General features: G+C 34.8%; 1 protein-coding gene and 2 long non-coding RNA genes across 5 annotated transcripts; 2 read left to right on the top strand and 1 right to left on the bottom strand.

Moving 5' to 3' along the window:
* Positions 1-58,785: 58,785 nt before the first annotated feature.
* LOC122711756 (homeobox protein abdominal-A homolog) lies at positions 58,786-94,906 on the bottom strand. 2 transcript variants are annotated; one of them, XM_043930780.1, is made up of 4 exons: positions 93,293-94,906; positions 89,239-89,271; positions 62,653-62,990; positions 58,786-62,554 (listed from the first exon to the last, which is right to left on the bottom strand). In XM_043930780.1, exons 1-4 carry the CDS (start codon positions 94,044-94,046, stop codon positions 62,504-62,506), a joined length of 1,176 nt encoding a protein of 391 aa, XP_043786715.1. In that variant the 5' UTR covers positions 94,047-94,906; the 3' UTR covers positions 58,786-62,503. The 2 variants fall into 2 exon arrangements, with proteins under 2 accessions (XP_043786715.1, XP_043786714.1); XM_043930779.1 differs by having other exon boundaries at positions 58,786-62,990.
* A 15,886-nt stretch (positions 94,907-110,792) lies between these two features.
* On the top strand, positions 110,793-135,770 carry LOC122711759. 2 transcript variants are annotated; one of them, XR_006346184.1, is made up of 4 exons: positions 110,793-110,952; positions 135,014-135,103; positions 135,203-135,350; positions 135,438-135,770. It is a non-coding gene; the product is annotated as an uncharacterized LOC122711759 (long non-coding RNA). The 2 variants fall into 2 exon arrangements; XR_006346183.1 differs by lacking the exon at positions 110,793-110,952 and adding an exon at positions 117,778-117,984.
* Positions 132,536-133,357, top strand: LOC122711761. The gene is made up of 3 exons (XR_006346186.1): positions 132,536-133,011; positions 133,101-133,170; positions 133,253-133,357. It is a non-coding gene; the product is annotated as an uncharacterized LOC122711761 (long non-coding RNA).
* Positions 135,771-144,179: the final 8,409 nt, after the last annotated feature.

Below are 144,179 nucleotides of genomic sequence, written 5' to 3'. Positions count from 1 at the left end.
GGGATTTTTTTCTCTTTCTTTTTCTTCTTTTTTTCTTTCTCTCTCTATTTCTCTCTCTCTCTCTCTCTTTCTCTCTCTCTTTTCTTTTTTGTTTTAACTCGTCGCAAGACGGGTTACCGTCTATCTGCATTTATTGGACAGCTTGATCGTACCACGAATTTCATTGGGTCGGAGGTGAGCGTTTCTTTTTTTTCTTTTTTCTTTTTTTTTTCGGAATTGTTTCTTCCCTCGTTTCACCTCGTTTCTATTTTTATCGATTAATACATATCCTCGGAAAAATTGCAATATTGATTTTGAATGCAGCAGATTATTGTTTCATCGTGGCCAAGATAATTTTATCCAGTTTTATCTCATTATAGAATATATTTTTTTCTGAATATATCTTTCTTTTATTAAAATTTTTTCGCAAATCATTCGCTCGTAGGATAAAAAATACGATTTGAAGATCGTATATTTTTTTACATTTATTCGATCAACAATTCCTACTCTATAACAATAACATCTAATAACGATTCCTCATTTTTCTCTCGTATACACCATTCAGCAACCATTTTAATCGAAAAAAATCGAACAAACTTAAACGAACTTCGTCCTTCGTCGCCAAAACACTGACCACTATTTCTCTCCACCATTTACTCCGCTCCTCCAATAATTATTTCCACGCCGTCCATATGCGATACCATCTGCCCCTCCCCTCTCCCTCCCCTCTTAAAGAAGAGCCCCCGCCGTACCCTCGTGTACCTTCGTGTGATCTTCACAGTTACAACTTGGAGCTGAGATATCGATTCGGGCAGGTAGAATTATCGGCGAGAAGAGGGAAACGAATTACGAACACACAGAAAGGGAGAAAGAGAGGAGGACGAAAGGGGACGGGCGCAGGCCACCTCTTTTGGTTTCTTCCTCCGCGGGTAGGCGTAGGCGAGAGAAAATGTCGTGGACGAAGGAGGAAGGGGGAGGGGAGGGGAGAGGAGGGGAGGGGAGGGGGGGAAACTAATGTGCCGGTTATACAGTAGAATCTCGTGCTAGTAAGATCGTAATTTTCGTTAGCCAGGTATCCGAAGAGACTTACGAGCAACCTTTGTATGCTGGCGGCGGCCGGCTTTACGGGATACAAGTTAATCCCACGTGTTGGCATATATACGAACACCCCTCTATGACCGAACCGCCTCGTTGTCGCTGCCTCCATCCTCCTCTTCCTCCCCCCTCCCCTCCACACAAGCTCGATTGCTTGCTCGCTTTGCACCCCCAAAAGATTATACGTATGATTCTACGCGGCCACGTTTTTTATGACATACTCGTGTTGTGTTTGATATTAATGGTAGTTTTTAAGATTCAGAGTTAGAGTTAATTCTATGGTGAGGAGACGTTTTATTTATTTTGTTTTGTTCATTCCATTATGCGAATTATGTGATAAAATAGTTTGGTCTAATTAATTCGTTTCGTTTAAGTTTAATAAATTATTCTTCTTTCTTTTCCTTCTTCTCTTTTTTTTACTCGTAAGTGAAAAGTTTAAATTTATTGTTTATTTAGTTTGTTTGAGAAGGCATGTCGTTGAATGAATTAATTTCTCTTTAAGAAAGAGAAAAATATATGTTATATTCATAAGGTACGTTTGAATTTCTTAAGAAACGTTTAATTTGAAATGTAAATTTAATTATAATCTATTTTATCGATCTATCTCTCGCGAAGATATAACTTCATTTTGTAATTAGCAAATAGTACATGTATCATAATAGCATCTCTCTTTTAAACAACACACTGAGAAGTCAACTTCTCAGCTAATTTAATTTTCTTATTCTTCACCTCAAGCGAAGAGTTACATATAACTCGTTTAAATTAAATAAATAAAGTGAATTAAAAGAATAAATAATTCCTCTTTTCGTTCATATGCATGCGGTTATTCTTTATTTGCAAGTGATCTTAATATAAAGTTACCGAAACGCATATGGAATATACGGAACGGGGCAATTTTAATTACGCCTTCTTTGTCCCTGCAACAACGCGTTATTTATCTTCTCCCCACTCCATTGCCCGCTCCACCATCCCCCTCCATTGCTCTTTGTTCCCGCGTTTTTAACGTGTTCATTCGAATCCGTGATCCCTCCATGTTTCTTCCATTACCTCTCCGCTCTGGCGCGCGCAGAATACAAAAAAAGAGAAAAAGAGAGAGAGAGAAAGAGAGCAAGAGAAAAGGAGAAAGAGTTTTTCCTGGGCAGAGGGCGCGCGTGTACCATACGTCACTCCCAGTTTAATCTCACCTCTCATTTATGCCGCTGCGAAACGAGCGAACCGGCGGCCATGGAACCCCATCAAAGCGGACCGCTTCTCGGCCTGTGTGCCGATTCCGCTGACGTATCTCGGCTGTCCGTTTCCCTTTTGTCTGCCCGCGGATGTAAATGTCATTGGCGCCACGGTGGCGGCCCAATTAAATCGTTTTATACGTATACGCCGAAATCGGTTCCAATCTGGATTTTTTCTTCTTTTTTCCCCCCACAATCTCCTGCTTTCGTTGTAGCACTACGACGAGTGCGAATATCGAATCGTTTGCAATCTAATGCTGGTTAATTGGTACGGCGGGATTGTGGTAGAGATCGAGGAATGGATATGTCTTTTTGATTTATGTGTAATAGTAGTGGATTCACAGGAATTCATAGAATTTAGGCAAAGGTATTTTTCGTGATAATTAAATTACTATCATACTTGTGCGGCTTTGCAGTATGAAAAGTCAAGATAAGTTGTTATTGAATGGTAAAAAGTGGATAAAATGTGAAACTTTTTATGGATATAAATGGATATTTGTTATGGATATAATTCGTAAATATAAAAACCTGTCATAATTAATAGAAGTATCGTGAAACGTTCCACTTAGATCGGGGAAGAAATTAAATCGTCCTCTAATGATTTTATCGCATTTCCGAGATCGAGGGAATAAGGAAAAGCTATCTGGAAGGAAGATACACGCCGTTGGACGTGAGTTATTGACCGATATACGCGCCTCCAACCATGCACGGGATTCTAATCTCGCTTTCCCGCCTCCAACCATTCTCCGTTCCACCTTCTTCTTCGAGCTCGATCTGGAACCGTGGCCCTTCTCCTTTCCCCGTCCTCTCCTCCACTATCTCATCGTGTCTCTCTCACTCGCTCTCGCTCTCCGTCTCTCTCTGTTTCTCTACGTAGTTCGACTCCGCGGGGAGCATCTTCTGCTAATGAAACGTCGGTGAGCTACCGCCGCCTCGTGCCGCCAGCTTTTACTCTGGAGCTTCTCTGGAATTACCTTCGCGACTTTACTTGAGAAGCCTCGAAATCTTTTGATGATCGCGTGGATTTCGATCGTATCGAGCTTCGCTTCGATTCGAGTCGAGTTGCGACCATGATTCGTGAGATATATATATGGTTTAATTTTATGACGATTCGTTAGTTTTATGGGATAAGTTTTTTTTTAGCCAAGAAATAGCGAATTTTGTCACGTTTGTAGAAAGATATAATAATTGTGATAATAAAATGAAATAGTAGAAGTAATGAAAAATTAAGGAATAATTTTAATTAATAGATGAATAAGCAAATATATGTAGATTATATTGGGGATTATATGGAATGTATTATTTGAAAGTAATGATACATTAAAAAATATAACCCATAATAGTTTAAGAAATTACAAATTTATAAAATTCTTAATAACATATCATGTTCGACAAATTATTCAATTTTTACATTTTCAATTTGATAGAATTTCAACTACAGACAATTATGATTAGTGATTAGTGATATAAATCAAAAACGTAATATTAGATGAAGTATTTTGTATATATTTTTGCAAAGAGCTTAAAATGGTAAGTATATCGTGTAAGTATGACAAATTTTATAAGTAGTAATAAGTAAAATGTTGCAAAAATGATTCCTGTAAATACAGCAGTTTTAAAGAGGTAAGTATATCAGGTAAGTAGATTTCACGTGCTACTTTTTATCAGATTAAATTCTCCTAATAAAAAATCGAAAAATAAAGTCGAAAATTTTCATAGAATGTCCAAAATTTAACGTCCAGGAAATCCGAGAAAAATTGCCACCTCCTTCTCAATTATATTTTCCTATTACAAAATCGTGAATCCGGGTAAAAATTTTTCTACCCGAAATTTCGATTATATATTAGGAATATATAATAGAAAAAGAAGTGACATATGAAATTTTTCTTGGAATTTTAAGACTTAAAATTTTCGGACACCTAGTTAAGATTTTTGATCATTTTTTCAATTTCGTATTAGGAGAATATAATTTGACAAGAGGTCGATCGTGAAATTTTATCAAAAATTTCGCCAATTCTTGGAAATGACGTCATATTCCTGGAATTATCAAAATTCTTGAACGAATAAAATTTTTCGTCAATTTTGCGATTTTGTATTAGGAGAACATGAGTTGATAGGAGGTCGTTCGAGAAATTTTTCCAAGAATTTTGGCAGTTCGTAGAAATGACGTCAAATTCCTAGAATTTCTAAAATTCTTGGAAATGATGTCAAATTCTTGGAATTTCTAAAATTCTTGGAAATGACGTCAAATTCCTGAAATTATCGAAATTCTTGAACGAATAAAATTTTTCGCCAATTTTTCGATTTTGTATTAGGAGAACATGAGTTGATAGGAAGTCGTTCGAGAAATTTTTCCAAGAATTTTGGCAGTTCTTAGAAATGACGTCAAATTCCTAGAATTTCTAAAATTCTTGGAAATGATGTCAAATTCTTGGAATTTCTAAAATTCTTGGAAATTACGTCAAATTCCTGAAATTATCGAAATTCTTGAACGAATAAAATTTTTCGCCAATTTTTCGATTTTGTATTAGGAGAACATAAATTGATAGAAGGTCGTTCGAAGAATTTTTCTAAGAATTTTGACAGTTCCTAGAAATGACGTCAAATTCTTGGAATTTCTAAAATTCTTGGAAATGACGTCAAATTCTTGGAATTATCGAAATTCTTGAACGAATAAAATTTTTCGCTAATTTTTCGATTTTGTATTAGGAGATCATGAATTGATAGGAGGTCATTCGAGAAATTTTTCCAAGAATTTTGGCAGTTCTTAGAAATGACATCAAATTCCTAGAATTTCTAAAATTCTTGGAAATGACGTCAAATTCCTAGAATTTTCTATATTCTTAGAATAGATTAAAGAAGAATATTTGGTAAATTTTTCGATTTTATATTTGAAGATTGCACAAATGATTGCATTACGAAATTTTTTAGATATGAAATTCTATATACTTACCTATATACTCACTTGAAATACTTACCTTTTACAGCTACTATTGTTTAGAATGATATTTTATTTCTTTTTTTTTACAGTTTCCTTAAATCTAATGATACTTACCATACGTATACTTACCTTTTTGAAATGCCATCATTGCAAATAAATATATGTGTAGCTTATAGTATGAACATGAGAATCTGAAATTATTTGTATTTTTTATATATATGATGTATAAAACTATGCATATATGCGATATAAAAATAGTTAGTATAATATATAGGGTGTCCTATTTATATTACCTTGAATATCTCGTTTATTTTTGATAATATTAAAAAATGTTTGAAATAAAAGTTGAATGGTTTCGAGAGAGGCATAGTATGATGTTATTTGTTTCTTCATAGATGAACGCGTGAATAGAATATGAAGCTTGGCATTATTTTTTCAAATGCAATCATATACTTTTTAATATATAAATTGGTGTATCTCGACATTTTGCATCAAAAAGTATTAGATTATGTATATCGAAAAATTATTAGTTTAAAAGATATTTAAATATAATTAAATATCTCCTAAACCAATAACATTTCGACATTTATACCCTAATACTTTTTTATAAAGAATGCCAAAATGCATAAACTGATACATTAAAAAGCATAAGGTTCTATTTAAAATAATAAATTTGGCCTTCGTATCTCCTTTACGCGTCCACTTTCGAAAAAACCATTAACACCGCAATACCTATTCCTTAAAACCGTACAACTTTTATTCGAAACATTTTTCAATATTTCCACAAATAAACGAGATATCCTGTATAATAAAGTTACCCGTTTCCTATAATTTTCAATATAATATACCGGGTGGACGTTTAGACGCGTACATAACATAGAAGAATTAACTCCTCATCTCGATCAACAATTAACCTAACCCAGCATGCATCCAATCTCGTTTTATTAAACCATCCAAATACGTCTGTAAATAAAAGTTTCAACTTGGCAACATTTAAATACGTACATATATATACATAATGTCGGCATACCGGTCGCGGCATGGGTGCCGGCTGCATATCTAAAATCTTCTTTCCCCAGCGAAAACCGCGGACTAGAAAGGCTGCGGGACGCAGGCTGGAGGGGGGAAAAAACGAGAGGAAAAAGAAAGTAAGATGGAAGCGGATGTATGTCGGGCACGTAGCCGCGGGGATTGCCTCGATGTGCCATAGAGGCAATCATGCCGGCAATGCAGAGGCCCATCTTACCACGTTACCGCCCTGCATATACCTACCCCGGGCTATTCCGTATATATTTACTGTCTCCGTACTTCCACAAACCGTGCGCCCCCCCTTTCTCCGTCCTTCTCGCGCCACTTTCTATCCACCGTATCTCCTTCCCTTTTCCTCCACGACCACCGTTTCTCGGCACGTACTTCAAAGAAATTCGCGAGACGCGGAAATCCGAACGCGAAAATACGGAAAGCCCAAGCTGTCCTCGCATTCTAATAACGCAGACTGGATTTAAGGGAAGAGCTGCGTCTTGCACATTTTAATTATGATTTTTTTCAACGCTAGAATTTTTTTATCTTTATTCCTTATGGTTTTGTTTCTTATTCTTCGTCGTTTGTAAGTGCATAAAAATATTTTTTATTCGAAATTATGATATAAAAATGAATAATTTAGAACAATGTAAAATAATGTTTTTTAACATGAATATTAATTCACGTTATATAATTTAAAGACGAATAGAAAATGAAAGAAAGAAATTTTTCGATACGAGGAAAAAATAAATCGTTTTTCATTTTTCAGCCAACAATTTTACACGTTTTCCATTCAATAATAATCGAGACGCAGCTCTCGATGTTCCTCCTCCTCCTCCTCCGAAAGAGCCGCGGAAATATTCATAAATCGTATTTCATTAAAGAAGTGAGTCCGTTCCCGAAGAGGAGAGGAAGAAAGGCCCCGGTAGCGCATCAGCATTCAAAGTACTCGAGGCAGAAGGAGGGTGCCGCTCTCCCGGAGCAGAAGAGGAACAAAAACCCCTCACGGGAGTGGAGGATGTTGCATTAATATTTATACGGGAAAAGAGGAGCTGGAAGAGGTGAAAGAGACAGAGAGAGAGAGAGAGAGAGAGAGAGAGAGAGAGAGAGAGAGAGAGAGAGAATGGTAGAGGGACGAAATGAAATGCAAATGCCTTAACGAGCCACTGAGGGACTGCTGGAGCACATCCTAGTGTCGGTCACGAATGTTCCTCTCTCTCATCAACGCTCGCGTTATAATGCGTCGCGACTAATCCTCTCCCGCTCGTCCACGCGGATGTCGACTTCGTACCGTGGCCATTTGACCCTCGAGTCGGCGAGCTAACGCGAAACCGATTCGATCGAGGGTCATAGACGAGATGATTTCGAGGAGAAAAAAGTTTCTGAGAAATGGAGACACTTGAATCCAAGTGTTTCACAACGATGATTGAATTAATTCGATTTGATCGTAGATTGAGTTGAAAGCTTCGTAAAAATCCTTTTGGAGATGTACATTATGTAATGAAATAAAATTGTATAAAATGACTATGATGATATAAAGTTATTTCTTTCAATTATTGTGCATTTGATTTATTCTTTCGTATGATAAATTGTAACATTATCGAATAACACTATTGATTTATTTCACTTAAAAGTATAAGATATTTATTATTTACTTTGTGAGAAAGCGTATTAAATGTAATTTCTCTTCTCAAGAAAGAGAGAAAAAATATATATTATATTCATAAGATACGTTTAAATTGTTAAGAAACATTTAATTTGAAAATAAATTTATTTCAGGTAATCTATTTTAGATTAGTTTTTATTAATATACCTTTTGCGAAGAGCTTTTGATAAAACATAACCTCATTTTGTAATAAGCAAATAGTATATGAAGCACGGTACGTTGAAACATCATCTGCGTATAACACAATTAACACAAAAGATTCTAAAATAGCAACTCTCTTTTAAACAACACACTGACAAGCTCCAAGTTAATTTCGTGCGAAGCAGTTTCTCAGCTAATTTCCCATTTAAAGTTTCACGTGCGTGTCGAGCCGATCCCTCATGAAACCTCATTAAATCCCATCCGGTCTAATGCTTCTGCATCCTAGGTTAATTAAGCCGTAGCCATATCGCGGTTACCAGCTGCACCGACCAACTTATACGAAATTTATAGTTTCGTTTCATGCTCTTCTCCATTGAACACTCCAACAAAACACAAATTTATCCTCTCCTTCGACCTGGCAACTAACAGACTGCCAATCTAACAGAAACAAATTCTATAGATGGCAGCAGCATATGCGAATTGTAGAAACGATAGTGAAATAATCTTCAGTGAAACGATCAAATTTCATAATTTCACTTGACTTAGAGATAATTCAAGTTTTCAAGTTTTTTTTTAATATTTTCGTCTCAATACTTCGTATTTGTTTTTTCGTCTTTAATACTTGCCTCTGGTAACAAAGAAAAAAAATTAAAATAACGACGATAATGAACAAAAGAGAATGACAGAACATCATAGAAATAAAAACGGACGAGATACATATAGATTCACAATACTATTGTTATTAATGCAAAATCATTTTAACTATATCGTGTTTGGTTTCATTTTTATTACTAAACTATTATTATTATTAAAAAAATATATATATAAAATCATGATATATTCTTATAAAAGAGAAATCAAAATTAGAAATTCAATTTTTCTTTAAATTAATTAAAGTTTAAATACGAACAGAAAAGTATCGAATTACACAACTGACCGATCCTATACTATCCGCACTATACTTATAATACACACACCTATAGAGTTGCGAATTCATCGTAACCCAATTTTATGTCCAAAAAAACTTTAATCGCTTGTAACTTGATAAATAAGCCTCGACCAATACTTTCGTATACCAACTTTCTCGTCCGTTTTCGTCTCTAGAATCCAATTCTTTACGCAGATATATATTAACACTCGGTAGAATCGCCACGACTTTACCATTTATTAGAGAGTACCACTGTAATACCTGCGATAGGCCAAACGTTCGTTATTTGCAATTCCACCCGTGGGATTGCAATGGAAGAAGGTCTGGAAGGGTAGGAAGGTTTAGCAGGGCTATTATACAGATCACGTGGCGATTGGATTCCTTGTCGGCCACCTCCGGCTGGGTTGGTTGGCTCACCGTGGATCACCGGCTCTTTGGATGGGTGGCCTCTCTCTCTCTCTCTCTCTCTCTCTCTCTCTCTCTCTCTCTCTCTCTCTATCTGGTTGACTGGTGAGGGTTGTGGTAGTGCCCTCGCAAATCCAAGTCCGACTCCACGGCTTTCATTATAAATCCACCCCCACCTACGTTATACCGCCGAGCCCCTTCAACCCCCTAACTTTCAACCCGCGTTTCCACGATCCATTATATCATTCGGTTCCACCCTCCTGCGCGGATCATGGCCGAGCGTTGCCTTCCGCTAGGGCGAAGGAAACATCGTGAATGTATTTTTCAATTTGGATCAACGCCAATATTGGAAGCTATGCGAGAATGTATTTTTTTTTCCTTCGGTAGAATGGTATGCATTGCTGTTTGATTCGACGAATCTTTTTGATGGAATTCTTTTATCGTATTAAGATTTTCTTGAATATATATTATAATTGTAATTAAATTTTAATACGATTTTAAAATACGATTGCATTTTATTTTATTTATTTTATTTTTGAACATTTGATGACAATATGTATCCATACGGAAATACCACGAGTGGAATTTTATATCTTGAAAGAAATTAGAAAATATCAATTCGAAAATGAATATTAAAATTCCTCTTAAAAATCTACATATTTTTGTGCATTTAATTGTATATTTATTAAATTTAACTATAACAAAAAATATCCAGAATCATCCAATTTTCGTTTATATTCCTCGCAAACCACTCCAATTAATTCTCTCTCTCTCTTTCTCTTTCTGGACTGTCCGATGAATCAATGGAAGCCAACCTTCGCCACCATGAATTGGATTACTTTGCCCATGATACATACTCCCTTTCCTCCCAGTCTCCAAGTCTGAGGCCAAGTCTTCTGAGAGGGTAGAAAAGTTCGCAACTGTGCCGCTTTCCAATTTGGTAGCACGCCAGATTGGAATGGTGCTCCGCGGAATAAATGAAAATCTACGGCGCGTCACCCGCATTAATATCATCTCTAAGCGGATGATTTAGATTTTTTTTTTCTTTTTTATAAGTGTGCGTATGCGTGTGTCCTCGTATAATAAACGGAGAGGTGGTGGACTCGGAGGCGTTCGATTTGTGCGAGCACGGGATTCGAATTCCGTAGAAGCGCCGGATGCACGTAACGACGTCTTACGTACTCCATCCGGGTACATCCACCCTTCCACTTATTTTTCCACCGCCCACTTGGATCCACAAAGTCCAACCTCGAACATCGAACACGTGTTTCATCCCTAACCATATCATCCGTGCGCGGTAGATGTGGTCCCAGATGCTGTTACTCGAGCAACAGTATTTTCAAGGCAATGGGAAATGGTGAGTTAGTGAGAAGGGCGAAGGAAATTGCACTAGCGACGCTTGAAATCGTCGATCAATTCGTTTACTTGAACTCGTATGGTAATTCAGTTAGCGAGTAAATTTTCTTTACCGAGCGAGTAACCGGTGGCGATAACGTTAAATAAAAATTAAATTTCAATCGGACATTGTAACATAACTGGCAAGTTTAATTTTCTTCAATTTCTGCACAAATTGGCAATTATTGTATATTTGAATTAAATATGAATATTTTATTTATGAGTCAAATTGTAAATTGTAAATGATATTTTTTTTAGAGTAATATTTCAATATTTTCAATATTTAAGTAGTAACTCATACTTCTCATTACGCCATAACTTTCCCACGTTCGCAATAGATATCGAGTATACGAACGACGATAAAATTTGAAAGGTACAAGCTCCGTATGAAAAACGAGAGGGCTGTTAATTGGTGGAGAGAGTGGCCGCGATACGCACAGTTCCGGAGGGTGTACGGCAAACGTCGGGTATTATCGAGGGATGGCCGAAAGCCCGATGGCGAGACTTTCTATGTTTGCCGTGTAACGGTTACCTCGGGTGTCGGATGGCCAGAGGCGCATAGATGTCGGTTAAATGGCGCCACTAAAACGGAATGGGTCATTTGATTCGGAAACGATATCTCCCTTATGAGGGATCTACGTGTACCTATCCTGAGGCAACATGGGACCGTGCGATATTGTGAAAATATGCATATGGAGGGCCGTGGATTTGTAGCCGTGCGATCACTTCCGAAACCGAAGATTCATCGGTTCGCAACACTCGTGGAAACCCGCGGTGCATTTTGATAATTCGACTCCGGCTCCATATCTCTCCACTAATTATCGTTAACTATCGCGATTCACGATAAAGTGACTCGAAACGGCGATCGTTTACGTTTTATCGTATTATACGAGGCTGTAAATGTTTCGAAACATCGTTGTTACGATCGTTGGAATTTTTTCGCCGGGAGTTACGATAATTTCTAAATAGTGATTTGTAAATGTGGTCTGGTTTTAGAATTTTGGATCCTAGGTGAAAGATTATTGACCGTCTCATTAGCAAAACGAAAATTATTTCGTATTGTTCGAAACATTTCGAATTTATATTTTCTTATTATAGATTTTGCGTGTTATTCGTTAAATTGAATGTACGATAAGTTTTTTTTTCTAAAAAATATTAATATTTATACTATTATTTACACTTGTTACGCTAATTTACTTCTTCAATATTTTATCGTATTATACGATGTCTTTTCAAAAATGTCGTTGTCACGATCGTTGAAATTTTTATCCGGGAATTATGATAATTCGTAGTGATTTATAAATGTTGATTTTAGAATTTTTAAATGAAAAATTACTAAGAATCTTATTAACGAATCGAAAATGCTACGTACCGCTCGAATTAATTCGAATTCGAATCCTTCTTTACAGATTTTATATATCGTTTAATTGAATTGAAGTACACCATAAATTTTTCTCAAGAAATAATAATAATTTATTAACAATTTACACTTCTACTTATATTTTTACATTAATTTATTTATATTTTTATCGTACAATACGATACACTGTAAACGTTTCCAAACATCGTTGAAACATCGAAAGTTACGATAATTTGTACGCACCGTTTCATAAATGCAACTTGACTCTCGAAAAATTTCGGATAACAAATAAAAATCTATTGTTTCATCAAGTTCCGCAACTCACTCACTCGAAAACGTTACGTATCGTTCGGCGAATCGTCGGCAAACAACTGTATATCGGGAAACGGTACATCTCCTATAATTTTCGATTCGAGAACGCATAATTAATTTCCAAAACGTGATCGTGATCACCTGTTCCAACGAGATACCACGAAATTCCGTGTAATACGGGATTTGTGGCGGAAATCGTAAGCGTGGCTGCGACAATGATAGCCAGAACGGTATATATGTGGAGGGGGAATCGAGCACAAGCCTCTTGGTCTAAGCGGGCGGGATCGTGGATGGGGATACGGGCCGATAAACACCGCATTACTCCACTGGAAGAGCATTTCTCGCGCCAACATACGGCCTACGAACGTAAGCTCGGCCACCTATCGGCCCGCTCGATCTAGATTAGGACACTTAGCCGTAACAAATTTGAATCTGATTACTTGGAATGAGATTGGACGGACTTTGCTGAGGGAATCGCGTCGCCTAAACAACCGCCATTGCGCTCGCCTATCCGCTCCTTCGATCTTTTCAGAATCGTTTAACCTGTTTCGCGATTATTATTATCGACGCGACCGTCGCGCGATTTATCTTTATTTTATTCTATTATTACACTCTGTTGTACTGAATTGGTTCAAGCGTCCTTTTTTTTTTCTTTTCTTCAAATATTCGAATATTGCGTTTATAAAAGAACAAAAAAGATGTAATTTATTTGTTTTCAAATATTTTAAAATTTTATTTCTTTCTCGAATGTTTCGATCTTTTGAGAAATCTTTTATTCGTTCTCGAATAAACAAATAAATAAACTTCTAATATCCTCTAATGCAATTTAACAAGCTAAGAGACAACTTCAACGTTTGTATATTTTCTTATACAAGTATTTCTCAATTACATTAACTCGAGAGGAAACCGATCGTTTCTTAACCGCGGAAATAAATCGCGGATTCGTTCTGTAAATTCGTTCCACTGTCCTCGATAATGCCGGTTAGGCGAGCACGAAGGAGGATCGGATAAATCCGGATAAAAGACGCCGCGGACCGAGGAGATCGCGCGCGGTTTAACCAATTAATTGGCTCCATCTTTTTTTCTTTCTTTTCTCTCTCTCTCTCTCTCTCTCTCTCTCTCTCTCTCTCTCTCTCTCTCTCTCTCTCTCTCTCTCTCTCTCTCTTCTCAACTAGAATGGAGACTATAAAATCGACTCATTAGGGAACGCCTCGAGTTCCGATCGTGCTGGCTCATTAAAATCCCCGCCCGGAACTTCTGGAACACGTAGAACTACCGAAGGAGAAGAAGAAGGCCGGTGCAACTTTGCCTGCGTTAACCTTAATTTAATAAAACGACCCTTTATTTCTTCCCACAGGCCGGATTAAATACGCCTTCGCAAAAAATCTTAGGAGAGTGGTTGGTGGACGCGTCTCTTTGGTGGAATTAATGGCGGTTCATTGGTTAATTTATCGAAGCGGTATTAATTGAGCAGTTTTCAAACTGAAGCGCTCTTTGAGGCAAAGATCGATCGGATTGGCAAAAAAAAAAAAAAAGTTTAACCTGATTTTAATTCAAATGAAATTAGTTGTCGTTAATTAATTAAAATACGATTTTATCTTTTTGGTTGACACCGAAAAGTCGAAACGAAATTCGAAGAATTTTACGAGCACTCTTCGGGACGGTTTATACTCCTCGTTAAATATATGACGGTCGTTCCAAAGCGTGCAATTTATTAGATCGAACGAGAGAGAGAGAGAGAGAGAGAGAGAGAGATCTGGATCCATAAAAACAACCACTTAATCGGCCAATCTCCATTTTAAACGCGATGAAAAGCAAAAAACACGAATAATTGCTAACCTAACCTCAATTTACCAAAAAAGAAAAAACAACTTTTTTACTTCGTTCTTATTCTAACAAAATTTACTCGTCACAAATCGAAACCAATATTTATCTTCTCTTAGAAAATTAAATAAATAAATTTATTTAACGATCGTCGAGAAATCCTTCGAGAACGTTATACTTCTCGTTGAATAATGGCGGCCACGATTTCCATCAGGGTCGAAGGAGAAAAATAACCGCCTTTAATTAAACCAATTTTCATATTAAACGCGATAATTTGCTTGCCTTTTTTATGAAAAAGTAACACGCTCATCTCTCCCTCCCTCCCTTCCTCTCCCTCTCTCTCTCTCTCTCTCTCGCTGTTACGTGTCACGAGGCGATGGGAACGTGTGAAAACGGTATGTTTGCCTTTGCCAGAGCGTGCCAACAGTTTTCAGGGTAAATGAGACATAATCGTTGCTGCTGTTTTATATATATATCTATATACATATATATATATATATATTATAAAAATTAAGAGCCGTGTCAAAAGGAAGGATAAGGATGTACGACACAGGTGCGTATCCTGGCTGCGTTCATCGACCATTTTGAGGGGCAAGGAACAGAACTTAATGATCGTCCACCGCATCAGTATGCGCGGCAAAATGGCTTCCGTCTATCGTCTAGCGTTATTATTACGCGCTGAATATGAACGAACGCAACACGGAAACGATTATTTCCATTGAAAATGCGGGGAACGAACGACAAAATTAGTAGTGAAAGTTTCACGAGTAATTCCTTCGACCCCTTTAGATTTCTCTCGAAACATTCTCATACTCTTACCAATTCTTGTTAAAAATATCCTGAAAAATATATGTATATGTATATATATATATATTTAAAATCGCTAATTCTTGCTTCACCGATCCAAAAAAATTTTTAGATACGAATTTAAGATTCTAAAATCTTAGATTATTTTCCGAAACTTTTATCCTCTTCCATTCGAAAGATTGAAAGGCTTACCCTTACCAGCGAATTTTATAGAAAATGGGCAAAATTTAATGGAAAATTTGTTCGAAAGCACAATAATGAAAATATGCAGAAAGAATGTTATTTTAATAAGAAATTTTTAACCAGTCACTTTTTCGAGGGGGAAGGAGTGGCAAGATGGTGGTGGATTACGAGCGTATGTAAACAAGGGAGCGTGGACAGTGGAGGAAGAGTGGCGCTGGTGTAGCGGCGAATTCCCACGAGGGGGTAAGATATTGGTTTTCATCCGGCTCGTTCCAGTCCTCGTAACGTTTGATAAAAATGCGTGTTACGCGTTCCAGACCAGACCCGGCCCCGGACCCGGCCCCGAAAGGCCGTCCAGGGAATCGTACGCGAACAGATCACGAGAATTCTCCCTCGTGCCCGTACCCTTTTCACCCGTGCTCGCGTATAAGAGGGTGGCGGCCAACCTCCATCCCTATAAATACCTATACGCGATGATATCGCGTATCCAATGGCAGATTTTTTTTTTTCTTTTCTTTTTTTTTCTTCGCACGAGGAAAATCCTTTCCCCCATTCCATTCCATCTCCTCCGTTATTCGCTACATTTTGATTATATCGAGATTATATGCCACCTCGTCAATTATATTTCGCGCGTATTCATTGGTTTATTGGTTCATTATCAATTTTTCTGCGCGCATAATTTATTTAGTTATATAGATTAAAGAGTCTTGGGTTAAATTTTGAAAAGAAGGGGAAACGATTCTGACGACGATTTTCGATGAATTTCGTTTGAAACAACTTTGATAATTTATTGCTCGAAATATAATGTGCAAAAATCGACTAGGAACATTTTATCCGAGCGTTTATTGATGATTATTTAGAATCAATTTCAATTTCGAAATTTTTAACTCTTTTAGCTACTTTTTCGATAGAAAAGGGTGAAAATTTTTGTTCGACTGAACGATAGAAGTTTTTCTTCCACTCGCTTCATCCGAAAATATTTTTCGAAATTTCCTTCCACGAGAAAGTTCCTCCAAGTGAAAATAATACACGCGATGAACCATTTTACATCTGTCACGTCGGCCCAATCCGGATGATTATAGAGAGGGGGGTGGCACGTGAGCTCGTGTAAAAAGTTTCTAATCTCGAGCCTCCTCCTCCTCCTCCTCCTCCTTCTCCTTTGGAGAGAGGGACACGATAAAACGAACTCTCGTAACGTCCTCCCTAATACATATTAATCCTTATTGCACCCTTGCCAGAGTAACGAGGACGCCGTTTCGAGAATATGTAAACCGATCCTTCGAACATCAGAGCATCAAAATCTCCGTTTTCTCTCCCTCCAAGTCCGCGGAAATTTGAAAAAATTTTCGCAAACTCGACGACCTCGAATTGTGAAAATCAAAATTTAAACAATTTAATATTTGTAGACACGTTGGATACACGAGGGGAGAGACTCGACGACGACGACAAAAATTCTGGGAAGAGATGAATAAGTGGAGAGAAGTTTAACTTCCGTGGAGGGGGGGGAGAGCGTCGAGCGGAAGATAGGAAAGTGTTAATCCAACCGGGCAACTTTGACCCCCTCCCGCGAGGGAAGTTGCACGCTTACGCCGAGAGGATTTCCATCCAATAAATTTGGAGCTTTGTATAAGCTTTCCACGCTTGAGTTTAAATCCAGCCGTCGGTCCCGGGCTTATCGTTCTCTCTCTCTCTCTCTCTCTCTGTCTGTGTGTACGTGCAAGACGCTTATATATATATATATATAGAGAGAGAGAGAGAGAGAGAGAGAGAGGGGAAACCCCTCGCAGCCAGACGATTTCAAAAAGACGTGCGAAAATTATTGAATACTTTCCGAAAGCTTGAGCAACAACAACCCCCTTACATTTAACAGTTCTCGCCACCGTTAGTCAGGGATAAGCCCCAGATGAAAAAAAAAATATTAAATCGATACTTTTCACGCCATTTTCTTTTTTAAAAAATTTCTTAATTTCTCTTTTCTACCGTATCGCGCCGATATTTCGATAAAATATTCTCAAACGTTCAATCGTTCGATGCTTTTAGTGGAACGATGACTTTTTCATTTCGATCAAAGTTCAGAAATGCGAGATTTTTTGATTTTCGACGTTTTTATCGAAACAACGAATTTTTCATTTCGATCGAAGTTCAGAGATGCGAGATTTTTTGATTTTCGATGTTTTTATTGGAACGATGAATTTTTCATTTCGATCGAAGTTTAGAGATGCGAGATTTTTTGGTTTTTGATTTTTTGATTTTTGATTTTTGATTTTTTGATTTTTTGGTTTTCGACGTTTTTATTGAAACGACGACTTTTTCATTTCGATCGAAATTCAGAGATGCGAGATTTTTTGATTTTTGATTTTTGATTTTCGACGTTTTTATTGGAACGATTTTTTTATTTCGATCGAAGTTCAGAAATGCGAGATTTTTTGATTTTCGACATTTTTATTGGAATGATTTTTTCATTTCGATCGAAGTTCAGAAATGCGAGATTTTTTGATTTTTGATTTTTGATTTTCGACGTTTTTATTGAAACGACGAATTTTTCATTTCGATTAAAGTTCAGAAATGCGAGATTTTTTGATTTTCGATGTTTTTATTGGAACGACGAATTTTTCATTTCGATCGAAGTTCAGAGATGCGAGATTTTTTGATTTTTGATTTTTGATTTTCGACGTTTTTATTGGAACGATTTTTTCATTTCGATCGAAGTTGAGAGATGCGTGATTTTTTGATTTTCGACGTTTTTATTTTAACGATTTTTTCATTTCGATCGAAGTTCAGAGAAGCGAGATTTTTTTGATTTTGATTCGAATTCTATTTACGAATTACGTCGCAACGGCGTCTTTTCTTTTTCCTTGCTTGGCCTACGAGAGCGTTTTCCAGGGTTTCGAGAGTATTCTCAAAGTCTGCCGGGAAACTTTGCTGGCGAGATTCGACCAGAAACGTGGCGAAAATGTAGCTTTCCTGCCTGAGGAAATGGGGGGGTGGCGGCCGCCGACGGCAAACGGCCAGCAACCTCTGGCAGGAAATAGCAGCGTTCCCCGTGAAAGATATCCGGTTTAAAAATTGTTCGCGATTTTCGAAGCTGGATATCGAATTTACACCCTTTTTTTTTCACAACTTTCTTTTATTCTTCCAATGTTTTCCTTTATTCTTCATGAACGTGCTTTGAAATTAATTCCCTTCTTTGAGTTCTTTGAGTGAAACAGTTTACAGAAGTCGTTAAAATCCACACTTTTCGAGGCTTTATTCGTGGAAATTTGTGTAATTTTTCCATCCAATCCAATCTAAATCACGTAAAGGAACGGATTTTGAAATTGAAGTGATGAAATTGTTTAAATATAATAATATAAATTCTGCACAAAGTTTTGGAATTCGAATCGAAGCATCGTGTCCCTTAACTCGAAATTTAAACGATTCTACATCCAATCTAAACTAATAAATATTCCTATAATATTAAAAGAAAAAATTTTCAAACAATTAATTAAACTCGCATCTCTTTAAACGAGAATTAAAGATTCTGAACTGTAAAGCTTATTGCTTCGGTGGTTTCAAGTGAAATTTCTCGAAATCAAACGTTCCATCCGCGGCTGATAACGCTGGAGAGGGAGGGGGAGGAGCGCCATTAATAAAATTCATCAACTCTTTGTGAGGGAAAGGGAAAGGTGGAGAGAGAGAGAGAGGAAAGGGAAAAATCGTGAAAGAAAGCTGGAAGGCGAAGGATCCGGAGGATCTGGAGCGAGCTAGTGGGCGGAGATAATGGGAGTCTTGAAATTGGATTATCAATCTCCTCTCGGCTCCTCGACCTCTTGCGCAGGTATTCCCCCCTTTTCGCCCTTAGAATTAAGATCAACCCCTCCCCGGCCTTTTTCCAACCACGTTTCCCTTCCGTTTCCCTGCAAACTCTTCCATGCCGAAAACCCTTTCTCCCCTCCCTCTCTCTCCTGGAGAAGGCAAAATAATACTGCTAAAATTTTTTTGTAATCGAACCAAGGCCAAGTTTTATATTTCACAGACTAGGAATCACTCGTTACTCCTCTATCTCGTTACTGGAAGAATACGATTTTTATATTTATATAAAATATATTTTATTGAAATATTAAAATATTAAAATATATATATATATTAAAAAATATATTTTATTTAAAATTTATATAAAATATTTATATATTTTATACATTTCCAATTACAATTTCTTTTTTCTTTTTTTTTTTTTATATGTGAAGTGAAATTGAGTGCGTTAAGGATAGAATTCTCAATCCTATCCCATTCCATATCAAAAAAATTCGCGAAACGAATCTCTCTTTGATTTTCAATCAAAAAATTACATCCACCCACCCATTCAAAGGAAGAAATTTTTAAAAATTTCCAAATACTTCCAAACCCACCCTCCTCCTCCCCCTCTCCCCCCCCAAAAAGGAAGAGGAGGAGCGACGAGGCGGAAAGAAAGAGGGGGAGAGGGGGAGGGGGGAAAAAACGCCTCACGACGTGGCATTTATGGAGTTAACATTTCTAAAACTCGCGCAAGGAGGGGGAGGGGGAGGGGGAGAGGCAAAAAAGATAGAGGCGGCGGAGCGGAGTTTCGGGGGAGCGGGAGTGGACGGGGGTAATGGCAGTCTTGGAATTGCGTTATCAATCTCCGGACCCCTTTGCAACCCCCCCCCTCCCTCCACCGGTAGGCCACCGTAGACTCCATTCCATTCCATTCCACCCCTTCTCCACGGCTGGAGAAACCATCCTAGAAACTCGCCGTTCCTCCCTCCTCCCCGGTGCACGAAGGGGAGGGGAGGGGGAGGGGGAGGGAGGAGGATTTCCGGCTGCGCGGTGGCGCGCAAGCTCTGTCCCCACTTCCGCCATCGAGCCGCACGACTCTCTCTCTCTCTCTTTCTCTTTCTCTTTCTTTCTCTTTCTTTCTCTCTCTGTGTTCGATGTATATGCATTACAGCTACACATATATGTATATATATATATATGTGTGTGTGTGTGTGTGTGTGTGTGTGTGTGTGTGTGTGTGTGTGTGTACAGGTTTGGAAGCTACGTCTTTTTAGCTGGAATTTCTCTTTGTCTATTTTCACGTTTTTCCCCCTCTTTTTCTAGTACTGCATTCTTTATAATACTATTGCATAAGGGGGCGCAACCCTTATTGCGTTTTCCACGTTTTAACCGGCCCTACCTTCGAAATTGCACGGTTTCCTTGCGTTTCGTTAAATACCCTTGATCAAGGGGGAGAGGGAGGAAAGAGAACGAATTGGTTTTCCCTTCCGAATGTCCGCCTTTTTAGTTGGTTGTTTTTCGGTGGATCCGCGCGTTTCGAAAGTTTCGCGATATTTCGGAAGATTGTTTCCTTTAATCTTGAGAGAGTTGGAGAGGTTGTCGAGATGAATACACGATTCGATGGAACACTCGATTGAGTTCTAGAATAAGGGTAGCGTGTGTATGCTCGAAAATTGATTTTTTGAGAAATGTTCATTCTTCTACTGGAAGAAGGAAAAAAAGCGATTCTCTTGATCAACGTTTGCCAAAATTTTCAGAGCGGGTGTTTAATGCAAAAAAGTAAAGAAATTTGTACAATTCGTAGGAAGATCGATCGATATTTACCGCTTGTTATACCAAAAAGTATTATCGATGGTCGATAACGTGATGAATTTAAACGAAACACAATTCCAATTTCTTCCAATCTCCGACAATTTCAAACTCGTAATCCTCTATATCTAAACCTAATAACTTCCTCCAATACTTGCAAAGGCTACTACTATTAAATACCACTTTTCCAAAATCTGTCAGATTAAACCAAATATTTCTAATAAATCGACGAATTTATAAATAAATCAAAAAATAAATCGAAGAAATCGAAAAATAAATAATATAATAAATCGAAAGGCAAACAGGCCGGATCGAGTCGAATAATAGTCGGACAAAGGTAACTCGATCGCGAATAGCGACGATAAGTTAATCCTATCGGCGTGCGGAAGAAGACAAAATGGCGGTGGGTGAAAGGACGGCCGACAAGAGGCGAAAGGGCGGTTTTCCTATATATATACATATATACATATATATACACGTATATATATATATATATAGAGCACCGAAACGCGGCTCGATACCGTATCGCTTTCCACGGACCCAAAGGTTACCGAATCGTTTCGAGACTATCTTAATGGTCGGATAGATCGTTTGATACTATGGGTGAGCCGTAAAGGCTATTGCTCTGCCTCCTCCTCCTCCTCCTCCCCCTGCCTTTCCAACCCCCGCCCGCGAGAAGCGTTCGAGCGGAGAAAGCTGGCTTAGGGCCACCCTCGTGCCACCCCTCTCCTCCATACGCACCTCATTTATCCCCCCGGCGAACGTCGACGTTGAACGCCTCTTAAGTCGATCGTGGAGGAATCGTGGAATCGCCGATTAATCGGTTTCAACTGGTTTCCGAACAGTTTCTTTAAAAATTAAAAAGATGTTCAAATTATGTATCGTGTCGATGTTGAGTTATGATAGAGTTAGAGACGTTTTTATTTTAAAAATAAAAAAGATCTTGGATAAATTATAGATCTTGGACAAATTTCTCGCTAATCGATTTACAAATTAAAAACCTCACTGGTAATTATATTTATGATCGTTCTAATAATCAATTATTAGATTTCAAAGAAATCAATAATCAATTCTAGATTTTTGATTTTTCTTTCGATTAATTCAAAAATTAAAAACCGTCTTCTCGGCACACTCGATCGATTTTTCGAATGTATATATATACGTATATTTTTAACGGGTACAGCAGAGGCAAGCTTATCCCGGCTAATCCGTGCTCGTAAACATAATTTTTAATTATTGTTAACGCCTTTAAATACGCCCCTGCGGAAATCGCGTGAAATATGAATCGCGGCCCGTGCAAATTTCGAAATATTTACGGAGATAAGAACCGGCGAACGGCGCGAAATTATGAACAGCCGATTTTAACTACGCGAATGATTCCCGTTTTTACGCGCGATGCGCCGGACACTGTTCACAGCCACGTGTTATTATCGCTTTCCATCATTCCTCCGTTCTCTTTTCGACCAGAGAATTACGTATTTACGACCGACGTTGCATTACAGAAACCGTCGTCGAATCGTCCCTCGTGACACGTAAGAAATTGTCGAGTATTTTCAGAATTTCGGCGAAATAATATTTATTTAGAATCTTAACATATGAACATAGAATATAGAGTACAATGAATTCCTAAAAATTTAATTTTCATTCCTTGTACACGCATAAAATAATAAAAATTGAAATTTTGAAAAAAATCTCTCTCTCTCTCTCTCTTTCTCTTGAGGTAAGGAACCGGAGGCAGGCAGAGTATTTCCCGCGAAAAATACGAGCGGCGGTTCTCCAACATGGTGGTGGAGAAAAGCTGGAGGGGTATTGAAACTAATTAATATCATTCTCCCCTCTTTTGCAGTGACATTTATACGCTCGGAACAATGCGAGCGGCGTGTAACTTAATTAAGGCAACGACGCGAACCTGACCGTGGCTTTGCGGCCACCGTTTCCCTATATCCGGTTCGCGCATTATTATCTAGTCTCCTCCCTCTACCGCCTCTCTCTCTCCTCCCCCTCCTCCCCACCTCGCAACCGCCGCCGCAACTGCACGAACGTATTTGTTGTACGCGTACCTGTTTTAACTGCGCTCCGTCTTCCGTTAAATCCGTTTTCCACGGAGAAAATGGCCGGTACATTCGTACACGTTCCAAGAGTTAACTAAAAAAAAGGAAATTGGAACTTGTCGATTTCGTATTATTGCGATTTCATCTTTCCTCGTCGACGGAAATAAATGTTCTTAGATAATCGGCGATCCTTCAAAATCGGGTTCGCAACGTGTTAAAACTGGCAACGCTGCAATTCCACCGTGACCGTGTACGATCTGTCGATTAAAAAACCGAGAAATCGAATCGAACGACAGAGGAAAAGAAGAAGAAGAAAGAAAAAATCGTGAGAATTATAATTCCAATGATTAAAGAAGGAAGGTTATAATTAAAAGGAAATCGTTTCAAAAACGGTTCTCCGTGCGATTTCGTCGGCAAACGGGACAGAAGGCGTTAAAACGTCGGAGGTTTGATAGGTAGCTTGTACAGAAGTGCGCATAAATGCCTGATTAAAGGGAACGGTTCGAAACGTAAATGAAATTTACGGCCAATCGCGTAAGCCACCTATTCCGCTTCGTCGATCTGCGCGACGAAGTCAAGTCGAACGTTCTCTCTCACTCTCTCTGTTTCTCTTTCCATCTTACGTCCAAGCCTGTCTATCTCTCTCTCTCTCTGTCCACTGCTCCTTTTCCCTCTTTCCCGCCCCTGTCATTCAAAAAGGTGTCAACGACAATCGCTTTTACGAGATACTTATTAATTGTTACTGCGCTTTTACGACGGCATAAAAGCGCGGTCTACGACCGTTTGAGTGGGCACGACGGTGTAAGGGGGATTCTCCCTGCTGGATTATTGCCTCCGATGAGGCTATACGACGTTGTGGTACACGTATATATATATATATATATATATTTATATATATACATATATATACATATATATGTATATATACACACAAGAAGGATCCTTGTTGATTCGAAGACGGGAAAAACAATATAATGATCGAGAAAGATATGTATAGCCCGTGGCAAAAATCGTTGAAACGAGTTGAAGATGATCGAAATGTAGGTAATGATATCTTCGATGCAATTTTTATTTTAATATATCTATATCTATTATACGTTTGTGTAATATATTTAATATTAATTGAGTATATCTGAATAAATATTGCTTGGATAAAACTCTCTTTGAAATATACAAGAAAAAGAAAAGAAATAATGACACATTTCCACTTCACAGTTCAAAAGCAGAGTTTTTAGATTAGGTGATTGTGGATCACGCTTTTTGTGATTGACTGTACTTAAAATCAAGGAAACCAGTTTTTCGATTTTTTTTCGCGTTATTTTATTTCCAAGGCTTCGTTTTTTTTTCTTTTTTTTTTTTCTTTTTTAGAATCGATGAGAGCGTGTTTCTCTTATAAATAGGTAGAAATCGATTCCTCGTTTGTTTTTAATTAACCTGCGTATCTTTATCGAATCTCAAAAAGTTTACTCGACAATTTCTTTTCTTTACAAATTAAAAGAAATGAACCTGTTATCGTATCCACAGTAATTCTCGTTCGACGAACATCATTGTGAATTCTGATTAAGGGGTCTGGAGCCGAACCAGCACAACAGCTTGCGGTGCTGCATATGCAAGGGTCGGTTAAGACCCGGCACGGCTTTAACACCACTCCAAACTATCGATCTACCCAAGTATAACTAAACTATCAGCGTTTCTAATAAAATAAATTGGCGATAGAAGCTGTAGGTCAGCTACTTTCCTACTATTCCAGATGTTCCATTTTCCGTCACAGGTTCACGCAAAGATAATTTTCTGTGAAACCTTTGAACGTACACTACTGTGCTCATCCCCATAGGCTTTGTGAAAAATTTTTATCCATGGGAAATGTGCATTATTCTTATTACTATTATTATGTGAAAAAATATAAATATATACATGAATCAGAAAAAATGCAAAAGTTGTTAATTTTCATTACTACTACATGTATCTTAATAATGTATTTTTTATTATCTTATAAATTGAAAGAGAAAAGCAAAAATACTTGACAAGTCCATTTTTTAATCGATTTTCTATCCTTTCATATTTCAAAGTTGAGATATAATTATTATTATATTATACCAATATTATTTGTTTATTATTAATGTTCAAATAATCTTCCTCCTTCAAAAATTCAATTGACTTATCAAGCTTTTCAAGATACAGTTGATCATCACAGTTTTATACTACAAATAATCAAATTATGGTTAATAAATATTTTATTCTACCAAGCTCAAAAATAAAACAATAGCATCTATACGATCAACTGTATAATACTCAATCTCCTCATACAATTTCAAATTACACCTGGGTCTTAACACGTACATTATCCTTTCCCATATTCCAAATTTCTTTTCCAAATAATTTACTTTATCCCAAGTTAATTGTCATATATGAACTTTGTATAGGAGACGCAGGTATATCGAACGAATCTAAAGAAAAAGCATCAAATAAATCCATACAAAAAAAAAAAAAAAGAGAAAGAAACAAGCGAAGTGGTGTCAAAGATTGAAAACCGCAAAGAGCCATCAGAGAATGAACGTTCGCGACGGAAGGCGGAAGGCGACGCAGCCGAGGCTCCTAAGCTTTTAGGATAAGGGCGAGGAAGAGGAGGCGAACGGTAATACCGACGGAGTAAAAAGAGAGTTTTTTCTCTTCCCTCGGCCGGGCTTATCTCCCTACTAAATCCAACCAATTTTAATACGCGTTTCTCGCCAATTTCCTTGCTACACCACCGACTTAGCACCCCTTCCGAGTTCGAATAGCCCCGAGCTGTGTCTGTCCCCCTTCTCCTTTCCTTCCTTCCTTCCTTCCTTCCTTCCTTTCTTTCTTTCCTTCTTTCTTCAGAAGTGTTCCCTCCCCCTTCTTTAAATAAAGTTTATTTTTACGGTCCTATTTAAAGCAATTTCTGATTTCCCTTAATTCATTACACCGCCGTTCCGTATAGCCCTCTTAATGCGCCACCATCGCTGCCATTTCTCATTTAACCCTCGCCACTAACGCTTGTGCCCGATATCATTCAGTGAGATTTTCTTTCGGATTTGATTTTTTTTTTTTTTTCTTTTTTTTTCATAGAGCTCGATTTCTTGTTTCATTGTTGTTGAATTATTATTGGCGTTGATGGATCTATAAAAGAATTTATAAAAGGAAAGGATATTATAAAATTCTCTTATTTTTTAATACGAGAATAAAAGTAAATAATAAAAGTTTTTATATTAATCTGAAACACATTAAATCCTTCAATTCCTTTCCCAAATTGAAATATTTGTCAAAGAACAGAAACGAGCCTTTTTCTAAATCCAAGCAAAATTCTTTTCCAAAACAGTTTCAGTTTTTAAAATTTACACATTTTACAAAAATATCATTTTCCCTTCCAAGTAAAATCGCGTTCACTTCTCAGCCTCGCAATCACGAGATTCTTAAGGGTGTCGCAATAATCGGTGATCAAGTTGGGGTTAATAAACGTTGATCGAGGACCGGTGGCGGCACCTTTGGAGCTTCCCAGCGGCCTGCAAAACTTTCTTCCCGGGAAATTGAGTCGGATTTGAGTTATTGCAATTGGGGCGTCCCTATACGCGCGCGTGTGTGTGTGTGTGTCTATCCCTCGCCCTCCGCACATCTATCGCCGTTCACGAGATCCTCGAGGAGGGAGACGAAAACTTGTAAATAAAAAGGAGTAACGATGACGTAACCCCCCGTGCGTCTATCGATCTGCACCCTCGCCCCCCGTGTCAATAACAATCGATTATTGTTCCGGGAGCCGGTAGTAATGGTGGCTCGACGTCTTTATCCCTCCTTCTGGTTTTTCTTCTGGCGAGTTGTTTCTCGAATCGATAAATAAATAAATAAATAAGGATAAATAAAAAAGGTGGGGAAATTTGTTGTACGAATATTCGATTGAAAAAATATCGAAAGAATTGTATTACGATTACGAAATCCGTAAGATTTTCTTGTTTTTCAAAAATTTGCAAAAAAAATATGTTCAAAAGCGGAGACCGACAGGTTGGAATCCAACAATTTAATCGTCTCTCTCTCTCTCTCTTTCTCTCTCTCCATCCATTGCAATAAATTCCGCGTTGCGAGGCAATTACTCTGTCCAGCGTAACGGCTGCCGGTTCCGAGATTAAAAGAAGAAGGCTGTCTCTCCCCCTCGTTGCACAAAGGTGGAACAGGGTGGCGCGCAGGTAGGGAGCACGATAAATATGATTTTTGTGTGAAACCGTGTGGAAGAACCGCGGGATTTGATCGCCAAGGGTGGTCCTTGCGCTCGTACGTCATCAAGACCCTCCCCCCTCCCCCTCCCCTCGACCTCTCCATTCCATCCTTTTTCCCCCTTCCGAGAAGATCGTAGGGATCCAACATGGACAACCGAAAGACATTCAAAGTTGAACGATGTCGTTCGTCACTTCGAGAAAAGGGGGCCTCTCCCCCCTCACTCCCTTTCCCCCTCCGCCCCTTTTTGTCCATCTTCTCGCCCCTTTGCCTACCTTCGGGCCTACGCGTCTTAATCTAGATATACCCAGCCTCTGACCTTCTCTCGGTTAACAACTAATCCTATCTCTTACCTAGAGACTCCCTTCCCACCCTTGGATACCACTCTTCCCTCTTTCTAGAGTTTGGACAGGTTTGTGATGACGGCGTCGTCGTCGTTTCGCCGTTTGCAGCCGAGGTCTTTCGTTTTTCTCTTTCTTTCTCCCTTGGTTGTTGCACTTTTCTGGGACTGGATGGTCAGGCCGGGAACGGAACCACGAATGGAGATGTATGTATGTTGGTTTGATTCGTTTTGTTCAAAAGATGATTGGATATTTTTATTATTACGTAAATTTAAATTTCTATGAAGTTTCTATAAATGCATTAATATCTCGTTCAAATTCTAATATTTGAATTTTAATTATTTGATTCCCTTATATCGATACAATTAATCCTATTATGGAATCCTATTATAATTTTATTTACGTATCTATTTTTAGGTTAAATAATTGTACGCTTCAAAAGGAAGCATATTTCCAATCATAAAATAAAATAAATTCTCATAAAGATGAGATCGGAAAGTAAAGTTCACGACGGCGCGAAAAATAATTGTTCTCGAATCAACTGTAAGATGGCACTTTCTAATTTCGGTCGAACGTTATCTAACGCAGTTTCGCTCTCCTCTAACGCCATCTCCCATTTCGTTTCGACCCGAAGAAAAGTATGAACGAAGATACCTATTCGCCTCGGTGGAATATTTACGCGTGCTTTTACGATCGAGTTGAAACGTTTCGACCGAGGGAAAGAGAAGGAAACGAGAAACTCTGACGCGGTTTTTTGCGTATTCGCTCGCGTTTACGAGCAGATACGAGCGAGGACACGCGAGGAAAGTATAAAGACGTGAGTAACGGTTGATCTTTGCACGAGCCAATCCGCGTCAAACTCGATTTATCTCGAAGCCCACCGAGCTCTCGAAGGCCTCTAATAGAGCGATAAACACGAATTCTCTCGGCCCTCGTCCGCTAATGGCGCCCGTATATATTCGTGGCTGGCTTTCGTTTATCCGACGAAAGAAAAGGGCATGGTATAATTAAGACGCGGAGAGAACACTTTTTCTCCCGTATGGTGGTAGGAAAGTAATGAAATTGGTAGAAATGTAATCACCAAAAATTGTACACAGAAGAAGGAGAAGAGGAAAAAGAATCAAGATCGTAATAATTTTAATAAATATTGTTACCATTTATTCGAAGGAAAGCCATGATATATAACTTTTTTTTTACTCTTTAAGATTTAAATAAATAAATATCCATTTTCCTCGATTATATCGAATTAAGAGATTGAGAAGAGTAGTCGAATGCAGAAATGTTAAATGAAATTTGTGCAGGTCATCGTCTTAATCATATTAAATTTAATTTTCGTATTATTCGAAAAAGATTGCACTTATAAAAAAATCATGATTTTGTATCAATCATTTATTTAATGAAATATTTATCCGCAAAATTCCATTCTCGTAAACTATCTATATTAATTAAAATTATATTTTTTTACAACATAATAATAATAATTCTTGCGAGTAATTTTTGCACAAATTTTTTGAAAATACTTTTCCTAACTCAAAACGATTTTTTTTTCAGGTAACGATGAAAAAGCTGTTCAACTCGGAAACAGCACACCAAACAGAACACGAATTCAAACAAAAGAAAAAAAGGAAAAAAGCAAGGATAATTTTTACAAAAAAAGGAGGACGAGCACAAGGGAAAGAAGAGAGGCGAGGTCCCTCCGGCGTAAAAATTTTAAACGAGGTCCAAGAGAGCCACTCTTCGGGAACTTCGTATCATCTATTGTTCGTGGCCGACGTTGCTACGACGATGCTCGTTCCGAGATTCGCGTAGATTTACGAACCAAGTATAAACATTGAGAAGATTACGGGGCAGAGCTCATTTTAAGTTCTAACGAGCTCCCCTCGGCTCGGTGTCGCCGGCATTATCAAATAATTGAGAGATGTAACTCACCGCTATCTACGCTGCACCCTCGCCTACCGTCTCCCCTATTCTTGTCACTCCTTTCCACCAACTAAGCCACATACGATTCGATACCCTTTTTTCGTGTCCAAAACTCTTGCAAGATCTTTACATTTACGAAACGTTTGTTTTATTGTTGTTGTTTCTATATTTTGGAAAAAGATGTGTGAAGATCGATTATTATGTATCGAAGCATTTATTTTTATTATTTTTTTTTTTTTTCAATATGAAATTTGATTATTATAAAAGTTAAATCATGATATTTTATTTTTCTAGAATTTTTTTTTCGCAAAATCTTCGAGGACTTTTAGATTTCTACATCTTCATTTTGAAAAGATATGTTGGAGTATTTGCAAAATGTGACTAAGAGCGACATCTGTTGTTATTACTAATATATTAATGTATTATTGTCGAATTAGATGTATATATTTGGTCATGAAATATATTTTAATGTGGATTAAAATTTAAAAAGTTTCTTTCTATTAATTTCCAACTAACGACATTAAAAAATAACTAAAATTAACCGAAAATTCAATAATTTTCTAATAATAAAATTAATTCTTGAAAATAAATTCCTGGAAATAAATAAAATGTATGAAATAACGATTTTCAATTTCATAAAGTCTATCGACAAAATACAATTTTATATTTTATCTTCATCTAAATATATTAAATTATCATATTAAATTATCATATTCTTCTTCTTTTTTTTTTTTTTTTATAAGTAGTTGGTTCTTAGAACTCTCCAAGAGAATTTTTATTACACTGTAAGTATCTGCCACGTAGCCTAGTGAAAAAGGCTGCGGGGTAAAGAGAACGACTTTGTCGTCGTGGTACCCTTCCCCCCCCCTTCCTCCCCCCCGCTGGTTGAATTCACCGTAACGAAGATGCCGGGCATCCCACTACGTTGGCGCACCAACGAAATATAAACAAGATCCGCGCGCGCGGCTTAATGCGTCCCGTACGTCACGTGGAAAGATTAAACAGTTAATAAGAATAAGAGTCTTCGAAGCGTGTTTCTCTCCTCTTTCCCTTCCCCCCTTATTCCACGGAACGGGGTTTCTTTCCGTGGGTATAGGCCAGCCACGGGACGAGTAGAAGAGGGACAGAGAGAGAGAGAGAGAGAGAGAGAGAGTGGATGAGTAGGTGGGGGAGGGGGAGAGGAACACTTGCACGGGTGGTTGGAGGGAAATGGCGGCCATCTTTCCCACGGGCTCTTCTCGAGAACCAATCGCCTTTCTCGAACGAGCATTAAGGCGGCAACTCTGGCTGAAGAATTGCCTCTGCCACGTTAGACACATTTTTCTCGCTTTTCCTTTATTCTCTTCTCCCTGGCTCCAGGAGTCCCGGGACTCTCGTGTCTCTCTCTCACTTCGCTCCCTCTCTATTGCTTCGTCTCGCTCGCTCCGTATAGTCACCATCTCCGCGGCATCGTCGTCGTCGGTCGTTTCGCATCTCTTATTTTCTTTGTTCGCCCTACTCCCTCCCCAGTGCATCTTCCGTTTCTTCCTCTCTTCTTCGTCTCCTTTCGCTGCCTCCTTTCTTTTCTTCCACCTTTCCCCGCTGCCCCTATCTTACTTTTTCTTCTTCTTTTTTTTTTTTTTTTCTTAACTTTCTTTTCTTTTCCTCCGCCGTTACGTATATCCATAGCACAGAGGGGTATAATAGTGTTCATCCCTGAAGTGAGCTCCATCGAGCGGCAGGTGGCTGACCTTAATAACGCGTCACGCAACGTTTCACGGGGGCCTCGAATAGGAGCAAAAAGAAACCGGGCGAGCGTGCCATCTATGTAACGTCAGATCTATGATTTACTATGGCGGCACGGACTTGCCACGGGTATACCGTGCGGAGAAAGCCAACACATCGATGGGTGAAAAGGGTGAGATGACTCGCAGGTCAAAGCTTTCCTATTTCACCGCCTGTCTCCTGTGGGAAAGTTCGAACAATCGATCCTCTTAAAGTATTTATTTCTCTACCATGTCTAATAAACGGATTGCAAGTGTGACTTATGTAAACGCCGCATAAAGTGAAATGTCCCTAGACGTCTTCGTTATTTGGAATATTATTTTATCGAGCCATTGAATGAAATCACGACTATTATGTATTGTGAAAGTTATTGAAGAGATCTTTTTATTTTGTTTAAGAGATTGTATATCTGACAGATTGAGTCGTAAAAAAATATATATCCATCATATGAATTAAGACATCTTTTATATCGATGATATTGTGAATTCAAAAGCTTTTTTTTTTTAAGAAAAGTATTTTAAGAATTTTGAATTGTAAAATTTTATAAAATAAATAAATTCTCTAAGAATATTTAATTGCCATATCATATATGTTCCATAATGAAAAATGCATTAAAAATATTCTAAATGTAATAATGAAAAATGTTTTTGACTTATACAATGTTAGAATAGCATGCATGTTGCTGTAAGTGTTGATATGATGATATTCCGATATACAGCGGTTTTATTCCTTTTATAACTTCTTTCGCTGCTACTGTAGAACATTTCCAATTCATGAACGAGTTTGCTAAGCCCATAACGAACATCGTGTTACTATGAATAGTCGAATGACATTAGTTTAGTATTTATTGTTAAAAAAGTTTTTTTCTGAGAAAATAAAAAGAATTATTCAAATAATTAATAAATATACATAATCATTAATTAATTTTGTTTAATAATCGCGTAAAAATAGGATATTATTCTCATTCAAAACTCATATAGAATTGAAATTAATATATATATTATTAAATAATTTCAGGAAAAAAAATAATTATAAAGAAACTATATATATATATATATATTATAAAATTTTTTGCTATAAATTTTCTATTATTATATTTACTATTTTTAAAATATAAACAATCGAATATATAGATAGAATAAATAAAATATAAGATATTATAAAATAGAATATAAACAATGTAAAATTAGTGTTTGTGTTCGAAAATCGCAGTAAAGGAGAACATATTATTAAAGCAGACACAAACAGACGATCGGTTACCATTTTTACCATTATTCGTATTGTGACTTCGTTCGAAGTAACAAGCGACGATTATCGAGAAAAGGATAAGTAAATGTCTCGCCCTTTTCATCTAAAGCATCTAAAGCAAAAGCTAAGGATTAGGAGAAGGGACAAGGGAAGTTCTTTTTCTGAGTTTATGGCAGGCAAGTTGGCTATACCGGCAGCTCTCCGGCAAAGTCGTCAAAGACTTTTACGAGCGGGTAAACGGGATTTAAAGTGACGATGATGCAACCTCAAGGTGCTCACTTTATCCTTGACGGCCTCATAAATGTAACTGATGACATTGCCAGATACGTTTGACTCGTTTCGTCTTTTCAGTGCCGCCATCCATAGAAACATCGTTGATTTTGTATTGATGAAAACGGCACGAGACCCCACTTACGGTTGACGCTCGTAAAAATCAAAGGGTCCATTGAACTGGATTAATTTTTCGCGCCTTTCGACATTTGTCACGCTTCTGGTCTTTATCTTTAAATCTTTCCTTCGTTACGAGACATTTTATTTCCGTTTAATGGCCATCATTTGATCGATGCTTGGTTATAGTAATAAATTCTTTTTAACGTTACTAGTGACATTTACTATGCACGTTATGAATGGATATATGAGTAATTTTGGGATAAAATGGATGAAAATATATTATCGTGAAATCGATTTTTGAACAATAGGAAAGGGATGATTAGTCTCGTAAGCTGAAATTGGAAATTTTATTGAACATCGATTAGACTGTAGTGTTACTAGAATTCTAAACGGTACAAATTAAAAATCACTATGTACTGCAGCATACCGTGGCGCCACCTCGCCATAGAAATCTCAAACAAAATGTAGCGTATCAAGAATCTAATCAACAGTTAATAACATTAAAAGTTACAAAATTTTGAAAAAAAAATTAAACAAAATAAATAAATTATTATTATAAAATTGTTTATAAAAAAAAATATTTCAAAATATATTTACATTTAAAAATTAATGCAAATTTTTAATTAATTCTCTTATTTATTAATTATCTTAATATTATATTTTAAGATATCGTATAAATATTATATAATATTTGTTCTTATGTATAATATTTGTTTATTAAAATATAATTTAAAAAAAATCTAAATGTAATTGTTCTACAAACATAATAAAATTTTATCTATATGTATCAAATGGTATGTACGAGTGAACAAAAATAAGTATGAAAAACATAAAATGCAGTAGCAGAGGCATAAGCGAAATCGTAAAATGCGGTAATACTTGTGAACGGCACATTTGACACTACTAGCACCATCTACAATCATGTGCCGTTAACACTGACAATGGCTGACATTGCTTGGTCAAGCAGCACCAAAAGTTTCGCGGGAAGAAAGTATTTCAGTAACGTGACGACAGATGGCCCGATATTCCACATCGTGTGGTCCAATGTGAAACGGTGCGAATTCTTTCTTGTTGATTTACGATCGAATTAAAACTGACAATTATTGTTATTGTACCGTCATATAAGGAGGTAACAGATAATAAATTCGACCGTAAAACGTTAAACTAGTGTGGTTGCGTTTTGTAAGGCTGGTTTAGTGCTGAGTCGCGTGCAACAGCGCTCGTTAAAACAGCCGTAAACCGACGTAACCGTCCGCGGTGTAGCCTGTCCCATGACGACCGATGTCTCGTGATCTTATGTCCGTGTCAGGAATTTTCCTTTTAAAACGTCTTTTTTGTCGTTATGTATTGTCTATTTACGAATCACATCGTATCGTTATGTTCTCGGTTATTACTAGTATTACTTTATTACTAAATGTTGAAATAGTAAATTTTTTCTGATATCAAGAAAGACACTTACATTCATTAGTGTAAAATATAAATAAATTTTATGTGTAGATTTAAAAGAGAAACCGCGTATTGCAAGAAACATTACATAATGTTATTTAATTATAATTATTTGTTTAATTATATCTTGAAAAAAATTATTAGGAATATTTAGGGAAAAGTTATTAATGGAGATAATATTATTTAATATTAAATTGTATAAATTATTGCTATAGTTTATTTCAAATCTATTATCAAAGGATTAACATAATTTTGTTTAAGATTTAATTAAATACTCTTTCATACCGATATTATAAATCTTACCAAAGGATTATTAAACTCTGTAGACACTATAGGAAATTTAATACTTTACCATTTCAGAATTGCCAATCTAGTTTGTGCTGCGACCGTAAGAGCGGCTTAGTTACCGATTCCTTGAGGATTGCCCTTATGTCAGAATTACCTAAAATAAAAATAGAAATTCTACTAGAAATTTTAAATTAATATTACTAAAAAATTAATATTATATTTAATTTTCAAAATAACAATAAAAAAACAAATTAAAAATACCAATTAATAATTTAAATTTGTAAACTGTACTTTTTCTTAATTTTGTAATACAAATTAAATCAATTTTTTTTCTTAAATTTTTAGTAAAAAATTGATAAATATTTGAATTTAAAACATACAAGATATTTGATGTATATACGCAAATAGTCTTTCACTGTAATAGGAGAGATTATTAACCTTAATTATCTCACAAGTGACTGCGACTTCATTCTAGAAATGATTCAATGAAGCTTTACAACACCAATAAAATAAATGAAGCAAATGAACTCCATAATCATAACTGTATAAATGTGTAACTAGTATTGCAATGAATGTAAATCGGATTTATAAAAAAAAACAGACACATGACTACTCGTAAATGATTAACATAACAAGGCCGTGAACACAAAGTAGTACACGTAAAAAATCAAAAACGGGTATCCCTTGAAAACAGCTTCCGAAAAAGCAGCGGAAACGGCCTAATGTGCAGTCGGCGTCAGTTCGATTAGCCAAATATAGATTTACCGCCGGAAACAAATGCGCGGCTGAAAAGGACAACGGGTTTCGCGGCTCGACGTCCTCGTGATTCCCTTTGAAAATCAATCCTGATTTATGCGACACTGCCGCCGCGATTTCGTGGCCGAGAAAAAAAATCCATATTTAAACCGTCGTCTGATTCGCGTTGTACCGTGCACTCAGCCAATCGTGGGAGCGTAATGGCCACCGGTGAGCCTGGTCAAATTCGTGGCGCCGCCACTAGATGCCACCCTTGTCGAAGCTCGTAAATCGTCCACAGACTCCCGCCCATTGCATGCCGGTAGGCGGTACCATGGCATTCCATGACGTCAGCCATTTCCCCACCGGATCCCTCTGGTGGCTCACCCCACTACTACTTTCCACCACCACTCCGTCACTATTCAGTACCACCACTACCACCACTATGGAACGTGGCACTCTCGGAACTCTTCTTTTTCCCCACCCGTTCGGTACGATCCGTTCACCGGCTTTCTATGCGTATATACGAGAATTCTCTCGGGTGGGCCAGCATCCCCGGTCATCTTCATAAATGCGAGTCGGCCGTTTGAAATGGTATCGAGGCTAATTCGAGCGGCGCTTATGCGATACAGTGTTTGTTTACTGCTTGTTAAAGCAGCCCGGATTAAATATAAAACAGAGTTGACAGAACGTAGACGTCGAGCTAGACGGAGTGGCGCTAGCTGATAGCCACGACATCGTCCGACGGCCAGCCCGTACGCCTCTCAAAAATATCATTTATGCAAATTGCGTTTATCCTTCGTAATTTCTAAGCTCTGATCGATTTTCGATTGAAAACCAAAGAAACATTATTAATACATTATTGATTGATTATTAAACTTTTACATATCTTTAATTATACATAATGCAATAATTACTATTATTAGTAGTATCAATAATATCAATATATTTCCAATTGATGATTTCAAAGCGAGAACGTTACCTGAATGCGTACAATTTTTAATATTCTGTTGTTTTAATGGATGTAATAGTATATAAATTCTTTTTTTATTGCAATTTTCAAATAAGATAACTCGTGCACAACAATGTCCAAAATGACGCACGCATTGAATTGATCAACATAGCATACGTTTTTATAGCTATACATGTCTTTTTGTTGTTATTGGCCTGTCTCAGTCGATTGCTGTCATATATCAGTAAACGCGTATATATTCACTAACGCAATATTCCCTGGTCAAATTGCGTGTTATAGGAACAGCGAAGCGTATCCGTCTCCAGGGAAATGTAGACCTTTAGTCTGCACCGCGGCGGTTGGATTGCGTCTGTAGAGACGGGATACGCCACTAAAAAGATCAATACGCCATCGCGGCTCGCCCGTTCATCGGAATCTAGATGCCGCGAGTGCAACGCTGTTCCCCGAACGGATATCGTCTGTCTGAATATCATGCCGCCAATCGTCTCTCGATACTCGAATATCTTCGATTTCACTAAATAAATACAATTGTCTATATTGTAATATCATTATCCAAAAATTTGAAATTATTTTTTCAATTGTAGATATTATGTTAAATTTTCGGCTATTTTTATTATTAATTAAAAATTAAAACTACAAATATTGTCATATTATTCACGGAAGTATCTTTTAAGGTTAGGAAATTAATTTATTTTATTTTTCGATTGAATTCTTGAACTTTTTAATATTCAAACGTTTGAATATTGTTTTTAATATATTCTTCACAGTTACATATCCTTTATTTTTAAGAATATTCAGATACTTAACGAAAAGCCAATGGCTCTTTGTCTTTCATACTTCTCGAGAATATTAATTAGAAGCAACATCCTTGAAGATTCCTCAATACATTGGAATAAAAGATTACCGAGGGCAAGGGGATAAACAAATTTTCTGAGAAATAGCCGATCGTGACAAGTAGTGCCAAAACGACGCAGAGACGGTATGTCGGTTGTCTAAGACATCGGGGGGGTTTAAAAGCGTAAAGATAAGTTCAACTACTGCAAAACATTTCTGTTCCAGGCTGGCACACGGTTCCGCTGAAGAATTCTGAACGATCAGAATCGCGGCGGTGCTTTTCCCATTGTTCCAGAAATATTTGTGTGTTTACTACGAAAGTAATGCTCTTTTCTTAAACTCCCACCCCTTATCTATCGCGGTATGACTGAACTTGGCCGATGTGTTATTACGCCCCCTAGCTCGAAGATAGAAATCTGCCCGTCAGTGGAATCTATTTAAATTATACTATTCTTTGTTTATCACGATGCTGATAAATAGTTTGATGCGCTGATTCGTTTAATTATTTTGCCTGGATTATTGATTTGAATGAAAATGAATATTTAATTACAGAAAATAGGGGGTGATTGATAATCATCATTTTGAAATTGAATTATTTTCAATTAAATACGAATTATTTTATCTATCTTTTAAGTAGGATTCAAAAAGCTTATGAGAATTTTATTGAAGATCTAGAAACAGTATAGTATTTATTTCTCATCTGCAGTATTTATTTTCTCATTCCTACCATAAGAAGAATTGTTCTTGGATCTACTAAAGAGAATAATTTTCACACTGATGCTATACATTATAAATTTTTTTTAAATTCTTTTCGTCTTTCATTAATTATTATTTTCCACGAAAAAGATAAAATGAAGCTCTATTTCTTACTTGCAATCAATCAATTTGAATAAATATTATGTATTGTCTTTCTCTAATACAATAAAAATATTCTAATATTGCAATATTTAAAAATTGAAAAATTCATATGAATATTATAAAGAACCTAAAAATGTTTTAATTTATTTATTATAAGAAAAATTATACAATTTTCTTGAACATTTTAAAATGTTTAGACAAGATATTTTAAGATACAAATATTGAAAGATTATAATACTAAGTTTTGATAGCAATTCGTATCATCTGTGCACTAAACTTTAGCAATGTCAAATATTTTGAGTTATTGAACAATTATTTGTTCTCTATTTCTAAAAATACGAAAAATTGCAAGAAAATTAAGTATTAGTTTATTCTTCCAACAATAAAATTGATACGATGTAATGATTTAAAATCGAATTTGCACTTGAGACAAATGAATCATTAAATTATGATAATGATTTGAATATCATCAACGAACCTAATACATGATGTAATTAGCTTATCAAATTATAGTAAATATAATAAAATTTATAATTCATGAAATAAATTACTAAAAATAAATTGAAAATGTGAAGTAACTCTTAAATCGATATTGAGAATTAGTTAAATTATAACACTTATTATAACAATTAATCATATTAAATATTCATTTATATTATGCATTGCAATTAAAATATTATGTAAATCTATCAGCTAAAACTTTAGAATCACTAAAACGTTAAAAAAAATTAAGAAATTTAACCAAAAGTCAAATTAGAATTTTCTAACCTCAAAAGACTATTTTTACTTACTCACTGATTCTGCTACGTATATATTTAATCCCGTGTTTAGAATATTTAATCATACGACCAGTTCATTAACACTACACACACTTTCACTCGATATCACACGTTTTTCTCACCGAAATATGTTAGACGATCATTTTTTAGACAGCGTTTGTTCGCAGCATTTGTAAACTGCGTGCGTGTGTACATCATATTAACGTTAGAGTTTGAGCGGGTGCGTGCCGGTGGCGTGGTAGATGTGACTGTTTTACACATGTACCACCATACACAATGGCCATAAATGGTATCAACAAGTGGATGCTTAAGTGCCATTATGAAACGTTGATTATGGGTATAAACCGTATTACGTATTATTTGCGGCCGCGTTAAGATATCGCGCGTGTCTTTGCGCGATTATCGTCCCGTCATTTGTTTTTAAATCGAATAAAAAAAATAAAAAGAAGAAAAAGATAAGAAATGAAAAGGCGTAACAAATACGATGCAATCGTGAGAATGAAAAAAGGCGTTCTAACAGGAAGCTTCTTGAGTTGATGTATGCAGATGCGATACAATTGATGTTTATCTCATAATTAAATATACTAAAATGTACGTGTAGAAAACTAGAACTGCGTTAAACTGTGTTAAACGTATCATTTTTATATCCGTAATTTTACACATGTGCATACATTAGTATTCATGTGTTACCAAATTGATTTTTCATAGAAAATCATAATTGTTACAATGATAATTTTGATTTGAAATACATTGTAACACTTTTTGATATAAATATGGTTAATTAATTAATTTGTTTAAAAAAGAAATATTATTTTCATTTGCACGTTTTTAATATCGACACGAGTATTGTTTACACATATTATAACACATTATTGAGAATATAAGTAATAAATTTAGAACGAAGATAGTTTATGAAAATAAATGCAGAATTAAGCGTAATAAAAAAGATAAGGAAAAAATATAAATAAGAAAAAAACCAATTGAAGTCTATTAAACTCCTCATAAATCACATTAATATGTATATATTTATTCGTATTATGAGATTTTTCGAGGAATGTTTTAAGATTTTTTCAAGAAAAAATGTTATTTTGATAAAATTAAATTAAATTAAGTACATAAACATTGATATTGAAATAATGCTAATAAAAGCAAAATAAAGATACATTATTTACATTAACAGCTCATTTAAACATTAACAATTATCGTAAAAACTTTTTCATTAAATTTTCTGTTAATTTTGTTATTAATTAAAAATTAGTATCACAAATATCAATAAATATTAATTTCACTTCAGCACACACATATCACAAATTCATTTCACAATCATTTCACAAATTGAATATTTTTAGGTTAGAAACTATTCTAATTTAACATTGTCGAACTTTTCGAAGTAAAAACAAAAAAAAACTATTAAATATATTTTATAATAACGATTAAGTTTGCAAATTAATTACGTCTGAACAACTAGTTTCATCCTGACAACTATTAATGACTTTTCGAATGAATCTTCGATCACTACTGCTAAATATTTATGTTTCGTGAAAGGATAGCGGTCGATAGCTTATGTTCGATCAATCGATCGTTACGCCATTGATCGAACGGATGCGTTTCTCTCGCAGAAATATCGACAGTCATGCAAACGACCTTTTCTCGTTGCGTTTTCGATTTCGCAATGCGGTTCTCGTTAATTGAACAGCCGCGGTTAATTAATCGCCAACCGGCCATTTTTCTCTCGCGAGTAAACTGACTTTTTACTTTTGTCTATAATCCGTTCGCGTATGAATAATATAAAAATTACGATCACGAATTATATTATTAATTTATTTTTTTCGTGATTCAATTTGAAAGTGAAATTAAAATCGAAGAAAATTTAATAATTATCTAAATTAATTAATTGCAAATTTCATGCATATAGATCATATATCATACAGTAAATTCTATAAAAAAATTTTCTCTAATGAAAATTTTTAAGAATTTTTAAAGTTATATGTATATATATATATATATATATATATATTAAAATTTATCTACTATAAAATTATCTATAAAATAAAACGTTATATGTACTAGCCTCTCATAAATCTATTTTTATATGATCATAAAAAATTTCTCAAATATTTCAACTTCCTCTCTCGAAACTCGAAACACCATTGTTGAATTAAATTAAAATGATTGCATGATTGAAGAGAAAAGTTTCGTCCTCTTTCACGTTCCTGTAAAATGTCAAACGACGCATGAGGTGTCATCAAGAGATTTTCCTGTTCCAGTGTCTGGTCAATGTTCGAGAAGAATTTTTTTGAGATGATGATGCTTGAGAAGACACCCTGCAAGCCAAGAACTCGAGCACGCACTTCAGCGAATCGTGATTTACGGTCAGGCCCTGTTTCGAACATGGCGCGGACAATGGTGTGGTGCGCGTATTCGCTCGGGGACTGAGAGGCGGTGCAGTGACGATCGCTGGGAAAGCTTGGGGGGGCCGTGACCCGGAGGATCAAGCTGGAAATGCATGGCGATGCCGTTGGATCAATGAATTACTCAGGGAAAAGAAATTTGGAAAATCTTTCTTCCAAATATATGTGTAATAAAACAAAATATGTGTAAATAAAAAAAATAAAAAAAAATAAAAATATGTGTAAATAATGAAATACATTATAAAATCTTATGATAAAATCTTATGATAAAGTATAATACAATTATTCATTATAATATGCAGAATCTTTGAATAATTTTATTAATTGTTTCATTATTCCAGATTGAAAATATTTCTATTTTTAGATATAAAAAATAGAGAAAGAAATGTGTAATGTACAAGCATGGAAGTCCCTTTATCCCTTTATTCTTAAATCAGAAAAAGGGGGAAAGGGATCTTGAAGAATACAAATATCAATCTTTGCCCTCGAAGGAAAAATTCCTTTTAAACTTTTACAACTTTTTTTTTTGATTTGAAAAAATTTCAAGCTTACTCCTCTCTCTTATCTTTCTCTAAACCGTTTAAAAAATTCCTGCACGACACTTCACTAATAATTCAAATTACAGCTTCATCCTCGAAAACGGCAGTAGCACACGTAATCACTCGCATGTCGCGCTTTCACGTATATCTCATACGATTACCATCTCAACGAGAACTTTTATTTAACCGACGTAATACACAATTGCATGACAAGTGTCCCAGAGAGAATCACGGTGCAAAAGAGGTTGGAAACGAGGTACGTCGCTTCGTGTCGTTTAGAAAACGCGAACTGACCGAGGAGATTAAACCCGGAGACCGACGAGCGCAAGAAACTTTCTTTCACGATCAAGATAGTTGACGGAAGGGAAAGGCTTCTCTCGTCATCGGGCGAGAAATATTCCCTTGGAAAGATTCTGGTGCAACGAAAAAAAAGAAAAAAGGAAAGTCAACCGAGATGAAAGGGGCTTTCTTCAACCCTGTCTTTTTTAAAAACGTGAAATTTTTATGGCCAGTCAACGTCAACTTTCTCGAGGCTGCACACCGCCGTAGGGGACGGGTCGAATTGTTTCGAGGGGTAGTTCGCACGCTTTCTCTTACGATTTATTCTCCTTTCGCAAAATTCTATTAATTCTTCCTTTTATTCCCTTTTTTAACAGAGAAGGAGGATGATTCTGTTAGATATTAAATTTTAGAATTTGGAAATATAAATTCTATCAAATTTTTTCTTTTATTTTATCTTTATATAAATTATTGCAGTCACAAACGAAATATTGTTAATTAAACAATTTGTAGAAAAAAAAAAAAAGAGAGTAAAAATAGGGAGAGAAAGATTAATAGAATTCATCGTATTAATCTTTCAAATACATTATTATATACCACGTTATCTTATCATAATTATTATAATACGTATATATCTTATAATAATTATTCCCTTATATAATATATGTATCCGAAACATTTATCTTCTTTTTTTTTTCTACGTCACATTATCCTAATCTAAACATAACGGATACCACTTAAGATAAAATATCAAAATATCAAACAAACATAACCTATTTCAATAATAATATCCCAATCCCAATTTTAATTTTAACCAAAACTCGACTCGAGGAAATCATCGATCCTTGTTATCGATAATCATCGATACGTTAAGATCCTCGATATCGAGCTCGCTCACGAGTTACAATGGACAGAGCAAAGCGAAGCGCGAAGTAAAGCGACTTTACTGCCCTCTGCGACGTGGCCGACAACGTTAAGTAAATAACGAAGATAGGATAAATTTCGTTTACACGGCTCAATACGTACTCGATGATCGCGCGACCCTCCCCTCTCCCCCGTGTAAATTGAAATCCGTATTTAGGTGACTATTATAGCTATTAAGTCGCTACGTTAGCCGCGGCGATCGAAGCAATCGTTAAAACGAGTCTCACGATCTTTCGGGATCGAACAAACGGGGCATCGTGTAGCGATCCCCCTGAATCGGCGGCGTGTGTCGTAAACAGCGGAAAGATACGATCTCAATTAGTCCCATCGGAACCACGAAAAGACCCTCGCGGCGAAACGGGCCCCGCGATAACAACTGCGCGACCGAGTGTGTAGCAATGTTGGGGCCACGATTGCTCGCTGCCCTTGAATTATATCCCTGGCTCGTGGACTGTGAGTAATTCTCCGAAACTTCTTCTCTGGAATGTATCTCTCCTTCTCTGTCTGGGAAGCTTGGATTTTGATGTTGCGGAATTAACGAGCGGATTTGCCTCTTTAGAGGTTAGGTTCGAGAAGTTTTGCTCTCGGTTCATGGATGGGATTGGGAAGTGTTTCGAACAAAGTGGAAATCTAGGATTCCATTATTTTTAATTATAATCCCAAAATGTAATTAAAAGTTACGTGTAAATTTATTTTTATTTTATAAAAAGAAACTTATGATACTTTGAAGGCTGAAGATACTATAAATAATATTAATAATAAATATTCAGATATTCAAAATTAAAGAAATGATCATAAATATCGGAAACAAATTACACAAAGAATCATTCTATAAAGAAATTTTATAAAGAGACAAGTTTTAAGAGTTCGTTTACCTGAAGATGCAAAGAATAAAAGGATTATCAAATCGTTTGAAATTCTCCACGTTCCACGAGACAGCACGAGAATTTCAGATCAGTCTCTCTCGACTATGTGTCCAAATCCGGGAATCCAGGTACCGTGGCAAGGATCGTGGATCAAGTGTGGGGTTCAAGAGGTCGTGCACGCGGCTGCCGCTCGAAACCGCGATAAAGAACCGTGATTCGCAGAAGAGGCGGTCCTACGTAGTGTTTCGATGCGCTAACGGAAGAGCGTGAAGGCGATAACGAAGACTGCGGTGTTACGAGTGTTAGAGATAAGAATGGGCCGCGATAATAAACCTGTCGACGTGTAACAACTATACGGATGAAGTCACGAAGTCGTACTTCGTTTTCCTTTTTTTTTTTTTTTTTTCAGTTCTGCATCGTGGAATTATTAATTAATTGTTGATTTAATTATTTCGAAATTAAATAAATAGGATAAATAGGACAACAACTTTACATAGAAGATACGGTAAATGTAATTTTTATAAGAATTATAAGGATCTCTTTTTGTTTTAGCGTCATTTTGAAAGTTAATTTTTATGGAAATAGAGGTTGGAGTGACCTTCGAATGGAATAAACTGCTGAATGAAATTTGACACCGATTCTTTATCTTACTCGCACTTATTTCGAATTCGCAGAAACCACCAGATAAACGTCCGACTACAGATGCTAAAATGCATTACTTTATACATGATATTTACTTTTTTAATACGAGCTTCTTTTTTAATGCATTTTTATGATTTATAGATCTTTTTAGAGTTGATATTTTTTTTATCATAAAAAAGATCTACTAAATATACATTATATAAAATTTTTGTAATATATCACAAAGTGAAGGAATACAGCAATACTAAATATAAATAAATAAAAATAAATTAAGAATGCAAAAAATTAACAAATTTAAAAATAATATATAATCTCAATATTAATCCACATCTTAATTTTATTTACACATGACGTGTATCAGTTATGATTGCAAAGTGAATATAAGCACATTCCATACAGAAAAACCTACCAATGTTCCTCCATACCAGTTTGCAAGAACCTCCCAACCCTTTCGAAATATATTTAAATGTATCTACTTTCCCTTTCACGATTTCTTAACGACCGCAAAGCAAACGAATATTCTCGTCTAACTTGAAGGAATATCGTAGCGATAATTCATTGGATCAGTGTTGTTTCCTATTGCTCGTCCTGGCTCGGAATCTTATTTTCCATGGTTAGAGAACTGGCCATTGTTCTCGTGGCCGAATGAAACCTGGATCCTGGGCTATCCGCGGCTCTTTGTCCCGGTGTTTCCAGAGGGTCGTGGCCCCCCCCCCCTCTCCTCGTTCCTGGGGAGCAACGGCATTGGCAATCTGCGAGACTGGTGTATGCCACGCGGATGGAATATTAATTCCTCGAGTTAGGGGTTGCTGGTACACTCTCGTCCATAAGTGATTGGATTATAAATTGCAGGATGAAATGAAGTTATATATAATTTTATTGTGATTAATATTAATTAATTTCATAATTTTCACGTTAAAGAAATATAATTATAATTTAATTTTAAAAGAGAAAGAAAATAGATAAATAAAATGTACAAGTATTGTAATAATCACGTGGCGCTAATGTCGCCATATTGTTAACATGTCTATCTAAATTTCCTTTAATACGTTAACCAGCAAGTAATAAGAATATCTTACCTTCTATCTCCAATTATCATTAAATTATTTCCTCTTATTTAATATCTTCAAGATCCTTAAGAAATACCAAAGAGGCCAAAATACCAAACATAGCACAAATATTTTCATTTTTTAAATTCCAATTAAGATTGTACATCATATATTACAATCTATTTGTTGACTTAATTAATCGAACAAAGGAATAAATTATACAAAATTTTTACCAATTTGAATAAAAATAATAAATTAATACATTAATAAATTATATACATATTACTATCTTACGCTTAAAATTATCATTAGTCAAACTTATGGACGAGAGTGTACCCGCGTGTACCCGCTGTGTATAACCACGTCGGCGCTAAAATATATATGCTCCAGGCGTGCGAGTCTTCCATCCCGCTTTTCCTTCCCTTAGTTATCGGTTTCGTCGGCCGGAAAGAAGAAAACTGGCGGCCAGTCGGGTGGCAAGGAGGTGAAAGGTGGTAGGGATCAGGAAGAAGAAGCACGAAAAGGGTGCGAGATCCCTTGGGCGACGTTTAACCGAAACGAATAGAAATGAATAAAAGCGACGACTGGACGACTCTCGCTATTCCTCTCGAATCCAGCGAATTGCGCTCCTCGTGTCGCGCATACGCGTCTCGCGACTTTTTCGCCCTCTCGAGGAACTTCACGGACGATTCAAGATGGAGAATACGATCCGTGGCGCTCCTTTTACGGCACGGTGGTTACGGCTGGTAACCGTTGGAGGGCGTGGCTCGATTACTGTAAACGGCGCTGTTTCGAGGATTGCATTCGAGAAATCGGTGGCCAACGTTCACTGCGCTCGTTACGCAAAATGAGGAACGAAGCTGCTACTTTGTAGCGGCGAAGGCGTAGAATTAAAAGCCTGCGCGACGGTTCAAAAGCTAATATGTGGTAGATTAAATATTTGCGCGACAGTTGAGAAGTTAATAGCTGGACAGTCGGGACAGTAGATTAATAGTTTTGTGCGCGATTGTTCAGAAGGTAATACAATGGTATGCGGTCGGGTTGCTCAATGCAAGGCGCCTTGGTAAGATCGGAGATATAGTAAATCAATGGCTATCCTCTGGTTGCTTATCTGGAATGGATTTATTTGCTATTGTCAGCTCAAGATTGCTCGACGAGATATCTAGATGGTGGAAATTTTATATCAGCCTCGTGTGGTGATTTAACGTCTGGAAAGACAGATGAAGGAATTGGAAGAAGGTCAATTTCATTGTCCAATTAATCAGTGTGGAAGGAGATATTATAACCAAGAGAATTGAGTCTGGTTTCTTTTCTTTTTGAATTATTTTTTTTTTCCATTTATGCATAAGTGATTTTTTGATAAAAAAAAATTAAGATTAATTTTCGTTTAGATAGAAACGTTATTTTGATTGAAGATATTTATTAGATAGTATTAAATCTGTGCAAAATGGCTACTATGACAGGGCTCTTATATTTCATCGTAATGTGGATGGAACGTCGTCTTGTCCTTTTCTGTGGGATTGCATATGTAAGAGCTTTCACGTTATCCCTTGGGGAGAAACTTGGAGGGATTTAGACCGAGGGTCTTTTTCTATGATTTTCTTTTTACCCATCCATTGATATCGGTAAACATTCTATTATTCGACATGAATTATTGTAACTTATGCTACACGCCGCTTAAACGAATTTCAATATATTAAATTACAGGGAGATGATCATAAAAAATTTATAAACCGCAATAATAATTTCCACGGATAAAAACATAGATAATATTATTTTTACAAATTATTTTCACGTATTATTTTTCATTGTTTACTTTTAATCCGTGAAATAAAATCGTTCAATAAATTATTATATGCACGATTCGAAATACGTGTTTATTTATTTAGTAATAAATCATTAAATTAATACTCTCAACTTTTCTTCAAATGGTCAAAAAATTTAGATGAAATTTTCGTGAATTGCAAATTTTATTAATTCAACCGTTCCTTTAATTAGCCTTAATTACCATCCGTCCAACAACAATTTATACTCGAAATCCAGCCAATTCTGTAAATCCACGTGATATAAGACGCTCGATATATCCGCGCGATAAAGATGGGTGTCAACGCGTGTTCGTTTCACTTGGCATACACATACAGTGTTGAAAAAGTAGATAGAAAATTTAAAATTTCAACACTAAAATTTGATGCATAAAAATTAAATCAATTTAATCTATTTTATTTTAAAAGTTACACAAGAACAATTTAATTTTGCGCTAAATGAAGCGAGACAGTTGCATTTCACGAAACCTTCGTCCGATTTTAAAATTAAATAAAAAAATTAAAATTAAATTGTTTAAAAATAGAAAAATAAATTTGGACGAATCTTTTTGTACTTGTTTCAATCTCTCGAAATATTCCTTAAATTTTGTGCTTTTCTAGTTTGTTCGAACACCCTATATATACTCAAAGGTTGGTACGCCTGCAGAACATGGGATACACTGTTGACGAGATACGGATAATTGGTAATGGGAAATTATATCCAGCGATAAGTGAACGCGAGTCTCTTTGCCTCGCAAAGATAATGAGCGCGCGTTTCACGCATTCCGCGGAACCTGTTCGTGGAAAATTATAATTCGAAACGATTTTCGTAGTTTCCATGTAATTTCCTAGGATTTTTATTGTATTTGTTTCTCTCTGCTACGTAGCATAAATCGGTTTTACTCAAGTTAAAAACGATACCATTTCGTTGAAATAATCAATATTTCACGTTTACCGAGGCAATAAAATGAAATTTTAAATTGCTAAGAATGTAGCTTATAACGAATCTATTATTTCTTTTTTCAATGAGTGAAAAAAAACTTTCGAAATCGCATAGTTGTATATGGTTTAATGCTCGATATTCTTAATGATTTTTAGAGAAATTAAGAAAAGAAATTCTTACAAAATTTTTTTGTACTTTCATCAATTAACACTCGTGAACGATTTATTAAGTATACTTTAATTCTAAACGAGAATTAAACTTCCTTAATTCATTACATTGAAGATATGTTTACTTACTATATATATATTCGATAAAATTATTGCTTTGATTTAAAATTAAAAAAAAAAAAAAAAAATCCTGCTTCAATGACATAATTTTTTTTTTTAGAAATATAATTTGATATTCTAAATATTTTCAATATAAAATAATTTATCTTTTACAAAGAATCATTTTTAATTTTTTTTTTTCAAACAAATTCAAATGTAAGGAGGATTTACAAGAAACATTGGTCCACAATAATCGACCTTCCATTCTTCACACAATTGGCGAACCGTGACGACGACAAAAATGTTTACACGCAATTATTCGGCATTTACGAGTGGTTCATCGCCGATACTCGAAGGCCGTAAATTTGTCGAACCGTTGCACCACGTTATATACCGTGCTGTACACGGTAATTTTACGGTTGTTCTCGTCCATTCGCCGTTTTTTAACGACACCAGAACAATCCTTCGTCGAAGACCCCCAAAGATCTATTCTGCACCGGGAACCCATCAGTTCAAACTCTCTTCATGATGCAGAAAAAAAAAAAAAAGGGAGAAAGAGAGAAAGAGACCCAAAAGTTACACGCTAGTGCTATTGTTTCGACGTTTCCACCACGAAAACGAAATTGCACGGTAGTATCTGCTTTGTATCGCAACCTATCGCGTTCGACGGTTTGGGTCGAATCGCTTTATATTACGTTTTATGGAAACCTTTTAACGTGATCAGAAAATAAGCTTGGAAGAAATAGAAGCGTGGAAACTGTTTGTAATCCTCGTGGATTGCGGTCGAGTATCCGTGGAAATATGCAAATATGCAAATCGATACGTTTTGCTTGATCTTTTGTTTAAATTGTTTTTCATAATTGTTGGAATTCTAAAATTTTATTATTAATTTGGATTAAATGCAAATGATAATATATTGATAAATTAATACATACTTGTATGAATATAAATTAATATTATACATATTTATTTTCAATAAAAAAGCAAATTTCAAATTTTAATTTTAATTATTAAATTTGCGTTAAAAAATTATTTTACGATTCAAAATTTATTAAACAAAAATTTTCTCCAAATATAAAAAGAATCCAAAAAAGTTAATTACTTTATCAGCGTTGTAACGTTAATTTCTTCAAAATAAAGAGTTTTACAAATTTCCAGATCGAATAACAGAGGTCGAACAATGGACATCGGGATTGTAAGGCAAATAGGTGAGTAGCGCATCGGAGGAGGGCTTGGGGAACTATGGCGCATAAAGCGATATGGTTATTTCGGAATATCTGCAGCCATACGCGACCACTCAATGCTTCCATTTCAATGTTTCGCCCCTCCAAGCGTAAAAGTGGTGAAAATACGATGAGATGGGGTGAGTTTTGCGAGGGTTGCGACCGAAGAGTCCCCGGCTATAATACCCCAGCGGCTGGAAACGGGCAATCGAGACGTAAACTTCGATACTCTCGGAATTAGTCCCATAGAATCGACAGAAATCACGGAAACGTACGATATTTCGCTATCTTTCGCTCGAAAATGCCGAATAATATTTCACAATGTGACGAATATGTGAAAAACAATGTGAAACGAATTTATTTGAATTATTATATGCATATATATAATAATTATTTCTTCCTTATGTTGTTTGTAATTCAAAATATGTACATACATAATGTTGTAAAAGAAGAAATATCTTTGTTTCGTTGTCATTTTTTGAAATTATGTCGATTATTAGTTTCCATTATGTGGACCGTCCAATTGTATTATAAATATTGTATTATAAATATTGTTTGATATTTCTTAATAATGTGTACTTGAAAGATAATAATGAATTGTCAAAAAATTTAATAAATAATGCAATATGTAAAACTGTAATATGTAATAAAAAATATTATTGAAAAAGCATATATTTGTAAAGCAACTAGAAAAGGTTATATTTGGCCAATATAATATTTCACATATAACTGAAAAAATTGAATACTGTTGAAATCTATCTCAGAACTATGTAACAATTGTCAGACTTGTTCAGTAGCCATTGGCTATCTCCCATCACTTTAAGCGAAAGTGGGGAGCTTTCGCGTTATGAACTACGAATGAAGGAAGTGGAATAAACGCGATAGCTAAACGTGGCTACTCTAATCGATCTTATTTTACATAAAAATTACTTAGAAATAAAATGATATAATACCTGTATTTTTAAAGGAATTGTTGTTGGAATTGAAAAATCTGTTTCGAAGAGGACACGTTGGGAATCATAGGAAGATGCTTTGTGACCAGTAATCTGATGCATCCTATTAATTTACTATACGCTTTTATTTCGTTTGTATATCATAGATATAGCTTATGAGTATAATTCTACATCAAGTTTCGAAAATGGATACATTTACATTCATTGTCAATGGATTACCTTTTCGCTTGTCAATCGTCATCGTCAATCGCCACCTTCGTCGTCGTCACCATCTTATTTATTTAATTTTTTTTTTTTTTCATCGTTACGGCATAATACTAATTCTTGAAATAGACATGAGACTCCATTATTCCTTTTACTTTTATTACTCTTAACGTGGTAAGGTAGGTATTGAAGGACAGCTACGCTCTCTTATCGTTCTAGTATTACATTAATTAGGTATCATCCAGCGGCATGCGAGGATCCGCGGCTTATCGATCGATCGATCGATCAACAAAATCGATTAATTACGATCCATCGATTGCCGCAGATTCTCGCTCACTGAGCAACGTTAACGTTACGTAGTATTAATATTTACATCGAAGAAACTCTTGAAGTAATACACGGCTTTTCATTCATTTTTTTAAACATAGGTACAGCAAGACGATAATTATAAGATCTAAATTCTCAGTTCTGATATTTTTTTTTCCTATATTGTTTTTTTTTTCCTTTTTTTACGCTCGAATGGTACATGAATGTATGTATACGTTACGTATGTGAGTTGCACGTAGTATCGTACGTATGTATTCTCTGTGTATATGTGTTTGCGGAGACATTTGAGAGTGCGTGCGCATGGCTATTTTGACGAATGGTTCACGAGTAGAATTATAATAGTGCCGTGAGAAAAAACTGTTCTACAAAAAAGAAAAAAAAGAGAAGAAAAAAAGAAACGAGGAACAATGGCTTCCGTTTTTGCGCAAGAAAAACAATAACGATCACAGTACGTCGCGTCGAAGCATCGAACACTCGATATAGAGAAAATATCATTTTTCCACTCTGTCGTGGCGACTTGAGAGCAAATGAATATGCGACATGTGCACAAACCCGGCTACGTGGTTCTTTATTTATTTTTTTTTTTTTTTTTTAATTTTTCGGCTCGTCGTCAACTTATATTCTAAGAATAACCACGATTCGCGTACAATTGTTATTAATTATCGAAACGATAAACAATATATTTTAAGTAACCGCGAAACGGCGCAGAACAATAATATAATCGATAAAATATATCCATGTAGAGACAAAGTTCGAGAATCGCACGATCGTTTTCACTGAGGAGGAGAGGTAAAAGTGGAGGGAGTGGAAATTCTCGCGCAACGCGAAAACGCGCGAATGGGGATGAGACAGGCCACCCCCTCCTCTCTGGTCGAACGTGAAATTCTCGAGGCATCATCGACCCGCTAAGAAAACTAACCGGCAGGATACACACAGTGCTATACACTCGCGAATGTAAAACTATAACAGAAAAAAAAAAAAAAAAAGATTTGTAAATATAACAATATTCAACGCACGAGCGAAAGATGAGAGCTGCCAATAAAAAATACGACACTTAGAATGTAGACCAGCGATCCTTAACCTCAATCTGGCAAATACAGGGTCTAGGAATGACGATTAGTATTTTTGAGAGTAAAAAATTGATTAATACAATAATTTGATTGAAAAATTCTCATTTTTTTTTTATGATAAAAATAGTAAATTCTTGATCTAAATCTTGACCCTGTATCCACTAATTGTGATAATTAAAATTTATTATTCAATGAATTTTAAAAACAATTAATTTGAGTTGAGGATTTAATATAAAATTTAAGAAACGCTGATGTAGATTTATAAATATAAATTTTCAGAATCAGTTATAAACAATTATGTTTTATATTTTTATCGAATTTTTTAATTTTAAAAAAGAACGTTTACAGCTGATTCCAAATCTAAGTGCGTAGCCATATTGCGTAACACACGCAAATCGATCGTAAGATTCTCTAACGAACACAATCAAAAGACAAGTATATAGAAATAATATATTACAATATATTTTTTCATTCAAAAGTCATTCTTACTTCTTCTTTCTTTTTTCTCTTTTTCTTTTTTTTTTCTCCTTTTTTTTTTCGAAAGACGATCGAATCGTTTCGTATACCATCATCATATATTTTTATGGCACGGATGTTTTCTCAGTGACGATCGATCGATCTGATTACAAAACAGAATCATCGTCTTTCGAAATTGTAATGTTTTTAAAAATATCTGTACATAATCTCGAAATCGTACAAAAAGCGATAATTGTATCACAAATATGAAAAGGAAAAAAAGAAAAAAAAGAGAAGAAGACAAAACTCGTCAATATCTCTCTCTCTCTCTCTCTCTCTCTCTCTCTCTCTCTCTCTCTCTCTCTTACTCTCTTTTATTTCGCATTTAACAAAAACAAAACTACGAAAAAACATGTAAAATAAACAGCTCATAAATAAACAATTAGGTAAAAAAAAAAGAAAATATAACAAATTCTTCCTTAGTTTTTTTTCTCTCTCTCTTGTTTTTACACAATTTTAATTCGATTCTATGTTCCCGCCAAACATTTTAAATAATTCAATCTTCTTTTTTCTTCATTTTTCATCATCAATTAGTACGCGCATATTTTAAGAATAACTAATTAATAAATTTCAATTTTTGTCAAATTTGCCACGTTTGCTTACGCATACACATTAGTACGGCACGATTCACGCGAATATTTCCTTTCATTCCATCTTTTTCGTTTGCACGCTTTCCACTAATTATTCTCTCTCTCCCTCTTATGCATACATAAGTCGTCCTCTAGACGAAGGACATTCACTCTTTCATTCTCTCTCTCTCTCTCTCTCTCTCTCTCTCTCTCTCTCTCTCTCTCTCTCTCTCGTTCCTTCGGACATGCCAAAACGCTGACATCGTTTCGACCAATGCTCGAGCCACACTCCACAGTGTTTCCGTTTCACACACAATTTCCTTAATTCGGATTAGAGAAGTATTCACACGTACGCGCGTGCGCACGCATCTTCCATTTTGATTTCTTTTTTTTCTTTCAACATTCTCGAGAACATCGCGCGACACGCACGTAAATATTCCTTTCCTTTTGCACGTTTTATCAAACGATGAATCGTGGTTTATATATATTTTATTTTATTTTTTTTTTTTTTACTTCTTTTTACGCGAATTTGGCAAGTCGGGCAAAAATTGTACTACTACACAGCGGATGCTTTTTTTTATGTTGTTCACGTTGTTCGTGTTGTTTCCTTTCCTTTTTTTTTTCCTCGTATTTCTGACATAATCTATATCTATATACGTATATCTATATGTATATGTATATANTATATATATATATATATATATATATATATATATATATGCGTATAGACCTAATCGATATAGTTTAATTCAATATAATACATCTATATAATAATGGTAAGATAGAGCGAGTAAATCGATTGGATGTCAATGAGGAGGAGAAAAATGATCTGGGGCAAAGATGGAAGGGAATGGGAATAAGGGATAAGGATGTGAGTGAAAGAGAATAAGAAAGCATTATGAATGTTATTATGATATGATTACGCGTCAATTATTTTGGAATAATATTCTATAACAACGTAGATGTCATTAGGTTGCTTAAAAAGATAAGCCGAGAGAAAGCTTCGTATGTGGACGGCGCCCGCACAGTTTTTTTTTTTTTTATTTTAAAAAAATTTCTCGACTTACGACGTTGATCCTTTTCGATTTCTTACTCGAATGATTTGGGAACGCGAGACACGTTCATCTGCGATGTGCTACGTTTTTATTCAATCTCAATAAAATTAACGTCAATTTCTGTAACAGGCGATCCCGATAGACACTGGGTGTCTATAAGGGAACATAAAAGTACTCGCAACAAAAAAAAAAAAAAAGAAAAAAAATATATATATATATTATAATAATAATAATAATAATAATAATAATATGGACAATCAACATAGATGCTTACAAAACGAGAAAACAACGGAAACGATGCAACGAAAACGATGCAACGCGAACAACTTGCAACACGTAACATGAAACACGTTAAAATTGTCAACGAAAACTTTATTAATGAGATTATAACTAGAAACAACAAGAGAACGGCGCACGCAGATGAGGCGCATCTTTAAGACTTTCATTTAAGAATAAACGAGCAACGATTTAAAAAAGAAATGTAAAATGAAGTGGATCGAATTAATAGAAAAAGCGGAAACACCTAGGTTCCCAAATCGTTCGTTTAGTCGACATATTGGTTTTCTCAAGAACGAGAAACTCGTCTGAATACGCGTTACATCCAACTACGAGTTTTTTTTTTCTTTCTTCATTTTTTTTTTCTCTCTCCCTTCTCATTTCGAACTGCAATCATTAACGATTAAAGACTTAATACATTACGTATGTATATAATCGCTACAAATCTCACCATTGCATTTACTGTACAAACTTCTAATTTAATAATGATAATTAATTATATTTAGTACGCGTTACGTATATCCCTAATTTGTCGGACGTATCGGCGCCGCCACTTCTGCTAACCCGTTTTCTGGCCGACCGCGTCACTTAAAGTCGTTTTAAAAAACATCTGTTTTAAAAAACAGACTTTGTACGCGAACACTTGTAACATTCAAAATAAAAACTATGCTATATAATAATAAAAATAATAAAAATAGTGTCGACGAATAATATTATCAATAATAATAATAATAATAATAAAAATAATAATAATAATAATTCGTAAATAGAGTCACGTGTAAAGCTTTTCTACAAATAGTTACATCGATTCTAGGGACTTTTTTCCATCGGTAAAAAAAATTCTCCCTCATTTCTATTAAATTTCTTCAGTTCCCTTTTTCCTTTCATTTCTTTTCGTACAATATTTTTTTCTCTTTTTTTCTTTTTTTTTACGTATACATTGAGCCGAAGAAAGATTCAGGCGCAAACGTGCACCTTCCTTTTTCCCTTTCCGTTCAAACTGCCGACAGAAGAACAGAAATATCCTTTTTTTTTTTTAAAAAAATTGTAGCACACGAAATGCATCACGAATTGCGCATGCCCAAATCGCGGCCGCTTGCGATTATCGCTAACTCGTTAAATTTCGTAACTAAGATATTACATGGACCGGAACCGATATACGACTTGTGTATGCATCGACATTTTTCCTCGCACAATTTTTTTTTTCTTTTGCTTTTCAATTACTAAACCCACGCGCGCCGATTCTCCCTTCTCTGAAGAAGATACAGTCGTGTCACTAGAAGTCACAATAATACCGCGTTATTTCGTACATACACGCAGCGAAACGTGTAAGGAGACACATACCTGATAAATTCAAATTGTAAGCACGTTAGACGCAGAAACGTTAGAGTAGAAACGAGGATTGCAAACAGAAACGGATTTTCGAAGAAATGAAACATTTATCACGCGAAAGCAAGTACGATTCGTTTTTTAATTTCTTCGAAGGATATCGAGAATTTCGCAATTTAAACATTCATCACAAGTCACGATTTTTCATAGGAAATAGAGCAATGCCTGTAGATTCTGTAACCGAATCTATATATTTATTCAATGAGATAATTTCTACAAAATCCTCAATACAGTGTATATATTATTCGTTATAAACTCACAGTTCAGGAATAATCGTGAGCTAACTAAGGACACGAAATTCTAACTTCACTTTATCTCTGTGACGATCGTCGTTAAAAAATGACAGCCAACGAAAAACGAAGAGGGATTCAAAGTCAAACCATTTAAAGAAATTTATGATGTACTGAAATTATTCGCTTCACTGAATCCAAGGAAGACCTTGGAAATGGAGAGGCTGTCGATATATCTACAAAAAAGCTCGAGAATATAACGAATAAATAGATGCAGGTGTCTGAAATAACAATAACAATAAAGATAAGTTTCCAAAATTTATAAAATTCAGCAAAGATAAAAATGATCGTTAAAACGAGCACTACTTAGAAAACGAATAAATATGCAGGTGGCTGAAATAATAATAACAATAAAGATCAGTTTCAAAATTTGGTAGAAATAGCAACGAATGTTAAAGCGTTACTTGAAAAACGAATAGATAGTGCAGGTGGCTGAAATAATAATAACAATAAAGATCAGTTTCAAAATTTGGTAGGAATAGCAACGAATATTAAAGCGAGCATTACTTGAAAAACGAATAGATAGTGCAGGTGGCTGAAATAATAATAACAATAAAGATCAGTTTCAAAATTTGATGAGAATAGCAATAGACATTAAAAACAATATTACTTAGAAAATGAATAGATAGTTAAGAAATAATAATGAGAATAAGGATCAGTTTCACTTTCAAAATTTGTTGAAGTATAGAATAACAACGAACAGTTAAAGCATTAAGACACTTAGAAAAAGAATAATAAAGATAAGCAAGAAAATAAAGAAAGAAATTAATAATTCAAACATTCGAGCAAACGAAATTCAAAGTTTCTAGAATCATAAAAAAATATGCACGTGTCAATTCTCTCAACAGTCATCAGTCAACGGTTGCCGTCGTCATCATCGTTGTCATCGTCGTCGTCGTCGTCGTCGTCGTCGTCGTCGTCATCGTCGTCGTCGTCGTCGTCGTCGTCGTCGTTGTTGTCGTCATCGTCGTCGTCGTCGTCGTCATCGTCACCGTCGTCGTTGGTTGCATTCGTTAAACTGCATTATTAATTGTAATTTCTTTCTCGCCAACTATACATGTAATTGTATTTTCTATTCCTCTTAAATGTTTCATTTCTTTTCAACCAAATCATATATCTTATTATTGTATTATTACTTTACGCACATATTATATTTTTATTAATTCTACGCCGTTCGCGTAAACTAATATTTTTTTTGTTCTTTCTTCGTTTTCATCTATCCTGTTTGTTACATGTTGTTACATCCTGTTTGTTAAAACACATCATTATGTTTACGGTATGCAGAGGTATAACATTTCGCTATGTGGAAGTGTCGAAGTCGAGGAAGGTGGCGGAGGAATTAAAGGGGGCAAGAAGAGATGGAGATAATTTACATGAGTTAGATCTCGTGCGTAAACTCGCATGCTCAGCTTAATCGTTATTTTTTTTTTTTTTATGTACGGCGATATTTATATATAATAGTACTTTAGGTAATTAGCAGTATATTATTAATATGAATACGGTTTATCATTCATTCTCTCTTTCTATCATTCTTCCTTTTTCTCTGTTCCTCTTTCGCACAATATTAGTTTTTCTTAGATTTTTCCTTAGATTTCTAAAAACGATGCAATTTCACCTTGATTACGGACGTCTATTTATTTTCTTTTCTTTTTTTTTTTTCGCTATTTAATAGTAGTTGCTCTAGCCGGTCTAAAAATTTTTCCTTTCTTCCCTTCGATTTAATAAAGTCTTATTTTTTTTCTTTCTTATTATTTATCTTTTTTTTTTCGTAAATTTTTTTTCCTCATTTCTTTTTTTCTATTAATTGTTTGCTTTATAACGTGACTTTTATATTTACGTACATTATACGTATTCTAAGTTTAATTAATTATTTTTCTTTCTTCACGATACAATTATCAAAATTTTTTTCTGTTTGTTTGCTTGTCCTTACAGTACAACAGATTTTCTTTTCCAATTGTTCATATATATATGCATATATATATATTTTTATATAACATACTCGTAGTTTTTAATAATATATAATACGGTACTGTGTACTATGATTTTATATCGTAAATAGATAGTCATTCAACGATTCGTACAACAGATTCCTTGCCTTCCTAGAAAGCAAATCTATGATTTTTCTCTTGGTCGAATTACGTATATGCGTTTTTATCGATATTTCGACGATTCATCGCACTTTTATCATACTGTTTCCTTGAATAAACTCCTTAACAATAAACAATTCTTCAATTTTTTATAAAATTTAACGATTCGCGCTAAAAATCGCGATACAACAAAAAAGAAACAAAAAAGAAAATATTCAACAAAAACATTCTAATTCAACTTATTCAACGTAATTCAATTTATTTTTCGATGAGAAAAGTTTGAAAAATCCATTCTCTCTCTGAATATTAGATCAAATGACATAGATACATAGATATATAAAATACATTTACGATAACTTTGAAAACCATCAATCACCATTTGAATCATCGAAAAGACAGAGGAATATTTTGTACGAATCATATTTAACGGGGAAGAGAAAAAAATAATTAGGTAATAATTTATATAATCTGAAGTTCTGTAATTTTTCTCTCGATTTTTCTTGCTAGAGTCCTCTTTTTTTTCATTATGAATTCTACGTAAGTAAATAGCAACAACGGCTTCTATATCTATAGAAAAAAGTCTACCCTGACACCAAATTACGTATTTAATGTACTAAGAGTGAGATACTCGTCCAATGTGTCTTTATAAACATTTTTGTATCATGTTTAAAAGTTCGTTCTCTCTCATGTGTATTTCTATTTTTATTCTTTCTTTTTTCCACTCTCCCAACTTCTTTTCCTTTCTTCTTTTTTTTTACGATCACTTGTGCGTTCGAATTGTGGTTGCGAAAAGACGTCGTTGTCCCGTGATGTTGGACAAAAATATGGCAAAGAAAACACGAAAACAAAAAAAAGTTTTTCAACAATCTCGATGCTCGATTTAACATGGCATCGATATAACTACGTAACACTACGTAAAATTAACATAGAAAAATTTACAAGAATTAACATCTTATCGCGAATAATATTTATAAAAGAGAAGAAAAAAAAATATGACAGGAAGAAAGACAAAACAAACATAGATGAAAAATTAAATTCTCTTAAAATGAATATCAAATAGAGAACGATCATAGATCGTTGTTTTCGCGACGAGAATTAAAAGATAAAATATTCTCGCGATAACGATACGATAAATTATCTTAGATAATATGGAAAACGTGCTGCTTTCATACAAGTTATCTTGTATTAGTAAAAGCCTTTAGCGATACCTTTGCGCGATATCCTCTGAGATCTAACTGAAACAATAAAATGAATGTGGATGTGCTCATCGACGAATCAGGTCCCTCCCGAAACCGATAATATTACCTGAATTTCAATTTTCAACTCGAAACACTCGCGCCAATCACGTAATATCACGAACGATGTTTCGATCGAAGAAATATGCGGAGAATTATCTCGCTTCTTGCTTTATATCACGATTACAAGTCTTTTCACACACATTCTAAAAGAGTATATTCACTTGTTTCTTTTGCACACACTATAGTCATCACTGTATAATCACTATTATTCGTATTCGTATCAAAACAGAGAAAATGATATATCGATACGAGGAGTTGTTAAGAGGTTAAGCATCCATGACAGAAATAAGCAAGCAACGCTTGATGAAACGCCCTCTGTACGGTATATGTGTATTTATTCATTGTAAGCTCACGGCTCAGTATCACGGCACATAACAGCTATGGATATGAAATTCGATCCTCGTTTAATCTCTAACGGCTACGAAGGTCGCAAGAAAATGACAGTTGATAAAAGACAAAGAGAGATTGAAAACCCAAGCATTTAGAAAATATTTGTTTGGTATGATATTACTTGCTTCATCGACTTTCTTTCCAGTAGTGGAAATAAGAGTTATTAAGTTGGTAAGAAAGTTTCGAATATATAACGAATAAATATTGTATATCGTATCATTTTTTGAGATGGCTTTTTGTAAAAAAAAGTTAAAAAATGATCGATTGATCAGTATTCATGTCTTCTAATTTTAAAAATTTTATTTAGTGATACGTAATGGTGATTTCATGCAAAAGAAACAAATGAATACACACTTTATTCGTGTTTGTTAACTCGAGGACGCCTCATCACTCGTCGTGGTCTGTTAAATTTCTTCGTAAAAAAATAAATTTCCGCGCTTCGGCGTTCCTCCTAAATAATACTTCGTATTAATTAAGAGGAATCAACAATAATTCGATTCCAGAAAAAGAGATAATTTATTTTTAAAATATAATTACCAACAGGAGCAACGACGCATACTATATTAATTTCCAAACGTTTCGTGAAAGAACATGGGCGATCCGGGTCAGAGAAACGTACATATAAAAAAAAATTAAAAAATAAATATCGTAAAAAGAAATAAAATAAAAATAAAACATTCGCAATGAGTTCAGTTAGAACGATTAAAGGATATTTACGTCAGCAAGTACAGATCTCGAATTACGTCAGAAACGATAGAAGTATTTAACGGTAGCGATATTAATTTGCCTAATTACAACACGAAGTTTCAAAGAGGCAATCGCGAGTATAAACCATGGTTAATTAAGTCTGGAAAAGGAGCTTGGCAAAATGGCATCGATTTGTATCACTAAATTCCTCTCTCGAGGAAAATCGAAGTCGGCCAGCGGCATGAAATTGCTCGTGAGCGTACGCTTTAATGCATGCGCCACTGGTTTCGTTACAATCGGGTAAAAATATCCGAAGAAGGTATCTGAAGTCAGCAATCGTTCGAAAAATACGTTCCATCGTGTTTCAAAGAGTCGAGAAGAGTCGAGAATTCTTACGATCTTTTTTCGAGCGAGACTAATTGTAACGCGAATCGTGTTATCGGTTCATTCTTAAAGAATGAGCTATCGAACCTTCTTGTAAAATCGTGAGATTAGATCTCTAACCTTACATATCGATGATAGAGAAATTCTTCGACTGAACTTTTTTTGTTTCGGATATTTCGAAGAAAAATTTTACCAAGGATAAACGTTTCGATATAAGGAAAAGAATAAAAGTGATGGATAAAGAATGGAATAATAGATTGGAATTGAAACAGAGAAGTATATGGAAGATCAAGCCCATCATCGTCCATGTTCCTCAAAATGGCGAAGAGCAACGAGTTTCGTGTCCTCTTTTTCCCTCCTTTTTTCGATCATTCACCGCAATTACACGAATTCTTCGACAGCCTCGTTTAATTATTCCCTACCACTACGGTTTCTTCTCTGTTGATATTAATTGATCGTCTCGTCGACGCTGGCGTACACGAGTCTTACATGTACAATACAGTGGTATTAATCCTTCGGTTTCTTCTCGTTTGAGTTAATTCTAGTTCTCGTCTAGTTCCCGCGATCGTTGGCTCTTCGTATGTGGCAGTTATCACGCCAACTTAATCATTCCCGCTGTTCATCGCTCGGCAATCGCGATGACTCGTCGCGCAGCGCGTTCCATTAAACAATTATTACATTATACGCTCTAGGAATCAGTCACAGGCTAGGTCCTTCTTTTTGGCCCAGCCAAATAAGTACGTAGTGTATAATTTTTTTCTCATTTTTTTTTTTTTTTTTGAGGGTATGCTTTTCGCTTTTTCTACACGCTCTTCTCTCGTTCACGTCTACGATTAACTTCTTCGGTTGTATTTGTTTCACCTCCTTTCTTCCTTCATAAAAAAACAAAAGAGACAGACAACTTTAAACATCGTCGCGCGTCTTTCTCGGTTCCCTCGTTCCCTCCACCTATCTTTTTTTCTTTCTATATTTTCTGCCTCTTATCGACATCTAGTCTCGTTGTTAGACACAATGGCATACAATGCATCGTTGTCGTTGTCGTGTCCCCAAAGTCGTATTCCGTTTCTTTCGTAAAACCATCGTCCTTTTGTTTCTTCCGTTTTTTTTCCTCACTTGATATAAAAAAAACAAGAGAACAGAGATCACTCGATGAGATCCTCCTACGCAAGAAGAACACCTTTTCGGTCGAAGAGCAGGAGGAAGAAGACCACGGACAATTCCCAGGTGGCGTCTTCGTCGGTTCGCGCGGGAAGAGTAAGAAGAGGGCGCCGCGTTCGGGCGGTTCGAGTTGCGGTTAGTTCATTTCTAAGGTCCTCTACACATTTTGACCGACCTCTCTTACCAGCTATGTCGCTTCGATGTCTGCGTCTAGGCTGCGTCCAGTCTCTTGTTTCTTCTTTAAAAGAAAGACAACCGGCTTAGCAAAGTTTCCTATGTGGGCACTTTACTGACCGCCTTCAGAAGATCACTCTGTGTCTTGTCGAGACCGCTTACGTGATGCTGTTGCTGATGCTGCAGGGCCGCATTCTGTTGCTCCTGCTGCATCTTGGCCTGCTTTTCCGCCTGCTGCTTCTTCATCATTTCCTGCTCCTCGCGTTCCCGCCTTGCCTGCTCGTTGATTTCTTTCACCGCCCTCAATTCCTTCTTCAGTTTCATCCGCCGATTCTGAAACCAGATCTTGATCTGTCGTTCCGTCAGACAGAGAGCGTGCGCGATTTCTATTCGCCGCCGTCGCGTCAGGTAATGGTTGTAATGGAACTCCTTCTCAAGCTCGAGGGTCTGGAACCGTGTGTACGTCTGCCGACCCCTACGCCTCGGACACCCGTTCGGTCCTGGAAATGTCAGAAACGCAGATTTGCCTAGGTTAGTTTTTTTATGTAGGATGATTTGAGTTTTTTAACCCTTTGCACTACCACAGTCAACTCTATGCTTACCTCTCGTTGAAGATACAGTGACTCGTGAAAGTATTTATACACTGGTATAGGAAATTTTTACAAATATGTATATATGTATAATATATATATATATATAAAACTTTTTAATATATCATCAACACCATAAATACAACAAATTTAAAGATGGATCTACTAATATTTATTTATATAAGAATGTTTAATTGATAATTCTTATATATATTTTCGGATTTATCTCAAATTTTATTCATATATATAATATTTCCTTATCTTTTTTACAATGTTTAAATACTTTCGTAGTCACTACATATAAAATATAACATGGGATAATTGAGTAAAATAATCGATTTTGATTGAGAAGAATTTGGAAAAAAATAAGTTGACTGTTGGCTTAGTGTAATAAGCGCTTAAGAAGTGCAAAGGGTTGGTTGAATAAATAATATTCAATCAGCTATACGTTTCCAAATAAAAGTTTGACTTCGCTGATGCAGAGGAGTTCGATTATGAAGACGAATTTCATTGTTAATCCAATTATTGAATTCGATCGTTAATTTTATAAATCTCATCACGGATCTTGTATGTTTCGTGACTTTACAATGAATGTAAGAAGAAAAGAGATTATACCCCGATTATAAACGACGTTTTCTTCGTTACGAAAAATTCAATTTTTTTTCGTGGAATAATCTACGTTTCGCTTGTCCACTCACAAATCTTAACTCTCTCCACGCTTTCTCTTTCAGGGAAAAAAATAGCACTTTCGGTTTATTGTAGGGGTTGAACGAGATAAAAAAAAAAGGGGAAGAGTAAAAAATAGAAAGTTTGGAAAAAGTTTCTCATGTCTATTGTCGTGAAAAAGAAAGAAAGAAAAAAAGAAAAATTGAACCCTTTTCGTGAAATACCTTTTCGACCAACTTTCTCCAGACCTAGAAAGTCAAAGTCGTAAAACGGGGTACACGCAGGACACAGTTGAATTTTTTATGGTGTTTAGGTAACTATCGAACTGCATAGCCACGCGCTAACCAGGTAAAAAGACTGGTGGTGCTTGTCATCTGGCTCGTGCCTGAGTATTCTTAACCTTGCTTTTAAAATCATCTTAGCTACATCATATTTGATCTCATTTTTATCAACAAAACCATACGAATACGATAGAAATATTTTTACAAAAGAAAAAATTAAAATTGTAATTTTATATAAATTAATTACATTTGAATGGTAAACAAGAATTACCAAAGTGAAGTATCGAATTACGAAGGTGACCGACTTCATGCTGATCGTTTCATCATGGAGTGGGGATAACGACTTACGAAGCCACTCTTCCCTCGAATATTTCCGTTGAAGTAATTGCAAACTTGACTTTTTTATCCATCTTTGCTGAAACTTTTTCACTTTCCACCGGGTTAAGTAAATATCTTAAGAAATCAAGCGAGTAGAGACTTAAAGTTTCAAAAAAGTATATACAGTTTGGTTATTCGCGGCTTATATAGCGAGACATAGGGGTAAGATGGCCGCGAGTTGCGCCATAGAAGCTCGATAAACTTCTCACGGGCAATTTTCGCAATTGGCTCGAACGTAATTTTACTTTCGGGCCGGTGGTGCAAAAGGGTGGGCTCGCGTTTTCAGTTCGTAGCTAAGAAACCGGTTCCCTGGGCGCAATGAGCAGTCGGCCATAATACCATCATTCTTGGGAAGACGCTGAGTGGCCATATGATTGCCTCGTGATGAAGCAAATACGCGGCTACCGGCCAATAAAAGATAGCGAAAGATTTCGTGTTCGATACGTGTTCTCATCGGAATCACATTACTTTCATAAACGATTAGTAAATGCGGCTAACTTCAACTCTGATAAAATCTTTAACAGTATTCTTGAATCTCTATCTTTCACAACAGAATTTTATGGAGGAATTTGAATAGAAAATAGAGAGATCTAAATATCGAGTTTAGAACGTTTATAAAAATTCTTTAATTTATAGATTTTTGAATTTCAAAATTCTTTCTTCGAAATAAAATTCATCTCCTCCCTATTCTCTTCGGAAAAATAAACACGATTTTTCATAAATTCTCGCGAAATTTTGTACTCCATTTCCTCCTTCAAATATACTTCAAGAAATTTTGACACTCGATAAGAAGCAGCCAGTGACACGCGACACACACGACTCATCCGTTCATCATCGTCTAAAGCCGTGCAAAAAAGAAAAAAAAAAAGAGAACGAGAGAAAAGAAGCAACAGAGAATGCAGAGAATGCTGATAGTGAATTCAGCATGGCCGTTCGTAACAGTGCGGGGTCCAGGATTCACTGGATGTGTATGCATGCGCGGATGTGTATGTGTGCACGGTCAACTCACACGCGTTGCTGAATTTTTCTATCCGTGTCCTCTCTCTGTTTCTGTGTAACAATGCGTGTGATGCGGGTAACATGGTTTTCCATGGTTGTGTGCGTGAGTTTAACTCTAGCCAGCACCACGGCCGGTGCAGCCACAGGGTGGTTGCCGAAGCTGGAGGGGTGGACCATAGGTTACCTTGGCAACCAGAGGGAAAACCATTCCATCCTGCTGGCGGCATATCATGCCAGGGGCGAGTCAAGCAGCCAGAAAACCCTTGCATCCTCTTTCGAGTCTTTTCCTCCACACAAGCTCTCTTTTGGAATTTTGTGGCTTCCCTTTTCTCTCTCTCTCTCTCTCTCTTTCTGTCGACCAATCTGATTGTCCCCACACATTTCATCCGCCATAAATCCACTAGCCCTCATCGGCCAAGCGATGGCGCGAGCATTATCAACAATTTCGTTGGATCAAGCTAATGTCCATGCAGAATTTATAGATAACCGTTATTTCCGCCCCTTGGGAGGGAGCTGGCCAGGATTTCGTCAGACGGGGTTAACAGCTGGGCGTGAAGCTTGTTCGCCCCTTGGAGGACGCTTAATTTATATACCTTTATCCCCTCCTCCTTCGAATATCTTTCAATTTCTCTGGCTTCCCTTTGATTGGTTTCGAACAAGCGGAATGAGAGAAAAGAAAAATGTGAACGTTCATCTAAAAAGACAGCAATAAAAAAAGAAGCTACAATAGTTGTTTGATTAAAAATTTTCTGCCTGCTTAATTGTCTTTTTTCTCTCTCTCTTTCTCTCCACGAGCTAATAATCAGGAAAGAATTTCACAATTACATCTGATTAATTTACATTTGATCCTAGTTAATAGTTAATCTATTAACGATCTATTTTTAAAATTTTTTTCTTGGCACTATTCTTTGATGGATCTCGTTCGAACAAGAGGAATGAGAATTGAGGAAAAATGTGCGGAATGTTGAGTTGTACAGAGATTAGATACAAGTGTGAAGGAAATTGCTTGATGTTAGTTATTTTCAAATGGCGCTCAGTCGATAACCTCCGATCGAAGATCACCAATGACCTCACACGATGTGATTAATGAAAAAAAGTGATGAAAGAAGCGTGTAATATGTGATTGTTCGAACAATAGATAAATCTCTTCCCTCTTTGTTCTCGATACTTTACTATTTTCATACGATTTTACGACTATTCATTCTCGCACATTCTCGATGTTAATAGCTCGATAAGCTGGTTTATAATTTATAATTGATAGTTGATTAATTATAAATCAACAAATTCATAACAATTTTACGAGATACGAGATGGTTAAAAATCCAATTTTTTTTTTCTTTTTCCTTTTTCATGCAATATCCATCTCGTTTGTCATAAAATTATCTTTATATAAATAAGAATCAGTTCATTTATTATATTAAGCGTTCTAATTTGATATGTCAAATAATACAACGATAATTTCACTTTCTTATTTCAATTACTATTGAATATATTAAATACTATTTTAAACAATCCGAGTATTTCTATTGCTAAAATGAATGTTATCTATTATCCATATATTTACTTTCTATTACAAATTTGTTTTGATTTTAATAAATAATTTATATTTTTTTAAATTAAATTAAAAAAAATAAGTTACAAATTTATTCTCATATTTGCTAAACTTTTTGCCATTTTTTTAATGATTCAAATTTCTGAAAACTCATAAATATGATATAAGACCACTATAAAAAAAAAATTATAAGATAAATGAAAACTTAAAAAAAAAAAAAAAAATCATACGAATGATAGATTCACTAACAAAATTAATTAAAATGCTCGTATTAAATAATCCATCCTTTTAATTAATCTTGCACTTATCTTAATAGCTTTTCAACAAATTAAACAAGATAAAATCGATAGATTTAATCAGATCTATGCGATTTCCGCTTATATCTCATTAACGATAGACCGCACGAATGATTCAGGAACAAAAGAGCCGACAGGGTCCATTTTGGCAAAATGGCAGCGATGTGTGGCGTCGTACTACACGCGGACTGCGCGAACGAAAAGGGCGACGGCCTGCGCCTAATTGCGGCCATATATTAAGTTTAATACCTGCTTTAGGTCGCCGCATGCGGCTTTACCATTCGTCGAGTAGACGAGGATATTGCGGAAGTTTGCCCGGCTGCGTCATCCCTTCCCTACCACCTCCACCAACCCCTCTCGCGTTCCCCCCATCGAGATTCTATCAATGTTACCCGGCATAGTGCTGTCCTCTAAGTTCGCCAACTTATACGAAATCCATGGAATCGAACTTTAAACGCTTCGATTGTGCTCGATCCGTTCTCTGTGAAGAAAAACTTATCTCTTGTATACTCCCAGACAGGAAAGTTAATACACGCCGGTTAAAATGGGACGAGTTCTCGAGACAGTACACGAAACTTGGAACGTGTAACCGAGTTTATACCGTTTCGGATAGATTCACTAATAGAGTCGGTAATTTCGAAGCTTCTTACGTTTCTTTAACCGAAGAAACTTGGCTTCTTCCTTTTCCTCGTTTTCGTTATCTTATCTTATCTTGTTTTTTATTTCGTTTTCAAAGATTCTGGGATCTTTTACTTTTCATGTATTTTTTAAATATCACATATAAAATATTATAGAAAAATAGAATAATTTGAGAATTTAATTATTATAGATGGAAGACAAATTATGATTACTAACAATATATCCAGTTACTTATCGCAATTAAAAATAAAAAAATTATCGAGCAAAAAAAAATTATTTAAAATTTATTATTCAACGTAAAAATTGTATATATCTAAGACGTACATTTTAGATATTTCACGGTTCAATAGACACGCGCTAGGGATATCAAGATAACTTCAGACGTGTATCTCTCCCCCTAGTCATCCTACGTTAACGTGTCATCCTATCCAACGTTCTTAGATTTCTTTCCACACTCTTCTCACCCTATACGATAACCAAGAGATGCAATAAATCGCTTCGAGGACGATTAACGTCAGTATCAGGTTGACCATCAACGACCATCCAGAATCATGTATTGGGTCCAATATCGAAATCATGGAAAACGATTCCTTCCATACACATTCATCCTTGTAATAATACTTGTCAATTCTTCATATTTTTATTCGGCCGCGCTGCAATTATAGAAAAGCCGCGTTACGAAAGTCTCGCGAGTTTTTGTCATTGCTTTGGTGCAACGATCGGGAAAATTGCTCAACTTCGCGAAAAACGCATGGAAATCGCCACAAATTACGCCGTACGGCGAGAATTCGCAATCACAAAGAGAAAGTCTACGTCGAGTGAAAAAAAATCATCCGCAGTGTTTCTCCGTTTTTCTGCCTTGCTTGAACGTTATTAACTCGTATCTCGCGTATCATTATTGCAATTGAAACGAAGAAATTAATAATTACCATTGAGAACGTCTTAAATAAGTAAGATAAGAGGAATGTGACAGTGATTAAATCATTAAGATTAAGAAATAAATAATGAATAATTTTTATGATTATTTATCAGAAGAAAATTTTTAAAAATTTAATCCTACTTAAAATAATAATTTATGAAATTTTCTTTCATAATTATAATTTCAAAAAAATATAATATGTATATTGACTAAAGAAATTTATAAGAAATGAAACAAATTAACACAATTACGGTCGATATCAAATGGAACTGTCATTGATCGTTTACAGTGGAACGAAATACGATAAGCAAAAACCATATAATAACAACGCCAATACAAAGCCAGATTATCGTAAATCTCGAAAGACGATTAAATATCAAGCGCGCGCCTCGTACTCTCTCAGTATGGTTTCGATTCTCCTAAACGAAGGAACGTGGTCGAAAACAATGACGGCGCTGCTGTGTAACAGCCATTTTGAGTCGCTCCATTCGCTCGACAGCGTTATCGGACCACGATGCTTCGCGATTATCAGTCAACATGCGCTTTTGTTGAATGCAACTATGAAACAAAAGTTTCATTGCATAAATTTCATTCGTTCCGCCTGTCTTTTTTCCCCTCTGTCTACATCACGAACGCCATTAACATTGGAAATATCGATTCACGATAAGTATCTAGATATTTTAAATGTAATTGAGGTGATATCGCAAAAATAAGCATAGTAATATTTCAACAAAATGATAGTTCATTATCGTTATTTAAGAAGATTAAGAAATACAATATTTGTTATTTATACATTTATTTAGAAACGTAAAACAAAAAATATAAAATTTTAACAAGTTCTTACTTCTAACGCAAAATTCGATTACAAATCCAGTATACAGAAATTTCTACCATCGTGTCCGCCATTCTCTCAATCGTAACCATAATGTCAACTCGATTGGCTGTCTGCATCTAGTCTGACGAGTTTATATGTTAAGGCCACACGTGGAGCAACATTAAATCGATTAATAAATAATGTCGAATTCATTGTGCGCGCTTTACATCCTCTTCTCTCGGACATAAGACTGGAAATAGAACGACGTTTTCGTTGCAACGTGCGATGAAAGGAGCAACTGAGTAGATAGGGGGCGTTAAGAGTAGAAAGAGCCGTTGCAATTTGAAATGGAAACGATATACAGCCACTGACAGCCGGAATAGCTTCGATCGGCCGGTAAATTCGCGTCCCGAGTTTTATTCGTCGTACGTTTCACTTACCTTGTCGCTTTTATTCGGCATTATTTATGCGGTCCTGAGTTATTATTTCACCGAAAACACCGACCGGCCGTGTTCACGGCGGTAAACGCGTCTCGTGCGGCGCAACACCTAACCTAACCCATATATTCGCGCGTTCCCGTATTTCTCGCCTCCTCCCCCTCTCCATCCCGCGTCGTTCTCTACCGCTAAAAGCGAGTCTGGCCTGACGTTCGCAGAATAAATTCGCGGATGAGTCATAAACCAACTCGTAAGTGACGGCGCAAAGACCTGATCGAGTCGGTCTCTTAACGAGATCGGTGGAATTCGTTAAAATTTCTTCGGAATTCTTCGAGACTCGTTAAAAGAGGTAAAAGCGTGGTCGGGTAACCGGATAGCAAGCACAGATACGAAGGAAACCAACGAGTTTTAATCGTGATGCAGTTCCTTGTACACGGTTGATTCATATTTACTGGAATGTTAAGCTTGATTCTTATTTGCATGGTTAAATTATTGCAATTTTATTATTTTTTATCGGTGAGAAGGAAAGGGATAGGGAGGCAGATATACGTCGATACGTCACTACGAGAGATATGGAGTGGAAAAAAATTAAATACAACTGTCGTTGTTACACACGATAGGACGTTATACTTAAATTAAACGCGATTTAATCGTCCATTCTTTCGTGTACCGATTATAATAATCACGATCAGCCAACCGTGTAAAATTACCATAAATGAATCTTATGGAAATTTCTCTCTTTCTTTCACTTGTGCATAATTTAGAGCATCTTTCCTTCTCTGATACAGGAAACCTGAAGCCTATGTTTTCCACAATCTGCCTGTCATATCTGGCAATTCCCAATTCCCAATTCTACGAATACAAAATGAATGCACGAAAATTTATGATATTAGAAATTAAAACAGACATAAAAAACAATTTATTAAACATTTTCATCTTACAAACCTGACAGAAAATTTTACATATTATCTAGTTTATCTATCATCATTTTATATATCAATTATTTATATTATTATTTATTTATATGCAAAATTTCTCTTTTAAATTGTTTTAAATAACGTTTTTATTTTTTTCAGTAAATATAAAAATGTGAAATTCATTATTTTAATATGTAAAGGTAGAAAATTTCAGAACTTTTAATCGATTTGAAACGAAAACGAGAAGTCAACGCGAAGTGACTATTCAGTTTAGCTGAATATCAAATCGGCCACAAAAAGTACGAGGATTAGCCGTATAAATCATACTAGTTCGACAGAGTTTGGAATTGCCATGAAGAGGTGGATGAGAGAAAGAGAGAATGAATGGAGGAGTTATCGCGACCATTTTTCCTCACTCTCCGTCTTTTTCTAACTCTCGTTCAAGGGAACGACAGCGGGAACGAAACCCCCTTCTGACTCGTTCTCTAGCAAAGAGAAGGTTGCAGTGACCCGAGACGGCGATCAAGCGATTCGTGGGTCGTGGCTGGGCCGTATCTTCTCTCCTGTTCCCCCTTCGCTCGGCCTGTCTACATTTTTCACCGGCTCGAGATTTTATTCGCCCGCAGTGCCGCGAAATTAAGCCGTTTTGAGATATTTATGAATGGATCGGACACACCGACGCTGGACCCAGCCGCGCATCGGAACAAAAAGGGACGCCAGCAGCGCCCCCTCCGCCATCGCGTACGATTTGCGACTTGTTGTCAAACTAGACGCTTGCCTGTGCTTTTTCGTTCGACCAATCTCTCCCACTCCCTCTGTCCTCCTCCATCTACTTGCGTACTTCCTTTTCTTGCTCCTCGCTTCGGTATTGTCTATGGAATTCCTCGAACGAAGCCGGATAGCAGGCATATCTGCTATATGATGTCACGTATCCGAATACATTAGTCGACGATGGTCATACAGTGGCTTTTTTTAGACGGCGGACACGGACGAGGACGTGATTAAAAGTTAAAATCGTCGCGGTCCTCGATAAGCGTTTTTTTTTTTGGCCAACCAAGAGAGAACTTCATCTTCGATTTTGAGGTTAGGTTTTACTTCGTTATATATCCTTATTTCAATTGTACGTATATATTGGACACATACTATGTGTTTAGAAAGAGACAAATAAACAGTCATATAAAAAGAGTTATATAGTTTCCTTATAAGCTTATTATCAGCGCTCATAAATATCTTCTTTGAATGTCTCTTTTTTCTACTATTTATTAAATATAATCATTAGCTTTTTGTGTAAGGCATTACAGTAAGATAAAATTATCAAAATTCATCGCTCTATTTGTCAACTGAAAACTTTACGATAATTTGACCATGTTTTTAGAAAGTTGGAATAAAATTATTCTCGATTTAGATATTTGAAAGAGCAAAGAGACATAGAGGAATAAAGATCATCATTATTACAATCGCGTAATCGCTTTATCTATTCGTGAAACTGGACGCCTGTGATCCGGTTCTTAGACAATTGTGAATTTAATGTCGCAATGGATATAAGTAATAATGCACAAACCAATGACAATTCAAATCTGAGAATCGCGTGGGTGGCGATAAAATATACTTCTTTCGAATTTCCTGTCGCATCGATATTTTCGCCATCGATGCCGGAAGATTTGTCATCCACAAGAGTCTCCAGTGCTAGCTATTTATGGTGGCAAACACAGAAGACAAAAGACGGAACGCGAATGCAATCTCACTAGCTAAAGTAGATGCTAAGGATCATCTATCCGCCATTAACCTAAAAATATAGTATAAAACAGTCGGGACATTCGACGATGTTCACTTTTAAAAATTATCGATTTTGCCCATACTTTTATACATATACTATCTGCCAAAAGTTTGGAATCACAAATTTATTTAAAGAATTTAAAAAGTTAAACCAAAATTTAAAGTTGAGTTTTTTAAAAATCTAAATGAAATTATTATTGAAATAATCTAAAAGTTAACTATTTATTTATCTTATTAGAAATCCATAATTAAAAAATAACAGTAATAAAATAACCACAAAATTCAACTTGGCTGAAATAGTTATAAAAAATTTTTGGACGATAACAGTACATCTACCACACTTGACTTACGATCACGACCATTCTCGAGGGGAACTAGAGCAAAAAGCGAGAGAAACACGTAGAACGGTCGCAATGTGGGTGCCTTTAATCTGTCGGGCAGAAAAATAAGAGAGGAAGAAGGGAAAAAAAAGCAGGAAAAGGTAAATGGCGAACTGATCTCGCGAGAGAACGTATACATATATATATATATACATATATATAGTACATACAGGTGGCTCGCATACTTTTTCGTCACGCACGAGTGTGCATAGGTATGGCATAGCTTCCATCACGACTAGCAATAGGCTTAAATCCCAATTGGTTGGACAGCTCGTTCCACTCTGCGTGTGCGTGTCTACGCAACACACACAATGTTGTGCAAGAGTGTGGAAGAAGGAGAGTGGATATATATATGAGGGTGTACCGTTCATATATATACCGGGTGGTAATAAAGGATTCCGACAAGGATGGATGGTGAGAGGGGGGGAAGTTCGCTCCATTGTTCCCGGTGGATCCCAAACGTCATCTATAAGGGTGCCTCCCATTATCTGGCGTGTATCTGCTTCACGCATACCAGTCCAGTCAACCAGTATGCTATATGCACACACAGGCGAAACCGGAGAGATCAGCTCCCTCTACATGGATGCGCGACATGGCGGTACCTTTCACGGTGTGTGGAATCGTATCTACATGGCGGCCGACTGTGCAGCTATTCCTTCTCCGGCAATAGGAGCTCTAATCTCCCACGAAATTGTAAAGTCACCTTGAGAGTGAAATTTATATGTGTAAGGCTCGTCTGTCGGTGCGAGCTACGTGCCATTTTGCGCCTCGAAAAGAAAAACACTCGATTTCTTGTGTCCATTGACAGGCGATATAGCTTTCTTTGTTTTAACGGTGAAAAATATTGCTGTTCGCGTGACAACGAGAGAGAAAGATGATACGTGCTCGCCTTCCTTTCTCGGCAGAATGTTGGTTTCAATTTCGTGAGGAAAAAAGTGGGAACTGATAAACGCGGAGAACAATAGAGGATAGTAAAGCATGCGAGAAAGAATTTCCAATACTTCAATTATTATTATGAAACTGTGCCGTGTGCGATAATAAGAGTATAATAATACGGGCTTATGTAAATTTCGCGAGTAACAACTTCAACGTTGTGTTGAAAAACTTGCATTGGAAATGATACGAAAACAAGCGATTACGATAATTTTTCGAAAGTGATACGTTGTTAACGGTTCACGAATTCGATTCATGCGCATTCTAATTAACGAATAATAAATTGATTATTTTTGCTTTTTTTTTTTTTCTTCGAATAAAAACAGATCCATTTTTTTACTCACTTTTTAATCGATTAAATTTTAAATCGTACGAATTGTTAAGCTAACAAATTATTTTAAATAATCTATTTAAAATTTGTTGATTTAATAAATTTTTACAAATAAATCTGCCTCCATCTTAAGATCCTCAATTCGTGCCACGTTTAAAATAATGCCAATAAATACCATTCCAGTTTTCCTGCGAATCGATCGTTTTTCAGCTCGAAAAGAGTGGACAACGCTAATTGCGTGACACGGTGCGTGCATAATTCTCGTTGTTGAGCGGTATACTATCGCGCAAGAGCGGTTGGCGACCGAGTCTTTCAAAAATAAACCAGTCGGCAACACGCCAATCTTAAAATACACGTAATCTCGTGCGCTCGCTAAATGGAAGGGACCCTCTCTCTCGATACGATCCTCGGGATTAAATTTTAATTTTACAATAAAGAATGACGTATTAGAATGCTGTTGGCAAACATTCCATCCCTCGTAAGGGTCGTAAGGGAGGCGTGCGTCCCCTCTTGTACATCGTGACTGTGTGACGCCATCCCCCTCTCCACCCTCGTAACGGGCCAGCAGCGCGAACAACCACCCCATAGAACCCCTAAAACTCTAATTACGGCCTTACATTCCCTACCGGCCGCCGTCTTCTATCCCGACTGCTCCTTTCCAACCCTCCCCCCTCCCCTCCACTCATATTTTCCAACATTCTTCCTCCCGGATCCCTTCTCCTCTCCTCTCTTTCTCTTCCTCCTCCGTGGTGTACAGCTCGAGTCCTCGCTATAGACCAGCCCTCTTCGTGCACCATTACATGCAAATGCCACGCTTGTCTCCTTCCGCTAATAAAAGTCGTGGCCGCGCAATTTAGAACATCCGACGTAGAGTCGCAACGGCTTCCGAAAGATACTCGAGACGAGACACGGAATAAGTTCGAGGAGCGACCGACACCATCGCGGAATTATTGCTCATTAGCGAACAGCTTGGTACACGGCGACGATTTAGAGAGTTTATGTTGCTTACTGGTTGTGCACAATTTGAACTGATGTTTAAAATGTTGGTCGAATTATACCGAAGCTCGTAAATTTTTTATTTTCTATGGAAAAATTATTTGTCTTTTTTTTTTTTGTTTTCCTAATATTTATTACTTAATACTTGTACTTAATCTTTTTTCTTATAATTCATTTATAATTCTATAATTTTATCTTTCGTTAAAAATGATAAATAATATGTTAGATAGACGGAAGTAGAATGAATAATAACGGTAAGAATCGTTCGTTTATTGAAAGAAGCAATTGAAAGATAAGATCTTGCTCATAGATGGCAGTGAAAGCAGAAACAGCTACTGTCGTACGCGGTGAGAAACGTTAAGACCCACATAATGTTTAATCAGAGCACGTTGCGGCTTTATGATATTAGGTCCTGTTACGCACCCTCCTTCACCCTTTATCTTCCTTCGTTTCGCCTATTCACTCAATATCGAAATGCTACCAACCTCCCAGCATCTTTCGGATATTATTTTTGAAACTTACAACTTCGGGATGTTTAACCTTCGACAGGAGATGATGAAATCTGTTTGTTCGTCTCCCTTCGAATCCATATACGATGATGAAGGAGGATCATGTAAGCACATATTGGTCGAGGGATTATCGCTTCATCGAATGGAGAATGAATATTGTAGGACAATGGCAGGTTGAAAAGAACGTAGAAAAAGTTGAATGTACTTGCTTCATCGAGAAAATTGCATGAGTCACGTGAACGTGAATGAATTAAAATAACTCGAATCATGCAATGTATACATTTTCATTTACGATAAGTTTAGATTCAAATCTGACAAGTTTATTTTGTCCACGTATTTGTTTGAGAAAATTATAGGACAGACTATTACTGGTCTATATCAAGTCTCGCTTTATCTATATACATATGTTTAACTGTTAATTTACAATCTACCAAGTTCATTGTAGCTTATAAGTGTTATATACAGTGTTATTGAGTTCAAGGCGAACGCCATCTTTACAGTCGCTAAATAGATAATGTTCCTCTACTTACATGTACTGACGGTGGACCATAAGATTCAGTTGCACCCGGACGATAGAACACGGAAAAATTCCTTATAAATCTATTACGAATAAAGGGTGTGGTTTTATCGAGACTATTTATCTGTCTCTTCGTTACTGCATGAAATAAAATAACCAAACTTCTAACCAAACCTTCCTTCTTTTATATTTCGTAAACATCGAAACATTGTATTTTATGAGTCACCCACATGCTTACGCACTATTTGATCATCAAAATCAAGAATCTGTGATGATGTGAAAAAGCTTTCCATATAGTAGTTCATCACATGTTAAATGTTACAGAATTGAGAAGATTTTTTATTCAATATTTTTCATTTATTTTCAAATTTCATTTAAATGAAAAAAAAAACATTCAAAATTTAAAAAAAAAAATAGATTAGTTAAATTAGTTAGTTAAATCAGAATAAGGAAAAGATGGAAATTTAGATGAGATTTTTACAGCTTTAAAAATTGGAAACAACTTATCAGAATCGTCTCTCCGAAATTTCAAAATCTGACAGCCAACGAAATCTGCTCGCGAATCGTACTTCATGACTCTAGTTGACTGCAACTGAGGGCAAGGAAGAATTCGCCAAGCAAACGCACGTATAATAAAAGTCTCAAGATAGGAGAATTCCTTTGGGAGCCGTAGCAACTCCCGTTGCTGTCCTCTTCAGTTTACTCGCTCCATCTTTTTCTCTCTCACTCTCATTGCTTCTCGCGATTCTTTTTTCCTTCTCGCTCGGACATGCCACGCGGACAAAGAGGGAATCCCTCGCGCATGCGCTCTCGTCTCACAGTTCTAGTAACGATTCTACCCTCCCCTAACTTGTCTTCCCCACCAGCGACCTCTAGCCGCACGTTCGTCGATTACCGTCAGCCTGATACAGCTACGAACCTTGTGTACGTACACATAGATTTAAGAAACACACGTGCATCGCTTCACGACGTGTGCATATGTGTATTGGTACCAACACTGGCGATGGGTTTGATCTGATTTTCGATTTCGAATGAACGTGCGATATATTCAACGATATTGAGATACGAACTATTTCTATTCAAAGGTTAAGTTTTTTTTTTTTTTTTTTGGTTACAGCCTAATTTCCTTTTTTATCGCTTATCTCGCTGTGATGAATGTGACTGATGAAACGAGCCTTGTTATTCGAAAATTATAAGTTATTCGATAAGACAGATTAATTGGAAATAATCGAGGGAAGAAAATTAATGAATTCGATCATCGAACACAATTATCTTTCTTCTCGAAAACATTATGTAAACTCGAGTGGATTACAATGTAATTGAATTGCGCCAAAGTTATAATTTCTTCGACGGGAGCTCGTTAAAAAAGGTTCGCGTTACTTACGAGAAATTAACCAAACGATCCTTTCGAACATGCCTCGAAAGAGTATCAAGATTTAAAAAGAAATAAACGGAAATTAGGCATGAATTTCGATCTGATTCGGAGGTTAAAGAGCAAAGAATTGTCACTTTTAACGATCTTTAAAGCGATATCACGACCTTTAATTATATCCCAATTAACTAGCGCTCGAGATTCCAACCTTAGCTTGCGTATTTTTTTTTTTTTTTTTTTTGCTCGAACCCATCACTATCAAAGCAGTTTCCACACCAACATAGAGAAGCAAATATGTCTGAGCACGACAACGATACGTGAATAGCCTCATACAGTTCTTTTTTCACGTGTGAGTTTATATATACATATGTGGTGCATCGAGATCTTCCAACTAGCCAACATCGACACGCGAGAAATATACACAAAGCCGAAAAACATAGTATACGTGCACGTATACGAACACATAGAGATATGAGAATGTGCACAACGACTACCGACTGGGTTGTTCACATATATATAAGTATAAAGAGAAGAGCGTAATATCCTCCAGCGGAGCCGCGGGACGGTACAAAAGCTGGAAATGGAGCCTTTAGTTTTTATCGAGGGATAAAAGTCGTGATAAGCTGTATCAGGGGTGTACCGTGAAAGAGCACAGCGACGTACTCATGCGATATCTAGACCGGATCGGTGCCGGTATGTGCAAGTGTACGTTTCTTCCCCTCTTTCTGTACGAGGGAGGGGGAATACCGTGAGCTTCGAAATTTCGGAGGTTATTGTACGAGATATTCCGTCGTTCCACTCTCTTGCAATCAAGGCATCACGAAACTTTTGCGAGCGAATCGTGAAAAACGTAACCTATCTGGCTCGAGTGTCGTCGAATCGAAATTTCTTCACGATCCATCGAAGTATTACAGTTTTCGTGATCAGTTTTATCACTAACATTAATCAGATTTTTAATTCATTAATTCACAATTATTCCTAATATTCTATTTTTCTAAACTTCAATTCATTACAGAATTATATTCAGAAAAGAAAATCACAAAAATTATAACGATAATTTTCAATTCGGTTAACAATTATCTCTGGACACGAGATCGTAACGATATCTAGGGACAATTGCTCTTATATCTCTCTTCCATCATCATTCTATACTATCCTTCTATATTATATATATTCTATATATTCACATTCTATATATTCACAGAAAGACTTACAAATGGCCAGCATTCATCAAACGTCAGCACAGTGTCCCATCGATCATTTCAACAATTAAAACAATGCCGACTAAATTCCGAATGGTATAAATCAAGCCGATCGTTATGCGAGCGTAAACATCGTTAATTCTGATCGGTAGTAAATCTACCTGACATCGAAGGTGGAGCGTTCCAGAGTAGTCTCTTCGTTCGGTATTGGCCATCCAAAGGCATAGATTATACAGGCGATTCCCCAGGGGAGAAGGAGGGAAGAAGGAGGCACCAACCTTCCGAGCCCTCGTGTCTTTCCCTTTCCTTTTCTTCCCCCTCTTCGCAGCGAGCACAGAGCCATGGCCTTTGCCTCTTCTCGTCCAGACCTCCCTCTATCGCCCACTCGCCTAAAGGTCTATATCGCGCACCGTCAAACCTACCCGAATTGCTCGTCGTCGTGTTATGCAAACGGGCACATTTGTTACGATAGTACCCGCTAGGGGGTCGTTCTCCAGCCGGCGTGACGTGGTGTATAACTATGGGTGTAACACAACTATCCAACCGCGTGACGTTTCTCTCTCTCTCTCTCTCTCTCTCTCTCTCTCTCTCTCTCTCTCTCTCTCTCTTTCTCTTAGATACGTATAGTTGAACGTCTAAATCGCATTCTAGCCCATGAACACGTTTTCTCGCCTGGACAACGTCGTTCCGCGTGTCAGCGCAATGTTCGCATAACTACCAGAGCGTTCCTTCCTTCTAGAAAAACGCCATCTACTGCTAACGGCAATTAGCCTTACTATTCGTTTCTATTAAATTTTCTTTTTACAATCTTTTGAATTTTTTTTTTTTAGAGAGAAAAAATTACGATGCATTACAATTTATCAGGAAAAAATATAAAGACGCAGAGAGATTGCCGTTAATTAAATATCATTCAAATTAATCGACACGATTGGATAGATCGATTTAAAGGATCATCGATATGCACAATAAACATCGAGGAATTCCACAGCTATTTAACGATCTTCGCACATCCTTATTCGTCACATATTTCACTGGATCGTTCTATTCTTCTCGTAAAATTTTATTGTCCGTGAAAATAACACTCTCTTTCCGTGTTATATCTACCAAGTGACATTCTCCAAGTTTTAACGACCGTCACGCACCTCCATATCTGTCCGGCCAGAACTTACCTTTTTCGATTTGATTCCTCGAACTTCGTACTTTTCGATAACACCGAAATGGACATGAAAAAAAATTCGTGCATAAATTTTATCATCGAGTGGAGAGATTTTTCCAAACGAGTGACGACTACTGCGTAAAAATGATTACGTTTTCACAAAGGGAATATTTCGATTCGAAGATCGGAGATAAAAACAAACGAGGCCGTCGTTTTGCACTCGTCTACGATCGAACGAAATGTAAAACGTCCCCATTTCCATTTTGAATCAAGAAACTTTGCTTCCGGTTACGTTCAACTATTCGAGAGAACGAGAAACGCCCGAGACGTTCCAAGTTTCGGTCGAGGGATGCAATTTTTCTCTTAAACACCATGCTAAAGTTGAAAGTTTCGGGTATAGAGATGAAGACAAGTTCGATGCAAACTCTGCCTCGGAAGAATAGGATATCCAACGAAAACTCTTGAACGAGATGTTTGTTATAGAGAAAGTTTTAGCTAATCGCGAAAATAAGACTGAATTCACTCGAAAATGCGAGAATTTCTTTTTATACGATATATTCGATAGGAACAACTTTCCTTAAATTAACAACTCGAAAAATTATCTATCTGATAATTATTCCAAACGTGAAAGTGAAAAAATTAATTTTTTCGAAAAAGAAAAATAATTTTTTAAAAAAGTAAAAAAAATTGAAATAATAAAGAAAATTATTTCGAACGATCGAAATAAAAATCGAAATTCGAATTTCTCGCAATGCAAAAAAAATGTACCTTAGATAAATTAGAATATATATTTTTAAATCGACCGCGAAATTATTTTTCCGGTAATTCGAATTAGACGATCCTCGTGAATTTCCAGACGACATTGGTATGCAAGACATAGTGAGGATCCAACCTCTAAACCTAAGTTTTCATTAGAACGGTCGGTACCTACCGCTATCTCAATCCCCCTTCGCCCCGGGTATAATCGTATTTTAACAAAATCCTGTTAGTAACCGAGAGAGCCGGCCGAATGGCCGCGGCGAACGCACTATTTTACTCTAACTGCCTCCCATTCTACAATGCCTCAGTCTTTTGTAATTTTGCGAGCGCGAAACGCTCTCTACTTGGATATTTACCTAACTCCAGTCAAAGCTACGCCAGGAACCGAGCCGAATCTCACGGAATAATTCAACCTGGAAACATTCTTGCCAACCCGAAATTGCGAAACCTGTACAACGCACGACTCGAGAGAACTAGGCGAGAGAAACAACATGGCGGACGAAATATCACGTTTCCTACTCGTTCCCGTGTCTTCGTCTCGCGGTCTTTTACCCCCACCCAACGATGCAACTTCAACGACTTCGAAGAGAGAAAAAAAGAAGGAAAGAAGAAGAAAAAGAATAAGAAGAAGGAAAAGAAGTATACCTCGGTAGAAAAACGAGCGAGCTCGCAAGCTATCGAGAAACAGATAGTGCCGCCAGTGTAATTACGATAAATTGTTCCCCCCGCGATAATTATCGGTATTCGTGGAATGGGATACGCCGCGAGTCCGTGTTTCTCCGGACTTGTGCTCACCTACAGTTCGATTTTTTCGACCCTCCCTCCCCCTCGCGCCTCGCTTGCGCAAATGGCAAGCGCTGAATATACGATCGAACACGACACATGCCGACTCTCCTTCGGCTCTCCCTCGGCTCATCCGTTTCGCTAAACGAGTTTATAAATTAGAACACGCGCTCGTGCGCGGCTTCTTGCGTGTTCTCTTATTCATCCGTGCAAGACGAACGTTGCAATATTATTTGCATTTTCACGTAGAGTTTAGTTAACTTTGTAACTCTATGTATGCTTGAAGAAGACGAGATTCTTTTAAAAGCAGGCCTGAGATATTTTAATTGATATATTTATTTTATGATATATATCTTCGAATATTTTATTTCAAATAAAATTTTTTTATAATTTATTTCCATTTAATAAAATAAAAAATATTAATTTCTCAACGAATTGTTAATAGACAAGATTAAGAATATAAAATGTATGAATTGATTGATGAATTCCTCTTATCAAAAAAAATTTCATCTCAACGAATTTCGACGTGATAAAAATTTGTCGCTTCATTCGACGAAAGCAAATAAAAGAAAGCTTTTGCAGGCTTGAACAAAGGGCGTGATTGATTCTTATAACAGATACGAAGCCTTTACTTTCACTCGGCTAAGAAACGACATGATTTACGAACATCACCAAGCAGCATTGACTTTTTGACTCGTTTTTCCGTAGATAGAGTAAACTTTATTGCTTCTTAAGGGACAGGAAAAAGCGCGCACGCGACTTTCGACAAAGGGTACAGTGAAAGTTTACGTCGGGTTAGGAAAAAAAAAAAAAGAAGTGGATCCTCCGGGTAGAGATGAGACCGTAAAAAGGGCTGAAGAAAAGCAATGACCTTGAAAAATTTTACCACTCCTAGTGAAATCTTTTGCATGCTTTTCTTAATAAGTGACAAAAAACATCACCGAAATATATTTTTCTCGTACACAATATCAATTTATGACTATATGCACAATATTTTTGAAATTTTTTACCTTTATATAAATATATCTAAATATTTTTTACGTAATTTTTTTTTAATTATTCATAATAAAATGACCTGATATATTGCTCTGTTAATGAAATAAATTAAATTTTTAATTTAAGATTAAATATAAATATATTATTGTATAATGTGTCTAAATATTTCGAGTAAATTTAAGCTCCCTTATATTAATATTTACAGCAGAATTTTATTCGATCGCATAATACGTAATTATAGATATAAATTCGTAATGGCATTTAACATAATTGTTTGTACATATTGTCGTCGTGCAAATAAAGTGTATTATATACATGGCGTGATCGATATCCAAAAGAGAATTTCAACGGAAGAAAATCAACAAAAAACAATGTTCAACTTCGAAATAAAACAGAAAACAAGTATATAAAAATAAATAAAAAAAAATTATGCATCGTCAACAAATAATCCTTCTATTATCTTGGATAGAGAGGAAAAAATAATAAAAATCATCATCAACTCCTTCATCGTGAGAAAAAAATTACATAAAAAAAAAAATTATAATCTTTTATATTTAAATTATATCTCTTATATTTAATAAAATTAATTAAATTAATGAAAGATAAATTAACTTAAAGATTAAAATTAGAAATATATTAAGAAAGAAAAATATAAGTATCCTTTTATCGTGATTTTTACCTTGAGTTATCGAAAATAATCATGAAGGCTGCTCTTTGTCTCGAAGGAAAGAGACAGAATTTTTTCAAGGAGTGTGAATCTACGGTGACATTTAGAATCGGAGGATTTGACTGGTATGATGGGTTCGGCACGCGACAAAACGGGTACACGCTGCCGTCGTATGACCATAAAATAAACGTTTGGGGTGGCGCAGGCGGAGGCCAAACCTGGCAGCGCATAAACACTTATATAACAGCAATTAAACTGCTTTTAAGGCCCATAAAACTGCAGTTTCAATAATCTCAGTGACAACACGATTCTGACCTGGTCTGCGACTTCTCCCGGCCACCGGAAACGGGGCTCTTCCCACCGGAGTCCTTGAACGAAGTCACCTTCCATAATCACCCCTAAACTTTTCTTAGCCTTTATCCTCAGTAGAATTTCTTAGTTGCGATTTTTTGACTCGAAAATCATATGTCTGAGCGACATTGTACATTTTTTTCGGACGAAGAGATAAAGATCATATGCATACGCATGCAAAACGTTAATAAATTTGGCTATTATTTACAAAAAAAAAAAATATCTCTATAAAATTTCAATAATCTTAAACAACCTATCAGAAATAATATTTTGAACAAGTTTTTTCCATTAGCTTTTAGTTTTAGGAGATACGCACGAGATTATTAATTAAGTTAAGTTAGGTTAAGGTATATTTTTTTAATTCCTGACCCACCGTAAGATTTGAATTTTTGTCTAAAGCTATATAATTAAAATTGAAATTAATTAACAGTTATATTTCTATCTTTCTCGTATTGTTGCCGCACTCCATCTCGCTTCATCTAATACAAATTTTAATTACTTATAACTTAATAAATAAATCAACATTTTTGCGTATCAACTTTTTCATGTCAGCCTAGTAGTATCGATCCTCCAAAGAATTAATTAACTATTTTCACGAATATATTAACATTCTGTAAATAGAAAAAGAATTATTCAAGATGGCAACACACTTCAACGTCATTGAAATTAATGAAAAATACTTACTTTATGAATAATTATCATAATTATTATAACATTATAATTATTACATATAATTATAATATTTTCAATCTGAAAGTACACAACAAGTTTTTTCTAAGAGAAAATAATTTCTTTTTTTTTCGATATTTTCCGCTACTTGACGGTATAGCATTAGACAGGCGGGAGGATAGGCGTAGAATAGAGGAGAGAGCGAGACAGAGGCAAAGTGGGAGGAGGAGAAGGCGGATGGAAACGAGCAGAAGCCCAGGTAGGGGAGGCAGGAACGATGAAACGGGATAATACGGACGCTGCAGGACGCGGCAGCCATCATCGAATGCTAATGAGGGGTTGGCGGCTTTTGGGGCGGAAGATTCAGTCCATGCAGTGGCGCACTGTTGCCAGAGAAACGGTCTGATTATAAATTATACATTATCTCGTGCTAGACCTCGTGTACACACCAAAATCCAACTAGACAAGAACCCTGACATCAAAATGCACACCGTTTACGAATGCGGGGATAGATTAAAGGGGGTCATTTGACTACGGTATTATCGGAAGGTGGCCGACAAAAATCGCGTTAACTCGTTACACATTCGGATACTTAATAAACATTGTCCCTGATAATCGTTGATTTATCTTTCAGTGCTTATTATGGACAGTTTATTCAATGTAACTAGATTATTATGTAAATTGCGTGTGATATTATATTGTTGCAAAAGGCACGACTAGGTTCTTAATAAGATTATTAAGTTTCATTAAAAATAATATTAATCAAGGCTTTTTAATTAATATTAATAATTTTAATTAATATAACATATCTTATCTATCAAACAGGTAAAATTATGAAAATTAAAATTTTTTTTATATCAATAGCAATTTATTATATTCTATTATTCTGATACATACATCAGATAAAATAATATAAAAATTTTAATAATGGATATATATACGTCATTCTCGCTTTAGTCATATATATCTATATATACGATCTAAGTTAACCTAACTTCTTAAGAGGTTATGTTCTAAATATAAATATAAAATATAAATATACAATATATACGATATATATATATATATCTTAACGAAGTTAATTGATTGTATAAATTTGTGAACTTGGCTATTTCATATACAATAACCTAATATTATTATAATATTTTTGCAATATTTATAATATTGTGTATAGTGGTATATATAATGGTATATTTATCACAGGAAGCAGAAATAAAAAATAAATTCTATTTCCACAATAGACATTCTGTGAGGAAGTAAAAAAAAAGACCAGCTTGTAATTTAGAAAGATTTCACTGTTGCTCTTCTCAGTTACGGGAGTAAACGTTTCTCGGAACGACACAGCAACAGTGAGGATTAATCAAAGGAAAGAAACACGGAACGACTGTACCAAGTACTGAGTAAGCTAACAAGAATGTTTGCTGGCGCAATGTTACCCAGCAGATCGAACTGTTTATAAATTATATATTATCTCGTGATACGCCGAGAGCGTATACAAAACCCGACTAGACGTTCACTGGCCACTGAACCTTATCGCAAAGACGTCAAACATTCGACGCCACCGACAAAAGAAATAGAGAAATGACACAGATTGAATTATGCAATTATTGTGATAGATTCCAAGGATTACGCGCTATCCCTTTTGATGTTTTCATGTACGGTTAATGGACGAATTGTCATGGAGTTATAGCGTATAATGTGTCGGACCACGTAAATTATTTGAATTGAACTTGTTATAAATAATTCTAGAAGATATATAATTGGTTGTATCCTACAAACGTTACGATGGAATTATTTTTCTTAATATTTTTTTCTTCACTACATATGAAACAGTAATATTTTTTTAAACATAACCTCAATCTATCACTTTCGAACTTTGACACATACGAAAGAATAATTGTATATCAGAATATTATATTTAATACTATAATAAATATGATGATTTAAAATAAATTATTTAATCATATTAATATATACATTTGTCATAATAATGTCAATTAAGATTTAATGCAAACATTAAAATAGAAAACCTATGTAGCATGCGTAATTTATGTATTCCGTTGCCTGAAAATTTGGTCGCAGTCCAAGATGGTGGACCGAAAAGAAAACACACATATAGAAAAACGATATCGCGAAATACCACAGAGTCATCAGCAGGCCGCCGATCCCTGACCTCAAAATGCAGTATGTACGTTCACATACCACCGGTGAAAGATTAGATACTCGTATTTTCGAGTTAATTTTGTATATTATAAAATGGATGTGAGCGCTTCTTTCCTAATTTTACGAGGTTAAACGCGTGCGTACATATAATTTGTCGCAATGCGCATGCTCTCTTTCTTCGTGAAAAATGGAAGATGGTGTTTTTCGCCGTATCGTTTATCTTTCTCAACTCTGTAATACAAATTCAATGATATTTCGAACTAATATTCGATGCTCGAAAAATGCATATTTGCGCATATAATTTTTATTTCAAATAGAATTCTAAAGTTGAAATCACGTGGCATTTTATCGGTGCAAAGTTCGAAGCCACCCAGTCGCCAATCCCAATTCTATGCTCGAAAGCGTAGTACATTCACGTACTAGCGATAGATTATGTCCATAGACACGGCGACGGATATTGCAGCGAGTGGAAGAAAAAGAATGACGTCGCTTGAGTTGAATTCAAAGTGCTATTTTTATATTACTTTATAACGAAAGCGCTGCAATGGAGCACAATAGAATTTCAAATTATTTTTTTTAGATATTAAAATTTCGAAAATTGCGCCAAAATTAAAGATTTTTTAATAATAATAAATATCTAAAACATATCTCTAGATTTTAACCGATCTTTCTTGAAACATTAAAATTCTACGAAATTGTTACAAATGTTTTTATTTTATTTTCAATAAAAAATTATATCATTCCACATTTTTAACATTTTATGTTCCGTAAAATACTTGTGATTTCGAAAAGGTTAAAAATCATTGCTTTACATTGAAATCTGAAAATATTTAAAGAGAGAAAAAAAAAGGAATACGAAAAACACGATGTGACAAGGTACCAACAATTTATCTTCGTCATTGCACAGCCCATAAAAACAGCTAAGGAACGTTAATAAAAATGTCTCGACTAATTTTACAACGTAACCACTAAGAGATAGCCAGACTGAAAAGATGGCGCTCTCGCAATTGTCGATGCAAAAGAGATAGGGGAAGAAGAAATACGCCACGGATGGACGATGCATAATGCATCGCGTGTTCCTGGGCTAACGTTGATTCGCGTACATAACTTCAATTACAATTAGTCAAGCATCCTGGAGGTCTCTATGCAACATTCCCACAGGTATTTCGGCTGACGCACCCCAACTTCCAAATGCATTAACGTCACGTCTCTCTCGCTCTCTCGATGGACGGCGTCTATCGAGGATGGTGCCAGAGAAGCTTACGTATCTCCAACAACAGAAACCTAAAACCCAGTCTACACGAGCGTGTTTATAAAATACGAGAAGATTCGTCTGTGACATCGATGCTACGTAACGAAGATAAAGACTTGAAAGTTGTAAGCTACTATTTATGAAGTGTCTGTATATGTATATCGATTTAAAGATATCGTAATTCAATTCCGATCATAATTTTTCAGAAACGTATTAGCGCTCGATAATATTCTCACGTCGAAGAAATCGTTCAAAGAGCAAGCTTATTCCCATCGTGCAATTGGGAGAATGCGATATAAAAGCCAATTGTGTCTCATTTATACGAATAAATTTGGTTGTGATTTACCGACTGAGTAACTGTTCCCATCATATACCGGCGACTTCCTGCACTATTCCTATTTGAAATTATGATCCACCCAATGTAAACAAACCATCATCGCGATAATTTCAATGGGTGAAGTTTTAATTTCACTTAATCGCTATTTACTGCGTCATTGTGCGGCCCGTAATAGGCTATATAAAACATAGTCACGGGTATAATTTGCGGCTAACATTATCATGGTGACGACAGGTGTAGTTGGCCGTATACATGTCCTTCTTGCATGCGCAACTAACATAAATGAATAGGATACGCGAGTCGGTAGCACGTGCTACCGGCACCAGGATTCGAGTAAACGACCTTTAAGCTGTGTCCTTGACTTTTCTTGACATAGTTTGAAGCGCCACACAGGTCGGCTTCGTTCTCCAAACGACACTCTTTTTTTCTTTTTTACGCCGCAATGAATCCGTAAAGAGCTTCATCTTATAAAAGCGACGACTATAGGAATTATCAGGGGCGGATCAAACCGTAGAAATAGGATACGAATTAGCTTTAAAACTTATTTCACGAATATATTGTTAAAGAAAATTGTGAATAAAATTTTACGACGTGCAGATACTTTTTCTTATCGGTTAAATCTTTTCTGTTTTAAATTCTAAATTATTTTAAATTTTATCTTACTGTCCAATCTAATAATCTATTTTGAACAAGTGAAATACGTATTTTATCATAAAATTTGGCCAGCACTTGAAATAAAAAAAAAATGATAACCGCCTTGTATGATTGTGTTTCGTGAATAAACTGGCTCTTACATTTGAAAATATGGCTGCCATATGTGGCAGCGGCGCACGCTTGGGAACAAATTGATCCTTCGAAAGTTCATTTTACCTTCTCAGTTGCTTCAAATTAACAATCTTCATGCCGAGATTCCATGGGACTTTCGAAACTCGCAAAGTGAACACATTCCCCGTGTATGATAACGCAAATAAGTAATAGTTTCGAATAGTTTCGGAAATATCAAAGTGGAAATAATCTCGTCTTCAATATCGATTCTCCGAGTAAACAAAATTTTTGGCCAATATTTTTCAGCGAAATGGCTACACTAATATAACAATGATATGATACTCACCGCACACGACTCTGTCGAACGGGCTCATCCAATCTGAAAACAAAAATAGTCGTAATTAGTGTGAATGTCAATCGATCCGATACGAAGATTATCGACCGTAAAAAGCATGTACATTTCAGATAAACCACACTGAGACACAAGCACTCAACACAGCTGAGATAGTCGGCAAGAAGAGAAGAAAGAGACAAAGAAGGATAATCGGAGAGGACATATATAACCGAAACTTATTCGAACAGATACGCAATTAGAAAGTAGGAATTCGCTGCTATTCGACATACAAGCTCTCGCTGCAACTTCAGACCGCTAGAAAGGTGGATTAGAAACATACGATCGTAAAATGTTCGAGTGTACCAGCCTAATCCTATTTCTAGTCTGTCCGATTTTAATCCGATGATTAAATTCAAAATGAACTGAATTAACTTAAACATTGATCTCTGTATCTTTCGTATGTCAATGATCTCAATATATGATCCGATCAAAACGACAAAATCTCTTCAAAACTTTAGTCTGAAGTATGTAACAGTCAGCAGTAATATATATATGTATCTTGCGACCACATCTCTAATTAACCACTCAGTCATCCGATCGCGAACGCTATTCATTCTCGACTTGGGATTTATCCTAATAAATCACTCAACTGCATTACATTTGAACGACTACCGCGAGAGACGACGTTCCCTTTCTTCTCGGCTCGTAAAGTTATTCTTACGCACTCGTAAACCAGATAAGAACTTTATTGAATCACGAATAGACACTTCTTGCGAACGTTGCCCGATAAGACTGCGCTATAGATGAAGAAGGAAAACGGTTCTTCGTGACCCCCTTCTTTTTCTCTGTTGCTCGTGCTTGTGAAGGCAAATATTACTAAAAGAAAATCTAATTAAAAAATGACATCGTTATAAATTATATTGAGGCACATGTCGAGAAGAATTAAACGTTGTCTATTATGATTTATCTGCCAACTTGATGCTGTATACCTTGATCATTTCACAAATACTACGCGATAAACGAATACCATTGAAAGAACACGCTTTGACAGGAAAAGATGTCTTCCATTAATGGATTTTTTTCTCTTCATACGAGTTTCCAATACTGTTAGTCGCAGGCAAAAATTTCTTTCTTCGAAAAGTTATATGATAAACGTTCGTAAAGAAAAAAAAGTCGGAAAATGTTGAATCATACCAATTGAAATTGCTTAGAATATGATTTATGGTAAACGTTAGAATATACATTATTCATGAATGTAATAAATGATCTCTCTACTATTTTTTTTTTATCAATGTACGATATATTTTCAATATGTTACAGAATAAAATGTTATTAGAGATTGAAAAAGCAAAACGAATTTCGGAAAATAATTTATACATTCAATAATTATAATTTTGTTAAAATACAATCCGCGCCATATCTAATTGATTCGTGTATTGTGGCGCACTCTGCCGTATTTCATTGACAGTTTAATTTAAAATTCAAACGCTAGGAGTCGTTAATTCGAAAATCGCGCGAATGCTAACAAGTTTGACGTGGGATAAGCAATATAATATTTTAAAGTAATTATTCATCAGAAACGTAAATTATTGTGAATAGTTATTCGCTTAGAATCATAGTTAAACAAATATCATTATTATCATATTGATCGTTATTATTGATCGTTATTATTGTTCGTTGAAATTGATGCAAGGTTAACGAATGACTGACTCGAACGACATCGCCCGATCTTTCACGAAAATGTTTGACTTCTATAACCTGAAGTATACACAAAGCCAAGAGTGCACTGCGAAAGCCAATTATTTCGAATTGGTTTATTTTCGTTTAGTGTTGGAAACGAAACCTTGAACAAGCTCCAGGCCCCTTCGTTACATTCTCGGGTGGAGGACGCATCGTCTTGCTCGCGACCATCTCATCCAGATGATTGCGACGACGATAAAACGAAAAACAATGGAGATCGGTAAATCGAACAGCTTTTAAAAATACACGAATGCTTTTTCACGACATTGCCGACAAGTACGCGATGTTGACGATAGACCAACTTGCTTGTCCGCCACGAATACACGCGGTAAAACGCCGTCGGCACTTTGTTCGCGTTAATACTATCGCAAACAAAGACGCATGTATACAAGTTGTACTCGGAATGCATTATGCGAGACACGGAAAATAGCTGGTCGCTGGAACGAGTAAAGATTTCAAGTCTAACGATGATCATGAATACGCTCTTATACCAAGGAACGCTATTGTTTCTTTAAATTGAAAATTTAGAATATTCTTAAATGTTGGTAATCTTTTTGCGTTGTTATGTTGGACAATGAGATGAACAAAATAGAATTTTACGTAAATTAATGCACGCTTCAGAGATTCAATTTGAAAATTATATTCACAGCTTAAGATACAAATATTGTGGCAGTATTTTTGTGTTATAAAATCTAACGATGCTTTTAGAGTTTGTATAGATCCATCTGATTAAGAATAATCATGAAAATTCTAAATAGATCTTATCCAATGAAATTATCGTCTCTATCATCTAATTAATATTGAAATTATATAAAACAGTTGATTATGTTTTTCGTTTCAATGATAATATATTTAAATTAAATCCTTAATATTAATTAGACTAGCTAATGCTACTATTGCATTTATATTGCCGATAACATATTCAGTTTATTTTGTATGCAAAAATTTAGAATAAACTTTTATTATTTTAAAAATAAATAAGTTATTATTAAAAAAAAATTTATCAATATTAATTTTCACTAGTTAGATTAGTTTTATAATTATATTTTATATCGCCAGTAATAGTTTATGTTTGAACATGCATTTTATGGAACATTCAAGGTATAACAATGTTCTAACAAGTATTCTATAGTACCCCCTACGGAAAGAATAACTATAAACACGTATACCGTAGGTCAGTTTCCATTTACCGTTTGAGATTGAAGTGTTTGTCATTTCCAATTAATCCGATACAAATTGCTTTTATTTTTTTTATGCATTTTCAATGTAACTTAAAAATATATTCTTGATTAAGCGATTTTGTTATACATGAAAGATAAAAATACAATCTTGCATGAAAGTAAAATAATTTAATTATATTTTTTTTATGATTTTGATTGACAATAAAATGATGATATACATATCGGTTTTATACGAGACAATAAATTTAGATTCGAATCACGTTATAATTGCTTCGTTAATTTATCACTACTAAATAAACATGGTCGATATTTTTACTTGCAAATTCGTGTCAGCTCTTCGTGACTAGCAATAAGTACAAGCATAAATAAAAGGGAGGAATTCATTATTTTTTAACGATCGTAATACTTGTACTTTTGTTCAACAATGTAGATTCAATTGTTTCATTATCTTTGACGCATTGTTAGAAAGATCCGATACAACGCGTAGTTATTAATGCGTGATGATAACTGAAAAATTATGTTCAAATAAGCGCTATAATTATCGTTTAACTCTATTATTGATTCCATTCTCATAGATAATTTAACGCTATATTAACTGACGGCGATTAAGTTCGAATCGGTGAATTAATCTTGTTTATCGTCGGTTTACATCTTTCATTTTATTCTATATTCATTCTAAGAATGAACATTAACGAAACATGATCACGCGATACGTATTTATTTGAAATTGACAATATAATGACAATTAATTTAATCCACATAAACTAATTCACTGTAAAACGATATATATTCAAATAGAACTTCATTCTATTTGGTTAACTAAACAATTTAAATATGAAAAACTATTTTATCATCAAATACACATTTCATGAGCATTAAAGAAAAAAAAAATATCGATATTTTTATTCTATTACCTGATATCAGAATTTATACGAAAATTTGGGTTTTAAATATTTCTATATTTACAATTAACGATAGCTATAAGAATATTTTTTCCCCATTTATAAATTTTTAATAACACGAAGAGTCTAATACGATTTTTGTTTTCCTTTAAAATTTCATTTTTGTTAAATATGTGTATTAAAATAAAAATATCGTTGTATTACATGTAGGAATTACAGCAAAAATTATAAAGAAAGACTTACCGGTGATGGACATCCATGGATATCGCGGTATGTCCGAGATGCTGGGTTGTCCGGTGGTAGGTTGTTGGCAGGACGTCAAAGGATCAACGACGGCCGATGCAGCGGCGGCTTGATGATAGAATTGTGCAGCGGCAGCCATAGAGGCGGACGCAGCGGAAACAGCAGACGAAGCTGACGCAGAAGATACTAGGCTACTAGGTGTAGCGCCGTTCTGATGATGATGGCCAAGGGTATAATTTACCATTGGATCGGCGGACGTTGGTGCAACATTTCCAGTGAGGCTGGCGGTATAACGGCAAGATTTGTCGCCGGCGGTTGCAGCATCGACGGCTGCGGCCGCAGCTAACGCTGCGCTCGAAGCCGCGGTCGAACCAAATCCTGGCACCATGCTAGATGTGGCACCGAATGCTGCCGCCGCAACCGCTTGTTGTTGCTGATGATGATGATGCGCCGCTGCTGCTGACACGTATGGATACATGCTGGAAGTTGTGCGTGCCGCCGGTGACGTAGAAGCCGAACTTCCCGAATGCTGAGGACTTGAGCCCGTCGGGCTAGGGGAATTGTGCTGTTGCGCGTAATTCACTGCCGCGGCCGCGACTGCAGCCGCGGATAAACTCGATTCTAGGCTCGCGGTTGCTGGGCTTGTCGTACACGCTTGGATTGTGCCGGGATTCGCGCTCGAGAATAATTGTTGATGATGAAATTGCTGGTGGTACTTAGGTAGCATACTATCGATTATGAATTTCGAACTCATATCGGCTGTAGCCGGTGCCGATTTCGGACTCGATGCCGAAGACACGCCCGGACACGGTGGCCGGGTTTAGTGTCTCAACACCGACACCGTACCGGCAAATCTGCCGGCTGCTGCTTCATCTTCACGCACACTTCCACGCCAATCACCTTTTCTTATATCACAAGTTATCAAATATTTTCTCGATCTTTGATTGATTCGAATTTCTTTCGCACCGTACGCACGCACTCGATTATTGTTCGGTTAATTGGTTATTCTTTACGATCACGTCGTTTTTTTTTCACTTTTCGTATTCAATCAAAAATTATCGTGATAATTCTTCTTTTCTTCCTTCTCCTTTTCCGACTATCTTTTTATTTTCTCTTGTTTATTCGTTACCTTTGACCCCCACTTTGACTCGCCACTTACGCAACTTTACACATTATCACTGGAACGATAACGGACGCGGGCGGAAAAGGATATCGCTAGTAGGCGGATGATCGCGATTACCGGATAGCTTGCGACGGCAGACGTACACGGGATGTTTCCAGATCGTTCGTTTCTCTCTGTATTTTCGGATGATCGTGTCGTCAATCACACACCGGAGCAAAAGAGCATCCACTGTCCAGGTATGATTTTCGGGACGACGTTACGATTCCTTTATGGTAATTACGATTCCTTCCACATCGAGATGACAAGCGACAATAAAGCAACGGGTCTTTCGTCGGTCAGGCCCACCCAGCTGATCCAACACAGCGGTCCCAGTGAGAAAATTGGGCTGCGACGGTGATCGAGGCGACGGCACGAGGAGAGAGAAGAGAAGAGCGTGGCCCCTGTCAGGTGTTAGAAGCCGTTTCTTGCGTACTTCTCGGATAGTCGACGAATCCTTTATGGGCCATGCATGAAGGTACTATAGCCCCCTATCCCGAACGCCGCGTACTACAACCCACGGCCAGCTAAATGTAACCCCTTACAATAATGGCGCCGCTTGTCTCTCCGTTCTGTTCCCCCCTCTCTTCTACGATCCTCGAGCGCGCTGGGGTACCAGCTGGTAAACAGAGTCGACCAATCGCGCCGCTCCCTTATCCGAAGTGGACCAATCGCGGCCCGTCTAGGCGCGCCAAGATGAATGGTTCTCTCTCTCCACACTGACTTGCCTCTCTCTGATCTTCGCTGCTGCCTATGCTTCCAACTCTCTCTTGTTTCTTTTCTGCTGCTGTTACCTCTCATTCGTTCTCACTTCACTATACCACGCTCTCGCGCTTCGTCCATACCACGATTCTCTTCGTTTTGCTCTCTTCGCCTCTATGTGTTCAGCACCGCTCTACTCTTTTCTCTGCCAGTGCAGTCCTGTTCACCACGTTGCCTTATACTCTATACTGTTGTGCAGCCTTCAGACGTCTCGCGCGATACTTTTACTCTCTCTTTCTCTTTCTCTCTCGCCACTTTTTTTTCTTTCTCTGTTTTTCTCTAATCTCTACTGTTTTCTTTCTCTACACTCTTTTCTCTCGTTTACTCTTCCTTGCCGCTCCCTTTTTTTCATGTTTTGCTTTCTAGTGAGCTAGCAGTTTTTCTGATGATTAGCCTCGCACGCGTTTATCCACTTTTTCCGTCGTTTGATTCTTCTTTATTTTTATACCTCTCGCTTTCTTCGCTTTGTCTTGTTTCTCTTCGATCTGGTCATATTTCTCTTGATCGTAAACATCACATCATTCACAATTTTTTCAATTTGTAATTTTTTATCAATTTTTTTAATTATATCTGTATAACTTTCGATTTAGGCGTGAGTTTGCGTATGTCCGACGGCCACTGGTTCTTCTTTATGAATTTTCACCGTATTCTTAAATTTCTACTTCTCGATCTTTTTCTCTCTTATCATTTTCTTTTTATTATCTCTTCACCTTTATTTCCAACCAAAAACTTCTTATTTAATTCCTCTCTTTAAACAATTCATATCAGCTTTCTGATTATTATAGAACTCATTTTATTCTGTCATATCCATATACATATATATACTTTTCCACAAAAATATTCATAAACTCATTGAATCGATCAATTAAAAAATAAGTATATCACAATGATCATAAATTTCGTAATCACGAATCGCTACACGAACATCTCTTTTCGATTCCTTCTTCGATCTAGATGGCGTTCAAATCTCTTTTGATTCAGCTAGAATTGCGTATACCTCTTCTTTTCTCCGTTGCCGCGAGGAATATGCAAGCGAAACTGGCGCTTTTCGTCAGTGTCGTCTGCTCGACTCTTCGAAACCACTGAACTCGTCCGGATCGGGATAGCGGCGGCATTCCTACGTTCTTAGAGTGGTGGCGAAGCGAGCTCGCGGGCTCGGAGAAGAGAGGGTACAGTAAGACTACTTGCGGTCAGAGGGGAATCAAGGGGGCAGTCTCGATGGAACATCAAGCGCGCGAGGGTGAAGGTGCACAGGGGCGGGAAAAAATTCTCGATCGCAAGATTCTTGTCGATGGAGAAAAGAAATATATTCTTTAAGCTATTATTATATGCAATACATTGTATTCTGACAGTCAGATCAATGAATGATAATATATCTATATTATTATTACCTAATTCAATTTTTAATTCTTAATGTATTTCACTTTTGAAATTTTTACATAAATACTAAAGCATTAATTCAAAAAAGAATAAATAATTTCCATTTAAGTCGATTTTTGAACGATTGTATATTTACTTATATAACTTTGCATTATATATTGCAGTGTATATTCAACTTTACTGTATCGCGTTCGTCAAAGATCTCTTTTCAATTGATTGCGTTCCTTTTTCTATCTCTTCACGGGACGAACTGCGGCTTCATTACTGGATGGTTCGGTTTAAATATAACGCGGCTTGTTTGTTTTCATGCTGAGACTCAATGCCAAGGGGTAAATGGCTGCTCGTATTGTACGCGGTGTACTATACAATAGTTTCTTCGTCGCTCCTGATGACGCAACGTGAATTTTACGAAAGAATTTTTAACGATTTTAAAACAGAGTGAATGATTTTTAATTAAGATTTATTTATTGAGTTTTTTTTTGCATGAGATAATTAATCGAATGATTAAAAAGATACATTAGTTCCGTCGGATCTTCTTAATCAATTTTAAGTTAAAATAGTACTTACCTTGAATGCTGCTATCCAATCCTGAAACAGAATATAAATAAAATTCTCATTAGCGAATCATTTTCAAATTTTTTTTTGCAAAGAGATAACGGCCGATTTAATGGCTCGACAGTTTTTTAATAATTTGAGTATTTTAATATTTTTTAAATTAAAATTTATAAAAATTATCAACTATTTTATATTTTTATCAATTATATTTAATTAGATCAGCCATTGTTTCTTAATAAATAAATAAATTACACTGTTTCACTGAATAATATTTTCAACAAATATTTTTTATATTTATTATTTATAAGATTAAATGCAATGGATATAGAATTAAAAAAGACTTAAGTTTTAATTTAATTATTTCATGTTTCTTTTCTAATTTTTAAAAAATTAATTAATTATCAGATAAGAGAAGTAAGATATATTTTTTATATTTTTACACGAATTTAATACTTGTCCTTTTTCGAAATAACAATCTATGGAATTCGAATCATTTGATTTATTCCATCGATTAGAAACTATCCCTATGAAAACCCTTAATTTCGAACCGTCAACAAAAAAATTGGGAACCGGGGATGAACAGGCGTGGTCTTTCAGGTATCTCGAGCCATACGTCAGAATATGGAAAGCATGTAGATGCCTCCGAAGCTAATCTATGGAGATGAATGTCCCACCCCTGGCAGAATCCACGCATCGAGACCGCTCGATCTTTTTAAGACACCGCCTGTTTCCGATGATATCCAACATGGCCAACTTCGAAGTATACAAAAGGAGAAATGCCTCGGCGCCCTTTGTAGCCTGAGATGATAGATGGAACGATACAGAAAACGACCTAAACAACAACGGATGGTTATATCCTTTTTTTTTATAAGCGGGAAACATATGAACTGGTTTAATCCGTCTCAAGCATCGAAAAAACATTTATGAAATTTATGAAAAAAAAAAAAAGATAAATATCTTGCAATTCTCCGAAGAAATATATTTCTTTCAAGAATATGTAAAAACAATTACTGATTTCAAAAAGTAATTGTCTTAATTTTTTTTATCGTATTTTTTTTTTTTTTTATAAAGTTTTTCTTTCATCATCGATCCTATATCTATCATGTAAACCGATCAGATTCGAGACAGATATGACAGATTTCATTAACAAAAGGCTCAAATTCGATCAACAACGTTCGAGAGAGGAGATCAATCCAATTATTTCGACGATCGTGATTCGATCCGTGGGGACGGAATGCACAGTGTCGCGTGCATGATATCGTGAGCGTGTTCGTGCGCGTACAGCTGTATTCCACGGCATATATACCTGTCTCGAACATCACGGGGTATAAATTGTGACCGTGGCAAGGTGGACGATCGAAGACACGCACAACCACCGCGTTTGGTATGCGTGCCTACGAGAAACATGCGTCCTGGGTAAAGTGGTGGTTCGTTCTGGAACCTTGGAAATGTGTTGTGGAATTCTCGAAGCAAAGTATGCTATCATGAAATTTCGAAGGGAAAGGGAATGGAGTGGCGAAAAAAAAGACGCAAAAAAATTGGGCGGTGGTTTCTCCGTTAAATGATCGTGCAGCTCGGGGTGAACTGCGGGGTGACGCCCTGATGATCGGGACCAGAGGCACCTATCGCGCCATCTTCGAGGAGATAAAGAGAATTCCCAAACCACAGTTGACCGTGCAGGGTAAATGGTATCGGACTGTCGATGAATTTTTTACAAAATTAGGAAAGAAATGTGAAGTAATTAAATTATCAGATTAGTAATATAAAAGTTAAACCTTTGTTTATCTTTATATAAATGTTAATTTTTTTTTCTAAGTATAAAAATAGTGTAAGTTATACTTTCATTAGAAAGTGTTAAAAACGAATTAAATTTTTTTATATTATGAAACAAGTTCGAAAATCATGTGTTAGATTTTAAATAATTTCTTCTTAATAAGTTTCAATCAAATTTGTTAAGCTTTTTATGGTATATATCGGCATTTTCTTTGCTTGAAATTCTGTTATGAAAGATTTACAAGTATTACGACTAATTAGTCGACGAAAACGAAATATCCGGATATACATTCGAGTTGTACGATAGGACGTAACGTTATACGATATCGTTGAGAGAAGTACACAACAATGTTGTGTATACACTTGAAACGTTATACTTGAAACGTTGCCGTAGTGGATTAAGTTTGTAATAAAGTGATATGATGTACAAATAATGTATTTCGCTGGAGGATCGATGAAAATTAAATTTTTATAAATATAATAATTTTTGATATTTTTAAAATAACAATTCCTTGGCAAAATATTTAGCATAGAATTGAAATATTATAAAGTTTCCAGAATTATCGAAATTTTATTAACTATTATCTGATATAGAGCAATCTATATCTGGTAATATAAATTACAATTTTTATAATAACAATATTTAATTATATTTTATCACATATGATTCACTTGGAATTATTATTTGAATATTATTAGTGATGATTAATAATAATAATAAGTAATATAAATACTTAGTTTGATGCAATAGTTAAAAGAAAATTCTTGTAATTTAATCGCATAATATGTTGAAAATAAAATAAAAACATATGAAAGTAATACATTAATATAATTTATTACGATAATAGATATTGACAAATTTTGTACGATCTATTATGCAAATAGTCTCAATTTAATGAGAATGTCTTGTTTTTACCTGTTTTATCTAATCATAAAATATATATTATACGGCATTTATCGTATACGTACCGCCAATTAAATCACACAATTAAAAAGCAATACACGATCGTATTATAGATCAATGTTGCACGATCCGTTGTGTCCGCGACTGTTTTACCGACTCGTTTTATCTAACTCGTTTACCTAGTGAGAAAGAATTTGCGAGGCTTGGTGGGTATTTTACCTACGTGATCCTCCTTTCGTAATCCCTAATATCCTTCTATAGCCCGCGTGCAATCACGAAAATGGATTTGAAACGCCGAAACCTGTTACGTGCTACGTGAATTCTTTAAATGTATTGTGCATTTTGTAAAAAATCATCGTCAAAAAAAAAAATGGTATAACGTAAATGTAATCACTCGAATTTATTAAAAAACTGTTATCATATAATTTTATACGAGAATTATATATAAATAATATTTATATTACATTTTTATCGCACTTAAACAATCTCTCTTTAATTTAATGTTTCAGAATCAGGTTGTAAGAAGTTTAATATCGATCATCGCAAATTATATCACGATGTAATTGTGTCAACATTACCTATTTCCAACACGATCCGAGACACGGTTAAAAAATTAACAGCGAAATGCCACGTTTGTCGTTAACACGTTTTACGAGGGTGATCTACTTGGTCGCAGATGTGCAGAGAATCCGACCGTCATCCGGAATCCCTCGTTTCGAGCGATAAAACGAAGCACAGCAATCGAAGAGCGAGAAAAACCATGAGGACGAAGCGGTGGAGAAAGATTGGCCCTAAAACGCCGACGAGGCACAGATAAGAAACGATCCTGTGACGTTTCGTCTGCCCGTATCTTGCAGATTACCGATTCCTCTAAATCTGGAAATCTCAGAAGGTGAAAAGTTTGCTTCCAGCTTTCGATGAGGGCACACGTGCAGACTGTTTGCTGACTCTACCAACGTGAGTAATTATTTTTCTTATATTTTAAATATTTTATTGTTAATAATAATTAATTTTTTCTTATGTCATGTCATATATAAAATAATTTATTTTTCAGCAATCTTGAAAAGAAAATTTTTTTGAAATTTTTAAAATGAGAGAAATAATTTTTTAAAATATAAATTCTTTTAGTTATTCAAGAGTTAATCTTATTATCTTTATTACACCGTCAGTTTCTCGAGTATTTTCCAAATAATCGTATAACACAGTTTAGATTCATTGTCTTAAAATATAGGGATAGTAATAACCGTCGTTCGTGAAAGTGGGATATAATTTTAATCGTTCGTTCCGTGTACCCAAGCAACCATCTTTTTGTAAGCGTTTCTATACTTATACCTGTATTCTCGCGAGCCATAGAAAAATGTAACGTAATTTGTTAAACAAACCTCGCGTTGTAAAAGAGTGCATGAAGAGAGCCGGGGCCGAGAACGTAGTGCGCGATGCATGGCCTGTCATTACGAACAATTTTATTAACGCTTCCAAGAAAGTACGGTGAAACCGTGATGCACGAATATGGTGATTATGGTATGCTCCGACAATTGGTCAGTCAATTCTTGGAACGCAATAATAATTTTCCATGTTCTATCGAAAAATATCGAACGTTTAACGGTGTAAACACGGTATCGTTGAATAATAACAGTGATGCAAAAAAAAAAACTAGATAAATTTTCACTAGATAGTTTTTTTTTTTGATTCTGTAATAATTAAGTAGAACGGGATATATGTTTTTATTGTAAAATCGTAAAAGTGTCAAAAGTTGTTTGTATGATTTAATTATAGTATTTTTGCTCCTATTGGATAAACAAGACAAAATTATGTAAGTTCTCATCATTGTAATAATCTTTCGTTATTAAATTGCTATCTAGATTTCTACTATCTAATACTGGTTTCTCTTGAAACGGTAAATGTTAATATGCAAATAAAATTTATTTCGCGATATGTTAATAATTGTTCCGCTTAATAAATTCAATGCAAATATATATTGTCTTTACGAGCTGACTCTACGAGAATAATGATAAGAATAACAGCTTTTAAATATAAAATATGATGCAACTATACGTTATTTAATGAACAAAATTGTTCTGTTCAATCTTGATAATATTTTTGAAGTAAATACCTCAAATATAATCAAATATAATACTTCATAAATACTATTCTCGATGATATCATCAAAATTACGCAAAATATCAATTCACATATAAAAAAAGATCATTATTAATATACACTGATTATTAATACTTCAAAAAAACACGTTTTAAAATTCTTATTACGATTAATTATTAAATTTAATGCGCGTGTACATTTTTGTACTACTCAAATCAAGTTTGTTTCATTGTTTTCAATTATTTGAAAATATATACGCATGCGCATGTACACTCGTGATGTATAACGGTTTTCATGGGTCTTGTATTGCGCACGCGCATCGCCTGCTTGACGAATGAAACACGACCAAATCGGAATTGTTTTTTCGCGATGGATTTCTTTTGTACAAAAGAAGATCGCGATATGGAAGCGAACGACCTGGTAAGTGGCAAGCTGTCAAGCACGTGACAGCTTGACAGACGCGACGCGACGCGTAGTGACGTAATAACGTGGCGGAAGGTCCGGAACGCAGGACGACAAGTGTGTGCGAGACAGTGACGGTGCACCTTGAACAAGGCGAGCCACTTAACGACATTAGTTGGAGAGAGTTCGATAAAGGATAGGTAGAAAGACGGAACGAGCGGGCTTGTGACTCGATGCGTTTTACTGCTGCTTTACGTCGGTTTATTGCGCCATCAAAACGTAAAATGTGCCCGGCCGGGAAGCGTGCACACGCGTGGGTACACCCCCACTTATACTTTTACCGCTGACTGCCGGTTAAACCGGCTGATATTTCACGATTTCTTGCTATGAAGAATATTTCGGCTTGTCTGTGCCGATCTAATTTTTCTTTCTTTTATTTTATATTATTATATTATTTTACTCGCTTCTTTTGATAACTTGGAAAATTTAGTTTCTCTTTCTTACTTATTACGTTATTTGTTATAGGTTAGAATTCTTTTGGCGGATATATGTTCGACAGTCAATTTCATCATTGTAAAAAGGAAATGTAATCTTTTTTGAACCCAGTGAAATGAGTAAATTTTTTTGCTTCGATTTTAAATTCGTCTTCGTCTTGTATTAGATGTCATTATGATCGGAAAAAATCGGCAAAGATCGACTTCATTTTTGCAAATTATAATTACAAACTATAATAATCTTGTATGTAGTACTTATGTCACAACTATCATATTTTTTTTTTTTTCTATTCATTTTCGATTCAATGTTGCATGTAAGATTCAAAAAACGCAGTTTTAAATACAATTTTTTAAATTTTCATTAGTAATTGATCGTAGTTGTCCTAGACACCGTTACTGGAACATGTTCTTATCGGTTTTTTTTTTTATAAAGATTTCTTGTTCTACTTTGCTTCTACTATGAAAAAAGTTCATGTTTTTTATGCTGTTGATTTCCATTCCTAATTGCCAATATTAATGATATTTAAAATAATTGATATTTAAAAAGTTCTTAATTGATATTGCTTCTTTCATATTATATACTTTATATGTTATAACGATATCGTAATTGCATAATTGATGTTAAAACCGATCTTGCGAAACTTTTCATCAAATTAAATTTTTCATTAATTAATCCATAATAATTCTAATTCTTTTCATTTTCAACACTTATTCAACACTTATCTATCTTTTTAATCATTTTCTATTTTAAATCAATGTCATGTTTTCATTTTAAATCAATATTGATCTATGTAAAGAGATCGATATCATCGTAATTGCGAAGTTATATTCCACTTTGCATCTCGTTGCAATCTTGCGTTCTAAAAATTGGAGAGGAAGAGTGCCTTGAAACTGGTCCAAGGAAATATTATCTCAGAAAATGGCGATCCTCGATGCTGCCCGGGCATGTCGCGCGCCATTACAACGTTTTGTCTGGCGGAGAAAAAGAGAAAGGCGGGCGCATTCCGGACTGGCGATTTGCGTTTCACCACGATACCACGGCGAACGTAGATATCAGGACGGCGGTGCAACTTTTGGAAACGGGAACGCCCGTTATTGGGAAATTTACAAAGACACATGGTCCATAAATTGAACGGGCGCGCGCCGCAAATTTTATTAATCGTGAAAGAGGTTCTTTCGCTTCGATTTTTGCCTCTCTGTTTTTCTCACGACATTTTCGATAACGTACGATATCGCTCTTAAGTTAGTATCAACGTAGAGCGTAGCATCGCTCGAAAGGGGGACCCTCTTTTTCTTGAAATGGGCATCCACGACACATGGTAGTTTTTAAATTTTATTTCTACTTCGGTTTTGATTCAACCATGTTTTCGAGAACCTGTTTCGTCCCGAAAAGAAGATAAACTTGAAGTTCATAAGTTTCTGGGTAATGTTTCTCGTCAAGATAAATTACCATTAGTTGTTATGTATATTTTTTTAATTTTTATGTATACTTTTTTTTTCTTTTTTATGTATATTGCTAATTAAGCATTGGTAATTTCTTCGCTTCTGTTATAATGTGTGACGATACTCTTCAAATTCAAATTGGTCAGTCAATTGACTACTCGAAGCTACATTGTTCACGATGATTAGGAATGTCGCCAATGCTTTCGCAATTCAGAATACCCGAATGGAATAATGAAAGGAAGTCATATTCGATCGAACAAACGTGAATGGACGTGTGATGATTACGTTTCAATGCTGATTTGTTACCTCATACGTTTCAAGGTTGATCGTGCGGCCTTCAAGTTGAAATAAAACTAAAAACTTCACTCCTTGGTAACAAAATTATTACACTAAACTTTATTAATGAATAACTTTATTATTGAAAAGGGATATCGAAATTTCAATTATCACTAATAAATGTAAAAATATCGAATCGATTCGAGTCGCGTTAAAAATTCTCTAAGATAAGGAGCAAGGTTGTTGAAATTTATAAAAAGCTCGAAATCTCGTGCGATACAGTAGCGTCATCTGACAAGGGGTGGTGGAACAAAAATAGGCTCTCCCTTGTTTTGAACGCATCGCAAACCCCTCTGCACGACCGACCGATCAGACAAGAACTGATTGGCGAATCCTCCCTTACACCCTATGCTCCGGATGCTTCCATCGTGTTTCCAGGATACCGTCAGAGATACATAGTTCTAGAAAATCACGCCAGAGCGATCGCAAGAGAACAAATTTTGCTGTATGACACGATATTGCACAATTTAAATAATTAAAAAGTTCTGATGTATTATTATTAAATATAATGATAATTTAATTGATTCTATTAATTAGTATATTATAAAAAAATTTCGTTTTCTTTATGTATGTATATATTCATGTTTATATTTTGAATACATAAATACATATATATATATATAATCATATATTTTTAATTACATTATATTATATATATATATATATATATATAATTTATATATGGTTTCAAAATAATTGCAGTAATTATACATGATAAATAATGATAAATATAAATTGTATTACTCGAAAAATTCATTAGGCCAATAATATTGCAAGTAATGCCAATTTCAACAAATATATAGATTATTTTTAATAATGTTTTCCTCTTTTATTTATCTATTTTTACGTTAGGATAATTATTATTTCAGAATTTATAATAAATATTTCCATTATGAAAATGCTTTGCATATAGAAAAAGTGCGTTTCAAATATACGATTATCGTTCACGATATGTTCAAAATCTCGAGATGGAACGGCAAAGAAGCGAGAAGTAATAGGAAGTAATGCATTGGCGCATGGAAGAGGAAGCGTAACTCGCGACATCTATCGTCGCTAAAACGAAATATCGTGGAATCGGTATATGACTCGCTCAACAAAGCAGGCACACTGCTACGAAAACGTTCATAAAATTTTAACTACTTAATAAAAATGTTACGAGCTACTGTCCCACGCGTGGAATTACCATTGAAGGTCGAGGCCTCGTTTCATAGAGGAAGCACAGTTCGAAATCCGCGCGCATTTTCAGGTATCTTTTTTTCGTTTGACGTATCGAAGAATAAAAATAGTTAGATCAGTTAATAGAATTTTTTTTTATCAACGATATTAATTTACTTGTTACAATATGATATCTATATTATTTATATATTTTTTTGTTATCGAATTGAATGAATTTAAAGTTTATATTTCTTCGATAATCTTCTCGATCGAATAGAAATAGTAGAAATAAAATAAAAGATAGATAATAAAATAAATAAAATAATAGTAGAAATAAAAGATTTTGCAATATTCTGATCTATCTAAAACAAAAAATTATTTTATCTTTAAAAAATTCATATTTTTGTAGTATTGGCGACTATTATAGGAAGCGTGTTTATGGCGGCGACTTTTTAAGGGCGACATTGAACGGAAAGGAATGGTCCGTGCCGTGCAAGGGTTGTGTGGTTGGCCTTGTAGGGTCGTTTGCACTGTTCTTGACCGCATGTAGCGGTCAACGTAGATCGTGGTCCTTCGAGGAATGCATGAATCTCGTCGGCTATACGTGTATTATGCTCATTGTGCACATGCAGCAAAGATTTTCTCCCTTTTCAACCGTTTTAACCACATGCTCCCTCGCTTTAAACACGAGACCCAAGACCTTTTTTACCAATATAGTTTCTTAAACCTCACCAATAAACCTTTTCTTTCATAATTCCCTTGATCTTTACCAAACTAAATTCTATTGAATTTAAAATTTTACAATTAAATTATTTATTATAAATGTATACTCTCTATGAAAAATTTCATATTAAAAAATCATAAGAAATTCTTTTTATACATATGAAAGCAACATGATAGAATGGTTACTTCAAATTTTTTCTCTGTAAAGTTTTTCAAATTTCTCTGATTTGAAAAGAAATTTCTCTGATTGAAAAGACAGGAAAAAAAAAATTTTTAAATCATAAGAAATAATTCTCACAAATAAATAATTAATCGATGAAAAAATAAATAAATTTTTATTTTCCAATAAAATTATATTATTTAGGATTTAATATATTGTTCACATTTTTCAAAAATAAATTTACATAATTTTCACGCTTATTTATAATAAAATTCAATTTATAATAATTTCAGATCCAATTCCATCGAAACACTAAATCCATTAGCTTCGCGCAACAAGCTGGAACTATGGCGGACGAACAATGGCGGGACGCGCTTCGTTTGTGAAAAGAACGCGTGAAACTCAGCGAAACGAGGCGAGGCATTCGTCTGTCCGTTATCGCTGCAAAGTTACGGCCGATCGATAAGGTTAAGAACCTCCGGTGGATTTACGATGTCGGTCGAGGAGGATGATCGGCCGCGATTGCACGGCCTTGTGTCGTAAACCGGCGATGACGCGGCACACATATGGATATACACAGTGCCTGGGACACACGACATATGGAGTCGTCTCGTGCGATAACGACTCTGGAAAGCCTGCCGATTTACGGGCGGAAAAGCCTCCAAGCACGATTCGAACGCCCTCTCGACGACTACGAACGATTTGTTTTATCACTCTGTTAAAAAGGTTAAGGTAGGTCGTAAGAATTCTTTTTTCTTCTTCTGAGATTGTATGCAATATTAAATATTTGTCACTACGCTAGGTAACGTAATTGAAGAATTTTAAAATTGAAACAAATTGAAGCTAAAAATTATAGCAAGTATTTTATATATATATTATATGAATAATAATATATATATGTAATATAATTTCATTAATAATTTAAGCAAATTTAAGTAAAATTTGAATTTTAAGATTCATTTGTGAAAAATTCATCCGGTATAAATGAAATTATTACAATTGTCGATATATACAGCATTAATTTTGAATTAATAATAAACTTAACAGAAAATTCTAGATGTTCTAGAAGTTGCAATTAGAAAAATAATTTAAAATTTTTTAAATGGCAATATTATTCTGTAGAAGTTTGTTTTTAAAGTAAGATTTATTTTTATTATGATTTTCGAAGATCCTGCGGATTTTCGTTGGGAAACTATTCGAAGGTCGTGAAGGCTATGCGATCTCCTGAAAATTCGACAGAAATCTCAAGGACATCTGTTTTTAAGCAGTCGTAGAAAGGGTTTCTTTTAAATCGGTGGATTTTTATTGTACACTTATTCCATTCTGTGATTATTTTTAAACAATGAAATAAATATTGTTTTTAATTTAATTAGTAATAGATAATAATTTAAAAAGATAATCTCATGTAAAAAGATTTATTTCAAATTTATTATTATATTATTTTAACTAACTGAACAAAAATTTATAAATTCAATGAAGATAATTTTTAACAGTATTATAACAGCTTAAAACAACAAAGATTTGCCTCCATAAAAAAGTTAAGAGAAAAAGTATCAAATAAATGCAAACGCGCCCAACGAATCCAACTGCTTACTATCCTTAATAAGGCATTAAATTAATCGTTTCTTCATTTCGTAAGCAAAACTTGGAGTACAGTGGACCGTTTTATGGGTCATTAAGCTCACCTCGAGTTGTCGTAAAAAATAATTCGCCCATAATCCGCGCGGCTACCTCGAGGAAAACGCGCGGTTTCCACTCACGTCTCACGCGTGCAATTAAAGCGATTCGATTTGCCCGGCGAATTTTAATTATCGTCTCCGCGTGTGATTAATAAACCGCATTCGTAAAAATGTCGCGTCGAAAATAATTTCTCGCCATGATTAACGACATGCTCGCGCCGCAGTAATTTAGTTTAATTTATACGCGTGTCGAGTCACGCGAGCGTGTCGAAGAGCGACGACGATGAAAAAAGGTGGAGTGAAGAAAAAGTAGAGGAAAGAAGAAAATGGAATGAACGAAGAAAAAGAAAGGTGGATGAATAGAATTGAGGTAGCTAGGATGAGACGTTGTTAGCAAAATTGAAAGCTTATCAGTAATTACAGTGGCGCTTGCAGACAAAGAAGAGTAAAAAGTTCAGTAACGATTAGGTTATGCTTGCTAATAAACATCGAGGTTGGAAGTCGAGATCTTGAATATCGTATCTGCATAAGAAACAGGAAATCTTTAACATCTTTAACATCATAGAACTTGAAATTTTTTTATCTTTTTAAAAAAATTATATAAGCAATACTTTTTATACAAATATTGTAGGCATAAATTAAGAATTTTTCATTTTTCATTTCAATAGAATAAAAAATTTTATCTATTATTTATTTATCTATAATTTTATCTATTATATTTATTTCAATTTATTTTTATAATTTTATTAATAAATTTAATTGTTTCATCAATACAGATTACAACAAATCAAAGAAACAAAATTGCAAATGGACTCAGAAATGGAAACAGAAACAAAAGGAACAAAAATACGTATATTTTTGAATTGATTCATAGAAACTATCACTTTGTAGTCGAACTAACAATCAGTAGACAACAACAATGGTATACAAAGAGAGAAGAATTGATCAGTCAGGATGTCACGATTTCACAGTAACACGAAGATCCAACAGCGCGAGACCACAAGAAAGTGAAGGAGAAATGAGGAACAGGAGATTCACCGCGAGGGAAGTATAAATTAGAGGATCGTAAATCGGAATTATTCCGGGAATATTTCAAATATCAAGCGAATTTACGTCGCGCGAGCGTTACGTGAGGCAAAAGAGCGCGACCGTGCTCTTTCGAATAATAACGGCTAAACATGATGTAACCTCGCTTTATGGGAATCGTAGCATTATTTTACGGCATTCGTCATTCAGTTCGTTCGTTGACCGCCTCGAGTCGACACTGATGCCACTCCATTGCCCCACTACTTTCTAATATAAACATAGAAACTATGAGATAAAAATAGTCAAGATGATTCTCCTTTCCTAGTTTTGCTTCTGCTCGAATTTCGCACGGTCCGACGATCAGAAGTGTGCTACATAAGTAAGTAAGCATTACTTACATCAATTGAGGAATATGTAATTATAAGCAAGATAGTAATGGAAGAAAATTCGACGTATATATAACGAGATTAGAATTAAATATTTAGATATTAGATAAATTTAATTGAATCAAGTATAAAAGTAATTTATTATTTATATGTATTAATCTTTTTTCTAAAAAATTAGCTCTCTAATAATAATTTTATATTGTACTATCAAAAGAGCAAATTCGATCAATCTGCAATCATAAAATTAAAATAGTATTATAGCGTCTCCAAAGGTAGCGATTTCCGACAAAAAAAATCCTTCTCAATCCCCATCTCACCTAGAACTGGCAGCAACCGATCGACCTAATCTCCAGCAACCGATAAAAACGAAAGCGAGGCCGAACGCTCGTATCCACGTTCCGCGTGAATTCAGCCGCCGGTTCGCAATCGCGAGGGTGACGAAGCGAAAAGAGGCGGAGAGAGCCAAACCACTGCCACTACCTATCAATGAATCGAACAAGGATACACTCAACCGAAAATCAACGGGGCGAAAAGAGACGGAACCATAGTGAAGGGTAACATAGGCTGTCACGCACCAGACAAGGATGCACCTATCGAAAATTCAACGAAACCAAAGAAGACGGAAATACAGTGGAGGGTTACAGGAAGCTGCCACGCATCAGACAAGGATGCACCTATCGAAAATTCAACGAAACCAAAGAAGACGGAAGCATTGTGGAGGGTTACAGGAGGCTCCCACGACAGCGACGGGGGTCAGAGCAGTTCGGAAAAGGATATAAAAGGAAATATATGGTAATGTGACCAGGGTGGCTCTCTCCACGGGGGTTGCGGAACGAAGATAGGGGTTCGAAATCGCTCTCGCCGGGGGTTGGGCGTGGTGGCTGAACGCACCCTCCTTCCTACCCCTCCCTTCCTTCCCTCCTTCCTGCTTTCGTCGTACTCCACCCCCTCCAACGCCCCCCTCGGCTGCAATACCCCTCCAGACCGTCTCTCTCTCTCTCTCTTTCTTTCTCTCTCTCTGCAGATCCTCCACGGAACGAAGCCGTGTGCCAGCATGCCGGTCGATACTTTGGGGCCGCGTGCCCGACTAGCGTCGCGACGCTGGAATTCCGCGCTCGTCATGGCCGCCCTTAGTGCCCGCGTAACCGACGTCTGGCTGCACCCTTCCGATTTTCGTCTTCGAATTTTCTTCTGAAGAAGTGAATTCTCAAGAAATCATCTTGGTGAGTTTGTTGAATTATTCTACTATTTTTTTATTTTTTGAAGAAAGTTGGTTTGAGTGTATTTGCACGAGTGTATACATATATAGAGTGGATGATTGCGAGAAATTAAGGCGAATAGATTTAAGTGGAGATTGTAGATTGTAGTAGATTGATTGTGGTTATACTTAGGATTATAGGTGAAGGATTAGAATTTAAATATGGCGGAGAGGTTAAAGGGGATGAATGTATGCTTGTGAAGAGAGAGAGAGAGAGAGGGAGAGGGAGTGGGGATATAAGAGTGATTGATATCGATGATTGTGGATATTTTTTAATTGGAAGAAAATTTATAACGTTATTGACGTTTGATTTTTTGGATTTTTTGGAAGTTGGAATGTTAAAGGGGATGAATGTGTGGAGAGTGAAAGGAATTTTTCGCACTTTAAATAACTTTTCGAACTTTTGGAAAGTTTTTGTGCATTAAGATTTAAAATATTTTAAACTTCTTAAATTTTATATTGGATAATTTTATATTATCTTAATATTGGAATATAATTTTTTAGAATTTTTAAATATATATTCTTTGATTTGTTCGCTCGTGAATAAATAAATTTTCGTATTAATCGCGATATCTCGACAAATTGAAATTTATTGTGGAATAATTTTTTTAAATACGATGAATTAACATGATTTTAAATCTTTCCAACTTCACCTTTGAACAAAGTTTCGACAGAAACGAAAATGATGTTATGAATATGAATAAGAGAGAAAAGAGAAAAATATCGTGGTAGATCGAATTTCTGTTTGTTTGGAACCTTCTCAAATTACGTCTGCTTTCTCGTCCAGTTTCGAACAAAAACATGAACAAATAGATTGATGAAACTTTAAATAAATTTTCTATTGCATAATTCATTATTTTTCGATAATATTTAACACAATATTTAATTTTTATTTTTGAGATTTTTTTTCTTTTTGTTTTTTGTTTATTCATCAAGATGTTTATGAAATTTTATATTGAATATATTTGAAAGTTTTTTAAATAATTCAAATTGGATTCAATTTGTGGTTGAATTTTTTTTAATTATTTAAAAATATTGTGAATTATAAGAAATATGTATTCTCTAAAGAAATTATCGATTAATTATTATATTAAGAAGTCATATTGATCAAATGTCTTCATAAATCATAATGTAAAAAAAACGAAATGACATTTATTTTGAAAATATACGATTGTTTACGCAATTTGTTTATTATGAATCAACTTAAAAAAGTAATTTAAATACTAATCATATAACCAGGTAATAAAATTAAAAGATTTATGAAAAGTGAAATTGATCAGTTTGTTTTCTGAGAATTTCTGAGTATAAGATTATAATGTTATCTAATCCTTTGAAATTTCTTTACATTTCAATTTAAATGCATTATTTACCCCTTGTAAAGCAACATGTTTCTTATTTCATTAACAATACCCACTTTACCCCAAAATAGGTCATTCAATTTTTTAATTCTTTCTTTTTCTAACTAACATAATATTATATACTATTATATGTATATAATTATATACAATTTTTCAAACGTTCGATCAACAAAAGAAAAAAAAAAAGAAAAATTAAATTTTATTTGCTCTAGCAAAATTTCGAAACGACCCAATCACAATCTTAAATCACATTTTTTTTTTTAATAATCGTCCGTTTCTACAATTTCCTAAAATTAAAAATATCAGCAAAACGATCTCAAAAATTCCAGCAAAAACAAAACACATTTCGAAGTGGCACACCGTTGACTGGCCACGTCGAAAATCTGGATGGAAACGCGCTCACCAGAAGGAGGAGTCAAGTTGTTTATTTGATGGTGTCGTAAAAGGCCTCTTTATGTTTATCTCCCATTTAAAACGTTCGCATAAAACCGGCGACCGCGCGCACGAACTATCAACCGGCCATAAATCATCGCGTGAAACGGAACACGTTCGAAAGTCAACCTCGATCCGTGTTCCACGCATCGAGGAAAATCGTTTTCTGGCATCTCGCGATGGCCGTCGCTCGAAACTCGAGCTCTCTGCGCCCTCTCTCGCCTCCTTGTTCGAAACGCAAACGAGAGTTTGGCAACATCGTTCGTGAAATGTAATTTGGAGGGAAGAATATTTCGACGAACGAGGAAATATTAGTGCGAAGATTAGGTAAGGTTAAGTTAGGCGAAGTTGGGAGAAGTTTGAAAAGAGAAGCGCAATGATTGGCGGATGAATTTATAATGGCGATTCGATAAAATATTTTGGGAGAATTTTTTTTTTTTTTCGATAAGTTTGAGCTTTTGTTTTAATGATTGAAGCAATCGAAATTGAAATTTAGTTGATCGGAATTTTTTTGAAGGATTTAGAATTATATATTGGTTGGTTTTGAGATGCGTAACTATTTTTTAAGCTTCATGGTCAAATTTGAAATTATATTTAATAAATTGGTAATTTGGTTGGTAATTTTTGGAAATTATTTTTGAGAATTTTAGAAATTTTCCTTCCAATACAGTATAAATTTAATCTTGAATTTAGTTTAGCTGCTGATTTGACGATGTTTCTGAGAAATTTTGATAATAATGATAGCGTTACAGCGGGACAATAAGAAAAGAATATGCGCAACACGTGTGCATTTGCTCTAAATCGTGATCGATATGCGAAAAATAGAATAGAATTCGTGAGATATATTTCTCTTGGTATTTCGAAGGAAAGAAAATATTTACGTAGATAGAATACAGCATTTCAAGATTTCAAGAATAACACTATTGCATCTCGAATAAATTTGAACGAAGACCAGTTCAAGGAAAGCATAAATTAACAGATTTTTTTTTTTATATTTTTTGATACGCGATAATTTTGCACTTACCCTTCATTATTTATAATCCTTATACAATCGATATAGATATCGTAAATGATAAAAATAATCATAAAAAATCTTCATGCATCGTTCTATAAAGAAATTCATCTTTAGAATATATATAATGAAAAAATACATATATAATAGCTTATTGATTAAATTTTTGTTTCGTCGAAATATTTTTTCAAAGGAAAATCCATATAATTTTTACCTATACGATTTATACTTAAAAATCCCTCGAATATCACTGGACTGATATATTCCAACTATACACACAAAATTCTATTCAACACGATTCTTTTACGATCGAAAAGAAATTTTTTCCCCTCACGATTCGTCCACCGTCGTTCGTTCTCTTCAACTGCTCCCAGTTCTCGAAAAATTCTCTCCTCTTTTCCCAACTCGTTACCTCGGCAGAATTTCAGGTAAAAAAAAAAAAAAAAAAAAGGGTATCTACTTGCTTTTAAGCAGCTATGCATTGTGACCTTGTAGCGAGCGCAGCTCAAACGCAACCTCAAGGACGCAACACGTATCTAACAAGCCTAAGTTACGATCATTCTCAATGCTCATGCAAATTGGAACGAATAACACGTAACAGAATCGGAGGAGAGAGAGAGAGAGAGAGCGAGAACGAGAGAGAAAGAGAGAGCGGCAAAGAAATTCGCCATGTTGGACGTCGTACAATAAAGTCATTCGACGTTGCATAATTTAATCTTTATATATACGCGCTAGCATCATCCACGGTTGAATTTTGGAAAAGGTTATCCCTCTTCTTTTTTTCTTCTTCTCGTTTCTTTCTTTCTTTCTTTTTTCTTTTTTCTTTTTTTTTTTTTTTTCTTCATTCAACCGCCACAGGAAGCTACCTAAGCGATATTTTCGAGGGAATAGTGGGGCCGTCTCGCGAAGAACCCCAACAAAAATGGCCGTTCGCTTATCGATATCGTAATTTGCGAACTCTGGAAACAAGTTTCCCCGACCTATCGCGGTTCCCCGCGTTTGTTTCCACGAATTTACGCCCCGCTTCAAAGATATGAGCGTTGCTAATAAGGTTACAATTATAATTATGCCGCGTTTATAACGAAATGTTTTAAATTAGAATGCAATTTTTTTTTTTTTTTTACTTCTTCTTTAGGTATATGTATAATTTTTCTCAAGTAAAGGCAGTGAAATGGGTTAATTGTTTGATTATATTATAATATAAAAATTATATGTATTTTAAATATTATAATTTTTTGTTAGTGTAACAGAGCAATAATATGTAATTTTTAATTCAAAATATCAAAAAAAAAAAAATACAATTACTTATTGTTAATTGACAAATAAAAATCGAAGAACATAATTAAAATATTAAAAAGAAAAATTAATAAACTCTTATTTAAATTATTATATTTTAAATATAGTTGTTATAATTTTTCGTTTTTGTTAGTGTAACAGAGCAATAATATTTTTAATTCAAAATATCAAAAAAAAAAAAAAATACAATTACTTATTGTTAATTGACAAATAAAAATCGAAGAAGATAATTAAAATAAAAATAAAAAGAAAAATTAATAAACTCTTACACTTGTTTAAATTAACTATAACACAACAATCACAGATAAAAATAAAAAATTCTTATCCTTACAGAATGCAAGATCTTATGGTAATCAACGATATTTTGTTATCCTCGAAAATCGTGACCTCGAAAGAAATATCCCAGAGAAACGGGGGAAAAAAGGAAGAAAAAAAAAAAAAAAAAATCCTCAACGGCGCAAAGAACAGAGGCCAAGGTCGCGAGTGATGGATTGTCCATCACAGCGTTAAAAAAAAGGGTTGTTTTGTACGTTTTACAGCCTCCGGCCAGCCGAAGGCCACCACCGTGTCGAAACGCCAACCCTTCCTTCCGTACACGCAATCCTCCTCCTCACCGTCCTTCGAACCTTAAAACCTCAAGGGTTAACTGCCAAGCCTACGCTCCTCTTCCCTTTTTTTTTTCTTTTTTTTTTTTCTTAGTCAGGTAGCAATTGAGAGGGGCAAGGGGGTGAAAGAAACGAGCTTGCCGCGTTATTACGCGTTACTCGAGGAGGAGGAAGCAAGGTTTCTCCCTCGTAACTATCTATCCATCCACCTAACTCGTCCCGAGACCTTGGTTCCTCGTAAAGGGGTAATCAGCCCCCTCGAGCCGGACCTTGACTCCGTCTCTCGTCTCTGTCCTCTCTTTTATGGCGAGACTCCCTGTGACAGGGTTTAGGCCGGGTTTGTGTGTCATGCCTTGCTTCCGTCAGTTTGAAGTTTGTCTACGAAACACGCGGACGTCATCTCCGTATTCGTAATCGTGATTTGTAATTCTCTCTGGTGAAAATTGAATTGTGAATGTGAGTCTTGATGTGATTGGATTGTTGTTGCAGTTTCTATTTGAAATCGTCTTACTTCTGTCTAATATTTGGAAATTGAAAGTGGAAATGGATTATTTATGTGGAAGTTTGTATAGGATGTATATGGTCGACATCTTTGTTTCGTTCTAATTTTTTTCAAAAATTGTATTGTACACGATGTTTGCTTCTTTAGTGGAAAATTTCGCGAAAGTTGTGACGTGAACATTTATGTTTCATGTTCAGCTTCTATTAATTTTTTATATAGTATTATTTATTATGTACAATTTTTCCAAGCTACCTCTGAATCAAAAAGTAAATTTTAAAATTTGAGATTGATACTATTATAAATTATTCTATTAATTTATATTAAATGTTAAGAAACTTGTAATAATTAATTTTTTTGTATTAAAATTGTTATAAATTAACTTTTGTGCATGTAAGTATATGTTTAACAATTTTGTGATAGTTAATAAAAGGAGATATATAAATTATCAATATAGATGTCATCTATAAATATCATTAATGATTTATTGATTCTACATTTTCCTCTTTGTGTCTCTAAATTTATTCTAACTACTATTCTAATTATATTTATTACCATTTGTATAATTTATCAAATCAGTTAAGTCATCATTATTATCCTTTAAAAACTTTCCATTCAAAAAAATAAAATAACAATTCAAAAATAATCAATTCTAATAAATTACAGCATATTAATTGCATCATTTAAATAACTTCCATCAATCATTCTCATCATCATCTATAGATATTTCACAAAAATACAAAATACAATACAATACAAAACAAAATACAATACTTCAAATTATTTATTTATTAAACTATATCATTTAATTAAACATCATTATCCATCCAAACAATTCTCTTCAAGAAGAAATACAAGAATATAGTTTCAAACTATCATCCAATTATCAAATTACATTATTTAAATTAATTAAAATTATCACCATCCTTCAAAAAGTTTTCACATATAAAAAAATACACTTCAAAATTCAATATCAATTATTAAATTACATCACATCAACCATATAATTTAAATAATCTTCATCAAACCATTCTCATCATCATCCACAATCTCTCCATAAAAATATATAATATAACATCTTCAAGCCACCGAATTACATCATTTAAATTCCAACTATAAATCATCATTATTCATTCAAGCAACTCTCCAACAAGAAGAAATACGATAATACAGTTTCAAATTTTATTATCCAACTATCACCGTTTAAATTAACTAAAAACCACCATTATCGTCCAAATATTCTCGATAAGAAAAAACTGCAATGACGCAATTTCCACCAGAAAATCGCAATTACAGAATTGCAGCGCGGAAAGAGAGGGAAAGAGAGAGAGAGAGACGTTTCAAGAGCCTCGATTTAATTAAACCGCTTACACAACGGTCGCTGGGAAATTGAAGCGGGAAGAAGAAGCGTGGAGGCAGCTGCGGGTCGCAATTATTTCTAGTTCCACATCCGACACACGCGTGACACCGTGTTGTCGTTGCTCGCCTCGGCTCGAGGGGTCACGCTCTAGCTCTCGCAACTCGGATGTGTGTATTACGTGTATCTAGTTTATATGTTCTTTTTGCTCGCGTGTGTACGTTGGAAACATCACTCGAGCGCCGCTTCTGCTACTACGTATACCAAGTTTGCCCGACAAACGCTTTCGTCTACGCTCTAAGGCTTCTTTCTACGCTGTTCGTCGAGAGAAATCGTTGTTGCGAGTTATAAAACATCATTCGATGCTTTTGCGATGGATTACGGCGAAGAGATGTTCGTGAATCTTAAAGGAATTGATATTGGATCGATCGGATTCCGGTGAGTGCTTTTTTTTCTCGTTACTTTTGAGGTTAGGAATTTGATAGAAAAATTGTGAGCAACTTGTGAATTGTTTTGTTGAGAGATAGTTTTAATGATGTATTTACTTTTGTAGTTAAATATCGTTGAAAGTAATATTTGAGAAATGTCGTGAGAAATGTCGAAGGTTTTGAATGTATATCGACGAATATTATTTTTCTTTTGTATGTGCAGATATTTGAAGGGAAAATAGTTGAGAGAAAAATTATTTTATTTAGAGTTAATTTTATCATTGAAGAAGTAGCGTTTATTTATAAGAAATGTTAAGAATAATATTTCGTAAGGGATAGAAAGTTTATCGAGTGTCATTTTCTCTGTTTTTCTTATTTTTATTTTTGAGGTTAAGAATTTGAGAATTCAAAAAATTGAGTATTTGAATGTTACTGTGTTGAAAATTAATTTATAACTTTAAAAAGTATAGTATTTATTTATAAGAAATACTGTTGAAAAGAAGAATAGATATTTGAGATAAATAAAATTCCCATCATATTAGATTTTGAATCTTGGTAATTTTTTTTCTATTTGTAATGTTAGAATATCAATATATTTTAAACTAAAATCTTCGAAAATTGTTTTCGATTGTGAGGAATATTGGTATTTATTCATATTTTTACTTTCGTGATAAATTCTTCACCGGCGGATGTGCTCTTTGAATATCAGACGAGATTTGTCATGATAGAAAGCGGAACTAACTTTATGCAATTTGATCTGCCATTGGAAACTAGAAATCTTGTTTTTCAAAAGTTTCCTCGATGATTTTTGAAGATGATATCGTTTTATTTTTACAACGATGTTTTTTTCCACGCAATATTTGCTAGGATATTTTCTTAAGATTTATTTTCAAGTTAAATTTATGTATTTTCTAAAGAAATTTTCTCTATAATCTTTCTAATCTTATAAATATTATATATTATATTATTAAATTGTAAAGAATGTTTATAAAAACTGAAATTCTTTAATAACTTATTTATTTAAATTACAATTCTAAAAATAGTAAAAAATCTAAAAACTCGAGTTTTATTTTGAAAATATTTATTAGTCGAATTATTTATAATCGAATTATCTTAAATTATTTACTTAATTAATCTCTAAATTTCAAAATTCATATCTTCCTCACGAATACTTATTTGAAATTATCAATTTCACAAAAAACAATATAATAAACTATTTTCATTGAACACCGACTAAGAAATTCTTTAGTCGAGTGCATATTTTATCACAATGTATTTGTGATCGTTAATTCACGGTTAATTTATCGTCGATGGAAAAAAATATCGGCACGATGATATTAAAGCGAGAGTGATGGAACGATTTCGTACGCATTATCGATAACCATTAACGCTAATTGCCTCGTGAATCCTTACTCTCTAAAGGGAAAAGTTTGATGGTCGTGGAACCGCTCGTAAAACCTGGTCGATACTCGACTCGAGAATATTGCAAAATTAATTAAGAGCGTCGTATCGTGCACCCGAATGCACTGCACGGATCGACATGGATCGCGATAATGGCGATAACAAGCGGTAATGTGTCGAATATTTTATCGTTTTCTTTCGTAATTCTTGATCAAAACTCAATAAAACTTAGATACTTGAAATGAATTTCTGGAAATCTCTATTTGGCTGTATCTTTATCGTTAGAACAAGATATCGTAAGAAGAAGTTTTTTACTTAATGAAAATTTAATGATTTGGAGATTTTTGTGAGTGCTTAATTGTTAAATTTTTTTAGATTCTTTATTTTTTTTTGATAAATTATAATTTTGTTGATAATTTTTGTTTAATTTTTGATAAATTGAGGAATCAAAAAGATATTATTTGTTATAATTATCGGATATTATAAATTAATTTGTATTTATATAAAATTATAAATTTTTTCTTCGTTCAATCTTTTTTTTTATCGATCGATTCTATATGTTCGTATTTCAAATCGTATTTCAATCGAATTTCAAAGACAATAACAAATTCAAAAATAATGTCAAAATTCTATTTCTAAATTATTCCAAATCACTAAAAACTTTTTTTTCTATCATTTTCACTGATTGATTTCATGTCGGATATTATTTCGAATACATTGATCGTATACGATCGTATCGAACGAATATTTCGAAGGCAATAACAAATTCAAAAACAATATCAAAATTTTATTTCTTAAATCATTCTAAGCTATCAAAAATATTTTTTCTTTATCAATTTCACTGATTGATTTCATGTGGGATATTGTATTGAATACATCGATCGAATGTGATAATATCGAACGAATATTTCGAAGGCAATAGTAAATTCAGAGATAATATCAGAATTAAATTTCTCACATTATTTCAAGTAAATAAAAAATATTTTTCTCTCGATAGATTTTACGATTGTATCGGACAAATATTTTCATAGACAGTATAACTTGTGAATGTAGCAACATTTCATAAAGTCACTTGTTGACTCCGCCATGGCGGAGTGGAGTGGCCCTATGACGAGTCACGGCCGCGACTTGTTTCATGGACGCACGAACACATTTGTGCACGAGTGTGCAGCCATTTTACCACGACTTCGTACGCGCGCAGCTTCGCTTCATCGGCCCCACAATCTCCACTCTTGTAGCTTTTGTGACTAACGGTTAGCTCGAGAGGCGGCCATTCCTGAGCCAAATTCAATCCAGAGAAAACGATTGAAAGAATACGTGTAATAGCTTTTTTCTTTTTCAATTTTTATATAGAGTAAATAAATAATAGAAATTATCTATCATTGCATCTATTCTATCAAATTAAATTCAAATATATTTTTGTCGTTTAAGATATTAAAATCATTTTGAAAATTAAATAAGAATATTCTATTTTTAATTCTTATTGTTAAATTTTAGTAATTTCATAAAAAAGTATCTTATTGTCATATTGTTATTGAATAACAAAGATAATTAATTATTATCTTTAAATCATAGATAATATAGTTAATAATCTGAAAATTTTTGACTGAAATTGAATTAGAAAATTAATTTTGGAATATTTAATTTTAATTTAATTATTCTAATTTAATTATCATTCCACCATCTGTCAAAATTCACAAATATATTTATAAAAGAAAATTAAATATTTATATTAAAATTAAACACACAGATAAAATATCGCACTAATTTCACTTCAGATTGAATTCAAATCATCTTATTAAAAATCTTCCGCAAAAATATGTTCCACAGGTCCCAATCAAACTTCATTCATTCGGAACAAACAAAAAATTCAAAACAAACCGACATATCCACTTCTTTCTTCCGTCGAAACAAAACTATCGAGACAACTATCATCGAAAGGACTCCAAAATCACAAGTCCCCAATAGTGGAACGGCTTAATCCAGTCTCGTCTCATCTCCCGGACCAGTGATTTTTTCTTGTGGTCGAAGTCTCGCCTGGATATATATATATATATATATATATATCCAAGACAATCCTTAGCTCGAAGGGACCGATGAAGTCGAACTCGTTCAGCCATCGTGGTTAACGGTTAGAGGGAAAGAGGAATCGTTGGTTAGAGTTCACAATCCCGTGTTCCGGGTGGTGTAGCCATTCTAAAGGCAGATCCTCCTCGGTCAGCGGCAGCAATTTCGTCGAAACTGTTTCGACTCTCTTTCGAAGCGGACACCGGTAAGAGAGATGGAAAAAAGATGTCGCGCAGAATAAGAGAGAGAAAGAGATAGATAGAGAGAGAGGGCAGATTTGACAATCGCGACGTATACAGTGAAACGAAATTAGGTGGGCGTGCATTGGATGGGAAAAAAAATAGAATATTCGTGGAGATTCCGCGTGTTCGTTATTTTGCATTGATAAATAATCTTATGCAAATGAACACGAGTGTGGTGTCAAGTGTTCTTCATTACATGATAATTTATACGTGTTTATGAGTCCCTGCGTTTTTTTTCGTTATGCTTTTGAAGATGGAACGCTTTTGAAATTGAAATTCATCCAATTATCGTAACGAATATCCAACTTCAAATATTTTATATGTTGTATACTTAAATGCAAACAAATTGTATCTGCAATCTAATTGTAACAATATGTTATAACGTACTGGATATTAGTACAGTTAATAACCACGTAGCGCTAATGTCGTCCCATTCAACCGTCACATCCTGCAATTACATTGCAAATGGAATCGAAACAAAATTATCATAACGAATATTTCATATTACGATTTATACATATTTCATGGATTTTTCTCACAAACTTTTGCGATGTAATTATAACAATACGTTTTATCTAGTTGATCACGTGAAAATACGCGATCTTTTTCCATCAATATCGTTTTCATATCCCGCGCGATCGTAAATATAACGATCAAGATAATTATTCTCGATAAAGAAAGAGACGGAGATCGTTTGTTAATTAGTTGCTGAAAGAGAAAAACGAATCGACCAGCAACAATGCATCAGGAGAACGTTTCATTAGGCGTTCGTGAAAGGAAGAAGAAATGAGACGGTGGCGTGTTCAAGGACCGTTCATTAAATGTAAACTGCTTACGGAATTCAACGTTCTCTTAACTGTTACGAACTAATAAAGTGTTGAACACACGCGACGAGCTAAGCCGATTCGTATCACCATTCGGTCAAAGGGATTTACAAAGGATCTTAAAGAAGCTCGTTAAGAGGAAGCTCGATACGTTCGCCATCACCATTGCAATGCGATAAGTATTTATTTATCACATACTCGAACTCCTCTCGCGGATAATGACTGTATGCAATTTTGAATAGCATTTTATTCTCTTCAATATTATTTTTGTTAGAATCTAACGTATTTTATTTTTCAAGATATAATGGAATTTTTAAAATCTTTAATTTCAAGAAGTAAGAAGTAAGGTTAGATCTAATTAATTCATAATAAAGCAACAATCTGTCAAATCAAGCAATTCGATTCGTTAGAGGAGAAAAAGGGAAGAAACGAAATTACATTCTCATCGATATTTTCCAGTTATAAAAATTCCGAATTACCGATTCGAAAATCTCATCTAACCAACAAAGAACTCGTCTCGTCTCGTCGAGGCCAAGATTTTACACAATATCACGCTCGTAAAACGGTCGCTTACGAGAGGAATGAAGTCGTGAACGACGCGATTTTCGAAGCTCGATGGTCCTCCCTTCCCCCGCTCTCCTCGCGTCCCTGAGTTTGCCCGTCGATATTCGAGCTTTTTCGAGGGTCTCGCGGAAAGAGATCGACGATACCGATCGCGCAGCGCGGCCTGCTCCATCCTGCTGTAAAATCTGCGGAGGCCGTGCGAGGAGGCGGCGATTTAAGTATCCATCCTCTCTCGAATAGTCCGTAATTTAATGGACGATTACGCCACGGTACCGGCCCCTTAAACGGTCACAACTCGACGTGTAAACCGTTGTAAATCGTGGCCGGATGCTTTGAATACCGGCAGCCGCTTCGGCTTCACGCGGTCGCGGCCATAGCGGACACTTTTATTTCAATTTTACGCCTCACGGAAATACGTTTGAAAATACGTGTGCTCTTTCGCATCTTTTCGGTAAAAGAAAAATTGATTTACGCGATTTTCTTTTCTTAATAACAGTTGAATCTTTTTCGAAATATTGCTTTCAAACGATTTTTGATAAGTGGATCCTTTTTTTTCTTTTTATACGATTTTGTAATTGTTTTGACTTGTAGAATTCGATTCTTAAATGTATTCCATCAATATTTATATTTATATTTATTTATATTTTTATTTTTTATATTTATTATATTTATTATTATTATTTATTATATTTTTATTTATTTTATTTAATTTATATTTATTTATATATATTCAGTTATTAGAATATTTTATAACGTTGTATAATTTTAGTATTCGTTGTTATATTCGTGGAATTGCAAAAACGAAGAACAAACGTAAAAGTTGATACGAGAAATATCGATTTTTGTTTATTAAATTATAAGATAATTTAAGATAAAACGAAGACAGATCGATCGCTGTTCTTTCACATCCTTCGTCCATTTTATTCGGCCAGATTTGCTCGATTTTCATTTCATTCGGCGTAGATATATATTTCAATCGATTCGAGGGATGGAGCAATTGAGACAATTGCAGCCAAGTGCATCGAGTAGGGATGAAAATTGGCCTGGCTGAATCGTGAATCAGCGATTGGACATGGTTTATTCAATGAAGGAGCGACCATAAATCCCAGTTGAAAAAAGTCAGTGCACACGTTTTAAGGCGATTCTTTTTTTTTTCTTTCTCTTTTTTTCTTTTTTCTTTTTTTTCTTTTTTTAATTTCGAGACGTGGCAAACGAAGGATAAATAGCGTAATTGGTAATAAATTACGTTGATACCGGGCTAGTTAATTAATTTCCTGCGATCATTGGTTGCACGCGATATTTGAAAGGACAAAGTAATTTTTTGGTCGTGTATGGGACGAGATAAAATCGTATTCCGACTGTTGAACGATCGTATAAGCGATAATTTTTAATTTTTATACTTTCTTAATTAAAGTTATTAAGAAAATTTAAAATTATTATTTCTATCTAGTATTTTTTATTAAGATAAATAAATATACGTTATCCAAACATTTTTCATTTCTTATTTTTCAAGATTCATTGAAATATTTGAAATATTTCTTTAATTTTTAATAACAGAGAAGTTAGAAAGCTCTGTATTTTTCGAAATTAAAAAAAAAAAATTGATTATACTAGTTGAGATTCATTAATGCATAATTTTTTGTTACCTTATAATAATTGTAAAAGTAAATTAAAAATGTTATCAAAAAGGCAAGAAAGAGAATAAAAAATACCATTGGAAATTAATCCTTACAAAATGTTTTTGTATATTAATATTTATACTTGTTTTGACTCTTTAAAATATTTTAAGAAATAAACAATGGATAATAGTCCTTCCAATGATTGCCTGTATACGAGTTTACACTCCATAAACGGATCAGGTAGAGACATTTGAAAAACGTCTGGTGACTCGATTGTACCGGCTAATTAGGATCGTTAAGTAATCTATAAATATCTCATAACGAGAGATGGGCGTGTACATTGCAAAATAAGGTTAGAAAATTATCGAGATCTTTACATTCTATCTCATTCTATACACTTTAAATACGATGTTGGTTCGAGAATGGTTTGCATTCTATCGAATGTATCCCTCGTTTGAAAACTTTTGACTCTTGGTCGAATGAGCTTCGAAACGACGCGACGCCGGTTTACAAGAGACGTTCGAGTTCGCAGAGGACTCGAGCATTCGATGCCGAGATTGTAAATGTCTGGAATCGATGGTAAGGAATTCGCGGTTCATTTGAAACGACTCCGCCTGTAAACGAGTTGCAAATGAACCTGCTCTTCGAGAGGGAGACAGCTGTTTGACTTCATTTCGAGAATTTCAATGCAAAGCAAAGATCACGAAGTATAGGAGAGATTGTAAACTTATAAGTAGGTATATCCAAGGACAACGAACTTTATTCTACGGGATAAGAAACGCATAAAATTGATATTAGATAATCGAGTCAATAATACGAGTAAAAAAATTAATAATACTAAAATTTATATTTTTTTCGTTAGGTTAGGTTAAACGTTAAAATTATCAATTTATAATTTTGCAATTGTTAAAAGTATACAAATATTTTTGTTTGAAAATATAAGTATGAATATACGAGTATTTACGCATATTGAGATATAAATTTTATCTAAACGATCTAGTTTCGTTAGAATCGATAGTTTTTTAATTCATCGAAACGATAAAATAATTTATTAATAGGAAGGTTATGAAAAAAATTGCTCTATTAGAAATTTTATCAGACGCAGCGTGATATTGCATCATTAAAAAGTTATTGAAATAATATCATGTTACCGATGTAGAAATTCAACGGAATTAGCGTCATTTCCCATGGAAACGCGGTATGTCATGCGCGCCGTAAAGACATAAATTAACTGCGTTCTCATTGGAGATACGCGCATGCGCAGATGATAAGTTGCGCGTACTGCTTCGATCGAAACTGTTTCGATAAATTTTAACTGATCGAAATTTTTCATTATAATTTTTTATATTGCGTGATAATTAAGTAGAATAAATAATATGTGAAGCTTTTTTATTAATTACGTGAATATAGAAAAAGAAGATTGTGCAAAATATTATAATAGTGACAGAAAGTTCGGATTTTTAGTAGAGAGAGGTTCAGATATGACCTTCGGATGTAAGCCTTTCTTTTCTGTTCAAAAAATATAAAGAATTTTTTCTCGTTAAGTAGAGATTTCAACGCTGGAGGTTATTCTTTGTTGTAGGAATGAACAGTTTATTCAAGGTCATCCAAGGGTTATATACCTTCCTTTGGCATTTTATCTATTCTTTCACTTTACCTTCTATTATTCGTTTTAAGCTCAAAAAAGTGAACGTAATTTATAATTTGTTAAAAAAGAATTCAAAACCCAATGGTAGAGAAGTGACACCTGAATATATCTATATTCACGAAAAGAACTCAAATAAATATTGCAAAATATTGTAAAAAATCTATATACAAAAATTAATAATTAAATAACATTAAGTTAATTATATATTTTGTATTTCTTTTTGTTATATATTTTTTAATATATTTCATACTTTCTTATTAAAATATTAGATTAGGTTAAATTAAATTAATCGCATTTCTTTTCTTAATATAATTTTTATTACATTTTATATTTTTTTAGTAGAATATCAAGTTATAATATCAAAATAAGGTTAATTTTTAGAATAAATTCCATTTCTTTTCCTATTATAACGCTTTTAACTTTATGCTTTTTCTAAAAATTAAAATATTTGATTAGATTACAGAAATTAGATTAAATAAAATTATTCTATGTTATCAATTATAAAGGAAACGTACCTATTCTATAATTTTTGAATAGGTACTTCTATACTCGTACTATAGTAGTATAGTATAAGTATATATTCAAGTATATTTCACACCGTATTCTATTATTATCATAGCCACCAAATTTCATTGGCCGCATGTGTGCATGCGGCATTCAAATTGAGCGGTACTGCAAACGCTTATGGCAATTCGTCGGATGATTTATCATGTATCAAGAGGGCGACTGATTCCACGAATCGAGGCTACCCTAGGGCGTTTCAAGTGGAAACGTCGTAAAACCGCGTTCGGTCTCTATATAATCGGCTAACCGCATTCCCATTCCAGAAACGTGTGAGTCAAGCGCCGCGACGCTTGGCGTCGTAAATAACATTCCCAACAATTAGCACACGCGACAAAGGGGCGTATAGAGCGCAAAGGAGTGGTTGCGATCTTTCCTCATAAACCCGAATATATAGGGTGTTCTATTATTTGTAGACAATCAATAAATATTATATTCTAAATATTATATTCTATTACGCGTGCAATAATTAGAAGAAAAAATAAAATTTATTCGTTTGAGGTTCCTTTTTCGATTCGTGATCATGATTTTTCGAGTGCAAGTGAAATTTTGAAAAATTTTTCAAATTCGATTTTCTCGAAAATTAACTTTTTGTTTATTTTTATGCGTGCAGAATAATAATTCGCTTTTATTCGATCAAATGATAGTGAATTTTTAAAATTATCAAATTCGATTTAATCGAAACAAAGTAATTTTTATTCTTTCTCTTTGATATTTTTTCACAATTTGAGGGATATTCTATATAGAATAAGAACGATTGTACTCCTGATTTTCGCAATGGCCCCTCCAGCCATCTTCGTCCAGCCAGTTAATTCGATCGTTCGCTACCCCAAATCGTTTAACCACCCTCTCTGCAATCGTCCACCGTCGAGGAATTAATCGTATTACAGGAGTATTTTTATTGGACGGATTACGAAACGATCTCCCTGTAATGGTCGTGTAAATTTTAAGAGCTCTGTGTTTTGAGAGCTTTGTTACACGTTGTTGAATGGCGTTAATGGCGGAAAAATGGAGGTTAGAGTTTTTTATTGCGATAGAGCGTCGCGATACGATTTTTATTTTCATTTTATTTTTTTTTATCTATTTATCTAATTAATGAAATTTTTCACAATTTATTTTTATAAATTATTTAATTCGTGATGTTATCATAATATTCATATATTAATTTGTTATAGAAGTAATTATATAATACAAAACAAAGTAATCTCAGTTAATTAAGATCTTAGATAAACAATTATCGTATTGCCATAATCACGTTCTTAATTTTATTCTTATAAATTTATACAAATTCCCATTATTAAATAAAATTGTATCATAAGGTATATAAAAAAATGTACAACTATCATCGAATTATAAATATTCTATCACAGTTAGAGATTTTTAATTTACATTTTATCGCAAATAATATCTTATAAAGCTATAATTAACAAATTAATTAAACAAGCTTAAGTCGCAATTCTTTATTTTCTATACTCACGAAAAAAAGAAAGTAATAATTACATACCACGAGGCGCATTAATATAATTAAATTGCTCAATATTCTCCATGTTCTTCCGCCTTCTTCAAATTCCAAACATTATAAAAACGACTTGTAACGGATTCCAACCGAATCGAAGTAGGACATGGGATTGAAAGAAGTGGGAAGAAGTGAACTTCATGGACCGCCCATAGCTGGCTTATCATCATCCGGCGCATAAGTAAAAAAAAAAAAAAAAAAAAAAAAAAAAAAAAAAAAAAAAAAAAAAAAAAAAAAAAAACTCGGAGGCGAGGTTCTAGAGAATCGGAAATATAAAAATTCGAAGCGAAAATCCTTGGCGAGTATTAACGTTCGAATATACGCACGTCGGTTTCCAATCTTTATCAAAGGATACTGGCTATCCTACTATCCTTTCCAATGTAAAGAACTCGAAAGAAAAAGATAAGGAGGGAGAGAGAGTACTGGTTGGTCCCCGTGGCGAAAGAATCCGTGCCTACCCCTCCCGACCGAGGCTCGAATAGTTCTCCATTTATGTTTCGCATTTATTGTTATTAGCCTGCAGTTATCGTGACCAAGTATATTGACTTAAAATTGAGCATGCATGTAATGCATTCGTACTATATTATATTACCCGATATCGAGTGCATGGATCGTTTCCTCCACGTGTTTTCTTGCGGAACGTTCGAACGAATTTTCATGAAGTTTCATAAGGATGGGATCAAGTTCGATATACTTATGAAATGTAATACCATGAAATGTAAAAATTTTTGAACACCCGGTATTTTTTGTATAATAGAATTTATTTATTAAATCAGTATGACAAAGATTCAAGTCATTTATAGAAATTAGAATTAATAGTATTATGAGGAAATTGTATAACTTATGAAAAAAATTCGAATCTTGTTCAATGTTGTTTGTTCGCGATATGTTCAGTCCCATCACTTGTGTTCGAATGTAGAATGAAAAATATTATTATCTGGATTAAAAATCGTGATATTTTTTTCTTTATTTTTGTTTCATTATATGCGAGATGGAAATACCTCGAAGGCATCGATTTTTAGATCGAAAAGTGGTCTTTTGATATACAATAGAGAGAGAATCGAGTCTTTGTCGGTGAGTTTGACTCTCGCATTCCATTTGGTATTAAGGTCGCGATTTTCGTTCGAATCTCGACTTGGAATCTCAATTCCACTTTTTTCTCAGTTCTCTTTCGTGTCGACTGCAAATGAAACGTGAATAAAGTTTTGGAGCTGTATAGCGGCTACGAATAGTATTTGCATATTATTGAATTTAATATGGTGGTGGTGATATGAAAGAAATACATCTAGAAATAAATTAATCGTTTTTAAATACACAATTCAAATAATCAACTTTTGAATATATTATACGCTATAATAATAAAATTTTAAAAATCTATATCAATTAGAAATATTTATAATTGTCAGCTATCTTGTGTTCGGATAACGAATAATTAAAATTTGATTGATACATTCTATCGTAGTTACAAACAGTTTATGGAATCATAGTAATTAAAATATTAATTATTATAAAACTAGGAGTCGAGACGCGCGATATAGCTTATTTCTTATTTAAATCGTCACCCCTGATTCGTAATCATGCCTCTGGCCTAACTCGAATTTGACTGACTTTAAAAGAGGGAACGAACATTGCTCCTGCTACTTTCTATTCCACCTTCAGTCTCGAATTTTCCTCGTAATTTCTCGCCTCCCTTTAATTTTCAACCCTTCGTAAGCACCTTGAATTTCTTTCGACAATATCTCTAGCAACACGCCATAACTGCGATAAATTTACGAAAAACTTAGTTTAAGTTTTAATGGTAAAATTACGAAAAGTTAGTGAGAGTTTAAGTTTGTTCGACTATGCTATGTTATTTATTTTTACTTGTTAATAAATGATTGGTATGAAGTAATTGAGAAGATTTGAGAAAAATTGAGAAGGACATAAATTAATGTATTATAAGTAGACTGCGCATATTTATGCAAATTGAAATTTTCATGAATCTAATTATAAAAATGGAATTTGAATAATAATAATCTGTATCAAGACATATATATATTGCTTTATTTTAAATATTTCAAATATTTTGTATATGACGTGCATTTAAATTTTCTATAAATATATAATCATTCTCAATTTAGTTCTAATAAATAATGATATAATAATATTTTCTGTAGCCAGAGTAATTCATAAAAAAAAAAAATCTGGAACGTTTCAACTTATATCATGTAGCCAGAATGAGAAATCAATCGCCGAATTTTCTCTTGCAAGTCTCCGAGACTCTTTCAAACGTCGTTTTCCTCTCGCCATTACCGTACTTACTCGCAGCACGGCCAAATTAGTGGAACGAAGAGGTACAGAAAACGAAAAGAAGAGGAACAGAGACGATCAATGCGCCGCATACCGGTATAGCCAGCAACCAGCAGCCGAGTATCATCGGACCGGCTACGCTCGAGTTTCTTAATGTAATTTTCCTTTTTTGCCTCCATTCGCTTTACGATCGAAACTTTTGCCCTCTCCCATCTCCTCTCCCTCGCTCGTGTTCCTGTCGTCCCATCCCTTTGCCTTCCACCTCCCTCCATTTCCTTTTCTTCTTCTTCCTCGACTCGTTCTCCCGCCTCTTCGTGGTCCACCTTCGCGCGCCCCATCCCTTCCCTCGTTTCCTTTTCGTCTGCTCGAACGAGCCGTTCGAGCACGAGTTTGCGAACTTTCGTGATTCTATATTACGCGTTGGCCCCCTGTCTTATGCTTTTCTCTTGCGTCGTTTTCTTCCTCGAATCTCGGTCCGCAGACTGGCCGTAATTATGCATCCAAGTTGGAAGCCCGATTAAACGATATTTTAGATAGGAAGTGGGAAAGAATGCCTCTATCGAACTCTGTTTCCTTGCATTTTTAAGGCCGGTCTACACTGGCCGATCGTGTTTCCATGAATAAGATAAATTGAAATAAAGTGAAGTAGCGTGATAACAAATAAGAAATTGGAAAGTGTTTACAAATAATCTGCAGGTAATTGTATCCTTAATTAGATATAGCATAGATCTAAAGAATAGACAAATAGATTCTTAATTAATTGTAGGGAATAAAACTAGAAAAAGAAAGAAAGCCATGTAGCCATCTTTGATTAGTGGTGCACTCTATAGAGAAATTTAGTTATTAGCAATGACATGCTTTGTAGAAGTTTATAGTTACCGTTGAAATTTGGTTTCATCTTCAATTTTAACACTGTGAAAAGAGATTATTCTTTAGAATAGATTTAGAGATTATTCTGTGATTGTATATTGACCTAAATTTTGCCGAAGTATATCAGGTTATATGTAAACGTGCATGTGATACATTGTTGAAAAATACGAAGAGTAGATCGATCTTTATTTTATGATGCGTTTGTTTGTTACGTTCATGTTTGATTGAAATAACAGAAATGTGAGTTCACGTTGATTTTATTTAAGCTCTTTCGTAGTGGATCGAGACTTTAAATCTAGCGGATCATTGAAGATTAAACGAAATTGTGAATCGAAATGTCGAAATTGGTTCGTGTATATTTATGGAATCGGTTCGGTAAATTTTACGAATCAAAAATTGTTATAAATACAATATTAATACAAGGTTCATTAAATGACGTCATTTAATGGTGCATATGGCTATTTTAGTAATGCATAAATGAATAACTTTTGTTAGTTGTTCTTCTTCGAGTATATATACTTTTTACACAGATACAAAAAAGATTTGATTTTATTTAAAAATGTTTTATTATTTGTATTAATTTTTAAATGAAGAAATAATATAACGAATCATTTTATCAATTTTTACATTTTCATAATATTAAATTTTCCTCTCGTTTTACGAGAATAAATAACGTGCCATTTCAATTATGATTTCTGATTAAAATTATACGTATATTTTATATACATATATACATATTTATACACATTAATACTGATTAAAAACTGATTATCTTTAACAGTAAGAATTTCTGCAATTTAATATTCTATTAATTAACACCTGCGATCTGTACTTCACTTTATTATATCTTCAACGATTTAAAATCGAAGTTTTATTCACGAAGTAAACAATTTCCATGGAAGAAATCAACCGTATTCTCGATGCAATTGCGTATATTTGCATATAGTACGATTTCGAGAAGATGGGAGAAGAAAGAAAAATATCAGTGAATCGACATGAAATTAAAATCAACGAAATACTAACAGACGATGATCCTATCGAGCGCATTTTACAAGGTTATCGACGAAGAAGGTATGAAGATAGCAAAGGAAGAAAGGGAAAAGCCGCGGCTTCTCGCGCGGCCACTTAAACATCCAGGCGGTAGAGAATTTACGTATCGAGGAGTAGAATGCGAGAAAAAGGGTGGAGGGAAGGTGCCACGAGAAGAAAGAGACGCAGGATGGTCTGCATATAAAGTGGACACGAAATGAAGCGGGTTACGTTGCTTGGCTGGTATAGGAGCATATGCCTCTCTCCTCCATCCGTGAAGTTTGCCTCGCCTTTTTACTCGGTGTACATTTCGTTTACATAGGATCCACGTGCAAGCGGGCGTGCAAATGCGAATATACGCTATGGAACGTGTACATGCTTGGCCGTGTGTGCACAATGTATACAGGGTGAGTCATACAAAGTGTTGTTTTTTTTATGATATAATTCTTTTTTTTAAATTACACAATTTATAATTCAAAGTGTAACACATTTTCAGGAGGCGTTAAAAAGTTAAAAAAATTCTTCTCTTCATTCTTTTAAGTGGAATATTCCTAAGGATATTATAGGTATATTAAGATTTTGTTATTTGGTTGTCATTGAATCTAATAAAGAATTTATAAATAAAAATTATTTTTCTTTATTATGTAGATAAAGAATTATGGAAGCTACGAAGAAAAAGAAACAGTATGTGTTCACAGTTATTCTGCAACAAGTTTTTTTTTTATGGAGATGCATTTTGAAACTGAAAATATTACTCTCTCCATTTTCTTTCTTTTCTGCATAGTTAATTTCTAAATTTTCATTATTAATTTAAATTATTTAACACATATCAATGTAATTTCTGTAAAATTTCTGAAAAATTCTATAAAAAAAATTGAATCTCATTTATCAATTTAGTAAAAATCAAAATTGAATAAAATAATTCAGTTCTTTTGTAGCAGAATATAAAAAAAGTTTTTCAAGTAAATATTATTGATTTTTATAATAACAAAAATAACAAAAATGTATTTACTATTTCATTTAAAACAATTTTATCATAATAATAATAATCCTGTCAAATATTGAGTTTAAACAAAAAAAGCATATCGATATCTGCAACAATCTCCAAAAGAATAGCTTGTACACAACATTTCACATGACTCACCCTGTATACAGAGAAGAGTGTAAGAAAAAAAGAGGCTGTATTCCGTGCACCGTGTTGGTGGGCAGGAACAGAAGAGAGAGAGAACAGAATCCACGTAAAGGCAGGGCATCCACCATCACTACCAGCAACAAGAAAGGAAGAAAGAAGGACAGAAAGAAGATCGAGGCTTGGTTAAAAGCGCGCAGGGTGCTCACAATGGCCGACGATTTTCAACTTTTGCTATCGCCTAGCCGAGAATGGAAAATGGAGAATCCCAACGCTGGATACATATATATATATATGTATATATATCTACACTGAACTCATTTACTTTGAAAGTTTCTCGAGAGCCTCCTTGCATCTCTTTTCACCCGCGTTTACTGTTTTCTCTATCTTCTTTTCATCCTGGCATATCCGTTACCTTCGAAGAGATATTCCCGCACCGTGGATCGAGCGTGAAACGCACTCCTGCCAATTATCGATGGAGATTTCATGGATTTTGCGAATTAAAGGATTACACACGATCGATTCGAAGAGAAGAATGCAAAATCGATTTTAAATGGTTTTTTTTTTTTTAATTTATTAAGTTTCAGATATCTTTGATCAGATATCTGTTTCAATTTTTTTTTTTTTTCTTTAACTTGTATAAAAATCTTTTTAATGATCATTGGAATATTTTAAAAAGATTCAAGGAAATAAATTATTTATTCTTTTTTATTTAAATTTAAGAATCTATTAAGGAAATGATATGAGTTTATTTTTGGAAAAAAATCAAGGGAATGAATAACTTGTGTATAATTTACGATTTGCATTTTAAAATATCCATTTCGATCAATTGAAAATTAATTAAATAAATAATATTTGCGCATGAAAATGAACTTGCATCGTTCATTTTGAAAATAATGCACGTTTATTTTTTAAAATCTAATAAATATTTGATAATTCAAGAAATATAGTAAATTTAATCTAATTTAGAATATGCTCAGAATAAGTATTGAGATTAAGCAACAATATTTTATTTTTTATTCTTATAATTTATTCTTATAATTATTTTATTATTTTTTTATTCTTATAATTTTCATAAAAACTATATATATATATATATATATAATGAATTAATAATATTGTTGAATTAATGGATATATATATTATTTTAACTATTTTTTTTCTCCAAAAAAAAACTCCATCAAGAGTGAAAAAAGGTACATATCACGACGAACTTTTCTTTCCCATCTGGTCAAATGTTCTTAACTTCTTCCCAAAAATCCGCTGCTCTTTTTTTCCAGATGAATTCCCTTGAGCTACTCTCCGCAACGTCACTTTAATTCCATATACGACCACCATCGTTCAAACTTCATTCAAACTCCTCCAACCAGGTACATTCAAAATATATTTCCATAAAATTAGATAAAATTAGAGAGAGAGAGAGAGAGAGAGAGAAAGAGAAAAGAAACTAATCTTCATATCAAAAAAAGAAAAAAAAAAAGAAAATGTTCAAGTCAACTCCAATTGACCAAAAGGATCAAGTCTGGGTTTAAGGAAGATTTGCTGAAGAAAAAGTATAGGTAGCCAACTATAAATCAGGCCCATGGAAGGATTACGTGAACGTTGTTGGCAATGATGGTGCGTACCCCGCCGAATTCCGGTCAGTAAATGTCATCGTAAAAATATAATCGCGCTAATGATAAGCAAATGGAATACAAAACGCAGGTACGTGGAGGCTAACGATCGTCAAAAGTCAGGAAGCTCGGTCGTAAATTCGTCTAAGACATTTATAGACGGACACCTCGCGGCCGGAAATTCTTCCTAGACCTCTAGCTGAGCCTCTGCAACAGACCTAACCTAATCTCACAAGTGATCGTTAATTTGACAACAGAGTTTCTCGAACTGTGTAAGAATTGGATCGTAACGTCCAGACCTGTCTCGTTAATTGTTAGAACGATTTATCGAGTTGGTTGGACAATGGTAAGATTGTACTTAAAGGTTACTTGGCTGCGATCCAAATACTGGCTAAGAGCTGTTTTGGAACGTACTAATTCCATGATTATTTGGTTCAAAAGAAGTACTCTTGTAAGAATATTGTTTTCAATTATAAATTATTAATAAACATTTATATATATTTATTATTATTAATATATATTTATTATTAATATATATTTATTATATTAATAATAATAAATTTATTATATTATTATATTTATTATTAATAAATATTTATATATATTTATCTTTTTTTATATGAAAACCAGAAATAAAATTTGTTATTTTTCTTGTGAAACTTGAAAACTATAATGTTGAAGAATTATAAGAATTCTAAATAAAAGATTATTATAAGAATATTTTTATATTATTACAATTCTTATATCTCTTTTACATTATGATAATTTTTAAGTTCTATAAAAGAATGCTACAATTCTATTTCTAATTTTTATATAAAACAAGATAAATACATAAATTTTTATCAATGGTTTATTTAATTTTCTCAATTATACATTCTCAGAATATTATATTAACCATTACATTTAAAATTTCCCATAATCCTTTTATTAATTTCTTTAAGAATATTATCCTTTAACTATTTCAATTGCAGGGTTGTTTAAAGAGACCTTTTTTTTTTTTTTTTTTTTCTCATTTAAAGAAGAAAGAAAGAGTTTACTGATTTGAAAATTTTCTTTGGAATCTTGGAATTCAGCTCGAATTTACCTCGAATTTCAGAGGACGAACGGTAGCCCCCAGTATGGTATCGAAACGATATCGAAACCCATTCACGTATAGTTTCTCTCACGGGATCGGGGGCTTTCCATCAGTCCCACGCGGACACCGATGCAAATCGTAGCACGAACGGTGCAAGGAAGATGATACAAAGTGGCCGTAAAAATTCCTATCGCACTCGAGAGATAATGGAGGGTTGTATATCCAAGGCAAAATCGATCTCCCTCCCGAGAATTGAATTCTCATCCAAGATTCCGCTGTTATTCGTATTTTGAAAATCTCTAAAATCGAAATAAAAAAAAAATAGAAAAAAAGAAGGAAAGCAATAAAGTTAATTTAAAAAATTTCTTTTATTACAAAAGAAAATTGTATGATCGTTCAAACTTCAAGTTACATCTTCTTGATTTATGTAAGTACTTTGCAATTAGAAACATTTACATGTCTTCATATTTTTTTTTGTTATATGAAAAGTTTAAGAATTATTTTTGTATTTGTTATTCCTTGAAAAATTACTAGTAGAATTATTAATTATTTGTTTCATTATTCTTTCTTAAAAATTTATTATAAGATTAATTTCTTCAAATACAAATACAAAAAGAGTTATATTAAAAAATGTAACACATTTAAATTGATTTAATTTAAAAATAGTTGACTGTGATTCTATGTAAGAATACTTATAAAATTAATATCGATTATTAGAAAGAAATGTTGATTGATTGCTAAAATTGCAATGAAGGAAGAAAAAAGATGAAAAAGGAATTTTTTTTCTCAGAAATTCTCGAATTGCTTAAACGATTGCCATGGAACGTAAGGCATGTCATCGATCTTCCTGAAGACACGGATCGATCAAACGAGCTACCACCAATGGCCGTGAAAGGACGACACGCGATACGAATTCGTAAACTTGTTCCTATACTTTCCTCCTCTTCGTAACCTTTGCTCGTGGTTAATTAGCAAACCAAATTGTAACTTTGGCCGAGAATTGTCGCTCCTCCCTGGCGAAAATCCGACTTTTATTACTCTAACCGCGTTCTAAGTGTAAATTATGAAATCCTAGGAGGAGGATCTAAGATTCTCCTCTTCTATGAGCATAAACCTTCCGTCGCCTGTAGAATTTCCAATTCGTCGTGATTTGATCAGAAACTAATTTCAGAAACTTCGAAAGCTTGCAGAATTTTGTATTAGAAATTATTCATAATCTTATTTTTATATTACATATAAAGCATTAAACAAATAATTATATTTATAAGGGTAGTTTTAAATATTAAGATTCAATTTCATGGCTTATGAAATTTATTTATCCTTTAAAACTTACAAAGGATAAAATTTTAAATTAAACAAATATTATTTTCACATAACTTTCTTTGATGTCGTATTTTAAAAGTTAATCAAACATTAGCTATTAGTAAATTCAATAAACTTTTTAATCCATGAACGAATCCACAATTATTTGATTAACTTAATTCTGAAGTTCTAAGAACACCTTGGAAGTTATAAATTCTTTTCTTTTTTATCTTATATACATATCTGATTAAACAAGTATTTCAAAGTTTCTGGAATAAATTTATTTTCGATATTCCATTTATCCAATCTTCCAAAAGTTAAAATATATATGATATTGTTTTTTTACAAAATTGTTAAAATTCGAAGCAAGAAAAAAATCGTATCGATTAAAATTCAGTTGCATCCCATGTTGCTTAAACGAGCTGTCTACCCTCCACTATCGAGGGGTGAGAATATGTACGTTCGCGCGGAGGAGCGCGGATCTCTTTGCCATCAGATTGCTATGAACTAATTTAACCCCTATCCAATCTTCACGGAGCTCTCGTGCATTCCGCGCCGTTTTTAGATTTAACCTACCCAAATATGCAAATTGCAGCCGGAGCGTAGCTGGCGAGGAAGATTCCTCGAGGAGAATGGCCGATTCGAAGGGGGGGTGGGGTGCATAATCCTCGCCCATGGGAGATTGTGGGCGGCCGAAATGAAAGAGCAAAAAGGATCTTTGCCGAGGAGTACGCGTGGAGGACGAGAATACGTGAGATAGAGGAGGAGAAAGGAGGCAGCGCGAATTGGAAGTGGAAGAAAGATGGAGAGGAAAGGAACGAGAGAGGATCCATTTGGTCTCGCATCGAATGCACACGTGCGTAACGGTGTTCGTACGATCAAGAAAAGTCGAGGGAAATGAGAAGTTGTGACTGTTCGGAATCCTGGAATCAACGTGACTATTGTATTCGAATTTTCTTTATGGATGGGATATGGAAAGCTTTGAATTCTTTATTGTGAGGATTGTGACAGAAAGTGAGATTTAGGAGTTCAAATGAAGAAAGGATGTGCAAGGAGAAAATTGTAAAACGAGAAAAATTGAAGAGAAAATAGTTTTGATGGGCAATTGAGATTAGACATAACCTTATTTAATTTAAAAAATTTGATCTATTAACTATTTATTCATTTTTCAATCGTAGAGCATTCTTTCTATAATCTTTCATCAAATACATGGCAACACAACATTATAATCGACTAGAACAGTGTAAATATTCGATTGAATTGATATGCGATAGGACAAAAGACTATAAATACTCGAGTGTTTCACTATGCAATAATTTTTATGCAATGATGTTTTTCTTTTTTTTTTTTAAAATTTACACAAAACAGATATTAAATTCGAGATTATACAAATGGTGAAAGTGGCTCGATTTATCTCGAAAAAAGAAGCGAGAATATACTGCAGAACGTCCGCTTAAATCGCGCTTTTAACGCACTCTGAGAGAGATCATGGTGTACACACACGGTTGAACTTTCGACCTACAAACTCTTTGCGACGATGATTTATGTTTAAGTTATGGTTTGTGAGCGAGTAAAATCGCCGATTATACAAGCCTACGCGTAGGAATCCGCGTTTCATCCTGATGAAAACCTTAATAAAGCGGCTTAATAAATTAACCTTTTATGTCCAGCACGAATTCGGTAATACGTAATGCGTACGTACCGATTGCGTCACGTTTTTACGTTCGATACGTTCGAGTATTATGTCGGATTTGTGTGAAATACGAACTGAAGCTGTTTTTATATTACGGTGTAGTGTTCAAGAAGTAGTTAATTTACTGTTATTCGCGATATAATTTGGTTTTTTTTGTATATGTGGATATTTAAGTGAAAACATTCGAAAAAAGTATAATTAGATTTAGGCTGAAAGGGAAGAAGTTCATGAGAATGAAAATTATACGTATCTTTTATGCGTGTTCCTTTTGCATACATATTAGTATATACAATATTTAATTACATTTTTCAATTACTTTTTAAATTCATCGAGTGAAGCATACTTCGATTTTTGTTGTCGTATAGAATGTGTTAGAAACTCGGTCGATAAGGGTGCGAAAGCGTAAATAGCGCATCGTTCCCCTGCACATAATTCCAACGATGTTCGTGTGCTCGATCGTTATTCCAGTTTTCGACCATTCGTATCGAAGACAGCCTCCTAGATATCCCCAGAACAGCAGGAAAGACGATTTTATTCCCTATAATCCCGAGAGGGGTACGATAATATACCAGTAATATGGGCGCCATACGATGGCCGATTAAGGAACGTAGACGGTGGGCGAGAAATTAAGAAGTCCGGTATCCAGAAGAGAGTCAAGACGTTTCAGGTTATTAAATGAAATCGCACAGGAATGTATATAAGTATCTAAACGTTTTTTGCGGACAGGGGGTATAACCTGTTCCTTTCCGGATTCCCTTCGGCCGATAATTAAGTAACGGATAAAAATCAATATTAAAATCGCGTGTCCGCGTCTAAGATACCGGTTCCACATCGTCACTACTAATATTTTAGCAACTTTATCATAGCTACGCTCCAGCCTTCTCATTGGATTTGTTTTTTGATTTTCGCGTTGCGAATTTTCTTTCTTTTAGAGTTGAAATTGAATGTTATTATAATAAATTATTATTCTATTTTTTCATTCCCTAAAATTCATTTTATCTTGAATATATATTTGAAAAAAAAATTATTTTAACATTTCTTACTTTATTTAATACTTAGTTATGATAATTGCAGAATCGTGATTGTCAGTTATTCGAGGAGATTTCTAAGGCACATGCGTGTCTCAAGAATTAGTGGGGATAACTCTAGGAGAAAATGCGACAGTTAAGAAGGAGCTATTGTGTATCACTTTATCTTTCATGAAAATAAAAATAAATCATTTTTTAAATATGTTCCATTTAGAATACTTTGTATATACGTTCTATGATAAAATAGCTTATTTAATAATGACATTTTCAGAAGAATTCAGTGGAAGAAAATACAGAAAAAGTTTAGATTTCAATTAAATCGAAAAGCAGAGAATTCTGGATAAAATTAGGATATGAATATCGATAGAATCTTCTTTCTGATCAAATCGAACGATTATAGATAAAACTGTTCTTTCCCTTCTCTTGGCCCTGAATTCTCTTTCTTTCTCTTCGTTTCGTCTCTGTTGAACTCGTTGCATTCCCTTCTCAGTCTATCTGCATCTCTTTCACTCTCACGTTTAAGTTACTTAAACGGACCGAAATATTCGTGGAGAGCCCCGCCTTGCTCCGCCATTATGCCTTCGGTCAGTACGCGATTATTAGATATTGTAACGTATTTTGAATCGTTAATTATCTTCGCGATATACGTTTTCTTACTTTTATATGTAACTTCGATTTTATTTTAAGTAATTTTCTTCTTTTTTTTAATTTCTTATTTTTATTTCAGATAAAAATCAACTGACATAGTTTTATCTCGATTTTGTACTTGTAATTGACTCCTCCTTTCAACAAGATTTCGATTCCATTAATTGGACCGAAGATATCTTTTGAAATCTTTATGCGTTAATTAGTGATTTCAAAAGCATACTTTACGTTCTTTTAAGAGATCGTCGTGGGAAACATTAAGAGAAAGTTAACAATTTCGCGTGATTTTGAAAGATTTAAAGTTCTAGGGAAATCAGATATTATTTTAATTTATTTTTAGATTATGGTAGATTTCTTACTAATTAAAATAAAATAAAAATACATATATTTAATAATATTAATATTAATATTTTTTATCTTCATATAAGCTATATATATATATATAGCTATACATATAGATATAATATAATATTAACAACATCATATATTAACATATAATCCTAATGTCAATGGTACTTCTTATAAGTTCAACCATAATTTCCAAGTTTTACGTGCAATAAACTTAATAAGTGATGTCAATTCAGGATTAAAAAGAGTTCCTCCTTTCCTTTGCCCTGGTTTTAAAAGATGATTCAACTGATTATGAAAGCGAGTTGGCAAAAAAGAATTAATCAGCATTTTACCGAGTCGATAATTAAATAAAATCGGAGCGCGAATATAATTCAGGAAGCCGTAATTTCTCTTTCTTTAATGGCTATGCCAGGTGTAAATCTTGACGATTAAATCGAATTTGTGCGATATTTTCCTCATGGGTGATTTCAATATCTACTGAAATTAATAATGTCGACATTCGTCGTAAAAAAGATCGAAAAATTGAATAACATAATTAGGATCATCTGATATGATTGTATGAGTATAAATCAATCATTGAATTTTCGAACACAAATTTTATATCATCGAAAAAAGAAGAAAGAAAAAAAAAAAATTTATACATAGAGTCTTTTATCACAATATTATCACAATAATAATTCTGTGATTATTTTTCTAATTTTTCTCTTTTCTATCAAATTTTCCATAGAAGAAACATGGAATAAAAATCTTGTTAAAAATATTATCCAATTTGCATAAGTCGATAAAATCATTTTATAAAGACGATTGATCAAATTATTTGCATTAGCGAATTTGATTCTGATCTTTGAAAAGAATTACTTAAAGAACACCTATATTTTATTAGCCATAAAGTATGTAATAAGCTTGCTCGAACTATTGGTTCAATTTTCCACCACCAGGTAGCGCGTTCCTACGGGAATCGTTACGATTCAGTATCTCTCGAAACGGAATCGCGTTAAAACGGTTAGGATTTACGGGTGTAAACGAGGGAATTATCCGAGACAACGCGCACAATGCATTCGTAGCCACGTCTACTTCGTTCCTCGAACAGTGTGTGTCAAGCAATCCAGTCCTATCAAAGGTGCTCTTACGGCGAATGGCGTTCCGTTATTTTTACGCGCACGGTTGAGGACATCCTCTAATGTCCCTGCCTATTCCACCGTCTATCCTCGGTATTATTTCTCCCTTCGTCGATGCCAAACATCGTGGGTGAAAGAGCGTGCACATTATTCCCTATCCTTGTCCCTTTTTTACTCTATGCTCCTTCCATGTTCGCCTCTTCCCTCTGGCCATCTCCAATAAAACTTCTCCGTGGTAGGGGACGTCTAGTATACCCTGGACTGCACTCGGTTTCATAGGATGGTCACGGGGAATGGTCCATCCCCCGACACCTATACCTTCGTCTTTATTTCCACCAGGCTCTCCTTCTATGACTTCCACCGCCTTTGGTGTCGACCCTCCGCTAACCGATACATAGAGAGCATAATACATATCTGAGAGGATTCGATCGGGATTATCACAGGCATATCGTGTGATGAACATTTTGAAAGTTTGTTAATTAGAAGCGATGGGGATTTTGTGGCTTGAACAACTTCCGAATATGTACAAGACTGTTTTAGAAAGTTTGTGGACTGAGAATTATGGTGTAAATCCGAGCAATAGAAAATGGAACTATGCTATAATTTCAGGTTAGTTTAAATTATCCAAAAGTTATTCTTAAAAGTTATGAAAAATTCAAAATTCTATTTTTTTAATAAGATTGAAAAATTCATATTAAAAACTTTTTAATTTGTTTTCAAATTAAAAGATTTTATTGTATAATGCTATAAATATTATCTATAATGATATTGTAAAAAAAATCATACATTTGTTAAATCATGAAATTGTAGTAATCTTTTGACTGAAATTTGACAAGAAAATTTTTTATTATAAATTCTTCGATTAACATCAACTGGCGTTAGTGTGAAACTTTCCGCTAGATGGCAGTAATGCAAACGATCCATTCATTTCGCCATTATTTTATTTAAACTGTTTTAATTTACGAGTCACCCTTTCCGATCCATCGACCGAGCCTCCTTATCAGAAGCAATAAGGAAGACGTTGATCTCCGTGAGTGCCCACGAAGGAACATGTTCTCCCCTTCTGGCAATCGTATTTGCTCACCGCGGGTATAAAATGTAGAGTAAATTTTCGAATATTTCGCATGCGTCTCGTCGAGGCCCACGCATGCGCGGCCATGCTGGGAGAACCGGATACGTCCGAGGCGTCACACGAAATAAGATATTATAATCTCGCGACCGGCTATAAATATTATTGCAGTGACGCCAGCATTACCCTCTAGAAGCTGTAAACTCGTGGAACGTGTTACATGGGGAGTTGTTGGTACATAAGTTCGTTCGCTTTCCGCCTCTTTCAACTTAGAGAGAGCTGTGCAATCGGTTGATTTGCCTGCCAGTCGGTCGCTCGACCAGTCCAGTCGTTGCTTCGTTTCTTCTCCTTTCTGACCGTTGCTGCTGCTGTTGCTAAAGTAGTACTTTCTTTTTCTCCTCTTTTTTTCCTCTTTCGTTACTCGATGTCTAAGGCTGCGCATAAATATATCGTCCGCCTCAGACTCAGCCGCTCGTACGACGACTAATTAAAGGGAACTGGTTGTACGCTAACACGGGCTGAACATTGCATATCGTATTCCATATTATTCGA

This window comes from Apis laboriosa, unplaced genomic scaffold, assembly GCF_014066325.1.
Source record: "Apis laboriosa isolate Shangri-la unplaced genomic scaffold, ASM1406632v1 scaffold17_cov146, whole genome shotgun sequence".
NCBI lineage: Eukaryota > Metazoa > Arthropoda > Insecta > Hymenoptera > Apidae > Apis > Apis laboriosa.
The sequence above is the reverse complement of the archived record's forward strand: the minus strand, read 5'-3'. Positions and strand labels throughout refer to the sequence as shown.

Excerpts from the sequence above, each read along its gene's own strand:
- LOC122711756 (XM_043930779.1), bottom strand. The coding sequence starts at position 94,046 with ATGAGTTCGAAATTCATAATCGATAGTATGCTACCTAAGTACCACCAG. Across the intron at positions 89,272-93,292 it reads TCCATGGATGTCCATCACCG|ATTGGATGAGCCCGTTCGAC; the intron begins GTAAGTCTTTCT and ends TTTTGTTTTCAG. Across the intron at positions 62,991-89,238 it reads GTTCGACAGAGTCGTGTGCG|GACCGAACGGGTGTCCGAGG; the intron begins GTGAGTATCATA and ends TGACATTTCCAG.